Genomic DNA, 144,179 nt, shown 5'->3' on the forward strand with positions numbered 1-144,179 from the left:
GAAACAGGCTCCTCCTCCAAGGAAAAAAAATCTATTCACCTCAAACCTGCATCAGGGGAGCCTTAAGACATGTGTTCAGGTGCCTGATGAAAAATACTGAGGTTTGGTTGAAGCAGAAGGGTCCAACGGGAGAAGTAAAAATGACTGAAGCCATTTCGTCTCACCACAAGTTTTGAACAGTCATAACTTCTACAACATATCTGCGCCAAACATATCGTGCTTGTTGAGTCATAGTCTGAAGGGTCCTGTAGGGGTCATTTGCATCAACCCTACAGCGCCAACTAGTGGCAATAGAAAGTCACTCATTTTTAAAAATATATGTCCAGTTCTTTTCAGGTTGTAGGCTGTATTGGCTGAGCCAAAATTGTGTTGGTTCGTTCCACTGAAATGGATCTACATGACCTCTGCATTGTAATTTACATACGTTGCTAATTACTACCAAAAAAAAAGTTCTACTCACGGTTTCCAGTCATTTTTTAGTAATTAGCGTTTTCGTGTCGGTCTTTTTTTCCCCCGTGGCGCAGTGATATTGATACGGCGGAGTCGTATCGTCAGTGTGTGAAGCCATTTTAGGTCACGTGCACCAATAGGAGACGAGGACTGTTGCTATGCACTTCAAAAACAAACAATATGGCGGCGACCGTGTCAAGCTACGACACGAGCGAAGATGAACCAAAGATAAGAAAACCGCATTCGGAATTTAGTCAAAAGGCATCGAAACGATGCTATATGCATCTCTCAACTGTCCAAGGGCGAAAAAGGGCAGGAATTTAGAAAAAACGTGCAGAGCCCGCGTGGTTGCGTCAGACAATGGCTTTCTCCCCAGGCTCCGTCGAAGGATCTTGCTGAAAATGCGTCGACTGGGATTTTTAACGACATTCACTACAGGTAAGCCACACGCACGCCTTTACTACAAGGTTAATTGTTATTAACTTATGCTCAAAAAATTCTTATTTAAACTAGTGTTGTAACGATACCATTTTTTAGCCCAGATATCAATACCACTTTGTTATAAAATGTATATAGTGTACAGTGTGTCGAAAGTGAATCCAGTATAACTTTTTATTGCATACCAGTTATGGGTGACAATGGTTAAATAAACCTTTTGGCTCAAGAACATCAAGCTGTAGTCAATAAAAGCCCTGATACTGACGTGGCAGTGATTGCTGTAAGTCTGCAGATAGATTTACAGTGTAAATTGCATTTTTTCACAGGAGGAGGCAACAGAACGAGGACTGACGTCTCTAAGGTCTCTGCAGCTCCTGGCACTAGTGTGTGTTCAGCACTCATTGGCATCCATACATTCACAGGTTGTGACTCTGCTTGTGCCTTTCATGGCAAAGGCAAAAAAAAACTTTTCTTTTGCACGTCATAAAAAAGAATACCTGACTGGGTTTGCAAAGCTGGGCAGCAGTTTTAAACTTGACCTACAAACATTTAACACGTTGTGTAAATACGTGTGCCACCTGTTTGGCCAGTCATGTGCCAAAAATGATGCCAAATGCAGATCTTTCTGTATAGCCTCGTCAGTCTTGCCAGAACATTCTATTCCCCCCAAAACTGATGCTCTGTACCAACATTGCAGGACAGCAAACTATCAAGCAGCAATTATGAAACGTTGTCTGACAGTTAAAATGTGTGCCCCTTCACCCATTGGGAATGGGTGGGACATTGAGGATGGGCAGTTGGCAGTGACATGGATGACTAAAAATCCTGCCCCTGATACTGTTTTGCAAGTAGTCAACTGTAGTTGAAAGGCAACCAATTGTGACATGGGAAGATGTTCCTGTATGTCTGCAAAACTTAAACTTAAATTTATATCGGTGCCAAGCATGTGAGAATGTTTCCAAAGAAACAGAAGACACTTGGATGGGATGATGACTTTGAGTAAAGCGATTTTGAGGAGTAATGTTGTCATGTACAGTTTTACTATTCTTTTATTTCTTTTTTTTTTTTTTTTTTCGTTTTTCAATATTTGTATGTGTAATGTGTATTTTTATAGTATGAGACACTTCCATGTTTAAATAAATGTGTACCAACAGTACCATACTTCAATGATTCCAAACTTTTGTGTATATACAGTGTGATTAAAAAAGGCTGTGCCAAAATCAAAATGCCATGTCAAAAACGAAAAACATTAAAAAAAAAAAAAAAAAACTACCTTGGACAGATGTAGGAAGTAACTAAGTTTAATTTCATGTTTTCATAGTACTCAAATATGGCCATCACCAGCAGCATGGACAACATCAAGTTGACATGAGAATTCCTCCCTCCTGCATTGATTGCGTCTGTTATGTAATCTTTCATGTCATCAATATTTGCTGGAAGTGGTGGAACAGACACTTAGTGTATAACATACGTTATGTGCCATAAAGATGGATAACGAACTTTGTCTTTAACATACCAACACGTCCAGCAAGTACTGATGATGCGAAATATCGAACAACAGTTGCAATCAAGACAATAACTGCGACATGCACACGTTTGAGAGGAATTCTCATCGTGGCTTGATTTTGTCCGTGCTGCTGGGTGTGCTCACATTTGAGCACTTGTGAAACATGAAATAAAACTTGGAAGTTATCTTCAACACGTGTCCATCACTTCTTTTGTGATGTCTTTCATTTTTTAAGTATCAAGTTATGATTTTGGCACATTATATTTTTGATCACCCTGTAATTTTTTTGTCTTATTCCATTTTTGCCATGATTCACATTTAGGAGGGTGTGGTAGCAATTGGGTTGATTTTCAGCTATTTATGATCATGGCGTGCATTTTTTATTTTATATATTTCATTGCATAGTAGGTTGTGATATTTTTAATATGACACATAAGCCTTTAGCTTAATTCAATATATATTTCATTGTGCTGGGTGCAAATCATTAATGTTGAAGTGTTTCCTTCAAGAAATTAGCTACATTTCTCATTCTGAATTCACCTATGTGTATACTAAGGCACCAATACTTGTTTCAAATGTTTGGTAGATGTGTTTATGACATTTGATAAAGATTTTGTGTTGACAGAATTAATATAACACCGAAAACAAGCAAAAACAGCAACACTAGATCTGTATTTTTGTGTATTCACATCAAGATACATTTCTGGCTGGTGACTAAGTTAGGAGGGTATTGTCTTTGAAAAAAATCCATTTTCTAAGCACTTTTTCCATGGTCCCAATAAAGCCATATTTCCACAAGCTTGTCCATTCGCAGCACTTCCTGGTCAACTCTAATCTTTTAATGGACGACGGTCTCACAGAAGAAGTTGCAGCTGTCAGTGAAGGGTGTTTCAGTTCTGAAAAACACGCACACACACATAAACCATGTGAGAACTGTTTCATCCATATCATATTTACATAATCTTCCAATCCAAATTATATAGGCTTGTCCATTCTGCCATTTTTTCCTGAATAAAATTATCAAATAGGTTTTTGGAACTACGGTTAAACAGACTAAATACTATGTTATTTGTCAATCTAAACTTTTTGCTCAAAGTTAACAATCTAACATCATAATAATGACCGCTACAGCCCAGAACTCACATTGCAAGTCTTAACTTCAATTGTGATCTGACCAGAAGCCCACAACTCCCATAGTTATTCACAACAAAAGGCGTGTGTGTGGCTTACCTGTAGTCAATGTCGTTAAAAATCCCAGTCGACGCATTTTCAGCAAGATCCTTCGACGGAGCCCGGAGAGAAAGCCATTGTCTGACGCAACCACGCGGGCTCTGCACGTTTTTTCTAAATTCCTGCCCTTTTTCGCCCTTGGACAGTTGAGAGATGCATATAGCATCGTTTCGATGCCTTTTGACTAAATTCCGAATGCGGTTTTCTTATCTTTGGTTCATCTTCGCTCGTGTCGTAGCTTGACACGGTCGCCGCCATATTGTTTGTTTTCGAAGTGCATAGCAACAGTCCTCGTCTCCTATTGGTGCACGTGACCTAAAATGGCTTCACACACTGACGATACGACTCCGCCGTATCAATATCACTGCGCCACGGGGGAAAAAAAGACCGACACGAAAACGCTAATTACTAAAAAATGACTGGAAACCGTGAGTAGAACTTTTTTTTTGGTAGTAATTAGCAACGTCTGTAAATTACAATGCAGAGGTCATGTAGATCCATTTCAGTGGAACGAAATCCATTTTCTAAGCACTTTTTCCATGGTGCCAATACAGCCTATTGGTCATTGTAGTTTCAAGACCTTTTAAAATACTTATTTTACGGCCCATGTCCACATGTCTCTGTCTGTTGCTGTGATGACCCTTTATTCGCTCCTTTTTTGTAGTCCTCTGTCCAATAGGGATTTTTATCTCTTAGGTGTGTGAATGTAAAGAGGCAACTTTCGCGCATGTTAGGTTCTAATGAGATGATTAGAGAGGACGATCTGCCACCACCCTGACCTGCACACTGTCCGAGTTGCATGACGTCCGAGTTGCGCTAGATTGCGAGGGCCCGTTCAGTCCTGCTTGCAGGCCTAGTTTGATCTTATTATTGGAATAAAAAAATCATTCATAATCTGAAGGATCTAACAACATTGTATTTGTGTTCCAAATTTAATATTTTTGTTTTATTTTTATTTTCTTAAACCCTGGCATATTTTACTTTGTATCATAATTTTATGTTAAAATTTTGTAGTTTTTCAAATTTCTTCCTTGTATTTCGGATGTGACGTCATCAATTCTCGCCGTCGCGTCCGATTTCCTCGGAACATTAGTACTGTATAGTGCTTTGAAGACAATCCACTTTTCATCTCTCCTTGGCCCCTGAAAGTAATGTAATGCACTGAAAGGTGGCAGAAATTTTGAGAGGGGTCTGGCTGCAGCCCGCCTCACACTGGGAAATTTTCGGTCACGCCGAGAATCCGTCCAATCTCGCTTCTGCTTCGAGTCGTTTGGGTGCACGTTGAAACGTCGAGTCCGGTTTAGGTTAGCTTTAGCCGCTAACAAAGAGAACATATAACATCGGATGAACACATCGCCGAGCAAGCAAAAATCAAGTCCCAAAATGTCTGGTGAGTTGACTTTTGGCTCGCAAATACTATACACTACAAATGGAATGTTTACAGACACAAAATACATAACTAGTGCCGTTTATTTGTGGGGTTTATTCTGTTATTACTTTTGTTTTTGATCGTGTCTTCCTAATTTTAAGAGACGAGAAGAACGTTGTTGTCATTGTCAGCAAGAACATTGTCAACAAAGAAATTTGACGTGGCACTCCAGTATAAAAATATGTATTAAATTAAAATAAAATTAATAATAGGAAAATATATACTCTCAGGCTATAAGTGAGTAATTATTGCTTTCTTGTACTGAAATACTGTATGTACAACACAGGAATATTGAAAATGGAAAAACGACCTTTCAGTAATGTCCCATAGGTTACTGGACAGAAATCTGTAAAAATACATTTACATTAACTAAGAATCGCAATCTTCAACGTATTCAGTTTGAAATACTGCATAGATGGTATGTAATTCAACTCAATATGTACAAAATTGAGTTTTCCAAACCAATAAAGGTACAAACTGTCACGAGAATACTGTAGTCCGTACTCCAGATACATATTTGCATGCTATTTGGGAGTGTGAACTGTGAACCTGTACAACAGTTCTGGCTGCAGGTAACAAAACAAAAAAAAAAAAATCCTTTTTCAACTCCAGGATTCCATTGTCTTCAAATCTATGTCTGCTTGGCAATCTGAATGCTGTGAATATCTCAAATAATCAATACCATAATAATAATCATAATGTATATGGCAGGAAAACAAAGACAATGTTGAAATAGCAGTTTCTGCTCTTGCACCCCTCTTTAAAATAAATTGCTGTATTTTAAGTCAAAAGAACTGTTGTGTTTGATAGAACAATATGTCAATATGCTGCCATAGCTGTTAGGTTTTGTGTTTGTTCCCTCCTAGTGTGACTTGTCCTGTGATTGCCCATTGATTTCACCCGTTTTGCCTGCTCCGAGTGTATCCTCCAACCTGTCAGACACCTGTTCCTCGTTGTCTCGTTACCCCTGTGTGTGTGTGCGTGTGTATATAAGCGCCCAGTTTCTGTTCAATGCTTGTTGCGTCATTATTGAGTTCTATCCTAGTGTGATCGATATCCGAATACAGTATAGCTAGGATGTACAGTGGGGAGAACAAGTATTTGATACACTGACGATTTTGCTGGTTTTCCCACTTGCAAGCCATGTTGAGGTCTGTAATTTGTATCATAAGTTCTCTTCAACTGTGAGGGGAATCTAATACAAAAATCCTGAAAACCACATTGTATAATTTTTAAATAATAAATTTGTATTTAACTGCATGAAATAAGTATTTGATACATTACCAACTAGGAAATATTTCGGCTCTTAGTTCTTTTTTAAGAACCCGTCCTGTTCTCCACTCATTACCGGAAGTAACTGCACCTGTTTGAACTTGTTACCTGTATAAAAGACACCTGTTCACATGCTCAAACAAACAAACTCCAACCTCTCCACAATGGCCAAGACCATAGAGCTGTGTAAGGACATCAGGGATAAAATAATAGACCTGCACAAGGCTGGGATGGGCCACAGGAAAATAAGCAAGCAGCTTGGTGAGAAGGTAACAACTGTTGGAGCGATTATTAGAAAATGGAAGAAGTTCAAGTTGACGGTCAATCTGCCTCGTTCTGGGGCTCCATGCAAGATCTCACCTCGTGGGGCATCACTGATCATGAGGAAGGTGAGGGATCAGCCCAGAACTACACGGCAGGACCTGGTCAATGACCTGAAGAGAGCTGGAACCACAGTCTCGAAGAAAACCATTGGAAACACATTATGCCGTCATGGATTAAAATCCTACCGCGCACGCAAGGTCGCGCTGCTGAAGGCAGTGCATGTCCAGACAAGTCTGAAGTTTGCCACTGACCATCTGGATGATCCAGAGGAGCAATGGGAGCAGGTCATGTGGTCGGATGAGACCAAAATGGAACTTTTTGGTCTAAACTCGGCTCGTCGTGTTTGGAGGAAAAAGAAGGATGAGTACAACCCCAAGAACACCATCCAAACCGTGAAACATGGAGGAGGAAACTTCATGTTTTGGGGCTGCTTCTCTGCCAAGGGTACAGGACGACTGCACCGTATTGAGGGGAGGATGGATGGGGCTATGTATCGCCAGATCTTGGCTGACAACCTCCTTCCTTCAGTGAGAGCCCTGAAGATGGGTCGTGGCTGGGTCTTCCAGCATGACAACGACCCAAAGCACACAGCCAAGGCAACTAAAGAGTGGCTCCGTAAGAAGCATCTTAAAGTCCTGGAGTGGCCTAGCCAGTCACCAGATCTGAACCCGATAGAAAATCTATGGAGGGAGCTGAAAGTCCGTGTTGCCCGGCAGCAGCCCCGAAACCTGAAGGTTCTGGAGAAGATCTGCATGGAGGAGTGGGCCAAAATCCCTGCTGCAGTGTGTACAAACCTTGTCAAGGACTACAGGAAACGTTTGGTATCTGTAATAGCAAACAAAGATTTCTGTACCAAATATTAAGTTCGATTTTTGTGATGTATCAAATCCTCCTTTCATGCAATTAAATGCAAATTTATTATTTAAAAATCATACACCGTGATTTTCTGTTTTTTTGTATTAGATTCCGTCCCTCACAGTTGAAGAGAACTTATGATACAAATTACAGACCTCAACATGCTTTGCAAGTGGGAAAACTATGGGGTCAGATTAGTCTCATAAGTACACACACACATTTAACAGGAAACACACACGTATTGTGGGATTCGTAAACACATAGCACGAGAAACACACACACATTGTGGGATTCGTAAACACATAGCACGCGAAACACACACACATTGTGGGATTCGTAAACACATAGCACGCGAAACACGAACACATTCATCAAATGTGTGTGTGAATTGTTTTACGCGTATTTGTAACGTGCTTCCAATTTCAAATTCCCACTTACGTGTGTGTTGATCGTTTTGATACCCGTCATGCGCAACTGAGAAGAACACATGCATTTTTTTAACTGGAGCCCGTCTTCAGCCAATCAGACGTCTTCTTCTTAAACAGCCAATCACAAGGGCTGGGCTGTTTCGTTACGTCACTACAGTGCGCCTTCAAGTCCGGCACGAGAAATGGCGTCCAACAGCGGGAGACACGAGGGTTTGAGTGTAAGTGAACCTACCGTTTTGTTTTCTCTGTCTTTTCGTAAGACCCATTATAAAGTAAAAGTGCACGTGTGAATTAATCGTACACCCACGCACGGATCAGTATTTAGCAAGTAAATGGAAATCTCCCTCATCTGTGAAACATCCTACACGGGGCAAATTAGACACACAATGTACTACCGTGCGCGTTGATTTTGTTTTGTTTATATGTAAACATTAAGAAGGCATTAAAATTGCCTTAAAAATACTTTAACGTAATATCAAAGAAATGTCTTGTACATGACCACGAATGTGGTCAACGGATCAGCACTGTATACATCTACAAGAAATGAAACGCAATGAAAACGTCGGCACTTTAACTGATGCGTGCGAAATTGCACTGAGCGTTTTTAGGACGAAGGGAAGTAATACCATCAGTAATAAATTTCCAATAATAAAACGCTTACTAAACCTTTTTTTAAAGAGTTGTAGCGACAATGAGTAATTTAAAAAAAATAAAACGATATACATATATATATATATATTAGTTGTAAAGATGCTCAGCTTTTATCAGATAGCTGGATTCAAAATGAGATCGATGTGTCTGAAGCTGCCATAGGTTAGTACAATATTAGTCAAATTATGTAGAAAATTTATGAGATATTTTGTTACTATATTTTTCCACACAAATATACCTTTTGTTGCACCAGGCATTAAAATGAACAAGAAATAGTGGAAACAGATGGTCTAATATTTTTTTTTCCATGGCTGTATGTGTGTAATATTTTGTTTGATTTTATGTATACATTTTTATCTATCCCCTAGGAATTCATTAAGCATGACATTCTCCAGAGACTCCATGACAGAATTTTCGGCATCTTGGAGAGGCAACCACTCGACATCGAAGGGTTGCAGTATGTTTGTGGTCAAGAGTTTGTTCTCTTAAGTGCTCTTGGTGACTTTGTGGATGTGGGAGAGCATATACTGACAGCGCTAGCAGATATGAATTCTCTGATTCTGCGGGGGAGAGAGAACGAACATACATTTGTCACACTGGAGTTAGAAATGGGTTCTGGTGGGCGTCCCCGATTGGATGTGTCAGTTGATGCCATTGAACATTTAATAGAACTTGGGCTGCAATCAACTTGTATTGCCAAACTCCTTGGTGTGTCAAGAGCAACACTATTTAGGCGAATGGCTGAAAACAATCTATCCATCAGGGAAACTTACAGCAGCTGCAGTGATGATGAACTGGATTCATTGATATCTGCAATCAAAACCTCAATGCCAGATGCCGGGTGCAGAGTTGTTAGAGGTGCTCTACTCGCACAAGGACATCGAGTGCAATGGGACAGAGTGAATGCAGCGATGCACCGGGTGGACAGTCTTGGGATGCTCGCTCGGCTGGCCTCCCTTGGATGTGTTGTGAGGAGAACATACACAGTCCCTTACCTGAAGTATCTGGTTCACATTGATACCAATCACAAGCTCATCAGGTAAGGCTGTATGCCATTTGACTTTAAATAAAGCTCCATTTTGTGGACACTTATATTTTTTTGAAACGTAAATTGTTCTGTATTGTATTGCACCATCCACAATTACAGTATATTTCAAATAACCAAATTGGAGAAACTGTTCTGCTCACATACCCTCAGAAATTGTAGTATAATACAAATGCTTAAATGTTATGTTTTTCTTAATAGACCTCTTCTCATTTTGATTTAGATACAACCTTGTCATCTTTGGTGGAATAGACGGATATTCAAGAATGGTAGGACGGCAAAACGTAATTATAAAAGATACTGAATATAGCTTGTAAGTACAGCAACAAAATGTACATTTTGCTTTTTATCTGGCTGTGACCAACCACGTAACACATCGCCCAGAACGGATTTTTAATTCATTTAAATCTGGTGTGAATCTTTTCATTTACAGAACTGTCAATAATTACAGTTGTGCCTGCCATTTCAAATTTATTTTAAGCATATAGAACAGCAGATTCATCAAAGTACTAAAGTGTTCTGTGTCTGCTTGTATGTGTAGATCATGTACCTGAAGATAGCAGACAATAATCGGTCTGACACTCACTTGGGCTTTTTCACTGAAGCTGTGAACGAGCATGGGTTTCCTCAACGGTACATATTTTTAATTGTATTTTCTTGTATATCCCGTGATAGTTGAAATATTTTGGCTGGGAAAAATTGCTGAAAAAAAATTGTATAATTTAATAGTAGGTGAACGCGAACACAGATTTTTAAGCATTACCACGTGACACGGGTTCAAATGAAGACCTGCGAAAACTCACATCTAATCTTCTGTCCCATCAGTCCGAAGTCAACAAATTTCCTCATGTATTACAGTGTGAACTTTGGATAATTTAAGATATCGTTAAGTCATTAAATTAGAAAAAGTAAGGAATACGAATATTTAGACAAGTCTAGAATATGGGAATCTTAACGTGTTTTAAAACATTACCAGTTTAGCATCCCACTATTTGGACTCAAGTACTTCATTTTATTTTTTTTAAATACTTTTCATACTCAGAGCATTTCAAGTCCAGACTTTTGACTCTTTCCAGACTGTCCTGAGATTTAACATTCTTAGTTCCATTTTTAAAGTAATATTTTCACATTTTTAACTAATTATTTACCACCCATTTTCGATTTTAAACCTTTAGGCCTGATAAACTCATGAATTTGACTTTTTGAAATATGTGCCATTAATTGATTTTTTAAATTTATTTACTCCGGAGATTGTGAGCCTTTAAATGTACCTTATTAACTTTTTGAAGTATGTTCGTATATCATCGGTGAGTGACCCTGTTAGAGCCTCAGATAAGTCTCAAATCAAGTACTGCTGTGACCATTTCTCACACCCATGCTGTATAACAAAGCTGTTATTTTTTTTATATTTTTAGTGTGAGAGGAGATCATGGAGGAGAAAATGTTGGGGTTGCTGAGTTGATGTTCACAGTTCGGGGCACAAACACCAATAGCTTCATCGCAGGAAAAAGTGTACACAATCAACGGTAAGTTAAACATACATAGGCTTTGTAAATTTGAATTAAAATATTTTGAGTCTTTTACCACAGTTAGATATAATTAAACATCGAACACCAGTCACAAGTTTGTTTCTTTCTTCATTTTTAGGTTCTATACTGCCGCTTTCTTTTTTCCCCCTCTACCCGTTTTCTCTTCTCTGCATCCTTCTCTCCTCATCATGGATTAAGAACCTAATTTTTCTGTTCTGTGATTAGTATATAGACATTACCATTTTAACATTGGGAAATAGGATCAAATGGTATGGAAGCATGCATACCTCTTTAATTCGAGAGAAATGCAATTAGAATAAAATCTGTCATTCCTTCTGGATACAGGATCGAATGCTTATGGAGAGACGTCTTCATGTGTGTAACCGGGATGTATTACAACGTCCTCCACTCCCTTGAGGACCTACATCTGCTTGATATAAGTAACATCACGCACCTGTTCTGCTGCCACTACGTTTTTTTGCCACGCATCCTGGCCAGTCTGTATGTCTTCAGTGAAGCATGGGACAACCACCCCATCAGGACAGAGCAAAACTTGACACCAAATCAGTTGTGGCAGGTGGGACAGGCTTTTAGTCCAATCTCAGATCCAGCTCCCCAGGTAAATAATTTTTAAAAAGTAAAAAAAAAAAAAAAAAAAAACATTACGCATGACTGAAGGATTGTATTTGTACACGCACTTCATTTTCAGGAGTCCTTCATCCCAGAGGTTGAATGGGAGGAGAGTGGCTACCTGACAGAGAATCATTCTGGCGTCAATGTTCCTGCTCTGGAATATCTCCTCTTACACCCTGAAATGATGGAGCTACAGGACAACATTGATCCACTGCAACATTCGGATAATTTTGGAGTGGACATATATCTCAGCACTGTCCAATATGTTGAGAATGTACTTGAGGCTAGGCAATAAAATTTTTTTTTAAGCTGACCTACTGATTCGTGCAGTTCAGTCTTTGTACAACCGACAGTAAGTTGGATTAATTACCAGTGAGGGTGTGACTCTGCAAAGGCTGTCCTTTTCACTCATTCTGTTCATATAGATAACTGTTGAGAAAAAATACTGCGTTAACAGTAAACATTTATGCTTTCCTTATTAAAGCCTTTACATACTGTGTCATGGGCCACATAGCCCACATGTATTCTATGTTGTTTCTCTGCCCCTCCCATCCTATTGTTTGCCCCTGAATGAAGGTTGCCATCACAGCAACTTGGGGAGCAGAGCAGCTACCAACCTCAACAAAAGCTACAGTGGGGTAAATCAGTATTTAGTCAACCAGTAATTGTGCAAGTTCTGCCACTTGAAAATATTAGGCCTGTAATTGTCAATATGGGTAAACCTCAACCATGAGAGACAATGTGGAAGAAAAAACAGAAAATCACATTGTTTGATTTTTAAAGAATTTATTTGGTCAATACCAAAAGTTCATCTCAATACTTTGTTATGTACCCTTGGCAATAACGGAGGCCTAACGTTTTCTGTAACTCTTCATAAGCTTTTCACACACTTGCTGGTATTTTGGCCCATTCCTCCATCCAGATCTCCTCTAAAGCAGTGATGTTTTGGGGCTGTTGTTGGGCAACACTGACTTTCAACTCCCTCCACAGATTTTCTATGGGGTTGAGATGTTGAAACTGGCTAGGCCACTCCAGGACCTTGAAATGCTTCTTACGAAGCCACTCCTTTGTTACCCTGGCTGCGTGTTTGGGATCATTGTCATGCTGAAAGACCCAACCACGTCTCATCTTCAATGACCTTGCTGATGGAGATAAATCTCGATTCATGGCCCCATTCATTCTTTCCTTGACACAGATCAGTCGTCCTGGTCCCTTTGCAGAAAAACAGCCCCAAAGCATGAGGTTTCCACCCCATGCTTCACAGTGGGTATGGTGCAATTGAGTATTCTTTCTCCTCCAAACACGAGAACCTGTGTTTCTACCAGAAAGTTCTATTTTGGTTTCATCTGACCATAACAAGTTCTCCCAGTCCTCCTCTTGATCATCCAAATGCTCTCTAGCGAACCGCAGACAGGCCTGGACGTGTACTTTCTTCAGCAGGGCGACATGTTTGGCAGTACAGGATTGGAGTCCCTGGCGGCGCATTGTGTTACTGATAGTAGCCTTTGTTACTGTGGTCCCAGCTCTCTGTAGGTCATTCATTAGGTACCCCCGTGTGGTTCTGAGATTTTTGCTCACCGTTCTTTTTATCATTTTGACGCCACGGGGTGAGGAGGGAGTTGATAGTCTGTGTTGCCCAACGACAGCCCCAAAACATCACTACTGCATAGAGAAATGGGCCAAAATACCAGCAACAGTGTGTGAAAAGCTTGTGAAGAGTTACAGAAAATGTTTGGCCTCTTATTGCCAACAAAGGGTACATAAAAAAGTATTGAGATGAACTTTTGGTATTGACCAAGTACTTATTTTCCACCATGATTTGCAAATAAATTATTTAAAAATCAAACAATGCGATTTTCTGTTTTTTTTCCCCACATTCTGTCTCTCATGGTTGAGGTTTACCCATGTTGACAATTACAGGCCTAATATTTTCAATTGGGAGAACTTGCACAATTAGTGGTTGACTAAATACTTATTTGCCCCACTGTATATCGACTTCCTGTGTGTTCTTTTTAGCCAAGCTAAGTGTATATAAACCTAACTTCAAATCTAACTAATCAGTTACTCACAAATGTACTTAAAAAGTTGTTCAAAAAAATGGTTGAACAAATATTGAACACAGGTTTCACAAAACTGCTTTATGTAAGAACAGTGTAAAAATAAAACTGTACAAACTCTCATAAATTGTGATAACCTTTTGAACAATGTAAAAATAAAACTGTACAAACTCTCATAATACTGTACAACACTGCAAACACGTCAATTTAGTCTACACCAGCCCAAAGCCAGATGTAATTGAACGAAGAGCCGTCATCAAATCATGATGGAACTTCACGTAGGTTTCATAGTGGCTTGGGAGCTTCAGTTGAAAAAAGCACGTTTGAGCCATTGGGTATTTGGAATTTGTAACCTCAACATAGAGCTTCTCTGACACATGCCCCCACCCAACCCAAAACTTGACGAGGTCACGTAGCACCGCTGGCGTTGCTGTGGAAAGAAAAAAAGTTCAACTTAAAATGCATTTTTACCAAAGGTTGTGTGCTTATTGAACATCATCACTGTCCGTTGTAATATGCTATATTTTATCGTTAATGCTTAGCGATCACAGCGCCGAAGAAACTAGGTGCAAAGTGATACAGGAAAAGAAAGACAAGGAGAATTACCTTCCTCAATGAACCTCCTCAAAAATTCCGAGATGAGCGTTTTTCTCTCAAGGGGAACAATGTCATCGTCGTCCTCATCACTGTCATCACTTGGTTGTGGCCACACAATGTGCCGCATAACTCTCTACAGGTGATTGAACACAAATGTTTTTCATGTAAAGATTGAAACAGCTGTATAATGATGTTTAAAAAGTACCCATTTTAGGATTAACACTCAACTATAGCAGACTAATTTAAAAATAGTCTGCAATACAATCTAATATCAAATTCAACAGTCATGAAGGAACTGACCTGTGAGTCAAATTCTTCATTCGCCTCTCTGGGGAAAACGATGACATGGACATCAGGTCTTTCTGAAATTAGTGGCCAGATTCCAGTTTCTTTTAAGCCTTTCCGCAGCTGTTTTATCGGTTGTTTAACACGGCGAAGTACCTTAAAACAGAGTTGAAAGGACAGTGAAGAAAAGTGTACCTTCTAAGTAAATTACAAGTTTACAGTACACATAACTAAAATAACACATTTTGGATAGTTTTACTGTGACGTTAGCATATTGGGTTAATGTGAAGTTTTGAAATACTTACTGCATGAGTAAGCAGTTCCTGGAACAGCCTGTCTGGGTTGGAATTGGGAGATCCCAGGACAGGCAAAGATGGTAAATGGTGTTATACTTATATAGCGCTTTTCCACCTTTCAAGGCGCTCAAAGCGCTTTACACTATCTCACTATTCACCTACTGGTGACGCAGCACCACAGTCACACACGTTATTTCTGGTCCAGTAAGTTCAGCATTCCTGAGCTAAGGCACACATTAACAAATAGGAATATAGTGGTAAGAATAAAATGCAAAGGCATTTAATAATTTCCAAACAAAATGGCGGTGACAATAGAAACAACTACAATCTATAATAAAAACAAGTCAGGAAAAGCTTTGCAATTTACCTTAATGTAAACATCGAAGGACAAAGCCATGAACGAGTAGTACTCACAAAACCAATAGTCTCCCGATGGTCAAGATCTGGACAGTCCTGGAGGGTTAAAGCTGCCGCAGCACTTTCAGTGCTCCCACCAGTCAACAATGTCACCGCAGGCAGACTGAGTCCAGATAAAGTGATACCACTATGAATGAAAGAATGGCCAATCATTCGACCTGCCATCTGAAATAAATTGCTTTCTCGGAGTACAGCAGCTGCCGAGGGAAGTCGGTGTTCTTTTTCCCCATCAAAAATATTTGTAGAAGTTGAAGACCCTTAAAAAAACAAAACAACAACAGTCTTTTAATTTATTGCATTTTCAACTGATCCTTTGTACACAAAATATTAACCTTTTCCCCTCGGGTCACATGTTGCCAAGGCTGTGCTGCAGTATTGAAAAATGGGCTACTATGTTGTATCATGTGCAACAAAAATGAAGCTGAATGATTTTGTGTTCATACCATTTTGAGAATTTGACAAAAGTATTAAAGCAATTGGCTACAATTAACACTGCAAATACATATTTCAAAATGGAGGTAATTTTGGAACGCAATGTGTACACGGCGCAGTACACATACAAACCTAAATTTATGGCGAAGCCAGCCTTCAGTTTGTCCATTGCCATTGACAAAACATGTCGTTTGACACCTTCACCAACTGCTGCATCTCCTTAGAAATGAACATATTACAATCAACCGTGGAATTTACTATAAATAACTAAGAAACATCCCAATAAATAACTGCCCATAAATACAAGAGGTACACTTTTTAAATACCTCTCAGTTTGCAGATTAGTGGAGCAGCCCAGTTAACATCCTGTTGCTTATAGAAGGAGATTAATGTGTTGTCCTGTTCCTCCACATTGAACATGTCGAGTACCACGAAGAGAGGCGGGAGTTCTTTATTCTCCTGCAGTATCGCTTCTCTGAATAACTTGCATGCCTTCTCTGGGTCCACTTCTGTCATCCATGCTGAAAAGGAAATTTGGAAAAAATAAATAATAAGGAAATTGGAGTATGGATCATCAAAGTAATACTTTTGAAGCCCTGCATAATAAAAATAACTGAAAAGTACAAAGATTTATATGGCAACATGTGTTTCAAATCAGTCATTTAAAAGACATTCTGAGGACAAATATTCTTAATTGTGACTAAGTAAGCTTCTGCTTTTAGCAAAACCAGAGCAGTTACTGTTCAAGAACAAATACCTGCTGATGATGTACTCATTTGTGCTGTTGATGGTCCCACAACTTCATGTACAGAATTTTGTTCAGCAGTCAGTCTTATTATAGAGAAACAGAACGAACGTACACGTCACTTAATAACATACACAAGTGCAAAACCTTTACAAATACATGCTTACCAATTTAAACTTAAAAGTACTGTTTAGCCCTAATGATAGATCTTGTACTGCAATATTACACCGGTGCAAATTACCAAGTACCGGCCAACTAGGACAAAAAACAGCGGTTATTATCGGCAACTCAATCCATTAGTGCACTGGTGTCAAACTGACTCCATAAAGGACCAAGACGGTGCAGGTTTTCTTTCCATCCAATGAAGAGGACACCTTTTGACCAATCTGATCTCTTACATGGGTAATCAGTTAAACTTTGTCAGGTGCTGCTTGTTTCAACAGAAAATTCATTGGTTAAACCGTTTGCGGGGTATCGGTTGGAACCAAATCCAGCACCCACTTGGCCCTTTGTGGAACTGGTTTGACACCTATGCATTAGTGCATCAGTAGTGATATAAGAACGTACAATCCAGAAAATAAATACCAAGAATGCTGTGTACATCATGCTTTACAGGCTAAAAACAGGTTCCTCACACAACTCAGACCATGTCTTCACTTCCCATCTTTTGCCTAAATCAAACTCTTACCCATCACCACAGGAACTTGCATGGACATCATTGGGAAAGGACTGCAGACAAATCGGGCAAACCTGTACACAAAAAAAATTATTTATATACAGGTCTAACAATTAATAAACCTCTAAATTCTGGTATTTGATTGTTAAGAATAGCTGATATCAGGCAATAGCTCAGTGCCACCACTGAAACAAGAATGTAGGAAAAGTGGCATTAGAAACAATGGCCTGAAACACCTCCTGAGTGTGGTACTGGTCTGATTAGCAGATAACTAAAGGGCTCGTTTGATTATATTGCTGCAATTTACTGAATACAAGGGTCCACTTACTCTTTTTGTCATCACTGTGAATATTTAATAGATTGTGTTCAATAATGATTTAGCATACAATAAATGTGTGGTTTTAGATGAAGCAAACCGTCCTTGTAGTTGGGACTTGAAGGGTGTAATCAAATGTAATAATCATTTCATGCAGAAAGCAAGGAAATGACAAAGTCCCACATACTTTTTCTTGCCACTGTAATGTGTTTATTCCAAATACTGAATTTAGTTAGATGTGTTTTTAGCATTCTATTTATTTTTGCACCTGCAGCAATTATGGTACTTTGCTTGCTGAAACTTATGATAACTTGCATTATATCCTGAATTAAAATTAAAATTTCAAAGTAGCTGAAAACAACATTGATTACCTCAAATGATTCCTCCATCATTGTGCTTGTGCTAGGCGGGTCATCCTGCTCAATATTTTCCTCCTCATTTGTAGTATCATTCACCTGCAAGAAATTTAGACAAAAATAAAATCTAAATCAAGATGTCTGTTGCTTTAAAGTCAAAAGCAACTTTTGTTTGTTAAAGTACATTTTTATAAGAAAATTAGAAAACGCTTACACATCCTTCAGCATGCAAAGGCAATAGCTGGAGAGGCATTTTGCTGCCACATCTGATACACTGAGACTGCGGCATCTTTGAGAACTCCGCAGAGTCATATGGCAGGGGCTCAGTTGATAAACGCTCCTGTAGCGGGACGACAAATATAATATTTTTCCCATTGTTGCTTGCTGCTTTCAGAAGCCTCGTGGAGTATCCCTCTGACTCTGTTGGGATAACGGAGAGTTTCCGTCGCCACCACCACCTATTATGAAATGAAAAGACTTAATAATGCAATGCCAGTTAAATAACTTGTACATGTCACTATCTACAAACGTTGTTGTGAATGAAACCTCTAAAGTTTGGCAAACACATCATTAGGCACTTGTAGTCTTTTATATTTACTGGAGATTGACCTACCTGTTGTCTTATAGAACATCCAACCTCCCCTCAAGCTCTGCAGCTTTGGAAAGTGCTCTTCAAGTAAGGCAACAATCTTAACACAAAAACAAGATTTCCCATGAAGTAACTCATCACCATTTAAATCATTTACACTACAACATGAAATAAGCTAGTGCTGCGCAATATGTTGTCCATAGTTTGACAACATTTTGTGGTCTGATATTTTGGGGTGTAATATTGTTTATTCACTGATCATGATGTACGTGAGTCATCGAGTGAGCCACTCACTCTCACCCTAGTATAACGGTTAGTCCCCATGAAAAATTATTTACACCAGACAGTTCCATACAGCTGATGCCAGTTAACCCTGAGTCTTTAAGGGAGAATAGAGTGGGGTATAGGTCTAAATATCCAGTCTTTGTGACACCAACAATGATTTTTCAATGTCACCACATACATATTTCATTATACAAGCTGCTCTGTCTGAAACATTTTCCAATACTGCATATAACAGAAAATACCTCATTGTGGTTTAGGTTGTCAGGCATGTTCATGATTTTTTTCCCAAGGCCAGCATGGGCCAGTGTCAGTTCAACTGAACTTGATGGGGTGAACTGGGAAGGCTCAGAGAGCACATACAAATGAAAATCAGTCCTCTTCACAATCTGGGGCGAAGGTATGTGAAATCTTTTCTTTCCTGATCTCTACTGAACATTGCAGGGAATTGCCTAGTGTGGGAGTGAAAAAAAAAGGTCAGGGAAATCAAATGGTCTGATAAGATTAAAAGATTATGCTTTGGATTGATGGTATTTTACATCACTGCAATTATAATTGGCCATTAAATAGCATGAAATACACTCTTGCCTGTAGTGTGCTATCTATTTATATGTAAAACTTTCTTACAAGAATAATCTTAAATCATGCATCACCTTCTCATGGCCTGTCTCACCCTACCGTCTGTAGGCGCGGGGGTGCTTTCTGGGACCCTGACTGGCGCGTTCCCTGGTTGGACTGCTGAGGAAGTTGAGGGAGAGGACAGCTCTCTAGCTAACAGCTGGACAAAGCTTTGTGCAGCTTGCTCTACTTGCAGTGGAAATCCCTGCCAATCAGACATTTAATTTAAGTTACTGTCACAATGTTACATAGGCTAGATTATTACTTAATGCACAAATCAGATTTTCTTCGTGTTTTTCTGACTCGAGTGAGGCATTAACTTGTTGGTCTAAATGGGAAAAGTCACATAGAAGGGGACCATTTCAAATCTGATCTAGGTCACTGTAGTCGGTGGTTAAAATATTATATGGCCCACATTTTTCATGAATCTGGCACAGTCTGAACTTTCAAGTCTCTAAAATAATTCATGCAGCAATTACATCAGCAAAGAGCGAGAGCGGCAGGTAGTATGGCAGCGATGTGGCCTGTCTAATTTTGAAGAACTAGAAATGGATGTAGGTTTATAACATACCCTTTAATTTTGGTTAGATTACACATTCACTGTTAAAAAAAAAATAGAAGTCAAAGACAAAATGTTCATGTTTTTGGAAAAAAATATTATTTACAATTTAGGTTTCTTTTTTAAACCCAAGGCTAAAAAGACCAAGAAACTTTGTAAACAATGCATATTGTTTTGAAAAATAATACCGACCCTTTTATTTGTTGTTAACATTATTAGTATTACGTTTTATTTCTTTTTCCTGAAAATTTGCTGACAGTATGTCAATCGTTCACACCTTGCTTGTATATTTGTATTTGTTGTAAACAAAAAAATAAAAATAAGGCAGCGATGAAGCTGTGCATTAGCGTTAGCGCCTAGCTTGAACTCAGCTTTAACACAGGAGGCGGGCTTGACCACACTCATAAAAATTAAATGGGGAAAAAAAGGATAAGCCTGGAAATTCTCGGTTTTTATTTCTGTGCGCCAAATAAACAATACAGTATTTCAATATTGCTTACATGGCCGAGTAGGGCAAACTGACCGTATGTGTGTGCGTTAAACGGATTATTCATGTTTGTCCTATGTGTCCTCTGTTAGGAAAGGAAAATAAGATCACTCTAGAATAATGTAGAACCAGCATGTTTAGTAATTTGTTGTGATGCTTCTGCAAATGTGGGTCCGTTTGCTCAGCGCGTGTCGGACTACGAGTTAGTGGCACATGCGTAAAGCTTGAACGCCAAACAAAAAACAGTGCATTAAGACCCGTGGTATGAACCTAGCCTTAGTAAAGCATGCAAGACTATTACCTCTGTTACTTTACAATGGGTCTTACTAAAAGACTGAGAAAACAAAACAGTAGGTTCACTTACACTCAAACCCTCGCGTGTCCCGCTGTCAGATGCCATTTCTCGTGCCGGCGGACTTGAAGGCGCACTGCAGTGATGTAACGAAACAGCCCAGCTCTTGTGATTGGCTGTTTAAGAAGAAGACGTCTGATTGGCTGAAGACGGGCTCCAGTTAAAAAAATGCATGTGTTCTTCTCAGTTGCGCATGACGGGTATCAAAACGATCAACACACTCGTAAGTGGGAATTTGAAATTGGAAGCACGTTACAAATGCGCGTAAAACAATTCACACACACATTTGATGAATGTGTTTGTGTTTCGCGTGCTATGTGTTTACGAATCCCACAATGTGTTTGTGTTTCGCGTGCTATGTGTTTACGAATCCCACAGTACGTGTGTGTTTCCTGTTAAATGTGTGCGTGTACTTATGAGACTAATCTGACCCCATAGAAAACCAGCAAAATCGGCAGTGTATCAAATACTTGTTCTCCCCACTGCATATAATTTTTTTTTTAAATCGTCGTCTCGCCCACCCGGGCGGTATGGTCTCTCCTTTCAAGCTCGGGTCCTCTACCAGAGGCCTGGGAGCTTGAGGGTCCTGCGCAGGATCTTAGCTGTCCCTAGGATTGCGCTCTTCTGAATGGAGACGTCGGACATTTGCCACGTTTACATGGAGCCAAATATTCCAATTACAATCTGTTTAGATGTTCAAACCGAATAAATGTGTTCCATATAAACACCTCATTCGGAATAAACAGGCCCAAACCGAATGTAATTTCATTCCGATTCACAGGGGTGGAATATTCCTTTTCCCAAACCGATTAGAAGTAAAATTATATCATGTAAACAGGGAAGCGGAATGGTGTCTGGTTGCGTTCTTTCTGCACATGCTCCGTACTGACGTGGTGACGTCACTTGGTGACGTAAGTAACGTCACTTGCAACATGGCTTCCAGCGCACCTAATTGGAGTGCAGCGGAAAGTTTATATCCATGAATCCCTCCACCAGTCCACACAACTTTTTTAAATGAACGGCGTGTCATTCTGAAGTGTTGTTTCCACTCGAAAAGTTAAAACAGCAGCTGATCTGACGATCGATCTCCATGTTTTGCAACGTGACGCTTTGTTTTGATTAATCTGCGCATGTCGGACGGCAGTTGTCAAACGTCCTTTCGAAATAAAGGCAGACACATGTAAACGCTGGATCGGAATAGATGAAGTGACATGTAAACAGCTGATCTGAAATTTCCATTCGGAATTATTTGAATCGGTATGAATAAAAGTCAGCATGTAAACGTGGCTACTGTTCTTGGTATCTGTTGGAGCCATGCACCCAGCTTGGGGATTACTGTCCCTAGTGTCCCGATCACTACTGGCACCACTCTTGCCTTCACTCCCCACATTTTCTCCAACACTTCCTTCAACCCTTGATATTTCTCCAGCTTTTCATGTTCTTTTTTCCTGATGTTGCTATCGCTCGGGATTGCTACATCTATCACTACTGCTGTCTTCTGATGTTTATCCACCACTACTATGTCAGGCTGGTTGGCCATCACCAGTTTGTCTATCTGGATCTGGAAGTCCCACAGGATCTTGGCATGGTTGTTCTCGACCACCTTCGGAGGTGTCGCCCACCTTGACTCTGGGGTCTTCAGTCCATACTCGGCACAGATGCTCTTGTACACTATGCCTGCTACCTGGTTATGTCGTTCCATGTATGCCTTGCCTGCTAGCATCTTACACCCTGCTGTGATGTGCTGGACTGTCTCGGGGGCCTCTTTGCATAGCCTGCACCTGGGGTCCTGTCTGGTGTGATAGACCCCAGCCTCTATTGCTCTTGTGTTAAGGGCCTGTTCTTGTGCTGCCATGATCAGTGCCTCAGTGTTGTCTTTCAGTCCGGCCTTTTCCAGCCACTGGTATGTTTTTCCCATGTCAGCTACCTCCTCAATTTGTCGGTGGTACACACCATGCAGGGGCTTGTCCATCCATGATAGCTCCTCAGGGTCCTCCTCCTTATTGGGCTTCTGTTGCCTGAGGCATTCACGGAGCAGGTCATCACTCGGGGCCATTTTCATGATGTACTCTTGGAGGGATGTAGTTTCCTCCTGGATCGTGGCTCTGATGCTCACTAGTCCTCGGCCTCCCTCTTTCCGCTTTGTGTAGAGCCTCAGGATGCTGGACTTAGGGTGAAACGCTCCGTGCATTGTAAGGAGCTTCCTTGTCTTGATGTCGGTAGCCTGCATCTCTTCCAGTGGCCAGGATACGATGCCAGCAAGGTATCTGATTACTGGTAGGGAATAGCTGTTAATGGCCTGGATCTTATTCTTGCCATTCAACTGACTCTTGAGGACCTGCCTCACCCTCTGTAGGTATTTGGTTGTGGCAGACCTTCTAGTCGCTTCCTAATGGTTTCCAATTGCCTGTGGGATCCCCAGGTACAGTGAGGAGAACAAGTATTTGATACACTGCCAATGGGAAAACCCATTAGCAGTGTATCAAATACTCCCCACTGTACTTGTAGCTGTCCTGCACATCTGTTATGTGGCCTTCAGGTAGTTCAGCCCCTTCAGTTGAGATCACCTTCCCTCTTCTGGATACCATTCACCCACACTTATCTCGTCCGAATGACATCCCGATGTCATTGCTGTATATTCTCGTGAGGTGGATCAGGAAGTCGATGTCACACTCGTTCTTGGCATACAGCTTGATGTCATCCATGTAGAGGAGGTGACTGATGGTTGTGTGTATATATATATATATGTATTTGTATATATATATATGTATTTGTATATATATATATATATATATATATATATATATATATATTTATTTATCTTAGGGCTGTCCCGATCCAGGTTTTTGCACTTCCGAGCCGATACCGATATTGTTTTGCACTTCCGATTCGATACCGATACTGGCCGATACCGATGCCGGCCTATCTGAGCATGTGTTAAAGTTTAAAGTTATTTAGCCTCCTTACTTAGTTGTCAGACTCATGTTGAAAAAGGTTTTAGTACTCTTGATAACAACTCGCCAGCTGAATTAGGTGAGTTTGAATAACACACAACGGTTGGTAACAAGAAACTGACCTGTTTATTCAGTGACAAACACAAAACATTCTAAATAACAAACAGAAATGGCATAGTCAGTCAGTCAGTAAAACGTGCAAATAATATTGTAAACTGTTCTAAAAAAGCAAAACACACAAACAACCTCAGTGGAAAATCCCACAAACCACCCAAGCTATTAGATGCTTTTAATGTTCCGTGCATTAGTTACAAAAATTGTATAAAAAGCCTCTCAGGTTTAAATAAACAACTATTTCAGTATCAAATTAACATTTTAAAACAGTAAATAAAATACTCCAGTCCCCATTCTGTATCAGCAGCTTTAAACTACATTCAATTCATTTAATTTTGCGAATCAACTGTTAAAGTTGTTAAAATTGCACCGTTATTCCATAATTTCCCTTCTGTCTACTTTCGACATGTGAAAGTTTTAAAACTGTTTTGAAGATAGATTCAAGTCATGATTTTGCCGATTTAGGAGTATTTTAAATAAAAAGTTAATTAGTTAAGTAATAGTTAATAATAGTTAAGTTTCACAACAGCCTACTAGGGAAGTCTCCTGCTTTAAGATGGCAGCTGTTTACTAACGCAACTAGTTTTCAATACTTCAGTGTTGCTAACGCCGTCGAGTCTGTCATATTGCATCTAGTTCTATATACATATGATATCTATTATCTACAGTAAAACGATGTTGACGTAGTTTGTAGCGGCTGTCAGCAGCAGTCAGGTATTCTTGTGTTTTTTATCCAGCGGCATGAGTTGAGCTTAAAGCCGTGAGTTGAGCATTGGCATTACCCGGGTGTATGACAAGCATGATGTTTACTCTCGGGACGCAATGCGGTCCGTTTCTCATTGCGTCCCGAAGACCGCGCTGTGTATTAGTTCCGCTTTACTTGACATATTTCAATATTCGGAATTTGGATGTTTGTGAATCGTTCTCGAATCTTCCATGGCCGAATCGCTCAAGGATGTAATGACGGCTGGGCATGTTGTACCGTGGTTCTAAGTGTTGGATGGTGCGTCTTTACTCACGAGAGATAATGGCTCGCCATCCAGAACGAATTCTTCGGCAATGACTCTTGTTATTCCCTGGGCTTTGGGACTGTCGATTGCCAGTTTGTCAGGCATATCAAAAGTTTCTGCCAGTGTTAGTTGCACAGGACCTTTCTTTTTGTCTTCGGTTTTCTTAACATACTTCTTATATTGTTTGTGGTGGTATTTGACTAAATGCTTGATTAGGTTGGTTGTATTAAAACTTCTTACCACCACGCTTGACTTTATTGTGGCATATGTTGCACTCTGCCTCTTCGTCTTTGTCGTCCTTTAAGGTGAAATGATCCCACACAGCTGACATTTTTAACAATAAAGTCTCTTGGTAAATTGGGAGACGGTAATGTAAATGTAGTGTGTTGAATGTGTGCCGTAAAATGCGGACCAGATTTTAGGGAAGCCAAAGCAAAAACTGGAATGGATTATGTAAATCGGTGCGCTGGAAAACCCGGACCGGACTTCCAAAAAAAAAAAAAAAAAAACTGGAACGTAATTTTTCCGTGTTGGCCGATCCAATACCAATGCGCATTTTTTTTTTGCCCATATCGGCGTCCGATCCAAATATCGGATCGGGACATCTCTAATATGTATATATATATATATATATATATATATATTAAACGTTAGCTTAGCACGCTATATAGGTTCACTAAACATAAACAAAAAGCATCGCATACAAAAAATATAACATTTCGCTTACTAACTTAATATGTACATTCTTTACAACAACCACGGACAAATCTTGTCCAAGGATCATATAAGCACAACATACAATGTAGGCCTCAGCCCGAGACGTCGTGCAGCCATATTGAACTGGCAAGAAAACAATAAACCATGTCGCAAAGCGACCACAAGAGTTCGCTGTTAGACAGCACTAAAAGCCTTGCTGTAAAACTTACCAAAAGGCAGAATACTGTCTGAGCGGGACATGTGCGTTAATTGCGTCAAATATTTTAACGTGATTAATTAAAAAAATTAAATACCGCGCGTTAACGCGATAATTTTGACAGCCCTAATATATATATATTTATACACACACTCACCGGCCACTTTATTAGGTTCACCTGTCCAACTGCTCGTTAACATTTAATTTCTAATCAGCCAATCACATGGCGGCAACTCAGTGCATTTAGGCATTAGGGGTGCAACGGTTCAGTTAGCCCACGGTTCAGTTTGAACCACGGTTTTGGGATCACGGTTTCGGTTCGGTTTTGGTTTGCGTTTTGCTTTTTTTTTTTTTTTTTTTTAACTGCCTTTATTTTGCTTTTTAAAAAATGAAATAAACACTTAAAATGTAAACATTTTCGACTGTTAAAATGCCTCTTAGCTCTTTGGCTAGTGTAGTGAGTCAAGTGACTGACTACTGAAATACACACACAGTAGTAAAAAAGTTACTCGGCAAAGTAACTGGTGATACCTTTCATGTTTTTTTTTTCATAAAAAAAAAAAAAAAAAAAAAAGTAACCTTTGCTATGTTTGGAGGTCATTTACGTAATGTTGTGGATCAACCGTTAAAGTTGATAAAATTGCTCCCGTTTTTGCATTAGTTCCCTTCTGTCTACTACCGACATGTGAAAATTTTAAAACTGTTTCATCCTTTAAAGATAGACTCAAGTCAAGATTTTGCCGATTTAGGAGTATTTTAGATTAAAAGTTGCTTAGGTTCGCTCGTAAGGTTTACTACAGCAGAGCCTTTCTGAGAAGTTTACTGCTCTAAAATGGCGGCTGTTTACTTACGCTACCGAGTCTGTCATTTTGCATGTAGTTCTATATGCATGAGATATCTAGGCGAAGATTGTATGTTGTCAGCTAAGTCAGGTAATATTGGAGCCGCCTAGCATCGGGTTTGCTACAGCGTCTCAACACTCTTCCCTCTCCTAGTCTCTGACTTTTCTCGCATCATTCAACCAACGCATTGTCTCGTTGCAGAAACGGTGACCAAATCCGAACGAATGAAAAAAAAAAAACGTAATGCACGAAAAACGTGCAGATTTTGAACGTAACGTATGGCGTACACATTTAAAAATGAGTGCTCACTTGTACAAATTACGACGAGACCGTACAATTTGATAGGTATGAATTATAGTGGACCGTCACAGTTAGGTAGTAGCACTCTGTAGCACGGGACGTCCAACTTCCAACTATCACTGGTCAGGGCGAAACTATGTGCTATAGCGAAATCATCTTCGATGGCTTTGCGTGCCATTTCATAAATGTCGGGGATTACGTTGCTGGAGAAATATGTCCGCGAGGAAACAATGTAACGCGGGTCAAGCGTTGCAAATAAATTAACGAAGCCCGCGGTGTGTTTTCACTGGTGTCATCTTCGGGGTTGTCCTACCCTGAGAAAGGGATATCTGTGGGTGATGCCGGCTGAGGTGCCGGAGTCATGTTATAAAAGTGTTGCCATTAGCTTCGGGAACAAGCGCTGAGCAATGCTTGCAATTTTTTTTTTCTTCAATATTTTCTCTCCCTCCGCATTGAAAAGCCGGTGATTCCTTAAAATTCGGTCTCTCCACTCCTACGCTCCCATAGCTATTTGTTTTCTTTCTTGTTTCACTTTCACTTCGCTCATAAGCGAGAGGGCGTTACTCGGCTTCTATTACACAGGTGCTTGACAGCGATCCGACATTTACTTGCGGGGCGGGAATTTCTCCACAGCGGTGCTTGATTTCACACACAGGCACAGAGAGCTCGATCAATTCATTCCACAAGCATTCGGAATACATTAATTGCAAAACCGAAAAGGCGCGGTTCATAAAGGCGTATTGAACCGTACAGGGCAAACCGTATGGTTCGGCTTTGAACCGCAAACCGTTGCACCGCTATTAGGCATGTAGACATGGTTTAAGACAATCTCCTGCAGTTCAAACCGAGCATCAGTATGGGGAAGAAAGGTGATTTGAGTGACTTTGAACGTGGCATGGTTGTTGGTGCCAGAAGGGCTGGTCTGAGTATTTCAGAAACTGCTGATCTACTGGGATTTTCACGCACAACCATCTCTAGGGTTTACAGAGAATGGTCAGAAAAAGAAAAAATATCAAGTGAGCGGCAGTTCTGTGAGCGGAAATGCCTTGTTGAGGTCAGAGGAGAATGGCCAGACTGGTTCGAGCTGATAGAAAGGCAACTGTGACTCAAATAACCACACGTTACAATCAAGGTAGGCAGAAGAGCATCTCTGAATGCACAGTACGTCAAACTTTGAGCCAGATGGGCTACAGCAGCAGAAGACCACGCCGGGTGCCACTCCTTTCAGCTAAGAACAGGAAACTGAGGCTACAATTTGCACAAGTACATTGAAATTGGACAATAGAAGATTGGAATAACTTTGCCTGGTCTGATGAGTCTCGATTTCTGCTGCGACATTCGGATGGTAGGGTCAGAATTTGGCGTCAACAACATGAAACCATGGATCCATCCTGCCTTGTATCAACGGTTCAGGCTGGTGGTGTAATGGTGTGGGGAATTTTTTCTTGGCACTCTTTGAGCCCCATGGTACCAATTGAGCATCGTTGGAACGCCACAGCCTACCTGAGTATTGTTGCTGACCATGTCCATCCCTTTATGACCACAATGTACCCAACTTCTGATGGGTACTTTCAGCAGGATAATGCGCCATGTCATAAAGCTGGAATCATCTCAGACTGGTTTCTTGAACATGACAATGAGTTCACTGTACTCAAATGGCCTCCACAGTCACCGGATCTCAAACCAACAGAGCATCTTTGGGATGTGGTGGAACGGGAGATTCGCATCATGGATGTGCAGCCGACAAATCTGCGCCAACTGTGTGATGCCATCGTGTCAATATGGACCAAACTCTCTGAGGAATGCTTCCAGCACCTTGTTGAATCTATGCCACGAAGAATTGAGGCAGTTCTGAAGGCAAAAGGGGGTCCAACCCGTTACTAGCATGGTGTACCTAATATAGTGGCCGGTGAGTGTATATATATATAATATATATATATATATATATACATATATATATATGTATGTGGCCGGTGAGTGTGTGTATATATATACAGTGGGGAGAACAAGTATTTGATACACTGCCAATGGGTTTTTCCCATTGTCAGTGTATCAAATACTTGTTCTCCCCACTGTATATATAAATATATATTTATATATATATGACGCAAAACACTCAGGTGACTTGAAGTTCCGCACTGAGACCCCCAATTTGGCCAAATTTCAAAATTGTCCGATATGCATGTTTGATACATCACTGGAAAGCTTAAAATCTCTATTTTCTTGTGTAAGACATTTTTTGAGCAGGAGGGCATTTTTTGACACCTGAAAAGTATATCAAATCAGGTGAGTTAAAAATATACATTTTTGAGACCTTTGACATTTTCTATAAGTTTCCCACTTAAAAAAAAGGTTTTGAACACCCATCCTGGTACATAATAAATAACAAACACTTCATGTAACATTTTGTAACAGAATTTTTATTGGATTTATTTTTTTAAATATGAATTCCCCCTTCCTTGTCATGTCGTAATCATTGGGTGAAAGGAATACCCATCTAATAAAAGTCTAGAGGCCCTTGTTGGATGATGCCAATGTTGTCCTCCCTGCTGTACATGTACAAGGGCCCCTCCTTCTTCAAATTTCTCACAGAGAAGCAATTAAATGCATGCACTTCAACTACCTGTTGACAAAAAGGGAAGATTTACATTTAGTATACAAAGGAATAGCTCACTCTTAATTTAGGATTAGAAAAAAATGTGTCAAATAAAAAAAAACTGCCTTGAATGCAGAGCTGAGGTGATAGAAGGCATCCTTCATCAATGTTTTTTCTTTCTGATCAACCGTTGCTACCAACTCTGCCAGCTTCTTGGCTCGCTTTTGGGCATAGTCCCTTTTCTGCAATTGAAAATGAAAAGAAAATTTTGACGTACATGTTTGTAAAAGGCATGGACTTTCATGGCTGTCAATTGCCAAGTAGTCTAATATGAAAACAAGATGGAGAAAATAATCTGACTACTAGAATAATCTGAATAAGACGTTATAAAATAGCAGTTTAATTATTTTTCATTCGTTAGAAATGCTACTTTACACACTGTTCATGTAAAAATCAAATAAAGTAAATCAAGCAATATACTGTGTTGTTCAGGGGTCCCCAAACTTTTTCCTGTGAGGGCCACATAACTTTTCCCTTCTCTGATGATGGGCCGGGGTCAGTTTGTAACAGAAAAAGTGTGACGATTGCAGGAGTGCCTAAATGTTAAAAAATATTGTTTTTCAGATAGCCACAATCAAATAACCCTTTCTGGATTCTTCACGGAAAAAAGTAAATAAAATAAAAATAATAATATAAAGTAATATAATATAACACTTTTAATCAAATAGATAATAACCAAATAACCCTCTCTGGGTTCTTCACAGAAAAAAGCCAGGGAAAAAAATAACAATATTGAAAAAAAAAAGTTCAGGGGGCCGGACCAAATGTGGAGGCGGGCCGTAGTTTAGGGACCCATGTAATATGTATCTACACTGTTGATTCATAACACATAAATACCTTGGCTTCTTGCCCTGTGAGCATGCATCGTAGCACTTCCTTGGTGGAAGTGGTGTCTCTGCCAAAAGGCTTGTCCTGGTGAGTTGTTGGCCATTGTTTTCTGCCTCTTTTAATTTGTTCTTCATGGCATAGCGAGCGCTCCCTTAGCTTTGCATTTCTCTCCACACGTTTTCTTTCCCCTTTCGCAAGTTCCTCCTGCGTCAGTTCCCCTGAAATAATCTTCCGTCATGAAGTTGACTTGTCACCGTAAAGTTGCTCAATTGCGGAGGCTAAAAATAGCACCTTCAGGTAGCTCGCTCGTCTGTTGGGTGGTGAGGGAGACTAGGGTCTGTGGTGAAATTATCGCATCACAGGAAAAAGTGAAACGGGCAGAAGGCACTCTAGAAAAATGATTTCATTATTATTTAAAGACTTATAATTAACGGTTTTGTTGTTCTTTTGTTATATTGTTTTGTTTAATTTTTTGAATACTGCTATCATGAAATACGATTTGAATATTTTTCTTGACTCCCTTAGAACGCTGCTGCGCCCTTAGGGAGTTATCAAAATCGCCTTATGTGCGGCACAGGTCTGCTAATATCACTGTAATTTGTATTTCAGGGACGTGAAGCGCCTTTTTTTTTAGTGCGACATTCGTGTACAGCATACATGTCCAAAGTCCGGCCCGGGGGCCAAATGCGGCCCGTGGTCAAATTTCATCCAGCCCCCAACCTCTGTCATAAAATCAATAACGTCTGGCCTGCGCACACTTCATAAATTGGTCAGCAGTACAGCTACCAGCATATGAGGTAGCTTACACACTAAATGCTGCTCCTCATTGACCGACTAAAAGGCAGCAGCACACTAAGCAACATTACCCCGTGTGATCCTTTATCTCCAATTTTTTAAAATAGTGACTGTCAACAAAAAAAGTTGACTGCGACGGCCAACGCTTCAAGGATTGGTGGAAATTGGACTATTTCTTCACTAAAATACACAACAACTCTGTCTGCCTCATTTGCAAAGAGACAGTCGCTGTTTTTAAAGGGTTCAAAATGTGAGGCGATATTACCAAACGAGACACGCTGACATGTACGACTAGATTACAGGGAAGATACGCAGCGAGAAATTGAAGCAACTTGAAGCTAGTTCAATTTCACAGCAGCAGTATTTTGCAACAGCCCGAGAGTCGAAAGAGAACCCCACAAAGGCTAGTTGCGAGATTGTTGAAATTATGAATAAAAAATAAATAAATAAATAAATAAAGCAAATGTGACGCACAGAATGGGTTGCTAAAATTTGCTTAAATATATTGTTCTACGTAAAGGACGTCAGCCAAGGTCGGCCCCACACATTTTTACCACACCAAATCTGGCCCCCTTTGCAAAAAGTTTGGACACCCCTGGTGTACAGTGTTGAACACCGAACTCGTTTAGCTTCAAAGTAAACTTTGTTTCTAAATAAAACATTGCCAGCACAAGGTGTATGTGTGTCTGTGGTGACTCCTGCAGATTACTGAAACACAGTCTGTGTCGACAGAGCTCAATCTTTTGTTGGGTTGTTCAGTGTACCGGTGTTCGGCAATTCCTTGCTACGCGGCGAAACGTCTACTACACAATGCTCAGCGCGCTTGCGCAAACATTTGCACGCATGCACACATCGGTTAAAAGTGGCGAGTACGCACTATTTTTGTTTTTATTGACTTTTTTATTACCTTTTCATTCCCTCAAAAATAGTGTTTGCATGTATTACCCTCTCATACTCTTAACCATTGTGTTTTTTTGTGGGCGCTTTAAAGCAATTGACCACATTAGTCACGTAGCCTATTTAAACCCTCCTTATTTGATATAACTACATTTGAGTCTTTTCTGAAGGCATTTTTGAGGACGTTCTGCCTGTATGCATCTAATCAAAACAAGTTTAGCGTGTATGGTAGTGCTTTGGGTGTCAAATTCGCCTCAAATAGATGTTTTGCCGATTTAGGACATTTTGGCAGAACGCTGGAACATATGTCCTCCACACCCTTCTCACCTTTTTAACCCCTGACCCATTTTCATGCCTGATATATGTATGTGTGAGTGAAAGTATAGTGGAAACGGAAGGCAGCTCTGATTGGCTAGCTCTGATTGGCTGAGAAGCTGAAGCAATTCCTGTTGAGGCGGGTCAACATGGAAGAGGAGAGGCGAGCACTTTGGCAAGCAGTTGGGCTATTACGAAATGTTTTGTCAACCTCTGAAACGGTCACATCTTTGTCATCCTGTCTCGAGCGGCAGAGGACAGGATCAGCTGCACCCAACGTCACTCATAATAACGCGATTGAAAGTGAGATGAGAGAAATTTTCCGACCTAGCAACTCCCAAATCTCTTTAGCAGTCCAAGCGGGAACTCACGTGACACGTGCCCAAACTGCGAGGATCGTCACGGCAGTAATTGTGATATCAGATGCGCCAACATTTTGGCAACTGGAACTCCCAGCAAGGAAAACACTGCGGTGAACTGAGCCGCGTTTTCTGATTTTGTGGTCAAGCCAGCTGCACTTTTTTTCAGTTAGAGAGAAAAAATTATGGCCCTAACGTCATGCGGAAGAATGGAGCATTGGTTAAATCGGTTGTCTGTGTCTTGGACTACATGGGTTTGAACCCCGCCTGGACCTACATTTATTTACTTGTATTTTTCTAAATAAAAAAAATAATGATGGTTGCCTGACTAAATAAGACCCTATTTTAAAATCAAGCACTCACTTTCTATAATTGTGTCAAGTATTTTGATGGATCATTTTTTATTTGTGCTATGATTTACAGCAACAAATGGAAAATGTCTAGCTGTCTTAGTGATAAAAAAAATATGTTCCACAAACAGCAAGGAGAGTTCTATGAATGCACACTGATAATGATTAAAAGGTCACAAGACCAATTAGCTATTCAAGTGAAAATATAGTCAAAAAATAAATGAATGAATTGGAAAACTAAGAGGTGTGCTCCAACCTAAAAGAAGAGTACTTCTACCCTGCACTGATTTTGGGTCAAAAAGTCAAATGGTCTAGGGATATTGAAGTTTGAAGTTACTAAATACATTTTAAAAATCATAAAATTTATATGTATATAAGAGGAGAATGTATGTATGTGAGAGGATAATATATGTGTGTGTAAGAGAGTGAATATATCTGTAAGTGAGAATAGAATATATGTACGTGAGAGGAGAATATATGTACGTGAGAGGAGAATATATGTATGCGAGAGGAGAATGTATGAATGTGAGAGTGAAAATCTATGAGTGTGAGAGTGAATATATATGTATGTGAGAAGAGCATATATGTGTGTAAGAGTGAGTATATATGTATGTGAGAGGAGTATGTATGTGTGTGAGAGGGCCAGAATGAAAAATGTCTTGTACGGCCCCTCATAATAATACAAGATGTTATTGATTCGGCTGTGAGGGTCACTCTGTTCAGGGTAGGTCTGGAGAGCTCAAATCTTATCCAATTTAACTGAATCTTTGATATGTTCATGGTAAATGCCTATATTTTTTCATTTTATTACCTTGTTTGAGGGGATTGTAGATAGAACTTCTTTTCCTTCAGGATCAGTGCCATTGTTTATCAACTCTTCTTCGAATCCATGTCAACTCTTTCTGGAGATTCCTCATCAGATTCGGCATAATTTACTGTTTGTACTCGCCTCCTACAGACTGGATGGTCTTCTGGTATTCCACCCCTCCTTATACCCCTGCTATGTCATTATGATGCCATATTTCCAATATAATTGCGATCAAAATTGATTATTCCAGCGGAGAGAAGATATAAAACTTTGCGGATGCAAGATGGCAGCCACTGACGCGAACTTCGACTGCATTTTTTGTCACCTCTGGAAAACATTTAGTTATTGTGCGACAGTGCTGCCATCTGGTGTTGAATGAAAGAGCTACTATTCATCTATATACTGGCCAAAAATTATGTCTTTAAAATGAGAGTACATCAGACGGTATGGCCCACAGAAATGGGCACGCCAGCGTCCCCGATTGTACAGCGCGGCGTGTACAGGGTTAAATAGGGTCACCGGCCCAAAGTGCTCGGCACGCCCGATGGCCAGTCCACCTCTGTGCCCCACCCCGCATAATCACATTTGCTATCGACTGACCGTCCCTCCTCTTTCTCCACGTTTACCAGGACAACGATAGCACCACTATGTTCACAGGTAGCATAGCTGTATAGTGTAGTGACCACTACATTATAACAGAATTCACCTAGGGAACTTGTGTAGGGCATGTTGTGTTCCTGGGGGGAACTGTTTAGCCGTGCGCATTTCCGGCAAAGAGACAAAACAGTCACGAGAGACACGAGCGGTCGAACACGGCAACACGTCAACTAAACGAGATACCCTGACTTAACAACATCATCCGCTACAGTGGCGACCCCGACTTGCCTCGTTGAAGAGGCATTTTATGAACACTTTAAGCAATGGCGGACGCTGGCTTTCTCGAGCTAGCGATGTTTAACGTGTCTTCTGCGGCTGCATGTTTCGCGTGCACCGCTTTTGGACAACGATGACGTCACTTCGGCTCTGGTTTCGGCGTTTCCCTCCCTCCTCCTATGACTGGTCGGCTTGGTGCATTTGGCCAGTTACCCTCGTTCCCATCCAGGACCGGTCAACTCCAACCACCGCACCTGTCGCCCTCGTCTACAGCCTCGACTGAGTGGCACTGCACGTCGCACGTCTCAACCTCATACTCGACCGCAGCTGAGCAACGCATGCCGCCACTTCGGCGTCCGCTTCTCCGGCCATGGCTGGGCGGTGCTGCACGACGCGCTCCTCGTCCTGGTCGTCCACCAGATTGTCCTGCTCGGACGTCCATCGCCTGGGATCCAAGACGTCCTCCCGATCGTTCTGCTCGGTCGTCCAAGGCATGGCATCCTGGACGTCCTCCCGGTCATTCTGCTCGGTTGTCCACCGCCTGGCATCCTGGTCGTCCTCCTGATTGTCGCATTTGGTCATCTACCGCCTGGCATCCTGGGCGTCCTCCAGTTCGTCGCACTTGGTCGTTCATCACCTGGCATCTCGGTCGTCCACCGCCTGGCATCCTGGGTGTCCTCCAGTTCGTCGCACTTGGTCGTTAATCACTTGGCATCCCTGGCATCCCGGACGTCCTCCCAATCGTCCTGCTCGGACATCCCACACCTGGCATCCTGGACGTCCTCCTGATCATCCATTCGGTCGTCTTTCACCTGCCCCCCGGCCGTGCAACCTGACCATTCCGTTAAATCGGGTTACGCCTGGCGTCTTGTGTGGGTGTATTCTGGGGGGGCCTGTGTAGTGACCACTACATTATAACAGAATTCACCTAGGGAACTTGTGTGGGGAATGTTGTGTTCCTGGGAGGAACTATTTAGCCGTGCGCGTTTCCGGCAAAGAGACAAAACAGAGTCATGAGAGACACGAGCGGGCGAACACGGCAACACGTCTACTCAACGAGCAAGACAGACTTAACAACATCATCCGCTACATTAGTAATGTGTTTTTTTGCTGTTCTTTACTCTTTTTTTTTTCTGCTACCTTTCTTCCTGTCCTAACTATATACACTCACGTTTGCTGTTTTCTCCTAAGAAATAAAACATGATAACTACAATGGGAGTATATCAAACCCCCATGTAATACTTTTGAACTTTTCAGACTTAAAGGATACTCAGATTCCTATCCCCCCACTGTTTATGTTTGTGTCTTACGTATTAAAATTTGATGTCAAGCAATTTGAATAACATTGTGTCATAGTGGGAACAAACTATGAATAAATACAAAATAGTCACGGTTGAATGTTTCCTGATGCAATAAATATTTTGGGGAATGAATATGGCAAATGAAGAAATAAGATTGGGTGCGTGTGTGATTATGGTCTTGGTCTTGCAGATGTCAGTCAAGCGCATAGTCTTGAACGCCAGGAGTCTGCTCGCATGGAAGAAGAGGAACAGTCAGCATACATCAAGGTGAAGGAAGAATTCTTCCACAGTAAAGAGGAGCAGGAGGAGTATTTCATTCGAATTGAGAACCCCCACATTGAGGAGCAGCAGAAACCTCATCCCCTCAAAAAAGAGGACGAGGACCCTTCATATGTTAAAGAGGAGGTGGTGGACGTCCCCGAGTGGACTGGTGAGCCCTTGAAGGGTGAAGATGGAGGTCCGAGTGAGGCCAGCAGAGGGGCGGAGCCTCTGAGTGGCAGCAGCAGTTCTACAGAAGGATCCCAAGCAGACAACCTCATTGCTCAACCATCAGATAGCGGCAACGCCATATCACAATTGCTGCTCTGTGAGTATCAGCCTACTCAAATTGAGGGGAGTGTGGGGTTTGTCTGACACGCTCTATCCAAGAAGAAGCCAGAACTGTCATTTGTTGGTGTTTGTTCCAGGTGCATACCATTCGAGGGGTTTGAGAAGTCTGCAGTTATTATGCAGTTACTTAGCCCTGTCGTACTGAATAAATGCAATTTTAATATTTAATACTCCATTTAGTACAAAACTGTCATTTATCTTGACCATAAAATTTATATAGCAATCGGGGAAAAAAAATACTTAGATACAAAGAATATCCTGTAAAAATATTGGAGTAGAGAGATGAAACAATGATGACATTTCGTGTTACCCATTCAGTCTGCTTTAGTCATCAGCCTCGTGTTTGTTGTCCGTGTCCTTTTCCTCGTTCTGAATCTTCCTCCTCCTCCAAATACAACTCAAACATATATGGCTGTATGTCACATACTGCCTCTGGATCGACAATGTCGCTGGAAAAATCCTCACTTCAACCAAAATCGCTGAAAAATGCTTTCTGCGCCATTGGGTTTAATGCTAAATCCTTTCTCCATTCTCTAACGTCATCACCAAGATGGAGGTGCCAGAGTGCTATAATAACAGGTGGAGCTAAATGGCAGATTTAAAGACTCATTTCTCGTCATCTTCGCTTTGCCAAATTGTTGTATATAGTTGAATCGTCTCAAAATCAGATTTTAATTCCAATAATAATGCTATTTAATTTTTTTTTGTCATGTCATATACACTTTAAGAAGGCGTACTCCTGTGGGAGGAAGCGGAAATGCAGAGGAAACTACAGCAGATTGGATACACCAAAATGGTGCGATTTTGCAAATGGAACGAACTGATTCAAACGGTTTTAACATCATTTTAACCAGAAAAGTCTTTCTCGGTACAACATCACTGAATCGAACAGCAACCTTCCTCTGATTTGCCATTTTGGTGTCGTACCACGGGTGTGAGCAACGCTCCTGCAGCAAATAAATTGCCACGACGTGTCAATGCACGATGACTACCATTCAACTGGTGCATCATTGTCATGGGAATGATAGCCAAGAATGCAGCTCATATGCACGCGCGCACAAACACTCTCGCCCTCTCGGCCAGTGTAATATCATGGCACTCTAGCTGGATAGATGCTCCATCAGATATATCATTTGTTTTCTTGTGTCTTGCAGGTTTCAGAAAATATCTTGGTGGTGAGCGGCACGAGCCAGAAACTCCTGGCGTTAAGGATGTTGAGCTCCACCAAATCAAAGAAGAGGAGCCAGAGCCCTGTCAACAGAAGCAACTTATAATCAAAAAGGAGGAGGAAGAGCTGCCAAACGTTAAAGAGGAGAAAGGTATCACCAGGTCGACTGGTGAGGCCTTGACAAGTGAAGATGGTCCGAGTGAGGCCAGCGGAGGGGTAGAGCCTCAAAGCGGCAGCAGCAGCAGCTCAACAGAAGGATTGCTAGCAGACATTTTCATCGCTCCATCAGATGAAAATGGCGCCATGTTACAATTATCTCACAATGATGATGGTTATAAGAAATCTCACAGTAAAGACAAATGCTCTCAGTGTGGGAAAACCTTTTCTAATAAGTATTCTTGTCGTAGACATATGAGTAGCAACACTGGTGAAAAACCTTTTGTCTGCTCAGTTTGTGGTCAAAGATTCAGTCACAAGAGCACCTTAAAAGTACACACACGAGCCCACACGGGAGAAAAACCTTTTTCCTGCTCAGTTTGTGAGCAAAAATTCATTCGCAAGAGCCAGTTAAAAACACACACAAGAACCCACACTGGTGAAAAACCTTTTGTTTGCTCATTTTGTGGCCAAGGATTCAGTTGCAAGAGCACCTTAAAAAGACACACGAAAACCCACACTGGAGAAAAACCTTTTTCCTGCTCATTTTGTGGCCAAAGATTCAATTGCAGTACCCATTTAAAAAAACACACAAGAACCCACACTGGAAAAAAACCTTTTCCCTGCTCAGTTTGTGGTCAACGATTCGCTCTGAAAGAACGCTTAACCCAGCATTCAAGAACCCACACTGGAGAAAAACCTTTTGTCTGCACAATTTGTGGCCAAAGATTCAGTCTCAAGAGCAACCTAAAAATACACACAAGAACCCACACTGGTGAAAAACCTTTTTCCTGCTCAGTTTGTGGCCAAGGATTCAGTCACGGGAGTGCCTTAAAAAGACACACAAGAACTCACACTGGAGACAAACCTTTTTCTTGCTTTTTTTGTGGCAAAAGATTCACTCAAAAGCAAACCTTAAAAACACACACAAGAACCCACACTGGAGAAAACCCTTTTTCCTGCTCAGTTTGTGGTCAACGATTCGCTCTGGAAGAATGCTTAACACAGCACTCAAGAACCCACGCTGAAGAAAAACCTTTTGTCTGCTCAGTTTGTGGCCAGCGATTCAGTCGCAAGAGCAACTTGAAAACACACACATCCACCCACACAGGAGAAAAACCTTTCGCCTGCTCAGTTTGTGGTCAAAGATTCAGTCGCAAGAGCAACTTAAAAACACACACGAGAACCCACACTGGAGAAAAACCTTTTGCGTGCTCCGTTTGTGGTAAAGGGTTTACTCAGAAGGCTATGATTAAGAAACACTTGTGTGTTGGTGTGAGAAGCAGTGGCCAATGACTGTTTTGCCTGTCAGTCATGCTGCTTCATCCAATTGTGAACGCAGGACGTTTGTATTCTGTAGAGCTTCCTCAAATCCTGTTGAGGATTGCTACATTTAGCGCCTGACATGTGCTTTGACCAATCCTTGTATGATGTGCATCCACACTATTGACGAACGTGTCGGCTCACCTGATTTAACTCTTTCAAGTTAAGTGACATTATTTATATAGACCCTACTCACATGTCACAACCACGCCCCCGTGCCATATTGTCCGTCAACTCGTTGTGTTGACGCATTACCGCTACGTAAATTCCTCCTATTATGGCGTGTTTTTCTGCTCGTTAACATTAATAATCAAAATGGTGAAGGCGTGTGTGGCGGTCGGTTGCAATAACAGAGAAGATAGACGGAGAGACTTGAAGTTCTACCGTATTCCGAGAGACCCGGAGAGGAGAGCGAGATGGACTGCTGCAATTCGACGAGAAAACGGGGCTCCAAACGATTACCACAGATTATGTAGTAGTCATTTTATATCTGGTAAGATGCATTTAATATATATTTAGAGGGTTTTGGGCTGACAACCACAATTAAGATCATTGCTAGGCTAATCGCCGACAACATACCGTTTCAAATTCAAGATGCTTATTTCTTCCACCATCTTTATTTTTTGAATAATATTTAGCTGGTAACAAGTGAAACAAGCTGGCCTCGTCTACGGATCATCGGTTAAACAGGGTTGTCCAAACTTTTTGCAAAGGGGGTCAGATTTGGTGTGGTAAAAATGTGGGGGGCTACCTGGGCTAATTTACGTAGAACAATACATTAAAAGAAATTTTAGCAAGCCCTTCTGTGTGTCACATTTGCTTTATTATTATTATTTTTAATTTATAATTTCAACAATCTCGCCTTTGTGGCGTTCTCTTTCGACCCTCGGGCTCTTGCAAAATACTGCTGCTGTGAAATTAAATTAGCTTCAAGTTGCTTTAATTTCTCGTTGCGTATCTTCCGTGACTGTCTCTTTGCAAATGAGGCAGACACAGTTGTGTATTTTATTGAAGAAATAGTCCAATATGCACCTATCCTTGATGCGTCGCAGTCTTTTTTTTTAATTGATTGTCGCCATTTTAGAAAATTGGAAGTAAAGGGTCACACGGGGTAATGTTGCATAGAGTGCTGCTTTTAAAGTTTTTCAAGGTTTCTTGAGAATAGGCGAAGACAGCGGGTCGAAAAACATCGATTTAGGCATCAAATATGGATCTGGCGAATGGATAAACTGAAGCTTTTCCACATAGCGCCTTTTATGCAACGCATCCAATGAGTTTACAGCGTCAGATAACTCCGGGGCTTCCATGAATAGCTCTATAAATTGCACGACTAATTGAAACCATTGAGAATAGGGCTAAACAATGACGGACAATATGGCGGCCGATACAGCGACACGTCATTTTGTGACGTTGGTGAGTAGGGTCTATAGTACTCTGTCTCATTTATTTTACACTCTCTTACTAGCACTGAATTGTGGAACAAAAAGACTGCTTCCGAATAGCCAGACCTGTCCACTAACTCCAAAGTGTATCTTTACTTTTACACAACAAGTAAAAGTGTTTTGAAAACAATCCACTCTCTGCCATGAGTTGCCACTCCCATCAGTTCGTGGCCACGTTGACACGGCTTAATTTTTGGCATAATGTGATTTGAATAATTTTCTTTTTGAGATTAATTTCTTGATTTTTATATTAGTTGTGTTTAGCCTATCATTGATTGGTTTGATCATTTGATAAGACTCGACTAAAGGACCACATCCAATTTGTTGTACATTATATGCAATGGTAAAGACAATCAGTGTGAGTGTTCAAATAATAGACATAAATATTGCACGAAAAAAGTCAATCTGATGAACGTATGATTTTGTATTTTTTGTAAACTGCGGATCCGTTTTGGTTTTTCTTCTATCCACAATCTTTTGGGACATTGAAAACAGATTTTGTTGTGTACAATTTTCACCACTAGAAGACAGACTTTCCATCCCAAAGGCCAACATTTCAACAATAAATCCAGCTCAAAATCAGTTTATTTCCATATTTAGAAATATTTCATATTTTATCCTGATATTAAGTGATATAGCTATTTTATGAACCATTACTGTTTAAATGTTAACACTTTAGCAGCCAATTTATTCATGTTGGGACAATATACTGAAGGAAAAATGGTTTTTTTCTAACATGCTAATCGATAATCGTAGACAGTCCTGCTTCTATTGTTTTGTTTCTAGAGGAATCTGTGTTTTAAATATCCTGTTAACCGTTTAACCCTCAAGGTTCCTTGTGTTTTTGTAAAAGGACTCCAATAACGACGACGTGTTCAAAATCAACAATTTATTGCCCTGCGTTCCTGACAGAGGAGTCTGCACATACAGCCTGCTGGGTCAAAGAGCTACTCCTATCCTAGGCCAAAAAACAGATCGGCGTTGACTGACCCAGACTGTCTGACTTGCAAGCTATCTTGTAGATGTTTCAACTGAGGATACCATAAATTTTGGCAAGCTATCTGCACTCTCATTTTGGAAATTATTTGATCTGCCTTTGATCTTCGTTTGGAAAGTGTTTTTTTTTGGGGGGGGGGGGGGGGGGGGCTTCGTATCATTTAATGGAGACAAATATTTTGTTAATTTGATCTTATTTTTGGTTTCCTTCATAAATGCAAATTCTCCAAATCAAAACCTAATTGTATGGCTTTTAAGAAGTAAATGGCTCTATATATTAAATCTATAAGTGAAAAAATCCAAAGGCTCTAAAAACATTGTACTGTATTAGTGTTCCAAATTGAATATTTTTGTTTACACTTTTTTACTATATGTGAATTGTTGTGATGGCCAATTAAGCTTTTTAAACTGCTAGGGCTCTTTATGCATCTTTCCTTGGAAGTTCGATGCGCACAGGAAAGGTGATTTTGATGCGCTATTTTGTCATCCTCTTAAATAATCCCCTAAATCATTTTTTGTTAGTTTGTTTACAAAACATGAAACTGAACCAAATTATATTGATTAATAATTTAATTTCAGGGGAAGAACTGAGGAATCCACTTAACTAACGATGTAGCCGATTTCAACAGAGGGTCCAGCAGCATCCTGAGGAAATGTTCAAGGGGAAAAAAATCAAAATGTAACTTAGGCAAATATTTCAAGATGGTGACTATTTACAAATAGTGAGTAACTACAAACAAATATTTATGTGTTTTGTGTGAGTGATGACACCGATGGATTGACAGTGTGCTTGTTAACTATGGCCATTATGTTGGATGGGGAACACTTGAAATATTTTTATTGAAGTACATTTTTATCTGAACACTGATTGGACTGTGACATTGAACACAAAAAGATTGAAATAAAAAAGTCAAATACTTGGGGATTGTTATCTCCGAAGACAAATTGTTAATAGAAAAAATTCATATCAGTGAAGCTGTGGACAAATGTAAATCTGCTTTATCCAGGTGGTTACAAAGGGATGTTTCCATTTTTGGAAGAGTTTTGTTAACAAAAATGGAGAGCCTGTCCAAGAGTCATTTATCCTGCCTTTTCCTTATCAATATCAACTAAAATGATTAAGATGATAAATACTATTAATTTTAAATTTATATGGCGAAATAGATGTCACTATATTAGAAAAAAGCGACATGGTTAAAGGATAGGAAGAAGGAGGTATAAACACCTCAGATTTTGAGGTCATGAATGGAGTCTTAAAATTGAAATGGTTTCTTACAAATCAGAAATCAATTTGGTGCGTAGTTCCTAACATGGTATTTCAAAAGATGGGGAGGAATAGAGTTTTTGAGTGTAAATCATTACCGGTTAAACTTTCCAATTTTCATCAACAAGCACTTTTTTTTATTGGAAACTGCTGCACTGCCCTGATTTTACGCCACATAATACACCAATATGGAATAACAGATACATATTAATAAATAGGAAGTCAGTTTTTAAGGCAGAATGGCATTCAATAGGTATATGTGCTGTTGCTCACTTGTTGGATGAAAATGGGAAATTCGTCAAAACGTTTCTTTTATCCCAGGCAATAGTAGGCTCCATCAAGATTTCTGTAATAAGGGAATCAGGGAAACTTGAGTTCATTTGTATTATTCATCATAAGGAGTCTTTTTGAGCCATGGTTTGTCTGGCCCCTCACCTAGGACCTGTTTACCATGGGTGACCCTACCAGGGGCTTAAAGCCCCAGACAAAATAGCTCCTTGGATCATTGGGACACGCAAACCCCTCCACCACGATAAGGTGCCACCACTCACGGAGGAGCGAACCAAATTAAAAGAAGCTATATTTTGAAACAATCTGAGATTGATAAGATTAAGAATATATTATTTGTCCTTTCTGGTGCAATTAAAAATTTTGAACAAAATTTACCCAACAAAGGTATTTTTAAGACTGAAATTTGGTTTTGACGCAAACAATCGTGCTTTCTGTGATGTGGAAAATTTAAATCAGGTGTTTTTTCACTAGTTCATTTCTTCTGGGGTCAATTAAAGACTTGGCTGCAATCAAAAAATATTGATAGGCCCCTGACAGAAGAAATCCTTTTATTTGGTGTTTATCAAAAACATAAGAACTTAGAATTTTGTTTTTAATGTAATGGTGCTTATGGGGATTGGAGATGATTTCTCCATCTTTTGCAAAGCATTGGATTTGATAGATAGGAGGGGTCTTCGTCTATTTTTAAAATTTTTTTTTAAACAACTTAAATTGATTTAGAAAGTCCCCTCTCAAAAGAAAATTGATAGATTTTTTAATCTGCTTTTGTGTTTGTTATTATTGTTTTGTTGTTGTTGTTGTTGATGATGTTGCTATTGGTCTTTGTCAGTCACGTGCCCAAACTAGCGGAGACGCCTCCTTGCGCCATTTTGAGTGTACCACGGATGTAAACAAACCAGAACAGGAGTAGCTCCGACGCCACATTACTGCCTCCAACTTCATCGCTGGATATAAAAAAAAAACTCCCTCTTTTATGGTATCAGCGCTTACATTTTAAAAACTATAAATCTCTCGAAGCTCACGGACATTTCACAAATGGCTGGGTGCAGGATCTCTTCTCATTTCGACCGCAGGACTGCGAAAACACAGCCGTCACTCTAGTTGCTCCTCTCAGAAACATGATACAGCTCTTACTTGAACATTGTTGGACTTGAATTGTACCTTGAATATCATCTTAAACATCACATGACTAAAACAGGTTAAGGAACTGTCATAATGACATGCAAATTCATGTATATTGCACAATATATTGTTTCAGTGTTGACATTGAAAAGATGTGCACTTCTCTCAATGCAGGACTTTTCATGTGAAGTGGGACAAATTTACTTGAACACATTATTCTACAACTAGTGTTATTTTACTTCGTATGCACATATTTTATATTTCCTTGTATTATTTTCTGTTTACCATTGTGCTGCTGCTGCTGCTGTTTTGAGAATTTTAGTAAAACATCTAAAAAAAAAAAAAACTAAAAAAAAAAAAAATTGTCATGCTTGTTTTGTTAGCAAACATCTTATTTCCTATACAGTGTTTATCGCCACAACATTGTTTGAATGTAATTAATAAAGAAAAGGATTTTTCATTATCAAAACCAACACCAGTTCTTTATGTACTTAAGAGAGGCAAAGACTCGAGAATACTTCAAAACTGTCATTGACATACTTTATTAAACAGGTTTAGGTCATCTAAAAACGTATGAAACTTTGCTTGCACAGACATATTATTATTATTATCCAACATTGTGGCTTCTTCACCTTCTCATGGAAGAATGATGTTTATGGGTTTGGTTCCTGTTAAGATCCTATACTTCTGACAAACATTTCCGATGAACTTTTCACCATGGATTCTCAAATGTGCTATTTTCCGAGTTTCCTCTACATCTCTAGCTGCTGGGAGTTTGACCTCCGCACACAACATGCCCATACATTCCTGTATGTCAGAACCTCTGTCAGCCAAGACAATGTCCCCAGGTAACAAATTATCCAAAAAAAAAAAAAAAAAACACTGTTCAGGGTTATAAGTTCGTCACTTGTACGACCTCCCCAGCCTTTTAATAAGAAACAAATGGCTACCTTGGGTGTAATACCTATTAAGTACGTCATAGTGTGGTGGTGCTTGTAGCTGGAAAACATTTGAGCATGTGCTTTCAGATTAAATGGTTTCTCTGTGAAAATTTCAAAACAGTCAATAATCACAGCCTGTGTCAAATTCTGACTAGTGTTGTGCGTCTCATCCTCTGTGATTAGCTGATCACCTTCTTCTCCAGCTTCATGTGTCCCCTCTTCTGTCTGTAGCTGACCACTTTCTTCTCCAGCATCGGGTGTCCCCTCCTCATTCTGTTGGTGACTGTTTATTTCACCAGGCTCAGATGGTCCCTCCATGGTCTGCAGCTCTTCAATGTTTGCATCCTGCTGGACCCTCATCTCTGGTGCTTGCAGTGTATCTTTCCGTAGCTGCTCACGCCTACTTCGTCTTGCAGAGCGTGCAGTGTTTGTCGGTGTAACAGATGTGTGTCCCAGATGTAGGGATGGTGCCCATTCTAGGTCAGTCTCCATCATTTCGTAAGCTGGTTCACCTGCAATCACGTTAGGTTTTATTTAGAAAGTTAGGTAAGATTGGATGATTCCATGGCATTTTACAATCATAACCACTTAATAAGACATGCTACCATCCCATCCAACCATTCCATCAGATGTCAAGAGGAAATCTCACACATTGATAAATATTTCTGTGCGTTTTTGCTGTTTACCTTTATCTTTCAAATCATTCACTCTGTAATGTTTTCATAAACCATGACTGAATAAATTAAACATTGATTTATCACGAACAGATTAACACATTTCCTCTGCCCTCCCTCTTTGCCTGCAATTTACAAGTAAGGCTGGCTAGCTAGCTAAGGTTAGCCAATGAGAAAATAGCGACTTCAGAAGACAAAAAACTGCATATTCAGTATCAATACTTAAAAAAAGCTCTGACTTGCCTTTATGAAAATGCCGAGAGCAAACACGCAGGAAGTCACCCTTCCGTCTCACTGCTGCGACCCAGGCCAGGTCATCCGACGCCTCTTCGTTAGTTCCTCAACCTGCCGTCCATAACCTCTTTTCCAAGTGGGGAAACGAAAAAATCTTACGTCGTGGTCAACTTTGCTGCCATTTTTGTCGTGTGATTTAGTATGGCAGCCTTTCACACAACACGAGTGTCCCATTTTATCAAAGACAATGATGAAAGCAAAGACAATTCTCACTGCTCAGTTGTTTACAGTAAGTGAGCGGTGCACCCAAAATGGCGATTCAACCCACAATGCACTGCAGCTTTTGCAAGTCACCTGACAAAGACCGAGTGTCTGGTTCGTTATGAAGTTATGGTAAATCTATCATATTGTATTTGATTTTGATGCTTTGGATACTTTGTTTTGTTTTTATAAGGTTTAAAAAAAAAAAAAAAAAAAAAGCTGGCATAACCATATCGGTCTGTCAGTCACGTGCCCAAACTAGCGGACACGCCCCCATGCGCCATTTTGAGTGTATCACGGACGTAAACAAACCAGAACAGGAGTAGCTCCGACGCCACATTACTGCCTCCAACTTCATCGCTGTATATAAAAAAGTCCCTCGTTTACGGTATCAGCGCTTACATTTTAAAAACTATAAATCTCTCGAAGCTCACGGACATTTAACGAATGGCTCGGTGCAGGATCTTCGCATTTCGACCGCAGGACTGCGACAACACAGTCGTCACTCGTTGCTACTCTCAGAAACATGATACAGCTCTTACTTGAACATCCTTGAACTTGAATTGTACCTTGAATATCATCTTAAACATCACCTGACTAAAACAGGTGAAGGAACTGTCATAATGACATGCAAATTCATGTATATTGCACAATATATTGTTTCAGTGTTGACATTGCCATGCAAAGATGTGCAATTCTCTCAATGCAGGACTTATCATGTGAAGTGGGACAAATTTACTTGAACACCTTATTCTACAACTAGTGTTATTTTACTTCATATGCACGTTTTATATTTCCTTGTATTGCTATTTTCTGTGTACCATTGTGCTGCTGCTGTGTTTTGATTGAGAATTTTAGTAAAAATTATAAATCCAAAAAAAGTAAACCTGTCAAACATCTCGTTTTGTTTGCAAACATTGTATTTCCTATTCAGTGTTTATCTCCACAAAATTGTTTGAATGTAATTAGTAAAAAAAAAAAAAAAAAGTACTTTTCATTATCAAAACCAACACTAGTGTTTTACGTACCTAAGAGAGGCAAGGAGTCAAGACTTCAAAATTGTCACTGACATACTTTATTAAACAGTTTTAAGTCATCTACAAACGTATAAAAAAAAAAAAAACTGCTTGTACAAACACTACGAAAAGAAAATTGTACTATACTACTGTTGGGCAATGGCTTATCCGGGCACAGCAGAAAGTGACCTTATCCAACATTGTGGCTTCTTCACCTTCACATGGAAGAATCATGTTTATGGGTATGGTTCCTGTTAAGATCTTATACTTCTGACAAACATTTCCGATGACCCTTTCAACATGGATTCTCGAATGTGCTGACAGCGGCCTTTTGTAAATGCTGGGAGTTTGACATCTGAACACTACATGCCCACACATTCTTGTATGTCAAAACCTCTGTCAGCCAAGACAATGTCCTCAGGTAACAAATTATCAAAAAATAAATCACTGTTCAGGGTTATATGTTTGTCACTTGTACGCCCTCCCCAGCCTTTTGATCAGAAACAAATGGCTCCCTTGGGTGTAATACATATTAAATACTTCATAGTGTGGTGGTGCTTGCAGCTGAAAAACATTTGGGCACGTGCTTTCAGATTTTATGGGTTTTCTGTGAAAATTTCAAAACGGTCAATAATCACAGTCTGTGTCACATCCTGATTGGTGTTGTGCGTCTCATCCTCTGTGATTAGCTGATCACCTTCTTCTCCAGCTTCATGTGTCCCCTCTTCAGTCTGTAGCAGACCACTTTCTTCTCCAGCGTCAGGTGTCCCTTCCTCATTCTGTTGATGACTGTTTATTTCACCAGGCTCAGATGGTCCCTCCTTGGTCTGCAGCTCTTCAATGTTTGCATCCTGCTGGACCCCCATCTCTGGTGCTTGCAGTGTCTCTTTCCGTAACTGCTCACGTTCGTCTTGCAGAGCGTGCAGTGTTTGTCGGAGTAACAGATGTGTGTCCCAGATGTAGGGATGGTGCCCAGTCTGGGTCAGTCTCCATCATTTCATAAGCTGGTTCACCTGCAATCACAGGTTTTATTTAGAAAGCTCGGTAAGATTGGATATTTCCATGGCATTTCACTTTTGTAAACACTTAATCAGACATGCTGCCATCCCATCAGATCTCTCAGATCACAAAAGGAAATCTCACGCATTGATAAATATTTCTGTGCATTTTTGCTGTTTACCTTTATCTTTTAAATCATTCACTCTATAATGTTTTTATAAACGATGACTGAATAAATTAAACACTGATTTATCAAGTACAGATTAACCCATTTCAACTGCCCTCCCTCTTTGCCTGTAGTTTACAAGAGAGGCTAGCTAGCTAGCTAAGGTTAGCCAATGAGCGAGTTTATAAAGCAAAAAAAAAGCATATTCAGTATCAATTCTTTGAAAAAAACTCACTTGCCTTTATGAAAATGCCGAGAGCAAACCGCAAGGGAGATAATGTGTAGAAAGTCGTTTCACCGCTGCGACCCAGGCCATCCGACGCCGCTTCGTTAGTTCCTCAACCTGCTGTCTATAACCTCTTTTCCAAGAGGGAAAACGAAAAAATCTTATGTCGTGGTCAACTTTGCTGCCATTTTTGACCGATTGTCGTTGTATCGGTCTTTGATAAAGACCGATTGTTAAATTTAAAAAATCGCTTTCGGATATGACGAAAGAAGATGAAGAAAAGGATATGACGCCATCAATACTCGCCGTCGCGTTCGATTGCTTTGGAACCCATTTTTCATCTCTCCTTAGCACCATATAGTAATGTAATCAACTGAAAGGTGGCAGAAATTTTCGGACACAACCTGGTCAATCCTGCAATCCCTCTTCTTCGAGTCGTTTGGGTGCACGTTGAAACTTCGAGACCTGCTTGGATTAGCTTTAGCTGCTAACAAAGAGAACAAACAACGCGCTTGGGATCAACACATCGCCGAGCAAGCAAAAAATGTCAGGTGAGTTGACTTTCGACTCGTTTGTCTCGCAAAAAATATACATTACAATTTGAATCTTTACAGATACAAAATGTATGACTAGTGCTGTTTATGCTCATATTTCTGTTTTTTTTTTTTTCCCCATTCTTTACTGTTTGTTTTTACTGATTTGTATGCGATGTAAAGCACTTATTATTTTCAATGTAACTATTCTACATAGTTACCAATCGAAAATGGAGACACGACCTTTCATTAAAGCAGAGATGTGAAGTAATTTCATAACATGCCAAATAGGGTCCCAATTAAAGTAATAAGGGTGTAACGGTACGTGTATTTGTATTAGGCTCGAGCGTTTACGTCACAGAATGGGGGATCACGTGAGATTTGACAACAACGCAGCCATATTGGAAGCAGGTCTGGCTTGCGGGACATTAAACTTGAACTTGCCAGTTTGATAAAGAGACAATGGGCTATTATTCATTTTATTATGTGTTTATATTTTACAAATGTGATATAGTATTCATTTATATTGTATATTTTATGTTGTATAACTTTAGTTCCTATGTGAATAATAGTTCCTACTTGTTTTGTTGTGGTAGGAGGGTTTTGTATTGAACACGGGGCCGTGTTGGTTATTATTGTAGCAGAGAAGACAACAGTAAATCAACAAAGACAAGTCAACTGTGCCCCGATCTACCACTCAAGAGATCTGATGGGCTCAAAAAGTGGGTGACGATTGCATATTAGTTTGAAAATCAACCGGATCCACCGTATTTTTACCCGAGTGACTTCCGGTCTGCCCGATCCTAGCTACCGGTAGTAGTATTGACGCAGGAGGGTCGCGTCAAATAATAAACTCTACCGTTCTTTTCTCGTGCGTCGTGTTGAGCCGCTTTTGGGATGCTTCTAACACGCGGCCGCACTGCGACTAGTGTGCATTGGCTGATTGACTTTAATGCCCGCATTTCACTGCGTTCTCGCGGCGGCCACGTTGTTGCGCCGTTGACGTTTCTTGGTTATACTGTCGTACAGCGTTGGTCCTCATTAGAGTAGAGAACACGGAGTAAATATAATCTACACAAAGAAACTGTAACCCGATCGACTCACAGCCTCGAAAAGTAAGGGTTACATTATGTCAGAAACTTGTTGGGTACGCCTCCGTTCCGAACCGAGCACCACGTACCGAAACGGTTCAATACAAATACATGTACCGTTACACCCTTACTAAATGGCGCACCGCAAGCAACACGTCACTTCTGCTCATTAATATTCATGACGTTAGCTACTGTTGCTAAGGGGGAACACTCTACCGTTTGTTCCCAATAGGAAATGAATGGAAATCGTGTACGAAGGAGATGTTTACAGCGCTAAACCTACCAATTCTGTCCGAAAATGATGTCCCTGGTGCCAAATTCATTGGTAAAGAACATAAAAATGTTCGGTTAAAAAGATGACTTGAGTGTCGAGGATTAAAAAAGACGGGGGAAAAAAAACGAGCCGACCTTAGCATGCCTTAGCTTTTTTATCGACACCTTTTTCTTGCGCGACTGACAATGACATTCTCCTGTTTCAACAAGCTATCCTTTAGCACCAGCCCTGTCTTTCTTATATCCTTTGGTTGTCCTATGTCTCTGACTGTTCTTAGGGGTAATTTACATTGTTAGTTTTGTGTAGCGATCGCAAATGCTAGTCAGTAACAGCCAACGAACACTTTTAATTTTTTCATTAATAACAAATCCTAATTCTATCATGTATTTACACTTCCCCCTTACTAAAGTTGTTTTTTTTTTTTACAACAGACTTTCAACAGAATGTTTTCATGCCACTGCTCATAGAGACTCATATACTGTATGTCTAAGGGAAGTGCCTGTTTTGGTTTTAGGCCACTAGCGGCTTTGGTTTTGAAAATATTTGATTTTTAACTTTTTAAAATAGGACCCCTACGGATCGGCCCCGAGCCCCATGTCCCATCAACTGATTTGGGTCTCTCTCTTGCAGATGTCAGTCAAGTGCATCTTCCTGTACTCCACATGTCTGGTTGCATTAAGGAAGAAGAGGAGGAGGAAGAGTCGCCATGCATCAAGGTGGAGGAAGAATTCGTCCACATTAAAGAGGAGCAGGAGGAGTATTTCATTAAAGTTGAGAAACCCCGGATTGAGGAGCAGCAGCAATCTCATCCCATCAAAAAGGAGGAGGAGGACCCTTCATATGTTGAAGAAGAGGTTGTGGACATCCCCGAGTGGACTGGTGAGCCCCCGGTCTTTTCTGAGCGCCGACAACTTCCCGACAACTGTCGCTTTTTTAAATTCATGTCCTGCAAATCATGCCGAGAGGTATTGTTTAGCAGTGTGCTGGTTGCACACTGCTAAAATGATGTTGACAAAGCGTGGCGTGTGGTATGCTGGTGTCCTCACAGGTGATTTGTCGATCAATAAATCCGTTGCTGTTCAATAAATTCTTTGCCGATTGGTTGTAGAACAAAAATAGAACAAAATTACCATGTTAACCTAATTTCTAAGCAGCATACTAGTTGATGACAGAATGGCGTCACTGACACAGCAACAACCGGAGGGGGAGGGGTGAGCGCTGCCGCGCCAAGCCACTTCTGGCTGCATTTTTGAGACATGAAAAATAGCGAGTACCGTAATACGGTATGATGGAAAATTTTAGTGGTTTTAAAACCGTGATGTTTTCATACCATGGTAAACCTTGAAACCTGCGACTTCTGGACAGTTTCGAACAAATTCTGGTCCACCATCCGGCGTCTGAGGAGAGGAAAGCAGTGCACCATTAACACCGTTCATAGTGGAGATAGGATACTGCTGACCTCAACTCAGGATGCCGTGGCTCGGTGGGGAGAAAACTTCGAAGACCTCCTCAATTCCATGGACACACCTTCCTTTGAAGAAGCAGAGTCTGGGGACTCCGGGGTGGGCTCTCCTATCTACCTTTTTAAGAAGGGAGACCAGAGGGTGTGTTCCAGTTATGGAGGGATCAAATTGCTCAGCCTCCCCGGTACAGTCTATTCAGGGGTGCTGGAGAGGAGTGTTATGAACGGCAAGCCGTTGATGTGGATCCCAAACACAGACCCGGAGACCAGGAGCAGTGAATGTTTGTATTTAATAACTACAACAAAGGGAGCACACCAAAAAATGTGAGTATAACAAAGTACAACTAAGGGAGCATGCCAAAAAACACAAGTATAACAATGTACAACTAAGAGCGCACGCTAGAAGACGCGAAGATAACAGAGTAAATGGTAAATAGAGAGTACTTATATAGCGCATTTATCTACATTGTTACAATGCCCAAAGCGCTTTACAGTAGCCCACAATTACCCTTTCACGCACACATTCACGCACCAATGGTGCTGCTATCATGCAAGGCGCTGCCAACCCATTGGGGTCAGATTAGGGTTCAGTGCCTCGCCCAAGGGCAATTCCACAGTGGGCAGTCGTAGCCGACAATTTGAGCTACCAACTGCACCACGGCCACCCCTACGAAAATCTAAATCCAAAGTCCAAAAGTCCTCCTTGTTCCAGCCAATAACCTGTAATGTCAATCTGGTAATTCTATTAAAAGATGTATGTAAAATTTTTAGAATAGAATAGAATTAAGGGCGTAACGGTACATGTAATAGTATTAAACCGTTTCGGTACGTGGTAGTCGGTTCGGAACGGACGCGTACCGAACGAGTTTCTGATGTAATATAACCCTTACTTTTCGAGGCTGTGAGTCGACCGGTTTACAGTTTCTTTGTGTAGATTATATTTACTCCGTCTTCTCGACTATTATGAGGACCAACACAGTAGGACAGTCCAGAAACGTCAACGGCGCGACAACGTGGCCGCCGCGAGAACGCGGCGTTAAAGTCAATCAGCCAATGCACACCAGTCGCAGTGCGGCCGCGTGTTAGATGCGTCCTAGAAGCGGCTAAACGCGACGCAAGCGAAAAGAACGGCAGAGTTTAATATTTGACGTGAGACACGGCCTTCCTGCGTCAATACTACTAGCTAGGATCGGGCCGGAAGTTACTCGTGTAATAATACTGTGGATCCGGTCGATTTTCAAACTAATATGCAATCGTAACCTACTTTTTGAGTCCATCAGATCTCTTGAGTGGTAGATCGGGGCACAGTTGACTTGTCTTTGTTGTTTTACTGCTGTCTTCTCTGCTATAATAATAACCAACACGGCCCAATGTTCAATACAAAACCCTCCTACCACAACAAAACAAGTAGGAACTAATATTCACATAGGAACCAAAGTTATACAACATAAAATATACAATATAAATGAATACTACATCACATTTGTAAAATATAAACACATAATAAAATAAATATTAGACCACTTAAATAAAATAAATTGAAATGAGCTAAAACACAATAATAAGAATTAGGGTTGTTCCGATCATGTTTTTTTGCTCCCGATCCGATCCCGATCGTTTTAGTTTGAGTATCTGCCGATCCCGATATTTCCCGATCCGATTGCTTTTTTTGGCTCCGATTCAATTCCAATCATTCCCGATAATTTTTCCCGATCATATACATTTTGGCCATGCATTAAGAAATAAATGAATAAAACTTGGACGAATATATACATTCAACATACAGTACATAAGTACTGTATTTGTTTATTATGACAATAAATCCTCAAGATGGCATTTACATTATTATCATTCTTTCTGTGAGAGGGATCCACGGATAGAAAGACTTGGGACTTTGTGTATTGTGACTAAATACTGCCATCTAGTGTATTTGTTGAGCTTTCAGTAAATTATACTGCAGCATGCCCCAAGGCATGATGGGAAAGTGGAAACATGATGGGAAGTAAAACCATGACTGTGAGTCGTGCTAACAATAGATATGTTATCTCTGCTTAAGGGAATAATTTATGGTGTAAAGACAAAGAACATTTGCCACTATGCTTCCCCATAATTCTTCCCATGACAGTTCTAATCATTGAGAGAAGGTATGTATGGTTATAGTCAATTGATGGTTGGTGTTAAAGATCACCAAAATTCACTCTACTCATTGAGCGCTACTTATAATCTCTCTGTATAACAGCAGAACAACAGATTGAGTGCAGGAATGAGTGAAAGGGGCGAGCAGTATAAATATTAACAGCATTGAAGAGCATATGACACCAGAAAAAAGTCTTAAATGGCATTATTATGTGAATTAGAATCATATTTTGAGACGATTCGACTATATACAACAATTTAGCAAAGCGCAGATGATGAGAAATTAGACTTTTAATCTGCTGGTTAGCCACGCCTACAATTATAGGGCTTTAGCGTCCCCAACAGGTGGATGACGTCAGCGGTAGACTAGGCTCATCGGTTTTACTATTCAGCCCATTGAGGGGGAATTGTTCAGAACGAGGAAAACGCGACGAAGAGAGCTGCAAAATGTCATTGTTTCAGTCTCTCTACTCCCAATATTTTTACAGGATATTCTTTTTATCCAAGTATTTTTCCCCAATAGCTATATAAATGGCTTGAGAAGGACCAGTCAGCACGTCGAGGGGGAACTATTCACAATGAGGAAAACGCGACGAAGAGAGCGGCAAAATGTCATTGTTTCTGTCTCTTTACTTCAATATTTTTACAGGATATTCTTTTTACCCAACTACTTTCCCCATTTGCTAAATAAATGGCATGGTCATGACAAATAACAATCTTGTGCTAAATGCAATATAAAATAATAAAAATCCATTTATTCAAGACGACATGGCAAAATTACTCCATAATGGTCAAAACAGTCGACTTCACCTTTACTGTCACACCTCCCGAACGATATTTTATGACACCTAAATCGGACATATGTAATTTCCCTTCCCCGGCTTCGGAGAATGTAAGCAGACCAGAAGGAGTGACAGCTAGCCGACATGCTAACCGGAACCGAGGGATGTTTCAAAGTCTTCGAAGTGGAAAATCACACATAACTAGCCTGGATTATTTGACATGACGACCCGGTTGTCGAGTTTCTTTGCGGATCGGCAAACCGCCCGGCGGAGAGCAATTTACAGTTCGTTCCCTGGAGGAGGGTGGCTGGAGTTGTTGTGTAGCTAACGTGCTAACAGCTAACTGCTAATGAGCATGAGGATAGCTTTTTACATGCCTATCAATGATCAAACGTAAGTAGTCCTTTATTTAAAGGAATTTTATAGTGTTTACTTTGTAATCACTGTATTCGTATTTGACATAATACAAAACAAGATGTTTACTCACTTCCTTGTAAGTCCAATGGTCCCACAGTAAATATCCACGGTGAATGGGAACCTTTTGAAACTCCAAAAAGGCGCATACGCCTCTCCCGCATACAGAATGATTTTTCTGCAGCCGTTTGGCTGGCGTGATGCAAAAAATAAAAGTATTAATCCGCAAAATCAGCTGAATCTTTCGTCCTCTTACACAACAGTACACTGTATAGTGAAGAGAACGTCCTCTGCCGTACACGTCACAGCGCCCTCCTCCTCAATGCAAGACCGAAGCCGGAAGTCACTCATTTTCATGGCGCGGGATTCAAAAAACTAAATAAATATAGCGATCGCTTCCACACACATCCAAGCGGTCCATATCATTCAGGGGCATAAAATACCGCGTGTATTATGAAATAAACATGCTTTTTCGTGTCACAGGCACTTTAAATATTGTAATGTGACATATTTATCTATTAATTAATTACAGCCGTTATCGGGATATTTATTGATTACCCCTACGTTAAGTAGTGATGGGTGATACCAGTGATTTTGGATTCAATCTGATCCCAAGTAATACCAAGGCCAAATATTGTGATCCCGATCCGATATCTATACCGGAAGTTCATATTTTATATATATATATATATATATATATATATATATATATATATATATATATGTGTGTGTGTGTGTGTATGTGTATATACAACCCTGCAGAGTTCTAGGCCATTCTGATGATATCTAATTTACAACAACAGTAAGCACTCAAAAACTAATAAAAGTCTCTTCGTGTCAAACATGCATTGCAATGGAAAAACTGCTGCTTTTAATAACTAGCAAAGCAGTTTCCCTACAAACTCAATAACCAATCCATCAACAACAAAATCTGATTAGTCAGTCTCACTCTTTAAACATGACCCTTAAATTTATATGCACAGACAATTTCCCTGCTACACGTTGTATTTGATCAAATTTTAATCTACCTAAGTTAAATATTTTGAATCTAATTAAAGAAAGAATTAATAGTAGCATGTTACCACTCTCTAATGATGGATCATTAAAAACAAATCCAATAAACAATAATCACTTTCAATTAAAAAAAAAAAAAAAAAAAGGAATAATAGCTAATGTTAGAAATACTGTAAGGGGAGATGTGTGTATTTATAATGTTAAGTACTAACTCATATATTTTTTTATACCCAACTTGCTTGCTTGTAGTTCACTTGACTATCCAATGGAATGTGATGTGGGCTGATTTGTCCTCATTGTATCAAAAACTAATTAAATGGAGACTCACATTTAGGTTACAGTAATACTTCACTGTTTAATATGTCACTATGGTCATTTTACTTTTTTTATATAATGCGGTATGAACTTTGCTTTTCACAAACAAGATGTAGCTATAACTTTCCATTACAAAGCATATTCAATAGTGCTGCAAAGTTCTTTTTATGTGAGATGACAAAAACGCCATATTTATCGTTTCATATTGCACATCAGCCACTAATGCTTATATCGTCTCTGATTATCTATTAGCACCTGCGTTACCTGGATAAGTCCTGCCTTTCGCAATCGCCCCTTCTAAAGTACTTTGCTTTGCTTCGGCGGCGTGCTCTTGTCATTTCTCGTGTCCTCCTCGGCTTGAGCGGCATGTTTTTCATTTAATTCGCGGTGTGCTTCGGGATGCATGTTTCTTAAGTGTTTCGTGAGGCTTTTGGTATAACCAGAGTATCTGACAGTTTCGGCACAAACTGTGCACTTAGCCTCGTTGCTATTCATTGAAATGAAATATGTCCAAACCAGACTTCTTTTACGTTCCGTCATCAATGCCACAGCCATATGCTACCAGCCTACCAGCTTCCAAATGTTTGTTGTGGCTGTGTTGGTGCCTCGTGAGAGGGGCGGAGGAAAAGCATGCTGATCGATACACAGGATAGGGACGTAAATGGGGACGGGAGCAGACGCCGGTACACTGCTTATGTGCGTGCATTGCTTACGTGCGTGTAGAACGCGAAAGGGAAAAGTAGTACATAAAGTGTGCACAAAAATATAGCCCAAAAATAGACAAAGAAAATAATAATACTGTATATTAATTCCAAATATCGATACTTTTGCTTGGGGATCGATACCCAAAACAACGCGCTGGATCGAAATATCGATATTTTGGTATCGATCCACCCATCATTAACGTTAAGCCTAAACTAAAGACTCCAGAACAACAAGTGGGACACAATAGAGAGCAGTATGCTGTGACGTCGTTACTCTCGCGAGACTCCGTAGACGCATGACGCAATCAACTGGCTAGGCTAGCAAGTAACTTTGCTCAAGAAGACTTCAACTAATTTTTCCCAAAAATTATACACGATCGTGATTTACCTTTGTTTTGAAACAATTCTGATACTGCTTATGATCAATCACAGTATCAATGCAAATGAATAGTAGCGAGGTTTATACTCAATCACCAGGCTACAATGGGTTAACTGGTCTGCTATATCCACTCAGACAAGTATTCTTTGAGTAGACACTGCTTATAATCAAATACAGTATCACAATGGGTAGTAGACACTGCTTATAATCAATTACAGTATCACAATTGTTAAGCCTATCACAGTTAATAATCAATTACTGTAATAATATGGCCTATATAGGATCGTGGAGAATCGGCAACTTACATGGACAACAAACAATAACACTTCACTGCGTTAAACAAGCGGCACATTTTATTTAACCCACAGTATAAAGTGTACAAGCAAGCAAGCAACAAATGTATTTCAGCTCATAGATTACATGCAATAACATAAATCTCATTACCGTGTGCTGGAAGGACGGAGAGCCGGGCGTCCTCAGTAATAGTGAGCGAAGAAATACCAAGGCTGGGCGACCGCGCGTAATCCCACAGCGGACTCTAATTGTACTTGTCGCCATCGCTTCTTTATAGCAAGTACTGCGCCTCGTAACTTCCCCTCCCGTTCGAGTTTCACACGGCTTCTGAGAATGTTTGGATCTCCCTTAGACGTTTCGCACGGCCTACGGCCTTCGAGAATCCTTACTCCCTTTTTGATTTTGCGGTCAGGCTGTACCTTGCAGCTTGATAAGGTTGAATAACACATTCCCTTCACACGGTTTGACGAGAAAACATGTTATGTTCACTATTTTGCGGAGTCAGCTTGATAGGTTGAAAGCAACACATTCCAATATTCCCCTTCATTCCACTCCTGGTGTTTTCAACCACATCAAGCCGAGTCCTGATTAATTAATTAGGAACACATTCCTTTTGCACGGTTTGACGAGAAAACATGTTATGTTCACTATTTTGCGGAGTCAGCTTGATAGGTTGAAAACAACACATTCCGATTTATGTTACCTTGCAGCTTGATGTTAGTTGATGAGGTTAAAAACAACATTCCTTTATATAAGGCTTTGGGGCCTTGTCTTACATTCCACTCCTGGTGTTTTAAACCAAATCAACTCTAATTTATTAATAATGTCTCCAATTTTGCTGAATCCATTGAAACCAGGGATCCCCCCGCAAATTAGCATAATGATGGTCGGCTACTATTTCATACACCGCGGCTATAAGCATATTTACACGGTCAGGGTGTCGCTCTATACGGCGATAAAAGAATCCACCCCTCATATCTTGGTAGTCCAAGATATGCCCCCCTTCTTCAGTAGTTATAGTTACTACGCATGCATCTACCCCGTCTAAGTCTATTGTTTCTACCAGTACCCTCATAATTCTAACTGATGCCGGGCAACCTGGTCCTCTAGACGTTTGACGTAGCAACAAATTCCAATATTACATAGCGTAGTCAAAGCAATAGCTATTAAGACCAAAATCATTGGTGGAAGCAGCGTTACTCTAGCAGTTTGTGATAATCCTGTAAATATGTCCCACCAATGATGAGCAGATTGTTGCTGAATAATTTTAGCAGCATGCAAAATTTCTCCTTTAGCCATTAATGTTGATACCATCAGCTGGGAAACATTGGACGCATGTGAGTTAATCAATTTCTTTATCTCAGTGGATTGTTCCAATGCGCATTTGAAACGCTCCAAAGAGATTTGCCATGGTGTATGTAACACTTCCCATTGCACAGCCGTAAACCGGCTAGCAACTGTGTAATTTGTCAACCAATACGTCCCGTTTCCCCACTGAAAGAAACGAACATTACGTAGGCATCCTACAACTGGAACCGTTGGCAACATGGAGTGATTTTGGGCAGTGGCCACACAAAGGGTATGTGGTCCAACCTGCCACAAAATGTCCCTACTAGGTTCCCTTGACCAATCGCATAAGGCGAAGTCTACTTTAGTTAAGCAAGGATTAACAAATTCGTGATGCAATTTACAAGCTAGTCCTTTATCGGTGTTTTCGCAAAGATCGGTGTTAAAGGTTTGGTTCGTTCCCGAATTAAACCATTCACCTTCTACATGCAAAAACCAATAGCCTAGTTCAGTTATTACGGGTAATACCTGGAATTTACATACGGTAATGTTTGAGGTTACTGTGTATTGTGTCCAATATCCCCTACATTCGGTCGTATTACAAATCGTATATTCCGAATGTAACTGTAACCATAACTCAGAGGATATATTCCAAACACTTCGCCACTCCCGGTAATTCCCTGTAGTCAACATTCGTACAAAACGCTCTTTTTGCGCCTGTGCATGTAAGTATTGTATGCTACATGTGGTCCAGTTTAGCTGTTTAGTTACGTTGGTTAACACTTCACTAGTGGCATTCCACATGTTTAATTCCCGTTTGAATACATTTATCCACAGTTTAGCATTTTCTTTTTGTCCCACCATTGAATTAGGAAGCCACATTCCTACTTTTAGTAAGGCATCATGAGTTCCCTGTCCGGTCCCAGCTAGTTTATATCGCGTTATTTCATTATCGACGGTGTTAGATACCCCCAATAATGTTCCGGTTCCCCCTAACAATGTGTCATACCATTCTCTCTTCCTTCGAACACACGTGGGAAAAACAGGGAATACAACCTTCCAGTGCATTTTCGTAGTTATCACTGATTGTGTCAAAGGTGTAACTTCATGTTAAGTACCTGTAAATTACACACAGTCATATTCAATGCATTAGAAATATTGGTTAATACTTCTTGTGTTGCATCCCACATCCCTTTATCCCATGACAATTGTGCTAAGAATAAAGACGCCGCTTCTTCATGAGGCGCGATAGATGTGGGCATCCAAAGCCCTACGGTCGAGAGACCGTGCGCAATGTCACTTCCGGTGTTAGACAACATAGTTCTGGTGACTTCTCCATCAATCGTGTTAGAGATGCTTAACACGGTTCCGGTTCCACCCAGAAGGGTGTCGTACCATGCACGCTGTTTCCGTGCGGCACATGTGGGGAAAGGGGGAAACAAGACGATCCAGTGAATCTCACAAAGGGGGCAAACAAGGGGGCAAAGGGACCAGAAGGGGGATCCAAAGGAACAGGAGCAATTCATCCGATCCCTCGAACTTCCGTGCTGTTCGAGATCCATAGGTCAGACGTGACCTCGGTCATGTGACACGTTTTGTTGTCGAGATGCCACAGACCGACCGACAGGTGTTTCAGACGTGACCGTGATGAGGCATCCTGCAGCCACCATGGGAGCCCTGCGAACCCTTCCTGTATTGTTGACTCCTGGGGTGCAGGGGGGGGGGTCCAGAGGAGCAGGGACGACCTTCCTTGGACACCGGACTCCCCGAGCGTCCTCCACCATGCAGAGCCGTAGCGATCTCCCAGTAGATGTCCCAATAAGCCGCCTCCACATCACATTATCAATTGTCAGGCTGGAAGAAGCAGAAGAGATTTCAAACGCTTCGGACCAGACACATTTTTGTATCAATTTTTCCCGTCAGATTTCACAATAAACGGTTCTGAAGTCAAATTGTATATTACAATCCCCAATTCGCCTTGATAATCAGCATCAATAACCCCCAGCAAGTAAAGTTACCCCTTTAAGTGACAATCCAGATCTAGGTAAACCCGGAGTAGCTCGAACAGGTACTCGGCGGTTTCTGCAATTTTATAAGTTGTCCTGTATGTCTTCCACTCACATTCCCTGGCTAAATGTACCCTTTGATTGCACAAAAAGCACCTTCTTTCTAACATCGCAAAGTCAAAATCGTTATAATTATTTCCACTTGGCGAAGCGCGAATATTCACTTCTCTCTCCAAATTGTTCACTTCCGTCTTTTGTAATTTACTGTAATTACATACATTATAAATTTTGCCGTTTTGATATCATCAAGTTTCAAGTCAATCCCCCTCTGACGTGCCCACTGCAGAGTCCCCTGAATTTCCCAATGTCCTGCTTTGACATGGGCCCATCTAGCTAACCCGGGACTTGACTCCCTTTCAATTGCCATTACTTTTACCATTTGATCAACAGTTTGATTGTGTAATGCCTCAGCATCTGTCCGATTCGTGTGCGCGTCTACATGCAAGATAGTAACGGGTACTTCGTGCGTTTTTTCCCATATCTGCTCCCACAACTCTTTTCCCCACACTTCCTTGTTATGAATTTTCCACTTGGTCGCATGCCACGTTGGCATCCAGGTGAGTAACCCCTGTACTACCGACCAAGAATCGGAGTACACGTGCACGCCCATGGGCCCACTCTGCATGATGACCATATGTGCTGCCTTTAACTCCGCCCATTGACTACTTTTCCCTTCTCCCACTTCCTCTAACAATTGCCCAGCTTGGGGATTAAAGGCCCCGGCTTTCCACTTTCGCTTTCCCTCTGAATACTGACAAGAGCCGTCAGTGAACCATGCGTTCATTTTGCCTTCTCTGCTCAATTCGTCCCATTTTTGCCCTAGTTTAACAGGTGATTCTGTTAGTGGTTTTACTTCGAAGGACAATTCATCTTCCTCAGTCACTTCCGCAATCTGTTCGTGCAACATAGACACTCCCTTCAAACCTGGTTTTACCCGCTCCGATAAATACCATTTCCATTTAATGATCTTCCTGCGCAGTTCCTATGCGATGAGTTGTGGGATTACTCATTACAAAATTGGCCACTATTCCACGTGACGACAAAATCTAGAATTGTCTATTAGCCACTGACATCACAGCCGAACAAAGACAGCCAAATTCCATCAGCATGCGATCCAAAAGCCGTAAGCCTAGACAATATTTCGTATCTTCAAAATTCCTTAAAAAAAAAAAAATTCAAATTCAAATTATCAATAAAGCAACTCATGACAGTCAAATTCAAGTTGTCAATAAAGCAACTCATGACAGTGTTCAAGTTACCAATAAAGCAACTCATGACAGTAAGTGTACATTATTAACCCTTAAGTTGCCAATACCACACCTCAACTGTTACAGCCGCATCAAGGTGAATAATCACTTTATCACTGTTCGCATTAACATAATTTGTCAACACTATCAATAATCCTTGTTGTTTTGAACTTCTGGGCGGGAACTGGAATACCGTCATCTGTTGATCAGGCAGATGCTGGCATGCAGCTGTCCCCACCCTCAGTCATATTCGATTAATCAGTTAATCAAATGTCTAAACACAGTTTAATCCATGAACTCGTTGACAATTAAATTAATTATCCTTAACATTCTATAAGTTTCACTTGAGCTCAATAATCTATTCTTATCTCTAATGAAATTCCATTTCAAAATCATTTTTGTTTTACCTGTTTTCCCAATTTGTTTCTCAATTTTATCCTAAATAATATAAGGAAAAGGCTGGAATATTCCCAGCTGCAATTACAACCTCCCCTTATAATCAATTTGGGCAAAAACCCAGCGAATGCCGTCGAGGACCCCATGTTGCAAATAGGGGCCACCGAAGGGCCGCACTCCTCATGTTGAAAAACGTTCCCTTCTTCCCATTTTGCGCAGTAAACGGTCAGCTATTCACACACGATCCCACGCAAAAAATCATAATCAGTCACGCGACAATAACTACAATTATACACACACAATAAACGTTCAACTATTACACATGAGCCTCGCAAAAAAGAATCATGACGCAACGCAGCCTCACATACAACAACAACCATCCCCAATGACTTATCATACAGGACAGCACAATTTCAAATACAAATCAAAATCACCATACATTCTACCAGTGGCTCACAACAGACCAAACATAAAAAACATACAATTTGAGGTCAATGACGAACTAACTGTCAACACAGATCCACAGAAATTCCTATTTATCTGACGTCATGTGTAGTACAATCCCCTAACGAATCCACGTATCGGGACGATCATCGCATCCGCGCAAACACGACGCAATTCCATTCCACGGTTCTTTTTCCCAACGAGGAGTTACGATCTTTCCATGCTTCTGCACAAATCCACATCATTTTTCGTACACCCCCTAAAGGCGCTCTTTTTCGGACCACAACCTGAGTCAGTAAATCTTTGACTGACGTCGGGCTGGCCCCTGTTGTCATGTTAACCCACGGACCAGGGCGTCCCCCATTCCGCGTTAACAATTTCCCAATTTCTCTATACTCATGACTGTCCCACCCCGGCATCCCCGAGACGCAGTCAGCAAAACCCCCTTCGGGTTCATCCAAAGTTTTACTTTTACTCAAACAACAAGCCATGTCCAAGTCGCAGTTCTCCGTAAATCCTGTCCGTGACGCCAAAATTGTTTTGAAACAATTCTGATACTGCTTATGATCAATCACAGTATCAATGCAAATGAATAGTAGCGAGGTTTATACTCAATCACCAGGCTACAATGGGTTAACTGGTCTGCTATATCCACTCAGACAAGTATTCTTTGAGTAGACACTGCTTATAATCAAATACAGTATCACAATGGGTAGTAGACACTGCTTATAATCAATTACAGTATCACAATTGTTAAGCCTATCACAGTTAATAATCAATTACTGTAATAATATGGCCTATATAGGATCGTGGAGAATCGGCAACTTACATGGACAACAAACAATAACACTTCACTGCGTTAAACAAGCGGCACATTTTATTTAACCCACAGTATAAAGTGTACAAGCAAGCAAGCAACAAATGTATTTCAGCTCATAGATTACATGCAATAACATAAATCTCATTACCGTGTGCTGGAAGGACGGAGAGCCGGGCGTCCTCAGTAATAGTGAGCGAAGAAATACCAAGGCTGGGCGACCGCGCGTAATCCCACAGCGGACTCTAATTGTACTTGTCGCCATCGCTTCTTTATAGCAAGTACTGCGCCTCGTAACTTCCCCTCCCGTTCGAGTTTCACACGGCTTCTGAGAATGTTTGGATCTCCCTTAGACGTTTCGCACGGCCTACGGCCTTCGAGAATCCTTACTCCCTTTTTGATTTTGCGGTCAGGCTGTACCTTGCAGCTTGATAAGGTTGAATAACACATTCCCTTCACACGGTTTGACGAGAAAACATGTTATGTTCACTATTTTGCGGAGTCAGCTTGATAGGTTGAAAGCAACACATTCCAATATTCCCCTTCAACCTTTTTTCTCCGACTCCGCCACACATCAAGGAAACGCCATGGCAACATCCAGTCAACGCAGTGATCTCCCGGCGAAGCGCAAAAAGGCAGATTCTATTGATTCGGCTACATCGACCGAAGATCTGTTGTTAGCAAGCCCACCCGAATACACAAAGTCACTTAGCGAGGGAATTGGATCAATCGATAAGAAAATATCGATAGCATTAGAAATCCTTCAAGCCGAGATTAAAGAGTTAAAAGAAAGCCTCGTGTTTACTCAGCAGGAGGTAGTATATCTCAAGTCGCAAAACGATATCCTTAAAGGCGCCTTCGAGTCGACGACAGGTCTATTAGAATCCCTGAAAAAAGAGAATAAGATAATGAAAGAATCTATTTTGGACCTTCAATCAAGGAGCATGAGGGACAATTTAATTTTCTCTGGCATCGAAGAAAAAACAGTAGAGAAACCAGAAGCCCTCGTTAAGTCATTTATGGCAACATCTCTCAAGCTGCCCAAGGAAATGGTGGATTCGATCAAGTTTGCGAGGGTACACCGTCTTGGGAAGCCAAGAGGAAGCGGTCCGCGTCCAATAATCGCCAAGTTCGAGTTCTACCAGCAGAAAGTACTGGTGAAATCCAAAGGAAGAGAATTACAAGGAACAAGATTCGGCATGAATGATCATTTCCCGCGCGAGATCAACGAAAGACGGAAAATCCTCTATCCAATTCTGAAGCGGTCCAGAGCAGAGGGCAAACGTGCAATTATCACGTTTGACAAACTTTTCATTGATGGTCAACTATACCGAGACAAAGTGCTCACCCCATGGCTATTCTGACCGATAAGTAATGCCTAAATATTTCTATTATGCATACAATGCTGAATGTAGCTGTCTTGATTTAAGCAAGACATATGTATAGATGAGGGAGGCTTAATACTTAGTCTGCTATTCCTAAACACTTCCGGTATGCATATAATGCTGAATTAAATTGTTTTGGGTTGATTAAGGCACATATGTAGAATAGGGCTGCATGATAACTATTTTGTCTGTACCTTCGAAACACTTCCAGTTCGTATATAATGCCGAATTAAGTTGTTTTTTGTTTGAGCAAGGCACATGTGTAGATTAGGATTGCATGATAATCACTTTGTCTGTACTTCCTAAACACTTCCAATATGTACACAATGCCGTATTAAGTAGATTTGATTTCAACAATGCACACGTACAGATCAGGAATGCATGATAATCACTTAGTCTAGAAGAGTCACGCATGTCTCACACTACACATTCCTATACTGGCGCTCATATCTTTTCTTCTTTTTCTGGGTTACTTGTCTCACCTTTTCCACACCGCTGTTTTCAAACACACACTAAGTACACGCTTTAAAATTGTAATGTTTTGTGTTGATGCTACTCACGTATTTAATCCTTCTAACAACGTCTTAATGTTGTGTGAATTATGCCAAGAGGTTTACAAAAAATTGCACTCAGTTTTATTAGAATTTGATTTATTACATACTCGTATGGCTTCTAATGAATGTGAATGGTTGTTGACATTCAGGACCGAATATTATAACACACATCCTGAGATCATTACTTTCCTTAAGATACTTATAAATATCCGCATATGACGTATATAAATTTTGTTTCATTTAATGTGAATGGCTTCCGATCGCAGGCAAAGAGAACTAAAATTATGGAATACATCACCAAATTAAAGGCAGACCTCTTCTTTATGCAAGAGTCACATCTAGCCAAATCCGAAGAGAAATATTTTAAACACTCAAATTTTAACTTGATGTATTCAGCCAGCTATAACAGCAGACAAAGAGGAGTATCAATATTAATAAATAAAAGAATCTCGTTCACATTAAATAGTGCAATTGCAGACCCGGAAGGTAGATTCATAATAGTACAAGCCACCATAAGTAATAAACTGTTCACATTAGTGAACATATATGCCCCAAACAACGAGGACACACAGTTCTTCCACAATATCTTTGGTAAACTGAGTGACATGTCAGAGAACTCAACAATTATTATAGGAGGGGACTTTAACACAACTCTTGATCCAAGTATAGATAGTTCCAATTTTAAACTCACTAAACAGTCACAAACCGCAAGAACCATTAGGAAATATATGGACGATTTCGGCTTAAGTGACGTCTGGAGAGCAAAACATTTAACAAAAAGGGAATATACCTTTCAATCCCTAGCCCATGGTTCATGTTCAAGAATAGATTTTTTTCTAGCGAATAATTCCGCTATTAATAATATTTCGCCAAGAATACATCCAATAATCATCAGTGATCATGCACCAATTTCTTTAGCCCTTAAAATTGACTCCCGCACGACACCCCACGCAACCTGGCGCTGTAATGATTCCTTATTAGATGACCCAGCATTTGATACATTCGTTAAGAAAGAATGGAAAGACTTTATGGAACTTAACGATTCCCCAAACATCTCACCATCATTGCTTTGGGAAACAGGAAAATGCGTAATTCGAGGCAAGATTATCTCATATTCATCATATAAAAAAAAACAAGAACAGAAGTTGGAAAACGAATTAGAAATAAAAATCAAACAACTGACGGAGGAATTCGCCAATAATCCCACAGACAATACCACAAAAGAACTTTTCAGCGCCAAAGAACGGCTCAATAGTATTCTGTCTAAAAAAACTCAGTTTCTGTTACAACAACTACGATATACCAACTTTGAGCATAATAACAAATCCGGGAAATATTTAGCAAACCAACTCGAACGTAACAAAGAAAAAACATTAATTACAACAATACAAGATTCAGCCGGCGTAATAACACAATCACCAGAAAAAATTAACGAAACTTTCTATAGCTACTACAAAAACTTATACTCGGTGACAATTGATCATAATGAAGACATTGACCTATTCGTTAACAATCTTGACATCCCCCAAATAACTTTGGAAAGCCAACAATTGCTAGATACCCCACTTACCCTCGCTGAATTATGGAATGCCGTAAAGGACATGCCAACAGGTCGCGCACCGGGGCCCGACGGGTTCTCGACATCATATTTTAAACACTTTTGGAATATGCTGGCACCACTTTTCTATAGAATGGTCCAAGAAATCAGTGCAAAGGGTCAAATTAGAGACAATATGAACACTGCAGTAATCAAACTACTGCCAAAAGAAGGGAAAGACCTAACCCAACCAGCAAACTATAGACCAATATCCTTAATGAATACAGATATTAAAATTATTGCAAAGGCTTTAGCTACTAGATTAGAACAAACTCTTCCCACTATAATTCATAAAGACCAGACCGGCTTTATTAAAGGACGTAACTCTACAAACAATATAAGACGCGTGTTAAATCTTATTAATATTGCACAGAATTATAAACAGAAAGCAATTATCCTCTCTTTGGACGCAGAAAAAGCATTTGACAAAGTCAACTGGATTTTTCTCTTCAAAGTTTTGGAAAAATTTGGCTTCGGTGAGCCATTTATCCGCTGGATAAAAATATTCTACAACGCCCCAAAAGTCACTGTAAACACAAACGGGGTCATCTCACAAAGTTTCTGTCTTCAAAGGGGAACTCGACAAGGCTGTCCACTCTCACCCCTATTATTTGCTCTATTTATTGAACCATTAGCAATTGCAATAAGACAAAACGCTAATATCAAAGGGATCTGCTCGCACACATCGGAACACAAAATTAACTTACACGCAGACGATATACTTCTATATCTAGAAAAACCAGAATCCTCCCTACATGAGACTTTTGAACTAATAAAGACATTTTCACAAATATCAGATTATGCTATAAATTGGTCAAAATCAATTATAATGCCCTTATCAACAAACTCATGGAATCCTGCAAATCAAAATCACAATATTCCAATAGGGAATATAAAGTATCTTGGAATCAACATTTCACCAAAACTTACAGAATTAATTAAACTAAACCATACACCCCTCCTAGCAAAAATATGTGAAGATTTGACACACTGGAATAATCTACCCATCTCACTTTTGGGCCGGATAGCAACAGTCAAAATGAAAGTATTACCACAAATAAACTATTTGTTCTCAATGATCCCCTTTAAACCCACTCAAAAATGGTTTCAAGACCTAGACTCAGCCGTCACAAAATTCTACTTTAAAAACAAGAAAAACCGAATTAGCCTTGCCAAATTGCAAAGAAATAAACCAGAGGGGGGTCTAGAGGCCCCTAATTTCCAACACTATTATATAGCAAATCAAATACAATATCTTATTAGGTGGTTATATCTTAACACTGAACAACAGTCATGGCTAGACTTAGAGCAAACAGACTGCAACCAAATACAATTGGCAAACCTCCCCTTTATTAGCTCTAGTATTAAGCACCATAGCTGCTTCAAAAACCCAATGATAGCATGTACCTTGAAAGCCTGGTGGAGAGGTATGGAAATTACGCAATCACAACAAGCCCCGTGTAAATTCTCACCAATCTGGCACAACCCAGACTTTGTAGTTAATAAAATTCCTATTTATTTCAGCACATGGGATGATACGGGAATAAACCAGTTACAGCATTTGTTTAAAGATAATACATTCATGTCATATGAAAAAATAGTACAAGATTTCCAGATCAAAGGGGTCAATTTCCTTCAATACAATAAAATCAGGGCAGCCATCAGAAGCAAATTTCCATCACTAACGGGTACGTTAGACCCACCACCTTTCGTAAATAAAATAATAAATATACATCCTCAACAAAAAAAAATACTTTCAAAAGTATATAAAGCCCTCTCATGTAACAACTCTACTTGCCTACCAATCGAAAAATGGAATAACGAACTTTCGGTAACATTAGATAATAACTATTGGTCCAACATCTGTAAAAATACATTTATAATGACAAAGAATAAGAACCTTCAGCTTATACAGTTCAAAATACTGCACAGATGGCATATTACTCAATCTAAAATGCACAAAATGGGGTTCTCCCAATCCGATAAATGTACAAACTGCAACGAAGATACTTCAGATACATACTTTCATGCTCTTTGTAAACCAATACAAGATTTCTGGGCACAGGTAACGAAGAAACTCTCTTTCCTATTGAACTGCAGGATTCCATTGTCTCCAACTCTTTGTCTGCTTGGCGATCTGAATACAGTGAATATCTCTATCCATCAAACCCGTCCACTACTAGCAAGTCTAACGATAGCCAAAAAAACAATATTGTTGAATTGGAAAAACAAACAAAACATTAGCATTAACCAATGGCTAAATCTAATCATTGAATATATAACATTAGAGAAAATATCTGCCAAACAGACAAATAAAATGGACAAATACGAACAACAGTGGGAAACGGTCGCAAGAATGATGAACATAGACTAAGGATTCTCTCTCACCTGCGAAGGAATGCCACAAAAATAATAAAATTGTATACATAAATGGATGTATGCGGGGTGTCCAGGGAAGTTGTATGCATCCTTCTGCAGCTGGAAACTGGACATGTTTAAATCCGAACTGTTTTATACACTCCCAACAGCATGTAATAAATAATTTTTCTTCCTTCACAGTTTAGTCGGTCAATGGGCTTATTTTACAAGGATACTCATGGACAATTTGGTTTCCAGCTACTGGGGATCATATGCAACTTTCTTTGGAACACCCTATATATTACTTATCAGACTTGGAACAATTAAGGAACTATGCGTAAATAATACACTTCACTGGTCCTTGGCATACATCTAATGGTGTTTGATAAACCTCTTCTTCTATCAGCTTTACAGGTGGAGTTTGTTGGCGTCCTGCCCTGGGCCGTCCCGCCGCCGGTCTTGGCCCCCGGGATTTTCGGCCGGGGCTTGTCCGGTTGCGTCTGGCTGTGCGGGGGGTCCCGTCGGGCGCGCGCTGGTGTCGTGGGCGGGTGGGGGTGCCGTGCGGGTGCCGGTCCGAGGCCGCGGCCCTTCCCCGGCCGGCCGGGGTGGGGTTGGGGTTGGGGTGGGGGCCGGGGGGTGTATGCGGCAGCCATGGTTCCCTCCCAGGTCCGCCCGGCCGGAGCCGCGTCTCCCTGTACCGGGTGCCGGGGAGGTGCCCTCTGGTGCCATACCGCGCGCCCCTCTTGGCCCGGGGGTGGGTTGTGGGGGGTGCGCTTCTCTCCCCTTGGTCTGTTTCCGGCCCTGTCCGCCTCCCTGGGCCGCGGCGGCCGCGGCTGCCCCCCGGCCGGCGGGGTTGTTAGCGGGGCCTCTTGGGGCCCGCGGGGCCTAGGGTGAGGCTTGTTGTCCCTTGCCGGTGGGGTGGACGCCCCCTGGTCGCCGGCGCTTGGTGTGGCGCCTGCTCGGGGTGCGGGGTGGGTGCTCGGTGGGTGGGAGGGGGGTGGGCGGTCGCGGAGGCGCCGTGGGTGTTCTGGGGCGGGGATTGATCGGGGCCCTGACGCTTCTTCCGCCCTGGGGCCGGTGGTTCTGGTGGACGGGGCCACGCCCGCGGGAGCCTGCCTCTTAACTCACGCACTTCTCACTTCGGCACTGTAAATATTTTTCACCCTGGCACTTACATGCTCATACATTTCTCCGGGGAGAGTTGGGACGGGGCTTTACAGTCCCAGCCCGACTCCCCCCTGTTTTTAATGCACCACACACCAAGGTTGTGGGATGGTTGGGACCTGCTGGGGGGGGGGGGGGGGGCTCACGGCTGCCTCCTCACCACAGGCCCCGCCATCCCTGCACCTTTTTTAAATGCACCACACACATCATACTCCACAGGAGAGCTCTGGCAAAGGGCGGTGGGACGGGCGGCTGGACAGAAACTCCATGCTGCGGTCCCACTGCCCCAAGCCAAGCTCTCCTATTTTAATGCATACATTGCACTACCCTCCCCTCACACCCCCATCACGGTGCTGGGTGATGGCTGCCAGTCGGGAACCTGGCAGCCACAGTAATAGGGTGGTAGGTGGGTCCCACACTTTTTCTATATGGCGTGGCTCCCGGGGTGTGGCCTCCCCTCTGCCTCGGCTGCCGGCCGCGGGAGTGGGTTGGGGGGTCGGGTCTCCGATCTTGCGTCGCCCCATGGCAGTCCCTGGGCGTTCTCCTGCCTCCGCCTTCCCCTCTCTTCTCTGGCTGGGCGTCCGCCCTGCGCTCCGTCGCGGGTCGCTGGCTGGGCGCCGGTGTATCAGCTGGGTGTCGCCTGCACCGGCGGGGGACCCTGCCTTGCCTGGGGCTTGGTGGGCCGCTGGGGGTCCCGTGGCGTGCCGTGCCGGTTGGGGGGCTGTGGCTGTGGCTCGTGGTCCGGGTGGGCGGGCGGGGGTGGGTGTAGGCGTGGGGTTGGTGATGCGTCCCCTCCTGCCATCCCTGAAGGCCGGTTGATGGGCGCGCGGGTGGCCCGGGGAACCACCCTGGGTCCCGGGGGGGGGTGACGGTGGCTCCTTTGCTGGGCGGTTGGAGGAGGGATGGGCTGCGCGTGGATCCCCCCGCCCCCCCGCCCGCCCTCCCTCCCCGGGCTGGCTGGGTGTGGGCCGTGGCCCTGGGTTGGTGCCCGCGCGGTCTCTCCGCCCGTCTGCGTGGCTGTCGCGCGCCCGGTGGGGCTTGCGTGCTGCTGGATGTGGTAGGGCGTGCTCGGGTTGGGGGTTCCGGTGCCGGGATTGGCGATGCGGCGGCGTAGGGTTGGTCGCCAACGGGCTTTCACTCATAAGAGATTCACACGATTACTGGGTTCTAGATCACAGAACTGATTTGTGTACACTCTACCCCTTTCAATCACTTAGTTTATAGTCTTATAGACACCCCCACCCCCATTCTCCTCTTTCACTGGCCAATAGGCCCCCACATGGTGTAAACCGGAAATACATCTCGCTGACGATAGCACCAGCATATTAGTAACTAGTTTAGATGTTCAATGTATTTCTTGTTGTTGTTTGTGTATGTGTTTCTTTTCTTTCTTCTCTTGTATTTCTTTTCTTCTGTCCCCCCATAATCCCTTCCTGTTCGCTGCTTTGTCATAATAAAAAGGTATTTTGAATCATCACAATGGGAGTATGTCAGACTCTCAATGTGAAACATTAAAACTGTTCAGAATCCGGGCACTTAGACTTCCATTCTCTGTGTCAAACAGCTGAACAGGACAGGTTTATAAAAAAAAAAAAAAAAAAAAAAAAAAAAAAAAAAAATAAACTAAAGACTCTGGATGAGTGTAACATATTATGTCTAACGTTAAATACAATTAGAAAACGATTTGATTAAAATATATATATATATATTAAAAAAAAGGCATAGCCGATATTTTTTTGCCGATTCCGATACTTTGAAAATGACGTGATCGGACCCGATCGATCGGGACATCTCCAATAAGAATAATACACACATCCTGCTTACATAATTAAATGTATTAATTTCTGTGTGGCGCTTTAACTTGAGAAAATCCACCAATAAAGCTTTTGAAAACCGTTCATAAGAAAAAAAAATGTTTCACTGAGGCATTTCATTTGTGAAATACATGTTAAAATCTTTGTCATTGGGATTGCTTTTCTCTTTATTACAGGACTTCTTTTTCTTCTTTCTTTCAGAAAGAAGGCTGACTAATACGCGGGGTCTGAAAGGCAAATTGTTGTTGGATTATCTTTAAATACCCGCTACTTTTTAAGCAGAATTCTAGCTTTGTATAGGCTAATGTTCCTATTGTTGAAAGCACAAAAGTGTGTAATAAACAACTAGCACATTTATATTTTGCATTTTGTTTTTTCACTGTACCGAAAATGAACCGAACCGTGACCTCAAAACCGAGGTACGTACCGAACCGAGATTTTTGTGTACCGTTACACCCCTAAATAGAATAGAATAGAATAGAATAGAATAGAATAGAATAGAATAGAAAAGCACTTTATTGTCATTTTACAGTTGTACAATGAAATTGTGGAGCATCTCCCTTTACAGTGCAGGACAAGTAAAAAAAAATAAAATAAAAAAGTATACACAAGAGCAAATATTGTGCAAAAATAGAATTTATTGCTCTTTTTTCAACATCAAATGTGAACAAGTAGTAAATTCCAACATCTAAACAGTAACAGATTGTCTGACATTGTGTAATGGTAAACTTTTTTGCAACAATTACTTACAGAGTAAATACCCAAGTTGCTCAAAAATGCCTTTAAATGTAAGCCATTCCCAACGTATATAACATTACTACACTACAAAAACAAACCTCCTTAAAACTAGTTACCCTTGTTTTCAGTGTAAATCTATTGGAAATAAGTGAAATTATCTGCGGGCATTCAAGTAAATTTCACTCAGATTTCTTGAAATAAGAAAAATAGCTGGCTGAAAATAAGCTTAACAGCCTTATTTTAATCAATAAATTATTATATTTAACCCTAAAAAACGTGTCAGAAATGTTTTTATTCAAGAGTAGATATGGTTCAAAACATTATTAAAAGGCAAATTTTTTTTTATTTGGATGAAAAATGACACATTTTTAGATGTATGGGCTTAATAGTAACATTTACTTCAACTAAGTGGAATAATTTGACGCATCCTCGCATTCGTTCCACAAAATTTTGTGATGCAGCTTTAAATGGCTGACCAGGTTTGTGGTGTTGAATGAAGACACTTTTTTCCACCTTGTGGAACTTTTGCAATGCATGTTTTGCAGATGGCGAGGGTGTCATTTGTTTCAAACTGAGAAAAATATCAACCCACAGTGGTGACAGAGCCGCCATGATATCCAACTGCTTCAACCATGTCGTGTAATGCGTCACTCATGCGACAGGGGCTTCAAAGGGAGGAGGGGTTGAGGTGGCACTGCAGAATTGGACAAAACTGCTTCAATTGCGCACATTTGGAGGCTAAATCAAGTATATAATTATCGGATTGAATTATCGGTTTAATTTTTTTTAACCTGGATTGCTTGGGTGGCGTCATAATTGCCATTATCTGCCGATAATTATCGGTAACCGATATTATTGTGCATCTTTAGTCTGCAGTGATCCGGAATCTGCATTAGTCCATAGTGTGAGCCAAAAGGCGAAGCTCTTGATTTACCAGTCGATCTAGGTTCCTACCTTCACCTAACACCAAGATCGTGGATACAAGCGGCCGAAATGAGTTTCGTCCGCAGGGTGCTAGGGTGAGAAGCTCGGTCATCCGGGAGGGACTCTGTGTCGAGCCGCTACTCCTCCGCGTAGAGAGGAGCCACTTGAGGTGGCTCGGGCATCTGGTTCGGATGCCTCTTAGACGCGAGAGGGGTTCCGGGTATGTCCCACCGGCGGGAGACACCCAGCCAATTGACGCAACATTGTCATGGGAATGACAGCATACACCCACTCTTTCAGCCAGTCTAACCTCACGTCCTGCTAGCTGGTCCATAAAATATATCATTAGTTTTCTTGTGACTTGCAGGTTTCAGAAAATATATTGGTGGAGAGCGGCAGGAGCCAGAATCTCCTGGCGTTAGAGAGGATGTTGGGCACCCCCAAATCAAAGAGGAGGAGCCAGAGCTGCCGTACTTTAAAGAAGAGGGAGGTATCGCCAGGTCAACTGGTGAGCCCTTGAAGAGTGAAGATGGTCTGAGTCAGGCCAGTGGAGGAGCGGTGCCTCCAAGCGGCAGCAGCAGCAGCAGCAGCTCAACAGAAGGATTGCCTGCAGACATTTTCATCGCTCCAACAGATATGAATGGCGCCACGTCACACTCAGCTCACAATGATGATGGTCATAAGAAATCTCACAGGGAAGACAAATGCTCTCAGTGTGGGAAAACCTTTGCTATGAAGTATTCTTTTCATAGGCATATGAGGAGCCACACTGGTGAAAAACCTTTTTTCTGCTCAGTTTGTGGCCAAGGATTCAGTTCCAAGCCCACTTTAAAAATACACACACGAACCCACACTGGAGAAAAACCTTTTTCCTGCTCAGTTTGTGGCCAAAGATTCAAATGCAAGAGCAACTTCACAACACACACGCGAATCCACACTGGGGAAAAACCTTTTGTCTGTTCAGTTTGTGGTCTAAGATTCATTAGCAAGACCCACTTAAAAACACACACAAGAACCCACACTGGAGAAAAACCTTTTGTCTGCTCATTTTGCGGCAAAGAATTCAGTCACATGTGCACTTTAAAAAGACACACAATAACCCACACTGGAAAAAAACCGTTTTCCTGCTCAGTTTGTGGTAAAAGATTCTCTCAGTCGCATGGTTTCAAAATACACACAAGAACCCACACTGGTGAAAAACCTTTTGTCTGCTCAGCTTGTGGTCAAGGATTTGCTCGGAAGGATCGGATTATGCGACACGTGTGTGTTGGTGTCAGAATCAGTGGCCAATGACTGCTTGCCTGTCATTAAATCATTTTGTTTCATGTGCACGCAGGATAATTGTATTCTTTAAAGCTTCCTCAAATCCTTTTGAGGATTGGCACATTTGGTGCTTCACATGTGCTTTGTCCAATCCTTGTATGCTGTGCATCCATACTATTGCCAAAACTATTCCACCTGATATAATTCAATAAAGAGGCATTAATTATTGAGTATTCTCTTACTAATACTGAATTGTTGAACTAAAAGACTGCATCCGAATGGTCAGACTTGGCCAGTAACTCCAAAACGTATCCTTACTTTTTAATGTTCTGGTTTTTCTTTTATCCAAAATTTTTGAGACGTTGAAAGCAGAAATTTTGTTATGTACAATTTTCACCACTAGATGGAAGACTTTCCATTCAAAACTATTAGGCCAACATTCCACCAATAAAAAGGCCAACATTCCACCAATAAATGCAGTTCCAATCCGTTTATATGTATTTGAATGTTTAGAAGTTCTTTTCATATTTTACCCTGCTATTATGTGATAGTTTTGCTTTTTTATTCACTTTAGCAGTCCATTTACTCATAATGGGACAATATTCTGAAGGATTTTTTTTCCTAACATGCTTAAAATCGTATCGTTTTAGTACATAATAAAATAATATTAAAACCATAGTGTAACCAACAATAAAATACATCTAAAATAGGAGTGCATGAGAATGTTTTTTGTGGGCCCTTGATGAGGGAAATGAATGACTAAGGGATTAAAACAGAATACATGTACTTATCTTTGGTGATTAATACCTTCTTTTTGTTCCTGAATTGTGTGTCGTCGTCTCCTGTTCATTAAGGGATTAAAAGAACCTGTAAAAAGAGAAAATGGACTTGTTTTTTCTGGAAATGTGACTCTTCCCATTAATTTGGGCAAGCATTTGATCTTCGTTTGAAAAGTTAATCGGTTTTTTGGTAAATTCACAGCAGGGTTTTTTGTGTTGTCCTACAGTACCCCCTTTTGGTCTCTTTGCGACATAGTTTAGTGTAGTCTTGCCAATGGCGTACCGCACGCATGCTATTTTTAGACCGTGACGTCGCATCGTAAAGCGGAAGTAAAGCCAAAGTGGGACATTATAGACCCGCCCTCGTATAGAAACAACATAATTTGTGCCACTTTTCTCTGGTAATCTTTCAAAAACGAACACACCGATCATGCATTGCTTTTTTGGTACTTGTAGAAACGACTCTAGACATTGCGACACATGAAGGATGTTTTCTTCATACATTTCCGGAAACCAAAAACTTGGGAGGAAAAAATGTGAAGACCGAATCAACTTGCGCGGACTTTAACACCAGCTCGGTGAATCCATTCACATTTCATATGCAGTAAACAGTTTGTTGGGTTGTCATGGTCTTTCAGAGGTCGAAGAGGTAAGCCATTTTTATATTTTTAACTTATTTTTTTAGCGTAACGTTGTGCCGTACTGCTTCTGTCTGACAATGAATGACCTGAAAACAATTACAATGGTATCTGACTGCCACTGTTACCGTTTCTCTTATATATATACAGGGGTCGCGTTAACCGAATATTTTCCGTCATTGACCGGTTTTTTAAAACGGTGACGGAAAAAACTGAAGTCCATCTGTCATTTTGACAGGTTGCAATTCACACCCCAGACCACAGGGTAGCAAGTGAGCATATTAATTAGCTATTGTCTCTCTTGATGCATGACGTCGTTGGCCTTACTCGGAAAAATGTCAAGGCAACTGAGTGTCCGAAGGAGCGCATGCTGCGTGATTTCCTTCCGCTGAAGCGGGTGCTTGCGGGTTCAGGAAACCCCTCGTTCAGAGAGTCTTGTCGACTTTTGATCAGGTCACTTGGAGAAATGTTCCCTGATTTCAAAACTTTGGCTGAAGTGGCACTTGTAATCCCAGTCTCCAGTGTGGCCGCAGAGCGCGGATTCAGCCTCCAGAACAACATCAAAACGGCCATGAGAAGTCGTCTGTCCGAGGCAAAAGTCCAAAACCTCATGACAATAGCCTCTGCAGCAATCCCACTTGAGACATTTGATTATGCACAAGCGGGCACGCAATTCAAGTCCATGTGCACCAGGAGGAAGACTGCGTTCAGGCCACAGCAGGTGAACTGTTAATTTCATTGTTCCATATGTAGCCTACCTACTGGGGCCACAGTCAGCTGTTTTTGTCACTACGGAGAAAAAGTTACATAATCATCTGCTTGATGTGTGATGGCACGGTGTGGATTCTCTGTTAAGCTTGTTCGGACAGAATATTAATTAAAAATGAATGAAAACGAAATACTATTGAATATGTCATTATTATCATTTTAAAAATTTAAGTGACAGGTAAAAATAGATTATGACCGGATTTTTTTGACCCTGTCAGTCAAAATGACAGACAACGAAAAAGTCTAGCGCAACCTCTGTGTATATATATATATATATATATATATATATATATATATATATATATATATATATATATATATATATATATATATATATATATATATATATATATATAAAAAACAACTTTAGTAAGGGGGAATTGTAAATAAATTATAGAATTAAGATTTGTTATCAATGAAAAAATTTAAAGTGTTCGTTGGCTGTCACTGCGTAGCATTTGCGATCGCTACACAAAGCTAACTAAATTACCACCAAGAACGGTAAGAGACGTAGGACAACCAGAGGATATACTGTATAAGAAAGACAGGGCTGATGGTAAAGGATAGCCTGCTGAAACAGGAGAATGTCATTGTCAGTCGCGTCGATAAGAAAGCTAAGCCTATGCTTAGGTTGGCTCGATTTTTCATCTTTTTCAGCCTTCGACACTCAAGCAATCTCTTTAATTTAACATTTTTATGTTCTTCCACTTCTTTGCCAGTGAATTTGGCACCAGGCACATCATTTTCGGAGAGAATTGGTAGGTTTAGCGCTGTAAACATCTCCTTCGTACACGATTTCCATTCATTTCCTATTAGGGACAACCGGTGGCTTGTCCCTACTTAGCAACAGTAGGTAATGTCATGAATATTAATGAACGGAAGTGATGTATTGCTTGCGGTACGCCATTCAATATGACTGCACAACATCTGAGGCTGACGCCTTCGTTGTAATGTGCTTTGACGTTCCTTGGACAAGATTTGTCCTTTCAGACGGTCTTAAGAGTGCAGTGATTTGATGACATTCTTTTAATAAATCAGACCAAAAAGGACGAAGTCTTATTATTAAATCGTCATTCACTAGCTGTCTAGTTTGGAAATTAGCAGGGGTGAAAGTGGCTAGAATTTCTTGCCGGAATTCCCCAACCTGAAGGTCGCCACGGAGCCAGAAATGTTATAAAATTGCAAGAAAAATGTTATAAAATTGAAAAAAAATATTTCTTTCATGGGTTGGGGGGATTCAACCTCTTAAACTACTGAAATGCAAAGAAAACTGTTTTAGCACAGTTATTTATATAAGACATAAAAAAAAATGATTTTCATTCAAAATTGTATTTTTTCAATGATTTGCAAAATAATTTTTTTTTTTTAAAAAACAGCAATAACCCCAACCTCCATCTCCTAATTTTTATTTTTCCTAATTTCCTCACATACTTAATGCCAAATCTCAATTTTAACTACTTAAGAACATTGGATGTATATTAAAATTGAAGTTAATGTAAATATTTACTTTTTTTTTTTAATAATAAAGATATAAGCAACATACATTCAGAAAAGTAAGTACAAATGGCTTATATTATGCAGAGTGTAATGGAATATATTTTGAAGATCGCGAAAACATTTTTTATTTTACATCATAAGGTAATGAATAAGTAGCCTAACATAAATGAACAAATGTTAGTCCAAAGTGCACATTGACAGCTAAGATGTTCTGAACCTCCCCATCAGATCAAATAAAACTAAATATGATAAATAAGCCTCCTCAACTCTTTAGTTGCTCTTAAAGATTCCAAGAAGTCCATTTTATGTTGCATTGCCCTTTTTTGTCGCATCAATTCAACAACCTTTTTTTTTTTTTTTTTTTTTTTGCTGTTCCAGAAAACATACACATTGGAACCAATCAGAGCTAACTATCTCTGCTGATCACATGTCAGCATGTCAGCCAATGGCGTACTGCATGCAGCACGTCACTTCCGCTCATTAATATTCATGACATTAAGAGGGGACACGAACCCAATAGGAAATGAATGGAAATCGTGTACGAAGGAGATGTTTAAGGAGTTAAACCTACCAATTCTCTCCAAAAATGATGTGCCTGGTGCCAAATTCACTGGCAAAGATGTGGAAGAACATAAAAATGTTCAATTAAAGTGATGACTTGAGTGTCGAAAGCTGAAAAAGATGAAAAAACGAGCCAACCTAAGCATAGCCTAAGCTTTTTTATCGACACGACTGACAATGACATTCTCCTGTTTCAACAAGCTATCCTTTACCACCAGCCCTGTCTTTCTTATATATTATGTCCTCTGGTTGTCCTCCGTCGCTGACCGTTCTTGGGTGTAATTTAGTTCGTTTTGTGTAGCGATCGCAAATGCTACTCAGTGACAGCCAACGAGCACTTTTAATTTTTTCATTGATAACAAATCTTAAATCTATAATTTTTATTTTACACTCCCCCCTACTAAAGTTTTATTTGTTTTTGTTTTTTTTTAACAGAAAAGGTAACTGGCAGTCAAATACCATTTTAATTCTTTTCAGGTCATTCATTGTCAGACAGAAGCAGCACGGCACAACGTCACGCTAAAAAATAAGCTAAAAATATCAAACTGAAGCAAGGCCGGCCCAGCCTATACGCAGCCAATACAGCTGCTTAGGGCCACCACTAGGGGGCCCCCAATCTGGTAACCACGTTTTATACGTTGCTAAAAAAGCATCGTGAATAATGTGGCGCGCGTTGCCGTTTATCGATGCAAAAATCCATTTTCTTGTCATTACAATCTGGCAACCTGGGAAGTGACGTTAAACCTGCTTTGCATGATTGGTGCTCAAACTTGCTTGGAAAATAGATGCACTAGGGTGGTCCACTACCATAGGGTGAAAATTAAAAGTATGAATTTCTTTGCTCCCTGGGTTGATTCTGTTTCCATTTAGGTAGAAAACAATGTGTGTAAAGTTTGAAGTCAATCAATTAATATTTAGGGGTGGCTCAAGGTCCCTATCTAGCAGGTACCTGGATCCCCCCCAGCGTTCGTCAGAAAACTGGGTATTAGCTGCTCGTAGACGTGTTATCATGCTTGCCAAGCACTCATTGTTGTCCAGATGCTAGAAGAGACTTTGAAGATGTGGGAAATATCTTACGGTGTTGTGATACAACACCCAGAAGGAACTGTAGTTGGTCTTCCTTTGTTGTATGTCGAGCATCAAAATCCTCAATGAGTTTGACCCCTCGCTCTGCCACATCATTGATAACTGGAAGATTTTTTACTTTTGTTAGACCTGCTTTGAATGAAGCATTATGTTTCCAGTCTTCAGGGTTTTCATTCAGGAAGTCGCTGTTGATTTCCAGGTATTTCAGCAACCGGATGGACTTGTGAGTTGCAAAGGATTCAAGTGGTGGAATCACGGCACCTTTCAATTCAACACGTTTTGGGGGATCCTCATCAGCAGACTGATTGCTTTCATCTGATTCTTCAGGGATCATGGCTGTCACTATACACTGCTTTGTCTCGGTTGAAACAGTTTCATCAAACAAAGACAATGCCACAAGTTCCTCTGATACATACCACAGATGATTCTGCAATTTGTCCCTGGCTGCTCTTCCAACACGGTCATTATGATAAGAGTGCAGTTTCCTCAGTGTCTCCAAGTCTGTTCGAGGAGCAACTGCTGCATTGGGGGCAGAAAACCATGCTTCCACATATATGAGGATTGAGAAAATACTCACATCACAAACACATGACTCTTCAGCCTTAGTGAGATGTCTAATTTGACCACGGAACATCCAAATCTTGAGACAATATAACACTTTTGCCATCCATCTGGCATGATGAAAAGCTCCAGGTTTCTTGAAATTGAAATCAGGAACGTTTCCTCCAAGGCAAACAACCACTAACTCTAAGAATTCCTTGTAATCATCTCTGTGATTACCCTGTGCCAACTTGGATTCTGCAAACTCTAGGATACGTTCCCTGTCAGGTTGCAGCACCTCTAAGTCCTCCCCAGTTTGATACTTGGACTTGTCAAGGGATTCCCAGTTCTTTTGGAACCGACGGAATAGTTGGACATCAGGACCTGAGGAAGCTCCTGAGCATGTAGAGAATACTGCACCAAGAACTATTTCATAAATATGATGGCGGCATGCTAAATTAAGGACTGCATGTCCAAGTTTCTGTTCTAGAAGAATGCACGCTCCAGCCCGACGTCCTGTGTTTGATGCAGTTGTATCAAAGCAAAAGCCAGCAACTTTTTCTTCCAAAGACCATTCCTGTAACAGTTCATAAACTGCTGTAGCTTGGTTCTCGCCAGTTCCTGAAGTCAATTTTGGAACACCAAGAAGCTGAGTTTCTCCAGTAGAGACATCTGTAATCAAAACTGGAAGACGGTCAATGAGCTTTGTTGAACAAAGGAGAGATGGCAATAATTTGCCATCCCAATGCACAATGCAAGTTTTCCCTTCAGCTTTGAATGCATTGTGTAGATCCATCCATTGTTGGCGACGGTGTTTTTCTCTGTATCGTTTAGCACTCGAACGGCTGATATTAATCTCACTGGGAGCATGTCCCAAACTTTTGGCAGTTTCAGCCACTACAAACAGAGAATTCCTATCTGTCATACCTGTCCTATCCAGAGCTGCTGTGAGCTCTGGGGTCCAAACATTCTTTGGTCGACACTGCTTCGTCTGCGGAGCTTCTTTCTTCTGTCTTTGTTCTATATCTAAATCCAAAGTTGATGAAGAGTCCTCTTCATCTAGATCAGTTGTATGTGCTGATGAGGATTCTTCCAATACAACTTGACTTGTAGACGCCTCAGTTTCATCAATGTGTTTTTGTCTGCGCCTCTTCAGCTCATTTTCTCGCTGTTGTGACCTTGCTTCAGTTGCAGCAAGTTTGGTGTCCAATGCACCCATTGAGCCGCGGCGGCCAGGTTCTCGTTGTGCAATTAAGAAGTCTTTGTCTTCTTGAATGCTAATTAATGACATTGCATTAGCATGTGCCACATCAAATAGGTCCTTCATTGCAATTTTGAATTCTTTCTCATTTGCCTCTTGTTTTCCTCCTCTCCCTTTGTTTTTCTTCAAAAGTTTCCACTGATAGAATAATTTCTTTATTTTTTCTATAATTTTGTCTTTTCTTTGAACAGGAATCCTGGCTTTTTTCCAATAACCTTCTATTTCACTTGTAACTGTAGCTGCACTTTCACTAACACTTTTGTTTTTTGTTATGTGATGATGCAAGAATACACTTAACACTTGTTCTTTACTAGGGAGTTTAGCACCCAGAATCGTATTAGATGTTTCTTCTAGCAAGTAAAAACCGCGTGTTTTAGGCATCTCGAAAGTTTAAAGGATGAAAGATACGAGCATAACAATAGTTTAGGCTTAAACTACAACACTTAGATGCTTGCCCAAGCAATGATGATGCAATATGCACTCTGAGGGAAAATCTCAAACTTGTAGACTGTTGAGCCACCTCTAAATATCATTTGATTAGCTTCTAATTTTGCACACATTGTTTTTTTCCAAAATGGAAACAGAATCCACCCAGGGAGCAAAAAAATTAAAAAATGAGTTTTTATGGACCACCCTAAGATGCACGAATATGTCGAAGAGAATTTATCCTTTGGAACAGAGAAACGAAAGAAGAAGAAAACTGGAGAAGAAAAGAAACAACAGTATCAAGGTAATAGAGCATGTTGTTGAAGTTGTTGTTGTGCAAGACACTCTGACTTGAACGTTGTTGTCTGCTGAGCTTGTCAATATGTCGTACTGGTAATTGCCGTTAGCCGCAGGGCAAAGGCCCGGAGCGAAACAAGTAAAGCCGAGTAAGTTGTCACCTGTCGGCAACGGCAAATGTACGGGTTCCGCTGATTGTAGTAAAACGAAATATTGGCATGATATGGATTAGGACTGGAGAGCGTAGATATAGGCTACGTCTACACTATGATGAATAATGGCCTTAAACGTGAACTTACTTGGACTATACCACATGTCGGCTACACTAGTATGCCTATTACCCGGATTAGTTGTTATGGACTGCTGTCACCGTACAACATTCGGATACTCAGCAAGAGACATCATGCCGTCGCTGTTTTTAGTGTGGCATGACAGCATCGTAAACAATGGAGGCAGACGATCACGACGTGGCATTCCTGCTCTTTTCTTTTCCACACATTTTTCTTGAACCTTCAAACTACGTCTCAATAATATGCTTCAATTCAATGCCCATTTGGGGTCCTCCCATCGCGGATGAGGTGGAGATGAGCGTTCTTTACAGAGCTCGTCTCCCGAGTTGTCTCCGATCAGCCAGCTGCGGGGCTAGCCCCTCCCAACTCAATGCCGACCAAAAATGAGTACTGTATATAAAAATGCGTAGAGGAAAATTAAAAGTAACCTGTACGAAAAGTAACCTGCGTGGTACCCCCAGTCAAAGAGGCGCGCGATCTGCCAGCCGGGAACCTGGCAGCCACAGTAATCGGGTGGTAGGTAGGTCCCATACTTTTTCCCTGTGGCGTGGCTCCTGGGGCGTGGCCTCCCCTCTGCCTGGGCTGCCAGCCGCGGGAGTGGGGGGTCGGAGCTCTGATCTTGTGTCGCCCCGTGGCGGTTCCTCAGCGTTCTCCTGCCTCCGCCTTCCCCTCTGTTCTCTCACTGGATATCCGCCCTGTGCTCCGTCGCGGGTCGCTGGCTGGGCGCCGGTGTATTGGCTGGGTGTTGCCTGCACTGACGGGGGACCCTGCCCTGCTCTGGGCTTGGTGGGCCGCTGGGGGTCCTGTGGCGTGCCGTGCCAGTTGGGGGGTGCGGCTGTGGCTTGTGGTCCGGGGGGGGGGGGGGGGGTAGGCATGGGGTTGGTGGTGCGGCCCCTCTTGCCATCCCTGAAGGCCGGTTGATGGGTGCGCGGGTGGCCCGGGGGACCACCCTGGATCCCGGGGGGTGGGGGGACGATGGCTCCTTTGCTGGGATGCAGGAGGAGGGATGGGCTGCGCTCGTCATTTCATTTATATCGGACATTATTATCAAGTAGTTTGCCATGTATCAGCCTACGGTGAATCTACTTAATTAGTTGCGCACTCCCCACAGTACACGTTTTTGTTGACGAATATTTCCCTGGGCTGAATTTTGTTCCACGTAATCATATTTTGTACTTTGGATGATTCAAAGGAGCTATTGAGAGGTATTGGAGGTGGAGTGCCGTCCTCTTCACAAGATGATGATTTCCCCAAATGTACAATTCAAGGTAATGCTTGGCAATGTCGTGTACATAGTTATGAGATCAAGAATCAAGAAAGATGCACATAAGGTTACAATTTTAATACATTTTACAAAAATATGGGCCCCTTGGCATTATTTTGCTTAGGGCCCCCAAATGGCCTGGGCCGGCCCTGCTTAGGAGAAATAAATGTAGCAAATTTTGATGACATGAAATCCTAAACTAGTCACTGAAGAAACTGAAGGAGCATGCCAACCCAACAAAATGTTTACTGCATATGCCATCATGTTTTCGGAAACAAAGCACCGTGTACTGGAACAACATCCCGGCCCTGAATCTTATACCGGAACTGCGTTCCTGACCGTTGTGGCCCACTTTCACCCCTGGGAAAAAGTAGACGCTTCGAAGTGTGGAGAGCATACTTTTTTTTTTTTTTTTTGCTTTGTATTATTTGACAGAGATTAAGGAAAAATATTATTCATTCTGCTCTCACTGCTCGAAGTGTACAGATGCACATTCTGAGCTCCTGAAGGGCACGCTCCTATCTTGACTGATAAGCGCTCAGGGCCGGGACCAGCCTGAAAAATACGTCTCAAGTATGGGTCGGAAAGCCCTGAAACCTGAGGATCTGGATGAAGTCAAATCCTCCATCCAGAAAATAGAGGCCTCTCTAGCCTCTTTGACCAACCTGGAGGCGTCTCTGACCAACGTGATTCAAAGCCAGAATCGGGAAGTCATGAAAGAATTACAGCTGATGCGCGCTGAAAACGAGAAGCTCAAACAAGTGGTTGAGGAGAAGGAGGCACGCATCAAAAGGTTGGATATTCTGGCTGATGATCTTGACCAAGCAAGACGCGCAAATGATCTCATCATCTCTGGATTACAACTGACGCCCAGATCATATGCCGAGGCCGCTGGCCCACCTGTGGCTCAACAGGCAATTGACAAGCTACTAGAATTTGGAATAAAAGTTGACCCGCAGGACATCCGTCACTGCTCTGCTCCCAGTTGGGGGGAGAGGACCGGCGACGGTGGTTGTGAAGTTGGCGGACCACGAGAGCAAGGTTGCCCTGCTTGACCAGCGCCACCGCCTGAAAGGAACGAAGATTTTTCTGAATGACAACTTGACTTGCTGAAATACCCAAATAGCGAAAAAAGCACGTCAGCTCAAAAAAGAGGGGAAAATTCTCAGCACCTGGGTCTCTGATTGCAAAATCCTTGTCAAGTCGTAAGACATGAAGATAAGAGTCGTGAGAAGCCTGGAATAGCTGACCTCATTCGAAAATTAATGATGACACCTATCAGATTGAGGACGTCGAGGACCTCTTTATCTTCGGCTCTCTGATGGCGCTCGCCTTCCTGTTGCTTCTTGGTGCCCTCTGGGTTCACCTATTCCCGATGAGAATGAAGAGTCAACTCAACAAGGCAATGGAGGTTACTCGTAGCAACGGCGACAAATTGTCACAGGTGACGAAGGAACAAGCAGCGTTAAGTGATGCCACCGCTCAAATGGTCACAAAAATCATCACGGAGCTTCGGGATCACGAAAGGCTCGCTCGAGGAAACCGGGCAAGGGAGGATGATGACTAATCTTCTGAAGCGGATACAGCAGACGTGAGCCTCCATGACACCCCCGGCCTTCCCTCCCTACACCTACTTGGACATCAACTGATACAATGAACCCACTCAAATTGACAGTATGTGAATTTCCATGGCAATCAATGACTTTTGAACGATATGAGAAAAACAAAAAACAAAACAAAAAAAACAAAAAAAGATGATAACTGGACTGTAACACAATATGCTGTCTGTGCGTCCCTGGCTGTTGGGGGATGGGTATCGATAAGCATTTGCTTTTCCCGTCTTTCCTTTGTCTGTCAGCGTCTTTTCTTTCGGGCAAAATTCCACACTCTGAAACTGTCAATGATTTTGATGATGATGACAATGACAATAAATTCATTCATTAGCTGGGATAGGCTCCAGCACCTCCGCGACCCTCGTGAGGAAAAAGCGGCATGGATAATGAATGAATGAATGAATGAATTTTAATATTTTGATCTTATTTTTGTAGTGGCCAGAAATGGCACGACAACAACATAAATCTAAGTTATTTTGAAATATAAAAGAACAGGGAAGTACATATGCAGAAAATCTTAACTAGTGACTATAATTAAAAACAAATCATTTTAATAATCAGTGGCCAATTTAACACAACACTAAAAACACTGCACTGCTAAAAGCCACCCCGGTTAAAAACACACAGCAAACGCTAGCCCCACAAACCCTGCATAGTGCACGCTTCCGTTGGCTTAATAAATAAATAAATGAAATCTGTCATTGTCAACCCCAGTGATGTCATAGCCCCCCTAAAATATTCTTAAACCCCCCGATATAATTTGGCGATGTTTTATTAAAAAATAAATGCATAAATAAATAAATAAAAATTCTGACATATTCACTATGAAGTTGCCAGAATATTAGTATATATCAATAATCATATAACCTGTCATTATTAACTTAAATATGATCATAAATCTGTCATTTTCCCTGAATTCATAGAGTAAAGTAGAGAGCCCCTTCAGTGCGTCATTATCCAATCCATTCCACTTGTTCATATAGAGAACGCCCACTAAAGTTCAAATATAAATCCTTAGGGTGACATTTATAGAATTGACCAAAATAAAGAGAGAAGGAACTCAACTTCTTTGTGAAATTTACTAGGAGAAAGGGAGGGAACTACCTCTCCCGTGACACATTTTAGGTCAGCTTCTTGTTTTCTTGCTTACCAAGATGCTGACCTAAAATGAACCCCCCTTAAATGAGGTTCTGTTGCAGTCAGCAAGAAATGTCTTTCGCTGTGCGATGGAGGACCTACTATGAGTAACTATAGCGAGTCTGATGGATGTGTCACCTTCCTAGGCAGAAATAGACAAGGGGTGCATTTTTGGTCAGAGCGAGAAAAGATGCTGACCTAAAACGAACCCTTCTTAAAAGAGGTTCTGTTGCACCCAGCAAGAAATGTTTTTCACTGTGCAGAGATGGACCGAGTGTGAGTAACTGGGGTGAGTTTCGTGTACATATGACATTCCTAGTCAGAAATAGACTGGGGGTGCATTTTAGGTCAGCATCTTGTTTTCTCACTGACCTAAAATGGACCCCACTTCCCACCTTAAAAGAGTTTCTGTTGCAACCAGCAAGAAATGCTTTTGACTGTGCAATAGTACACCTGCTATGAGTAACCATAGATATTTTCAAGGCCAACTAATATTTGGCTCAAAATATCCTATCTAACTAAAAATTTTAAAACACAGTGATTATGACGGGAACTAGGGGTGTAACGGTACACAAAAATCTCGGTTCGGTACGTACCTCGGTTTTGAGGTCACGGTTCGGTACATTTTTGGTACAGTAAGAAAACAAAATGCAAAATATAAATGTGCTAGTTGTTTATTACACACTTTTGTGCTTTCAACAATGGGAACATTAGCCTATACAAAGCTAGAATTCTGCTCAAAAATAGAAAATACAATATTCTGAAATGTAGATATTTTGAAAAACAAAATAAAAATAAATAACATTGGCTAAGACTTTTTCTTTTTAAAAATATCTGAAGTGCAAACTTGAACAGTTGCAACACTGATCAGTGTCAAGTTTCTTATATTAACTTTATGACCACAGCCTCGAAAAGTAAGGGTTAGGTAAGGGCTGTCAAACGATTACAAATTTTAATTGAGTTAATCACAGCGTAAAAATTAATTAATCGTAATTAATCGCAATTCAAACCATCTCTAAAATATGCCATATTTTTCTGTAAATTATTTTTGGAATGGAAAGATAAGACAAGACAGATATATACATTCAACATACTGTACATAAGTAATGTATTTGTTGATTATAACAATAAATCCACAAGATGGCATTAACATTAACATTCTTTCTGTTGAAGACATTTTCTTTTTCTCTGGGAAAACCAACACACAACAGAGCCTTAGAACAGTAACAAAAACAGTATTATTTATAATGTGTGTGTGTAGTGTGTGTAGTGTACACATAAATGTGGCCCTCTTCCCTACTCATCCTCTAGCCAGTCGCTGAAGTAAACCAAATTCTTTACATTTTCTGAGAGTTGTTCCATCTATATTCTTTTTTTTAAATTTGAATTCCCCACCTAGAGGACCAACCTGCTTTTCTTTTCTTCCATGTTTACATTTAACCGTTACCCATGCTGCTCACTGCACTTCTGAGTGGTGCTACGGCCCTGGCCGTTTAATTGTTATCTTTTTTGAGACTGTCAGTTAGCTGATCGTTGCGTCTGCCAGCTGGCTACCTCCCCTCCCAATGTGACGTACTCTGATTGACGCCGGACGGGCAGATAACGTCGCCGCCGCTGATGGGCCACCCGGGGAAGGGTGTCAACTTCAGAAACTAGCCGCTGTCTGTCATGTATCCATTGTGCAGCCCTTTGTTTACATTTGCGGCAATAACGACACTAGCTTTACGGCAGCTAAGCTGATACAAGGTAGTACTATTAGGCCGTTCTTTGAGCTCGCATCCCAGTGTGTGTGTTGTATTGTGCCTGAGTCTTGTTAACCAAATAAAGGCAGCGTTAACAAAAGTCATCTGACCGCTCGTCATTTTACAGTCAACACTCTGAGAGTTCGCAACTTCGCATTTGACAGCACACGTTCCGTGTACCTCCTCGCCAGCTGATGCTCGCCATTCATTCACATGTGCATTTGATTGCTATTGTGTTACACTCCCGCTTTTTCTGTGAGGTGTTTTGTGTTCATTCGTTATTGGATCATTCTTGCTCACCACTGTAAATAAGAGCACCGCAGCAGTAGCGGTAAACTGCCGTTTTCGTTCAACCCGTTTTGTTTAGTGGAGAAGCCAGGGTAGTGGCTGTCTTTTTTTTTTTTTTCTTCTTCTCCTTTTTACGATCAGGGTTTACTTAGCGGGTGGGGTTTAAGTGTAGTTTCATTTTGTTTGTTGTTTTGGCCTGGGCTTACGCTGAAGCCAGCTCCTTCCGCATTTAGTATATTTTGTTCATTGCGAGTTCGACTTATGTGAGTAAATTTGTGTCCACTTGCAACTTGTGTGTGTGGCTCATTTTATGTTACGCCCTTAGCGAGCCATCCGTGGGGCGTAATTAATGGTGGGATTATGGGATGCATGAGCGGGCATTCCGTGCTTGCGTTAAATGCATCAAATATTTTAACGTGATTAATTCAAAAAAATAATTACCGCCCGTTAACGCACTAAATTTGACAGCACTTTACATACGTCAGAAACTCGTACGCCTCCGTTCCGAACTGAGCACCCCAAACCGAAATGGTTCAATACAAATACATGTACCGTTACACCCTTAATGGTAACACGTCATAATCTGCTAAATAATAGTTTTGAACAAATGTATATATTTTTATGATTATAGTTTCAAACAAATTTATATATTTAAATGAATTGTCATTTTTATGACGCTTTATTTAGCCTATTGTCAGTCTCATAATGAGCACACACCTCTAACATAAAACACGCAATGTGGGATTTATAAACACATATGACACGAAACACGCATTGTACGATTCGTAAACACGTTTGAAATAACACACCCTCTTCACCAATCGATGGACACGGAAACGACTTTGTTTTACTGTGAATATGTATTGAAAAATTTTTCACCCAAATGAACGGTAATTTCTCAACAGACGTTTTTTGCGGACTTTGCTTTCATCATCACACCACACTTCACATATGACTGCATCTTACTCCGCTTGAACTAATAAATTTCAAAACTGGGATATTGTCGTAGGACTATGGTCGTGAAAACCTGTAGCCTAATAGTTACATTTCTCTTCAAAGATGGTTATATGACCCAGTCCACGATCTGTTAGCGAAATACTAGTATATGGGTCATCATCAATATAAAGTGCCGTTTGGTGTCCTCATCAGAAACACCCAGTTATCATGAAAATGTATACAAATAATTAAAATCTTATGTCTTATTATGGGAGAACAAAGATTTTCACACATATCTGGACAACAATATGTCTCTTAAAATCTGTTTCCTTTATTTTATGTGTACGTTTTCCATTTGATGTACTCCATTTTGGCATGTCCCACACACTGCACTGCTAACTTCAGTGTGTGTAATAAATGGTTAAATGATAAAAAATGAAACATTTTACATATTAACTTATTGCCACAGCAAGTTATTTGATAGAATTGGTCATTTTGACCATGCATATCCTTACTTTCATGAAAATATTTAACATTTTCCCCAAAAAATACAATGTCCCTGAAAAAATTGTCCTCCCTGTCATTTAGGGAAAACTGCCTCTTTAGAAAACCTGCTGATTTTTTCAGTGATGTCACAAGACCAATTTTGTCTTCCTTTATCGGTGACTAAAACAGAGGCTAGTTGCTGAGTATGTATTTACACTTATGTTTCGCAATTTTTGTCATATTAGGTGTGTAGTCAGATGTTGTCAAGCTTAACCTGTCCACTCTGTCATTATAAAATATCAATTATTATGAAAACATTTGATATATTTGAAAGCTGTATGTAAATACGTCCACAGTCTGCTTACTAATTTAACCATTTTGCGCACTGAAGGTCCACCATGTGGTTAATAAAAACCAATATTAGACAAAAATCTCCACCCTGTCATTGTCCTCCCTGTCAGCAAAGCTTCCATGACAGGGTGGACAGGGTTCTTAAAAGTTTAAGCCACATACTGATAATGTCAATATGCTAATATGATAAGAGTTATTACATACATTTTATAATGGGTCATGCTAGACATGGTAAAAATGGATCAGAGCAGCACTACAGAAAGCCTAGTTTGATTGGGCAAGGCAGATTTACTCCCCATTAAATTGGTTAAGTTACACTTTTTGTGTTGAAATTTTCAAGGTACGAGATCAAAAGGAGCTAAGACAGTAAGGAGATCATCAGGAAAGTCGTTGTGCTGACACTGAAAGAAGAAGAGAATATCTGGAAAAAGAAAGGGCTTCCAAATGACCCTCCGAAAGACATGATCCCTTGTCAGTCTGGGCCCACCTCGATCCAGTTTTGAAGGTAGTGAGAGAACGACACCTACACGTCACAATAACTTTATCAGTTATGGGCCTGCTATGCGGTATCGACAAAGGACATATATCTTCCCTCTCAGCAAAGCCCTACTAGTATGGATTCAACGAAATGACATCGAATTACTTTGCGGCAAGTCATGGCAAAGGGGCACCAGATGCTGTGGGTGGGGTCCTCAAGAGCTCAGCAGATACAGATATCCCTGATGCTCAGACCTAGTATGACAAGCTGAAAAGCCTTGACACATCTGTCGAGTTGTTCTTCATCTCAGAAAAGGATATTGTATCCAAAAGTGAAGTACCTGCAATAGCTGCCATAAAGGACACCATGAGAATCCACCAAGCATTTAAGAGGTCACTCCTGCTGATTCATCTAACGAGTCCCCATCATGTGGAAAGACATCAGAAAATACTTGGAGACCAAATATGATTGCGGTAAAACACATCGGAAACTGGTGTGTCGTTAATAATGACAATGAAGCATATTCAGATGTCATCAGAGAGGTCTAAGGGCACAGTGTGAAAGTTCAGTGTATGCACCGCCATGGCATAAACAAGTTCTATTGGCCAAGTACCTGGGATGACATTTGTTGGTACCATGACTGGCAGGTACTTTGCCGAATACCAGAACCACAGGGTGTGAACAAGCGCTCTGTACAGATTGAACCATCTTGAGCCATGCCTCTGCAGAAATAAAATTTGTTTATAGATGTGACTCATTGGTGTTCAGTTATGTTCATTTGTTTCTCTTCAGGTCAATCATTATTCAGCAATTTACCATCTCATTGTACAGTTCAATGTTTGGCTGATTCAGCAGAATCATCCATGGAGTTAAGTTGTAGAATGCCACAATTATGGCTCATTTTGGTGTTTTGGTAGGTTCTGGTAGTTCCATCTAAAGGGGATAGGACCTCTGGTATATATATTTACATTTAAATTATTTGATTCATTCAAAGATCTTTCACAATTTGTCCACTCTGTCATGCTAGGTCAACCCTGTCAGTTTACTGTCCACTCTGTTATTTTTTATATTCTAGGTAAATAATGCATTTTTTTTCACAAGTTAGCAAACTTTTTGTGCGATTTCTGCATGAACAAGTAAGGGCCTTATAGTATCAGCTGAAAATTTGACCACATATCTTTGTTGACAGATTTTATTAAGAAAAGAATGTAGAATTTTTGCTGATTTTCAGGAAAATCAAATAATTTCCCCTAATTTAATTATTATCCAAATACTTTTCCAATTAAACAAAACGCAGGCTGTAGATAAGGACAAAAAACCTTCCTGAAAATATACATTTTATAATCACTATGCAATTAGAATATATTTATTCTGCTTTGAATTTGTCCATGACAGAGTTGACATAATTTGCTGTTTACGTGTACTTTGTCTGCTTGTAGTTATTATTAAAAAAGTGTGGGAGCTTGACCGACGTGCATTCCTAACAGTACAACAGGTAATTGATACTATAAATGTGAAGTTGAATGGAAAATCTCAGCTTTTTTTGGGGCAAGTTGGAAGTTCTCAAAGGCACCGTATATTGATAATGACCCATATTGTTGTTTTTTTAACGGATTTTACATTCATAAATCCATTATCTAAAATATGAGTGCATAAGAAAGAATGTTTGTGTGGGCCCTTGATGAGAGAAATGAACGACTAAGTGATAAAACCGAACATATGTACTCATCTTTGGTGATGATTGCTTTCTTTTTGTTCCTGAATTTTGTGCCGTCATCTCCTGTTCATTGTGAGAATAAAAGAACCTGTAAAAAGAGAAAATTGAATTTTTTGTCCTTCAACCTGTTCTAGAAATGTGATTCTTCCAATAAAAATTTGGCAAGCCATCTGCACTCTCATTTTGGAAAATATTTGGTCTGCCTTTGATCTTGATTTGGAAAGTTTTTGGGGGGGGCTCCGTATCATCTGATAGAGACTATAAGTAGGAATCTTAGTTATTAATTTCATCTTATTTTTTGGCAAAAATATATATTCATGAACGCAAATGCTCCAAATCAAAACCTTCTTTTATTGCTTTTATGAAAAAAATGGCTCTGCATATTAAAGCCAGATGTCAAAAAATCCAAAAGCTCTAACAACTTTATATTTTTGTTTAAAATTTAATATTTGTTTTATTTATTTTTTTCTTAAACCCTGGCATATTTTACTTTGTATGATCATTTTATGTTAAAATGTTGTAGTCTTTAAACTGTCTTCCTTGTATTCGGATGTGACGTCATCAATACTCGCCGTCGCGTCCGACTCCTTGGAACAGTAGTACTGTATTGTGCTTTGAAGACAATCCAGTTGTTAACTCTCCTTGGCCCCATGAAGTAATGTAATCCACTGTAAAGTGGCAGAATTTTTCGGTCACGCCAAAAATCCGTCCAATCTCGCTTCGAGTCGTTTGGGTACACGTTTAAACTTCGAGGCCTGCTTAGGTTAGCTTTAGCCGCTAACAAAGAGAACATACAACGCGCTTGGGATCAACACATCGCCGAGCAACCAAACATCAAGTCCCAAAATGTCAGGTGATTAAGTTGACTTTTGACTCAATTGTCTCGCAAATACTATACAGTACAATTTGAATGTTTACAGATACCAGGACATAGGTCACTTGAGGAAGAAGTCGAGTACTGACTTTATTGTCATTTCACTCTCGTAGTCGGCGTGATGTCACGATGACGTCATCTTGCATAGCAACGTGTCGCCATTTTGAGATGGGGGCACGCACAGGTAAACATCGGTAGACAAACGTCTGAAATTCATGTATTTCAGCTGTGTTTTGCGTCTTTTTTTCAGAAAAACGTCTTAAACATGACATTATTATCACGAGTCACTGCCGACAAACGGGAGGAGACGATACAACTTAAAATTAGCGTGTATTGTTCTGCAAATCTGCCCATACAAAGTCGGAGCTGATAGCTGGATAAACAATCCAAAGGAATTGCCAGCAGTGGAGTTCAGAAACATCTACACCTACCTCATAACGTCACCCAGTAAGTTGACCTTTATCAATTACGTGGAATATGTGCTGTGTGGAACTAAGAAAACTGGTAATATATATGGAGTGATTATTTCTGCCGTAACCCGTAATTCGCCTCTAAGCGTTATTTAGCCGTGAACACGTCACGGCAAAATAACCAATTCCCACCAGGCCAATAATATACCGATTGACCGATCAGAGCAGTTCACGGCAAAAGAAAAATAACGCTATGCGAGTTGTTGGTTCCGGTAATAATAACCACTGCCTAGTCTATTGAATCCTAGCAGCTAGTTGGGACAAAAAAAAACGATTAAAGTTTACTCACCAGTAATAAAATGTCGGCCGCAAATGTAAATATGCCTGGTCCACGGAACCGTCTTCTTTTACTGTTCCTCGATTGATTGCTTTAAGCCAATTGCTCGTCCTTTTCCTCTCACGAGGAAGAATGAAGAACTTGAAATGCGACTCTGAACTCTTCCTTGTGTTACAACCCGCAATTCTGCAACTTTTAGTCATTCCGATGGAAAAAAAGACCGCAAATATGACAAAAGTTCAACGCGTTTGTACTACAATGCACGACAGAGCATGCTTGTGACTCGTGTTTTGACCCCATTTCAATATGGCGACGCTTTGCTGTGGCTGGTGATGCCATTAATGCCCAGATTTCCGACTGCGAGAATAGGACATGCACAGTATAGCTGTTCCTCATCACAACACAAGTAGTATTCACAAACACTGTATAGTACCAACAATGTATGGATTACTGCACATACATGACCATAATAATTTTATATATAGACAAGTTTCCTAAGCGAAATATGGGCAGCGCCATCTTGGACAATTTCTGCTCCAAACTTCCAGTTTAGAAAGAACAACATGAATTGTGGTTGATGTAAGCAGTGTTTTGCCTAAGTTAAAACTGCAAAATGAAAGTAGAGGAACTCACGGAATTTCCATAAATGGATTCGGCACGACGTCGATGAGATTGTATGACTGTTCTTATCACTTTGTTGGTCATTCGTTGACAAAATTATAACAACCAGTCAGCCTGTGTTGACATGAGGTATAGATTGATACACCGGCTACTTGAGTGACCAAAATTATTCATTTCTTGTTTTATTTAAAACGATTGGTGCGTTTGCAAAATAGGTCAATAAATCACAATTTATAGAATTATTGGGAAAATAGCATACAAGAATGTGATATCAGACAGCAGAGCTCCGGAGCCTCGCCAAACTTTCAGCCGACATTACGGCCTCCGGACGGGCTTTCTCCCGCTGTCCTCGGTAATTCCAGCTCCAATAGCGTATCTTTAAAGTTGCTGCAGTTAAAAGCTCGTAGTCGGATCTCTGGATCGGGCTGATGGTCTGCCGTGACGCAATCCACCGCCTCTAGCCCCAGCCTCTAGGCTGCCCTCCGGGTGGCAACAGGCTGGCAGCAGATACAGTAGTTGTAGTAAATGATATTAAAGATCGTTATAATTACAATCATTGTAATAACAATATCAAAGGCAAGAATACGTTTCATGCGCAAGATTTTAGCTTTAGTATTTATTTGAGCATCGCACACATGAAAATGCATGGATAGGGCGAAGATACCGTCCATAACACAGTGGCAACATGGCTACAAAAACACCCGGTCTTTGTGGTGGCACGAGCTTGGTTCCACATCTGCCTTCATGAACATGTTGTCCTCTCCCGTCGTGATATTCCACATTGTCTTTTTAAGGGATTTTGATGAGTAATCTTACTCCAGCTCCACTGTTGTTTTGGATGGAGAAATTGTAAAGGAAGTCAAGCAAAAGTACCTCGGAAACTTGTTTCTACTTTGAAACAAGACTTTGACAATGTTAAATATGGTTGCTAAGCCAACGAGGCACGCAACGTATATAGTCGATTGCCATGCGATCATTGTAAATCATTTCTGTCGTAGACGCTCAGTTGTCCGGGAGGCGGTGTGAGTTGGACAGATATACTTCACTGGACTAACAAAAATTGGACCAACGAATGGGCTGCGTGCCACGGCCGAGATACTTTTTTTTTTCCCTTTAAGGTTGATCTTTCTTTGAGTATTTTTAATTAAAAAACAATTCAAACATGCCTTGTTGCACATCTTTTTATTCCTAAATCAGCAAAGGATTATGTCATGAACCTTTTTCCGGAAATTTTACATTTTTGAAAGTCTCACAACCAGCTAAAGTTGTAGAATTCCAAATGCTAAATGTGGAAACCCACACCATTGTTTGATTACTGATAAGCTATAAATCTCAGTCAGGTTTTGACAACTGATCATAAAAAATTAACATCTTAGCTTTAATGTGACATATTGCACTTTGAGGTTGAGCAAATGAGCACAGTTTGACAACAGTTTATAAGCAATACACATTGTTGTCAGCAATACACATTATTGTCATGAAACTTGAAAAATATAATATTCTGTTCATTTCGATAAAATGAAACTTCATCTTTTACATCTGGGAAGGGTCTGTTCCTGCCTCTGGCTCTACCTCTCGCCCTTTCAGTCCTTGGAGCTCTGGCAGGGGGTCGATCTGAAGTGAAAAAAAATATTATACATTGTATTGTTGACAAATAGCGATTTTCACACTGTATTTTTAAATTCACACATGAGTATCATATAAAAGTAAAATATAATACAGTGATCCCTCGCCAGTTCGTGCTTCAAACTTCGCACCCTTAGTCCATTGCGGATTTTTTCCCCCAATGAATAAATAAATAAATGCAGTATTTTATACAGCTGTCCCAATCTGATCACGTGGTCTCTCACTCTCGGTCCGGTTGCTTTTCATGGTCAGACAGTGCACTGGAGTTGCTTATTAAAGTTAACAAATATTTACAGACATTAATGTTTGCTCTTGCCACAGACACTTCCTTCAAAGCACCACATACGTCAATCATTGTTGTTAAACAGTTGCTGTGGAAACTCATTGTGTGTAAGTGAACAGCTTGAGTGAATTTGAGTGGACTCACTCAATGAAGCATTTCATAAACACAAACATTTTTCTACTTTATTCTTGTTTCAGGTGGGACAGTAGCATGTTGTAAACAAAATTATTACATTCGAAGTGCTTAGAAACCATTTATTAAAATATACAGTTGTGGTCAAAAGTTTATATACACTTGTGAAGAACATAATGTCATGGCTCTCTTGAGTTTCCAGTTATTTCTACAACTCTGATTTTTCTCTGATAGAGTGATTGGGACAGATACTTCTTTGTCACAAAAAACATTCATGAAGTTTGGTTCTTTTATGACTTTATTATGGGTGAACAGAAAAAAGTGATCAAATCTGCTGGGTCAAAAATATACATACAGCAGCGCTATAATTTGGTAACATGTCCCTTGGCCATTTTCACTTCAATTAGGTGCTTTTGGTAGCCATCCACAAGCTTCTGGCAAGCTTCTGGTTGAATCTTTGACCACTCCTCTTGACAGAATTGGTGCAGTTCCGTTAAATTTGATGGCTTTCTGACATGGACTTGTTTCTTCAGCATTGTCCACAATTCTCAATGGGGTTTAAGTCAGGACTTTGGGAAGGCCATTCGAAAACCTTAATTCTAGCCTGATTTAGCCATTCCATTACCACGTTTGATGTGTGTTTGGGGTCATTGTCCTGTTGGAACACCCAACTGCGCCCAAGACCCAATCTTCGGGCTGATGACGTTAGGTTATCATGAAGAATTTGAAGGTAATCCTCCTTCATTATCCCATTTACTCTCTGTAAAGCACCAGTTCCACTGGCAGCAAAACAGCCCCACAGCATAATACTACCACCACCGTGCTTGACGGTAGGCATTGTGTACTTGGGGTTAAAGGTCTCACCTTTTCTCCTCCAAACATATTGCTGGGCATTGTGGCCAAACAGCTCGATTTTTGTTTCGTCTGACCACAGAACTTTCCTCCAGAAGGTCTTATCTTTGTCCATGTGATCAGCAGCAAACTTCAGTCGAGCCTTAAGGTGCCGCTTTTGGAGCAAGGGCTTCCTTCTTGCACGGCAGCCTCTCAGTCCATGGAGATGCAAAACACGCTTGACTGTGGACACTGACACCTGTGTTCCAGCAGCTTCTAATTCTTGGCAGATCTGGTTTTTGGTGATTCTCGGTTGAATCTTCACCCTCCTGACCAATTTTCTCTCAGCAGCAGGTGATAGCTTGCGTTTTCTTCCTAATCGTGGCAGTGACAAAACAGTGCCATGCACTTTATACTTACAAACAATTGTTTGCACTGTTGCTCTTGGGACCTGCAGCTGCTTTGAAATGGCTCCAAGTGACTTTCCTGACTTGTTCAAGTCAATGATTCGCTTTTTCAGATCCATGTATGTATATTTTTGACTTAGCAGATTTGATCACTTTTTCTGTTAACCCATAATAAAGTCATAAAAGAACCAAAATTCATGAATGTTTTTTGTGACAAAGAAGTATCTGTTCCAGTCACTCTATCGGAGAAAAATCAGAGTTGTAGAAATAACTGGGAACTCAAGAGAGCCATGACATTATGTTCTTCACAAGTGTATGTAAACTTTTGACCACAACTGTGTATATATATATATATATATATATATATATATATATATATATATATATATATAATATATATATATACTTACTGTATATATATAAGCACACAAAAGTTTCTTTAAATTATACTTTGGGGGGGAAAGGTGGAAAAACATGTCTTATATGTATCTCTTTCCAATGCTGAATCTGAATAAACACATTGAGCACAAAAATATATATGTACTGTATATATTATTGCTACTTAACGCGGCGTGTTCTGATCGCCATTAACCGTGAAAAACGCGGTTTCACTGTAATGTAATCTCATAATCTAGCAATGAGTTTGTAGGTTTCTAATGGACTTAAGCAGTTTACAAACAGGAAAAAAACACATTTTTTGGCATTGTTTACACCAGGGCAATAGTACAAGATGTTAGTCATTCAGCAGTGAGGGTCACTCTGTTCATGGTAGGTCTGGAGGGCTAAAATCTTAAAGTGATCCTCTACCTTAAATACATGTAGGCTCTAATAAACCACAATTGTTTTCTTGTACTAAAATATTTTGTTAGAAACACATACAAGGTTGAATCAAAGGCAATATTTTATCATATTTAGTACATATTTTGACCGATAGTTGACGCCATGTTTTGCGGGCTCGCAGTGATGATGTAAATGGGATGTTTCCAAATGTGTAGCGTGTACAATAATTGTGTATTGCTGCCCAAACTCGCTTAGTAAAATGCCACGATGTGCCGCTTTTGGATGCAATTTCCAGTCAAATGGTAACAAGTGGAGTGACGTGAGTGGTCAAGGTGGAATTATTATTTTTTGTGAATAAATGTGCATAAGTGGAAGCTTCTCCCCTTTATGGTCCCTGTATGCTCGTAGCCTACCTACCATGCGTTACAACTGGCGCCCGAACGTTTTTCCTGGATCATTAGTCAAGTAAGGGATCCGTCTAATTTCTGGATCCGACGGTCCCACCGCAGCTGCAATATTGATTTCGGATCTGTCTAGTTTCTGGATTCATCGGTCCCACAGCGGCTTTTGGGATCGGTCTGTTTTGTGGATTCGACGGCCTGATCGTGGTTGCAACATTGCCATGAGATTGGTCTAATTCCTGGATCTTCGAGTGAGTGAAAAAAACGCGGATTTGGATTGCTATTGCTATCTTTTTTGTTGACTATTCTTCGTGGGAGTTTCCCCCAAATCATACCAAATAATTAAAGCCCTATAGCACGCTACAGTGACGACAGTGACTCTGACATGGACCTTACTTTTATGTTGGAGTTCGTCTGGGAACGCGTGTGCGTACCGCTGAGCTTCCGAGTGACAAGTGGTCAAGGTGAAAATATTATTTTTTGTGTGAATAAATGTGCATAAGTGGAAGCTTCTCGCCTTTTTGGTACTTTTATGCACGTATCCTACCTACCAGGCGTTACAATGTACAAGACATGGATTACACTCGATTCCAGGATTTGTTCTCGTCAAACTGTTGGCTTGAACTGTATGTAAACCATACGACAGCTCTGGACACTAACAATCTACATAATTATACTGGGATAAGTTTGAAAACGCAATATCTTACCTTGAAGATCTGCCAACAAAAACCGGAGTTCTCAACAGCATACACTCTCTGCTCCGTTACCATTGAGACGCACTTGTACATCACCAGTTTTGCCCAATTCTTCTCTTATAAGGTACTGTATTTCCTGTTGTCATTTTGCCTTTGCTGCTCGTCTTGTGAACGACCGACAGTGCTGTCCTGCTCTTCACTTTTCCGATCTGGTTCAAATTGGAAGGGCAGAACCGACGACATGTTGGGGTAGCTAAGAGTGACACGCTGGAAGTTCGGCCCGGTGACGTCACGCACTGCGACGTAACAAGAATGGCGACCTATCACTTAAAATAATTTTACTAATTTTATTAAATTGAAAACATTAAAAGGGGTTTTAATGTCAAATTATTATAACTCATACTAATATTTATCTTTTAAGAAGTACTTGTCTTAAAGATCGAGGATCACTTTAATGTTTAACTAAGTCTTTGATATGTTCATGATAAATGGCTATATTTTCATTTTATTACCTTTGAAGAGATTCATGCCATTGTTTATCAACTCCTCTTCAAATCCATGTCTCCTCTTTCTGGAGACTCATCAGATTCGGCATAATTTACTGCTTAGAATCGCCTGCTACGACTGGATGGTCTTCTCCTGGTGTTACACCCCCCCTTCTACCCCTGCTTTGCCATACTTCCAATATAATTGTGATCAACATTGTTTATTCCAGCAGAGAGAGGATATTAAACTTTGGGGCTGCAAAATGGCGGCCACTGACGCGGACTTCGACTGGATTTTTGAGTCACCTCTGGAAAACTCATTTAGTTACGTGCCATCTGGTGTTGAATGAAAGAGCTACTATTCGTTTATGTTCTGGCCAAACTCCCAATTTATCCTGTCCCCCTTAAATCCTCTCATGTTCGCTGTTTTCTCCTAGGAGTATATCTAACCCCTTGTGATGTCAATTTGAATTACATTGTGTCATAGTGGGTGACAACAAGCTACGAATAAATTTTAGATCGTCACGGCTCGTGTGTGATTATGGTCTTGGTCTTGCAGATGTCAGTCAAGTGCATCGTCATGAACGCCAGGAGTCTGCTCGCATGGAAGAAGAGGAACAGTCAGCATACATTAAGGTGGAGGAAGAATTCTTCGGCATCAAAGAGGAGCAGGAGGAGTATTTCGTTAGAGTTGAGAGCCCCCACATTGAGGAGCAGCAGCACCCTTATCCCCTCAAAAAGGAGAAGGAGGACCCTTCATATGTTAAAGAGGAGGTGGTGGACGCCCCATGGTGGACTGGTGAGCCCTTGAAGGGTGAAGATGGAGGTCCGGGTGAGGCCAGAAGAGTGGCGGAGCCCCCAAGCGGCAGCAGCAGCAGTTCAACAGAAGGATCCCAAGCAGACAACCTCATTGCTCAACCATCAGATAGCTGCAACGCCATATCACACTTATTGTTCTGTGAGTATCAAGTTACTTACATTGAGGGGAGTACGGGGCTTTGACACGCTGTATCCAAGAAGAAGCCGGAACTGTCTTTTGGGGTCGTTCGTTCAAGGTGCAATACATGTACAGTATGTATGTCTAAGCCTGTCGCGATATGCAATAAGTAAATTTAGCAGCTGCAGTTCATTGCTATGTGCGTGCGTGCATACATTTTTGCTTGCTTGTGCTGCGTGCACTCGACACACGTGCGTGTTGATCACATATGAGACTAAAATTCTTTTCACAGATGTTTATTGGTCATCGACATGCCGTAGAATTTAAGTTCAGACATGCAAAATAAGGAAACACATCTAAAACATTGTAAAACGTTAGCATTGAGGCTAATGAAAATAAGACTATGTCATTGACTTCTCTATTAGTTGACGGGACACAGGCTCGGGGCCGATCCATAGGAGGCCTATTTTAATAACTTAAAATTCAAATATTTTCAAAACCAAAGCTGCTAGGGACCTAAAACAGGCACCTCCCTTAGGCATATATGAGTCTCCATGAGCAGCAGAATAAAAAATAGTCATTCCCTAATAAAAAACCAGATTAATTATTTTTTTATATAACAAACCATGAAAGGGCTATAAAATTCTCAGATTTTACGCTAGATGCACAAAAATCACCAAATGCAGGGATAATCACCTATATTCTCAGGATGGATTGCAATATTTAACATATCATATAGGTTTTTTGCCTGTAATAGCAATTTAATATTTTTATTTATTTAGTTAGCTTTAAAAAAAAAAAAAAAAAAAAAAAAAACTAATTTTGACACAAGTTTTCAACATCTAACAAGTCACTTAATTTTCACATCAGAAACTTTATATTTGAGGAAAGCATGCAGAATCATCTTAATTTTATTCGACAAAAGCAAACTTTTCATTTTTCTATATACAATGACAACTTATTGAACTTCCTGAATTGTCACAATTGCCTCAGCACGTTTTGTCAGCTATCCGGCCCTTGTCTTTCAACACTCACATAGTCTCTTGGCCTGTGAGCCCCGGTGAGCTTCCTGGACTTGTCCAAGTCCCTGTCCCTCGCCGTCTCCTTCATGGCCTCCTCGAGTCTGCTCCTTTTCCTGCCTGTCGGCCACTCCAAGGCCTTGTTCTCCCTTGCCATCCTTGGAGAAGTTCGTACGAAAACGGTTGAAGAAGGACCTGCTAATGTGCAGCAAAATGGTGTCGGCCGTTTTTATCTCTTACTCCAATATTATTACAGAATATTCTTTGTTAAAGTATTGATTCCCCAACTGCTATATAAATTCTCATGAAAAAAACAGTCTAGTGCTAAATAAACTTTGAAATATTAAAAATGCATTTATTCAGTATGACAGGGCTAAATGACTACATAATGGTCAAATCTGGCGACTTCTTGCACCTCCTGAACGGTATTTTATGCAACCGGAGTTTCAGTGTCTCTTCATTTCCCTGCTGCGGCCTCAAAAAGAGCGAAAACAAAAGAGGAGGCGTGAGAATTAGGCTACATGCTAACCCAAACAGAGAGGCTATACCAAGTCTCTTCCTCGCCAATGTGAGATCACTGGCCAACAAAATGGATGAGATTTGGCTGAGGATCATCTCGATGATAGCTGTGTAGCCATTATCGCGTAAAAGATACATCTTGATTTACATTTTCAATTTTGTCAACACAGAAACTTTGTGAGATGTCTGAAAACAATCGACATCCCACACATAGACCATGTATAAAAATAATTTCCTTAATTTCGTTGTACATGTTGTAATGCCAATAAATGTTTATTCAATTCTAAATAATGCATTTTTTTAAAGGGCTTAAACCGATGATTATACCTAGAGCTAAAGCTAGCTCACGTATACATATATGGAAACATAGTGTACACAAGTGTAAAAACTCATGAACATAACAGAAACTAAAAGCTTGCAAATGTGAAAAATCACACAAAACTGCCCGACTCATGTCACACACGGCGGAGGGAGTGATCGCTTTCACCGATAGGCCAGCCTCCGGCAATGGGCAAGTTTCAGTGAACTAGGGCTTGTCATCCCCCATCAAGCTGTCACGCCGGACCCAGGGCAATGTCAGCGAGCATCTGCCGCGAGTGCTCATCGCCGAGGACGCAGCAGGGAAACGAACACGGAAAATGGTGCATACTCGGCGGAAAAAAACGCCTAAGTCGGGCAGCTTGTCACACGCCACGGTCGCCGGCCAAACAAGGCAATCACTCCCGCCTTCACCGGCCGACGAGCGGTAGCTTTTCACACACCATGGCTGCCGGCTGTAATCTAGTAGCTGCAATCTTGACAGGAAAACAAGACAGAAGGACACAAACACACACACCCCGACAGACAGACAGACACACACACACACACACAAGCATATACTTTCATATTTTAAGTAATAATACACATGCTTATGGCGTTACACAATTTGTGTCCAAAGTTGGGTGGCCAAAAGTAGCAGAATCGCCGATAGCCATGGGTGTTGTTTTTATAGTTAAGAGTGTGTGCTCTTGTGGGAAATGCAGCGGAAACGACAGCAGCTTAGATACATCAAGATGGGGCGGTTTTGAAAATTAAACATCCCGATTTCAACGTTTCAACTTGAAAAGTCTGTTTCGGTTGAACATTGATTAAATGAACAGCCGTATTTTCAGTGCCCACCTTCTTCTGACTTGCCATTTTGATGTCGTGCCATGGGTGTGAGCAATGCTCCTGCTGCAAATAAATTACCACTGCTTGCGCATGAAGGATAAGGGCGTGTCAATGCACATTGACTACCAGCCAATCGGCGCATCATTGTCATGAGACAGACAGCCAGCCCAGAATCTCATACACGCGTGCACATACAATCTCTCTCTCGCTCTCTCGGCTAGTCCAACCTTAGGGCCTGCTAGCACGCTCGACGGTCCATTAATAAAATACATCCTTTGTCGTCTTGTGTCTTGCAGGTTTCAGAAAATATCTTGGTGCTGAGTGGCAGGAGCCAGAATCGCCTGGTGTTAAAGAGGATGTTGAGCTCCCCCAAATCAAAGAGGAGGAGGAGCCAGAGCCCTCTCAACAGAAGGAACTTCCAATCAAAAAGGAGGAGGAAGAGCTGCCATGCGTTAAAGAGGAGGAAGGTATCACCAGGTTGACTGAACCCTTGACGAGTGAAGATTGTCCGAGTGAGGCTGGCAGAGGGGCGGAGCCTCCAAGCGGCAGCAGCAGCTCAACAGAAGGATTGCAAGCAGACATTTTCATTGCTCCATCAGATAGACATGGCGCCACGTTACACTCCTCTTACAATGATGGTGGTCATAATAATTCTCACAGTGAAGACAAATGCTCTCACTGTGGGAAAACCTTTGCTAATAAGTATACTTGTCGTATACATATGAGGAGCCACACTGGTGAAAAACCTTTTGTCTGCTCAGTTTGTGGTCAAAGATTCAGCCACAAAAGCACCTTAAAAGTTCACGCAAGGACCCACACGGGAGAAAAACCTTTTTCCTGCTCAGTTTGTGGGCAAAGATTCATTCGCAAGAGCCAGTTAAAAACACACACAAGAACCCAAACTAGCGAAAAACCTTTTGTCTGCTCATATTGTGGACAAAAATTCATTTGCAAAAGCCAGTTAAAAACACATACTAGAACACACACTAGTGAAAAACCATTTGTCTGCTCATTTTGTGGCGAAGGATTCAGTCGCAACAGCTCCTTAAAAAGACACACAAGAATCCACACTGGAGAAAAACCTTTTTCCTGCTCAGATAGTGGCCAAAGATTCAATTGCAATACCAACTTTAAAAAATACACAAGAACCCACACTGGAGAAAAACGTTTTTCCTGCTCAGTTTGTGGTCAGCGATTTGCTCGTAATGAACGCTTAACACAACACTCAAGAACCCACACTGGAGAAAAACCTTTTGTCTGCTCAGTTTGTGGCCGAAGATTCAATTGCAATACCGACTTAAAAAAACACACAAGAACCCACACTGGAGAAAAACCTTTTTCCTGCTCAATTTGTGGTCAACGGTTTGCTCGTAATGAACGCTTAACACAACACTCAAGAACACACACTGGAGAAAAACCTTTTGTCTGCTCAATTTGTGGCCGAAGATTCAGTCTCAAGAGCAACCTAAAAATACATACAAGAACCCACACTGGCGAAAAACCTTTTTCCTGCTCAGTTTGTGGCCGAGGATTCAGTCACGGGAGCGCCTTGAAAAGACACACAAGAACCCACCCTGGAGACAAACCTTTTCTTGCGAATTTTGTGGAAAGCTTCACTCAAAAGCAAAGCTTAAAAACGCAACAACCCACACTGGAGAAAAACCTTTTGCCTTTTCAGTTTGTGGTCAAAAATTCAGTCGCAAGTGCAACTTAAAAACACACACAGCGACCCCCACTGGAGAAAAACCTTTTGCGTGCTCCGTTTGTGGTAAAGAGTTAACTCAGAAGGCTATGATTAAGAAACACTTGTTTGTTGATGTGAGAAGCAGTGGCCAATGACTGTTTTGCCTGCCATCCATGCTTCTTCATCTGATTGTGCACGCAGTACATTTGTATTCTGTGGAGCTTCCTCAAATACTGTTGAGGATTGGCACATATGGTCCCTAACATGTGCTTTGTCCAATCCTTGTATAATGTGCATCCACACTATTGCTAGAAGTATTGGCTCAGCGGATTTAACTCTGTTATATGGCATTATTTATTTATTAGTCTGTCTCATTTATTTTATACTCGCTGACTAACACTGAATTGATGAACAAAAAGACTGCTTCCGAATGACCAGACTTGTCCAGTAGTTTCAAAATGTTTTCTTACGTTTACAAAACTAAAAGTCCTCTGAAAGCATTCCCCTTTTGGCTGCGTGTTGCGACTCCCATCATTTAGCGGTCATGTGGACACGGCTTCGTTTTCTGCATAATGTGATTTGAATAATTTTCTTTTTGACATGATTTTTTCTTGATTTTTATTAGTTGTGTTTAGCCTATCATTCATTGGCATCATTTTATAAGACTTGATGGGAGGACCACTTCCATTTTGTTGTACATTATATGCAATGACAAAGTCAGGATTGTTTCCTTTTTGTTCCTGATTTGTGCTGTTGTTCATTAAGAGAATAAAAGAACCTGTAAAAAGAAAAAATCAACATTGTTTCCCTTCTGGAAATGTGACTTCCCTTAAATTTTGGCACACTATCGGCACTCTCATTTTGGGAAATATATTATTCGCCTTTGATCTTCGTTTGCAAAGTGTTTTTTTTTTCTTGGCTATGAATCATTTAATAAAGACTACAAGGAAGAATTTCTTAATTTGATCTTATTTTTGGCTAAATTGTTCATTCATAAATGCAAATTGTCCAAATCAAAACGTAATTTTATTTAAGAAAGAAATTGCTCTATATATGAAATCTATCAGGCTCTAAAAACATTGTACTGTATGTAGTACTGTAATGTTTTTTTATTATTATTATTAAACCCCTCGAATGTTTTACTTTGAATCACTTTTATTTTTTGTAGTTGTCTGGTCTTTGCCTTTTTGGCAAAGCCAAAATGCCTTTCCAATGGCATTTCATCAGGTTTTTTCATTCTATTGATGCCAATGTACTTAGATTCCATTGACACCTATGTAAGTTGATACCTATGGAGGACCAGGAGTGCAAAAATTCAATAAATAAATACACAAATAAATAATTAAAAGTGTCATTAAAATGCTTTTATTTCAATATTTATTTCAATTTTTATTTATTTATTTCAATTTATATTTATTTCAATTTTTATTTATTTATTTTAATTTTTTATTATTTCAATTTATATTTATTTCGATTCATATTTACTTCAATTTATATTTATTTCGATTTTTTTTTCGATTTTTATTTATTTCAGTATTTATTCCTTTATTTCAACTTTTATTTATTTATTTAAATTTATATTTATTTATTTCATTTTATATTTATTTCAAAATGTATTTCAATTTTTATTTATTTATTTCAATTTTTATTCATTTATTTCAATTTTTATTTATTTATTTCAACATTTATTTATTTCACTTTTTATTTATTTCATTCTTGCACTCTTGTTCCCCGTGTGGCCGCATGAAATAATTTTATCTGTCATTGGCTCATCAAACTCGGTGGGCGGGCGTGAACTAGGAGGAGTTTGAGTTGATCGAGTAATAAGCGATAGACCCTACCCACCGACGTCACAAAATCACGTGCTCGCTGTATGGTTCCGCCCCCTTGTCCGTCATTTTGTGTCTGTATTATCAATGGTCTCAATTGATCGAGCAATTTATAATGCATTTCATGGAAGACCCGGTGCTTTCGGATGCCGTAAACTCACTTGATGCGTTGCATAAAAGGCGTTATGTGGAAAAGCTTCAGTTTATCCATTCGCCAGATCCATATTTTATGCCTAAATCGATGTTTTTCGACCCGCTGTCTCCGCCGTATTTGCCTGACATCTGCTAGCTACCCTGATATGTACAACTATCTTGTCCACACAAAATCAGCCTATTCTCACGAAAGTTTGAAAAACTTAAAGAGCTTGGAGGCTTATAAATACTTCGTTGCTGGTTGGGTGAAACAGGTCCTCGTACACGAAAATTCGGCAGGAATCTATCTTGTGCTTGGAAAGGTGAGTTACGAAATTTTCAATTCAAAATCTTTTGTTATTGCTAACATCCACTGTCAAGTCTAATGTATTTCATGTCGTTTGTCAATGGAGTTAGGGCTTTTAATGTTTATATGGTTTAGCGATACCACTCTCACTACATACGTACGTGTATGTTGTCGGCGATTAGCCTAGCAATGATCTTAATTGTGGTTGTCAGCCCAAAACCCTCTAAATATATATTAAATGCATCTTACCAGATATAAAATGACTACTACATAATCTGTGGTAATCGTTTGGAGCCCAGTTTTCTCGTCGAATTGCAGCAGCCCATCTCGCTCTCTTCTCTCCGGGTCTCTCGGAATCCGGTAGAACTTCAAGTCTCTCCGTCTTCTCCGTCTATCTTCTCTGTTATTGCAACCGACCGCCACACACGCCTTCACCATTTTGATTATTGAAAGGATACACACATATATATTTACCTATTATTATACTCTTGTATGCATATTTACTCATATAATTAATAACTAGAATATATTATTTCTCTTATATCCTAAAACACAGTGTTCTTTGTTCTACCACATACCATCTGGACTTAATTATCTCTGTGTGCTGGTCACAGAATTCAACAGCCCCCAACAGGCAGCTTCACATTACCTATTTCCAAATAAGGTTAAGTTTGTATTCAGACTTGGCCATAAGGCAGGACTAGGCTGCCTATTGGCTCTGACCACATCTGTTAACACAAATATATACGGGACAAGAAGGGGGGTGAGACACTTTCATGGAGCCCGTATCCGTGAAATGTCCTGGCCGGTCAGTATTTCCTCAATAAATGTATTTGAACATTTTCTGTAACTATAGAATTGTGTGCCGTTCACTTCCTGTTTTTTCCACGAGAATAAAAGAACCTGAGAAAAGAGAAATCGTCTTTGACAGTTTTTACACGACTATTTTTCTTCAATTGGCGTTGTCGGCAGGATTCTCGCGGGAGTTGGCGGCACAGAATTCTGGAATTCGGCTCACTCGGGGACAGACGGTGTGGTACCAAAATAAGGTAGGAGTGTTACAAGATTGCACTGTTGCCTTATTGCGCTGCTGCCCCGGAGGGGGTTGAATTTTTATTGAGGAAATTAATAATGTGTATGTTATTTATCTATTTATATATCGCGATTACAAAATGCATATAAGAACACCCTATGTGAGGTAGTTCCGGGCGTCTTTGACGACCCGTTTCGTGTTGTAATTAAGAACTCCCTATGTGAGGAGTTCCGGCAGGACCGATTTGCGTAAATCACGAGTAAAGTGCATTTCCAGCGTATGCATGAACGCTGAGATCCTGGGATGGGGGGCATGAGCAACTCAAATTTGTTCCGCGGATGTTTGTTATTTGTCGTTGGTTTGTGTCAGTGTGTGTGGGGTGCCCCAACTTTTCTCTTCTTTGTCCTCTTTCTTTTCTTTCCTCTAATTGTGAGTGAAGTGAGCGCTCCTTATTCTGCTCTCGTGAGTGGAGAGGGAGCGCGGACGAACAAAGTAATTGTTTTTGAAATACTTAAATATCGAGTATAGGATAATAAATGAAGCGCCTTTGTTCATATTCTGGCAGGCACCCGTGTGTGCCACGTGGCGCCTTTGATTAAGAAAAGGGGGATGGTGTTCAAAATTTAGGAGAGCGGGCCGCTGTGAGCCCCCCTTGTTGTGTTCTGGCCAAACACAACAAGGGTGACTGAGAATATATTTAAGCCCTCTCTTTTTACTAGAACTAATATCAAATTGATAGTAATGGGGAACAACTGATTATTGAAATAGAATTTATGAATGAAATGAAAAGCGAGTGAGGTGAAATAAATAATAAACTAGTGAGCTTAATTGAGATCGATAGTATGATCTTTAGAGCTCAAAATGTTTTGTTAAACAACCTTAAAAGTAATGAGATTTGTTTAATTTGGCGGAAAATGACATGTCGAGACAATGATTATATTGTTTGATAAAATATGTTTACCTTAAGTTTTAAGACCAGCTAATGAGCTGCTAGACGACATTTTTTCTCTAATGTGTTTATTTAGTTCTAAACTAATGATTTATTCATTCACGAGCTCATAGATTAAAATAGGTTTAAATATCTGATTAAAATATGGAGCAAGGATTGTTGTGATTTGTGAAAATATTGTGCTAAGAAGGTAGTATTCTGATTTAAAAATAATACATCGGTGGGAGATAATTTCACATTTGATTGATCAACAAATGTCGAAATTAAACTCCATCCGAGAACTCTAAACCAATAGCTTAATAATAATAAACTTCTCTGGAAGGCTGTTGAAGCGAGACTAAATCGGCAAAATCTTAACTGTAATCTATCAATTATGAAGAAACAGTTGGCACAGCTGTTATATTTATGCTAGAAAAAAAAAATAATATATATATATATATTGTAACAGGAGAACTGCAGAAGCAGTGAAAAAGGGAGGGGGGGCAGCGGAGCCCCAGCCCAGACGATGACCACGATAGCTGACACAGACTTGTTTTCACCCCCTCCCCTAATTGAAAGCAGATGGCAAAGGCCAGTCGGCTGCTGTCCTGTGACCAAATCCAAAAAAGATCCCAGACAAAGACTAGAAGTTGGAACTTAAATAGATACACCCTAACACCTGGAAATTAACGCATGATTCCAAATCAATAAGGTGAGTTAATTGACTTAAAATTGTTATTAAATGATTTTGACTTTTTGCAGAAACACTGCCAGAATTGGCTATCGACGGAGAGGTTTGGATCCAGGCACGAAGATAATTTATGGCCTGCGGTGCTGTAGTGAGACTGATATGTACTTGTTTATTTTTCACCAATTGGTTGACATTCTGTCTTATCCTAGGTTTAAATTTGTTGTTCTTGAACATTTGGTCTCCTGTCACTCCATTGTTTGCTGTTTTCCGAGACAGGTTCCCATCTTCCACACCAACCACTAAAGCTCCCCGACTTCTAACCTATGATGCCTACCAGATCTCACCTCGACTAATGCATGAGTATTTAGATTGATGACTAAGACACGAAGCTCAAGAATTGGGACCCATGGTGGGACAATGCCGTTTGGCAACTGATTGGACATGAGTTCAAATACCCCTTGACATGTATTCTTTAGGTACTGAATGTTTTTGTATACAGGTCACTGTGATCCGAGGGACCTGCTGACATTGGACTGCATCACGGTGAATCCAATCACATTTGAGGTAGCTTTGAATGGTTTTATTAATGTGCCCCTGCACTCCTGTAACCAGGACGCAACCAAGGGCACCACAAATACGCTCAAGAAACTCCAGTGTTGATGATTTCATTCAAAGGTGGAAGTGACAAAGTACTAATTAGTTTTAATGTAGATGGGACACTGAGAATTGGAAGCAGCCGAAGTAAATCTTAAAATTGACAAAGAGCAACTATTGATTCATGAAAGAATGAGAGGGGACCTGTCTTGAGTCATGTTCGAAATATTAGACGATATGCAATCTAATTTTGATTTTTAAGGACTTGAAAATGCCAAATTTTGCTAAAATGTAATCTTTTGGGTCACATGCTGATATAATCTGGCTATTTTTTATTTCAGCTGTGACCAAAAAGAGGGATGAACGTTTTTATTAATTTCGGAATCTGGGATGTGAAGAGAAGTCCAATTTATGTAAATTTTGTTGTAATGAAATTATAGTGGGAAATAAGTGGCCATTTTCGTCGAGAGATGCCACAGCCAAATTTAATTGACAAATTACTAAAGAGGGAGCAGACAATTTTGAGAGAGGAAATACTTTATTTGGCATTACGCTAAACGACGTTATTCTGGGAAAATTGTTAATTTTGTAATCATGTAAGAATTTTGTTTGTACAGTTGGGAAAATTGCGTTTTCGTATGGCTTATGATGATTTCATATTTACGTTGGAGGGAACAAATTTCCCAGAATAATACCAATTTTTATTTTTCATTTTATTTTTGATTTTTTGATTTTTGATTTTTCATTTTATTTTTCATTTTTGATTTTTATTTTTCATTTTTAAGTTCGAATGGTTTTGATAAATTGAGGCTCAAGTACTTTTGTTTGGCTGATAGCACGTACTATTGATTTTTCGGTTTCCGATTTTTATTCTTTGGAATTTTTAGCTTTTCATTTTTCTTAACTTTGAAGATAAGTTTCAAATGATCTTTTTCACTTTTGAAATTTTGTGTGATGAATTTTTGATTCAGATTTCCTTTTAATGTTTTCTTTTTCTTTCGCGACTTCGGTAATCTTACATTTTTATTTTGTTGTGGTTATTTTTTTTAATTTATAGAAGCCATTTTTGATTTGATATACCTTGCTTTGCGCGTTTAAATTTAACATCAGGCAAGGACTTGGTTAGGTCTACTCAACCACTTTATCCATAGGTGGGGTAGAGTGCCAAAGTTAGCTTGAGCCATGGTGACCTTAGCAGGCCTCCCTTGAAAGACTCCCGGTGGACTCCAACTGGACCGGAGCAGGCTGGCTGAACCGTATTCCTTCTATCAGACTGGCAAAGACCCCATTACGCCAGGCTATTTATCCATCCAGCGACATACTGAAGTCCTACTAAGAGTTGGTTGAATCTTTCTGATGATATCGCGGAACAGAGGTTGTTTCACAGCCGGCAGAATATACTGGACCTTTGCTTCGTCTGACCATGGGGGAAGGGCATCCAGCTGTTGGCTCTGGAATTTGTTGCCGTTTTCCCTTAGGAAAACTGACTCTCTTCGCCATTTCAATACTGACTTCAGACTAGCCTTGTCGGATTTGCTATCTTTTCTCCGTCTTTGAATTTGTCACCAGTTTTTCTTATGTTTTCTTCTTTTAATATTACATTTGGTAGGATGTTTTCATTTGATTACATGATGATCCGGAGTGCCAGAAAGGCGTCTTCAAATGGATTAGATTTATTAATGTTGGTAATGTTTGCCTCTATGGGGTTTGCTCATTTTGTTTTTGTAGGGTATAATAATGATGATGTATTTACAAGGACATTTTTTCTTTTGAAATGATGTTTTGTTTTTTAGTTTCCAAAGAGGGATCTTTCAATTTTGTTTGGATTTTTGATTTATCTCGTATGTTGTTATAAATTCATGATGATCGTTTGGATTTTTTCATTACAATGCTTTTTTGTTTTTACGTAACCTAGTAGTGTTATAGTTTTATGTTATATATAGCCATGCTTTGATTTGTAAGCATGGCTAAAAGAGGGACATCATCATCATCATCATTATTATATACTGTACCTATGGGGGGTTGTGTTGATTTTTAAACTCTAAAAAAACATGATTATATTTTTATGTTTTGTTAATTATCTACTGACATATGGATAGTTTTTTTTGAAGGTTTGATGGATCTGTGCTATCTGTTCAACTGAAAACATACAGATAAAATGACACTACATATTCAGATGAGTTAAAATTTTTGCAAGCATATTGTTCAAGCACATTATTCTCCCATATTTTAAATGGAAGGGATTTAGTTTCTGTGTTAGTAATATGGTAGGAAGAAACAGATGAGTTATTGCTCTCCCAGGTGATAATGATTTGTCATGTTATATGTTCCAGGAGTTTGGAGATAGATGCTTTTGGGATTCTCCAGGTGGTAAGATATGATATGATAACTTGAGAGGATAAGTGATATAATCTGGCTATTTTCATGTCGTTTTTGAGTCCTGTCAACACCGTTGGCAGGACGCACGGCCTTCGCAGGACGCACGGCCTTCGCCGGATGCACGGCCTCCATTACCATCGTGAGCTTGGTGACTCACTGATCTGGTGGGGCTGCAGGGTGACCCAGATGTCAGGAATGGGGCCCATGCTCTCCGAGGATTAGATGATCGGAGGGCTGATTCAGTCCCCACTTGGACCCTGAGTGGGTGCACCCGTTGGCTTTAACTGGTGCGAGTTTCATCCCAGCCGAGGGTATTGTCCTTTCTGTGCGTGAAGGTTTTCAGGTTCCTTTGACATGAATGAATTTTAATTGTGACAGTTATCTTCCTGCCTGTAGAATTCCAACGAGCATTTTATTTAAATGAGGTCATTGAGTGATTGTTCTGATTAATATTTAACTTGTATCACATTTAAACGACCATTTTTATAGTATTAATACATTTTTTTTCTTATGAGCAACTATGACGTTACAACCTACAAGAGCGACCAGCATTGGTTTTTTTTTTAGATAGGCGGACTCATTTTATGTTTAATTGTTTATGATTTGATGTTTTTCTATTGCATTCTGTGTTTTTTAGTTGAACAGATTACAGCACAAAAGAGGGCGGTGTCAGTGTTTACAATAGTATAAGATATTGATGATTGCGTCTTGTTTTCTGAACTGCTTTCTCGACCACTGGACATTGCGTTAAGGATTGCGATTATTGTTTTCTTCAACACACATTGACAAAAAGGATTAGTTTCAACCTGAGCCATGGACTATCAACATGGAACTGACCCTTTTCATGGACCGAACCCTTTTCCCGTGGAGTAAGTTATGAGCTCAATCCCTTATAACACCAAGGCCATGAGATTGCAGCGATGCTGACTTTAACTTTGCACACCTGTTTGGGACAGACTCTGGGAATTCGTGTGTGCTCACCCTTGGGAAATGGGAATGTGTTTTGCTTTCTGGACTCAGATATTATGGTTTATTTTTTAATTGTTTATATTATACGTTTTTCGTTTCTTTGTTTTACCGTTTTTGTCTCGTCACCTCTCACGTGGTTTGTGATGTATTTTTTCTTTGAGTTTACTTGGGTTTTGTTGTTGTTGTTTTTCTTTTGCTGATTTGTTGTTTTGTTTTTTAGTTGGGTGGATTCAATTTTTAATTTGAATCCAAAGAGGGATTGAAAGGATACACACATATATATTTACCTATTATTATACTCTTGTATGCATATTTACTCATATAGTTAATAACTAGAATATATTATTTCTCTTATATCCTAAAACACAGTGTTCTTTGTTCTACCACATACCATCTGGACTTAATTATCTCTGTGTGCTGGTCACAGAATTCAACAGCCCCCAACAGGCAGCTTCACATTACCTATTTCCAAATAAGGTTAAGTTTGTATTCAGACTTGGCCATAAGGCAGGACTAGGCTGCCTATTGGCTCTGACCACATCTGTTAACACAAATATATACGGGACAAGAAGGGGGGTGAGACACTTTCATGGAGCCCGTATCCGTGAAATGTCCTGGCCGGTCAGTATTTCCTCAATAAATGTATTTGAACATTTTCTGTAACTATAGAATTGTGTGCCGTTCACTTCCTGTTTTTTCCACGAGAATAAAAGAACCTGAGAAAAGAGAAATCGTCTTTGACAGTTTTTACACGACTATTTTTCTTCATTATTAATGTTAACGAGCAGAAAAACACGTCGTAAATAGGAGGAATGTACGTAGCCGTAACAGGTAAACATGATGTGGTGACGGACAATAGGACGGCACCAGTCAGGAGGAAGGAGTTGTGACGTCACGTGGGTAGGGTCTATTGCTACGTCCTATTTCTTCCCAACATGGCGGCATTATCTGAGCTTTTGCATGAGCTCTCTTGGGACATGTTAGACTTCTCAGAACAAATTGAAGCAGGACATTTGGACCCTGAGTACGTGTCCTACAAAACAGAGCAATTAATTAACGTTATTGGCATCATCTCGGCTCTGTCAGATCAAGATGTTGATCGATCGAGTTTTCGATAGTTTAGAACTGCGGTCAAGCCAGCCTCCACTCATAAAAACGAAGTCAAACCAGCCGCCCCTCATTTGGATTATTGTTTGCATTATGTGCATTACGGTAATGCAATGCGCTGGCTTCGGAATGAAATTACGTGGCTTCACAGCGCAACTCCCTTTGTTAAATATATGGGGGGAAAAACGGAGACCTATTCGATAACGGGTCCACTTTAGAGAGACACTGGAGCACCCTTAGACCCAAACTAAATCATTATCATGTAAAAATGATGTCGGAGTTCAGAGTAAAACTACTTAGAAAACTGCTAGTTATTTCTGTCATTTAGCCTTATTTCAAAACTTGATTAAAAATAAATAAATAAATAAAATCTGGTAAATATCCAAGGACCGTTCCACCTTTGAGTTATACTAGAGTTTCCCGTATGCAGACATCAACCCGTTTAAAGGCGCTGGCCCGTGCGATGTAGAAGCCACAGACTGGACTCCACCATGGGCTGCTGGTGGAGTTCTCCTCAGTGTCCTCGATTAAATTTGCTGCTTCTCTGAGCAGCTCTGGGCACATTTTGGACATATGTATGTTTTGCTTGGACAACACGCGAAATGCGTCAAAGCCTACTACCGCTACACTGACCACGCTACGAATCTTCGTCGTTTTTGTGATTTTGAGGGAGCAATTATTTTTTAGATTATACGGATCTACACTGCCACCTTATGTATTGGGTGTACATAAAAATTAGCCAATGCCTCATGTAGAATGTTGCTTGTTTCTGTGTGAGTCAAGGATCACACTTGAGCTGAATAAAACACTTGTTTATTAACAAAACAATAGACTCGGGAAGACCGATTGCCTCGCATGCACACTTCCGTGTTCGTCTCATCAATACTGGCGCTACTCCCGTGATTGGCAACTTACATATGACATCAAGGGTACGGCGGCTCATGAGTGTCAAACAACATTTAAACAAATGTTCTACACCTCAGGCGTCAATCTATTATCTGAGATCGACTCGTTAAGACTTGCTTTGCTGAGCAACCAATCAGACGTTAGAAACTTTGACGAGCAAACGTGACAGATAAAATTATTTCATGGTTGCACCTCCAGAGGAACAAGAGTGCAAGAATGAAATAAATAAAAAGTGAAATAAATAAAAGTTGAAATAAATAAATAAATGATGAAATAAATAAATAAAAATTGAAATAAATAAATAAAAACTGAAATAAATAAATAAAAATTGAAATAAATAAATAAAAGTTGAAATAAATGAATAAAAATTGAAATAAATAAATAAAAATCGAAATACATTTTGAAATAAATAAATGTAAATCGAAATAAATAAATATAAATCGAAATAAATAAATATAAATCGAAATAAATAAATATAAATTGAAATAAATAAATAAAAATTTAAATAAATATTGAAATAAATAAATAAATATTAATATAAAAGCATTTTAATGACACTTTTAATTATTTATTTAATTGTCTATTTATTTATTGAATTTTTGCATCATTGAGTCATCACCTTATCGTGGTGGAGGGGTTTGCGTGTCTCAATGATCCTAGGAGCTATGTTGTCTGGGGCTTTAAGCCCCTGGTAGGGTCACCCATGGCAAACAGGTCCTAGGTGAGAGGCCAGACAAAGTATGGCTCAAAAAGACCCCTTATGATGAGCAACATTAATGAACCCCAGTTTCCCTTGCCCGGACGCGGGTTACCGGGGCCCCCCTCTGGAGCCAGGCCTGGAGGTGGGGCTCGAAGGCAAGCGTCTGGTGGCCGGGCCTGTCCCCATGGGGCCCGGCCGGGCTCAGCCCGAAAAGGCAACGTGGGTTCCCCTTCCCATGGGCTCACCACCTGTGGGAGGGGCCAAAGGGGTCGGGTGCGTAGGGAGTTGGGCGGCAGCCAAAAGCGGGGGCCTTGGCGGTCCGACCCCCAGCTGCTGAAGCTAACTCTTGGGACATGGAATGTCACCTCTCTGGCAGGGAAGGAGCCTGAGCTGGTGTGTGAGGCAGAGAAGTTCCGACTAGATATAGTCGGACTCTCCTCCACACACAGCTTGGGTTCTGGTACCAATCCTCTCGAGAGGGGTTGGACTCTCTTCCACTCTGGAGTTGCCCATGGTGAGAGGCGCCGGGCAGGTGTGGGCATACTTATTGCCCCCCGGCTTGGCGCCTGTACGTTGGGGTTTACCCCGGTGGACGAGAGGGTAGCCTCCCTCCGCCTTCGGGTGGGGGAACGGGTTTTAACTGTTGTTTGCGCTTATGCACCGAACAGCAGTTCAGAATACCCACCCTTTTTGGAGTCCTTGGAGGGTGTGCTAGAGAGCGCCCCCTCTGGGGGCTCCCTCGTTCTACTGGGGGACTTCAACGCTCACGTGGGCAATGACAGTGAGACCTGGAGGGGCGTGATTGGGAGGAACGGCCCCCCCGATCAGAACCCGAGTGGTGTTCTGTTATTGGACTTCTGTGCTCGTCACGGTTTGTCTTTAACGAACACCATGTTCAAACATAGGGGTGTCCATATGTGCACTTGGCACCAGGACACCCTAGGCCGCAGTTCGATGATCGACTTCGTAATCGTGTCATCGGACTTGCGGCCGCATGTTTTGGACACTCGGGTGAAGAGAGGGGCGGAGCTGTCAACTGATCACCACCTGGTGGTGTGTTGGCTCCGATGGCGGGGGAAGATGCTGGCCAGACCTGGCAGGCCCAAACGTATTGTGAGGGTCTGCTGGGAACGTCTGGCAGAATCCCCTGTCAGAAAGAGCTTTAACACCCACCTCCGGCAGAACTTGTCCCGGGGGAGGTGGGGGACATTGAGTCCGAGTGGGCCATGTTCCGCACCTCCATTGTTGAGGCGGCCGATCGGAGCTGTGGCCGTAAGGTGGTTGGTGCCTGTCGTGGCGGCAATCCCCGAACCCGCTGGTGGACACCAGCCGTAAGGGATGCCGTCAAGCTGAAGAAGGAGGCCTATCGGGCCTTTTTGGCCTGTGGGACTCCGGAGGCAGCTGACGGGTACCGGCTGGCCAAGCGGACTGCGGCTTCGGCGGTCGCCGAGGCAAAAACCCGGACATGGGAGGAGTTCGGCGAGGCCATGGAAAACGACTTCCGGACGGCTTCGAGGAAATTCTGGTCCACCATCCGGCGCCTGAGGAGGGGAAAGCAGTGCACCATTAACACTGTGTATAGTGAAGATGGTGTACTGCTGACCTCGACTCGGGACGTCGTGAGCCGGTGGGGAGAATACTTCGAGGCCCTCCTCAATTCCACCGACACGCCTCCCTTTGAGGAAGCAGAGTCTGGGGACTCCGTGGTGGGCTCTTCGATCTCTGGGGTTGAAGTCACTGAGGCGGTTGGAAAGCTCCTCGGTGGCAAGGCTCCGGGGGTAGATGAGATCCGCCCGGAGTTCCTGAAGGCTCTGGATGTTGTAGGGGTGTCGTGGCTGACACGTCTCTACAACATCGCGTGGACATCGGGGACAGTGCCTCTGGATTGGCAGACCGGGGTGGTGGTCCCCCTTTTTAAGAAGGGGGACCGGAGGGTGTGTTCCAATTATAGAGGGATCACACTCCTCAGCCTCCCTGGTAAAGTCTATTCAGGGGTGCTGGAGAGGAGAGTCCCCGGAGAAGTCAAATCTCGGATTCAGGAGGAGCAGTGTGGTTTTCGTCCTGGCCGTGGAACAGTGGACCAGCTCTACACCCTCGGCAGGGTCCTCGAGGGTGCATGGGAGTTCGCCCGATCAGTCTACATGTGTTTTGTGGATCTGGAGAAGGCGTTCGACCGTGTGCCTCGGGGAGTCCTGTGGGGGGTGCTCCGGGAGTACGGGGTACCGAGCCCCTTGGTAAGGGCTGTTCGGTCCCTGTACGACCGGTGTCAGAGTTTGGTCCACATTGCCGGCAGTAAGTCGAATTCGTTCCCAGTGAGGGTTGGACTCCGCCAAGGCTGCCCTCTGTCACCGATTTTGTTCATAATTTTTATGGACAGAATTTCTAGGCGCAGCCGAAGCGTTGAGGGGGTCCGGTTTGGTGACCTCAGCATTGAATCTCTGCTTTTTGCAGATGATTTAGTGCTGTTAGCTTCATCAAGCCGTGACCTCCAACTCTCACTGGAGCGGTTCGCAGCTGAGTGTGAAGCGGTTGGGATGAAGATCAGAACCTCCAAATCCGAGACCATGGTCCTCAGTCGGAAAAGGGTGGAGTGCCCTCTCCGGGTCGGGGATGAGATCCTGCCCCAAGTGGAGGAGTTCAAGTATCTTGGGGTCTTGTTCACGAGTGACGGTAGGAGGGAGCGGGAGATCGACAGGCGAATCGGGGCGGCGTCTGCAGTAATGCGGACTCTGCACCGGTCCGTAGTGGTGAAGAAGGAGCTGAGCCGAAAGGCAAAGCTCTCGATTTACCAGTCGATCTGCGTTCCTACCCTCACCTATGGTCACGAGCTTTGGGTCGTGACCGAAAGAACAAGATCCCGGATACAAGCAGCTGAAATGAGTTTCCTCCGCAGGGTGTCCGGGCTCTCCCTTAAAAATAGGGTGAGAAGCTCGGTCATCCGGGAGGGACTCGGCGTCGAGCCGCTACTCCTCCGCGTAGAGAGGAGCCAGCTGAGGTGGCTCGGGCATCTGGTTCGGATGCCTCCCGGACGCCTCCCTGGAGAGGTGTTCCGGGCATGTCCCACCGGCGGGAGGCCCCGGGGACGACCCAGGACACGCTGGAGAGACTATGTCTCTCGGCTGGCCTGGGAACGCCTTGGGATCCCGCCGGAGGAGCTGGTTGAAGTGGCTGGGGAGAGGAAAGTCTGGGCTTCCCTGTTAAAGCTGCTGCCCCCGCGACCCAACCCCGGAACAAGATAATGGATGGATGGATGGATGGAATTTTTGCACTTCTGGTCCTCCATAGATACCATTGATGTCCATGGACGTCCAAATTTTTTCAAATTCATTTTACATGGCAAAAAAATCAATGTCCCCAAATCAACAGGAAATAACCAGATATCAATAGGACGTGTACCCCAAATGTCCCTGATTGCATTGATGCTTATTGGTGGGTGATGCCAATGGGGTCCATTGACGTCCAAACTTCCCATTCATTTCCAATGGGATTTCATCATGTTTTTTCATTCTATTGATGCCAATGTACTTGGCTTCCATTGACGCCTATGTAACTCAATGCCATTGACAGCCATGGACGTCCAAAAATTTTCCCATTCATTTTAACTAGGGAAAAAAACAAAATTTCCCCAAATCAACAGAAAATGACCAGATATCAATGGGACGTGTTCCCCAACCTTCCCCGCTTCCATTGACACTTATAAAGGGTGCTGCCATTGACGGCCATGGATGTCCAAATTTCCCATTCATTTCTAATGCCATTTACTTTGTTTATTGCTATTGACTGGCATTATTGTCCATTCTATTGATGCCAATGTACTTAGAGGCTATTGACAGCCATGGACGTCCACATTTTTTCCCATTCATTTTCAATGGCAAAAAAAACAATGTCCCCAAATCCACAGGAAATGACCAGATATCAAAAGGACGTGTCCCCCAAACTTCCCCGATACCATTGACGCTTATGGAGGTGCTGCCATTGACGGCCATGAACGTCCAAATTTCCCATTCATTTCTAATGGCATTTAATCATGTTTTTTCATTTTATTGATGCCAATGTACTTGGATTCCATTGACGACTATGTAAGTTGATACCATTGACGTCCAATGACGTCCAAATTTTTTTCCCATTCATTTTCAATGGGGAATTTCTTTTTTTCCCCAAATCAACAGAAAATGACCAGATATCAATTGGACGTGTCCCCCAAACTTCCCCATTTCCATTTACGCTTATGAAGGGTGCCGCCATTGACGGCCATGGACGTCCAGATTTTTTTCCCATTCATTTACAATGGCAAAAAAAAACAGTGTCCCCAAATCAAAAGGAAATGACCAGATATCAATAGGACGTGTACCCCAAATGTCCCCAATTGCATTGACACTTATGGAGGGTGCTGCCATTGACGGACATGTACGTCCAATTTTCCCAATCAATTTTAATGGCGTTCTTTGTTTAATGCCATTGCCGGGCATTATTGTCCATTCTATTGATAGACCTGAGTAGGGCTAAGATCTGTATCTCCACAGAGGAAAGACCCAGGTGTAATTTCTCCCGAAATTGCAGTTTCTAGTTATCAATCATTTCATTCTCCGCGTTTTTTCGGTGCGCCGCACAGCCCAAACCATTTAACCATTGATTTGATTGATTGATTGATTGATTGATTTAACCAATCGTAACCGTTCAAGTATCGACACGACCGGAATTTTTTCGCGACGCAGGGAATTTTTCAAACGGCCCCGAATAATTTTACGTTCACCCGTAAATAGTGATTTTCCGATTTAAAATTTTTTTTTCAAAGCACTACTTGTCCTACAATTTTTGACCAAATCACATAATTTGGACATCAAAAATTCCGGGACAGTGAGGCGCATAAAGATTGTTTACAGAATTTGGAAAAAATTTACGGTTCCCCGGAAATTTGCCAAAACTTTCCCATTCATTACCTTGGTCTTTCTGAAGGAAAGAACAAGGTTATGTTATTCTACAACTTTATTACCTTGGTCTTTCCGAAGGAAAGAACAAGGTATTGTTATGCTGCAGCTTTATTCTTATTTAATCAATGTCTTCTCCGCGTTTTTTCGGCGCGCCGCGCAGCCCAAACTATAGCACCGATCGGCACCGTTCAAGTATCGACACGACCGGAATTTTCGCGCGACGCTGGGACTTTTTCGAAACACCCCGAAATTTTTTTCGTTTTTCCGTAAACGGCGATTTTCCGATTTTTTAAAGTTTTTTCAAAACGCTACTTGTCCTACAATTTTTGACCAAATCACATAATTTGGACATCAAAAATTCCGCGACGGTGGGGGGCATAAAGATTGTATACAGAATTTGGAAAAAATTTACGGTTCCCCGGATATTTGCCAAAAACTATCCCATTCATTTCTAATGGGAAAATTTCCCATTCATTTCAATGGGATTTCCAATGACATTTACATTGCATTGATGCCATTGACGGCCATGCATGTCGAATCTATTGATGCCAATGTACTTGGATTCCATTGACTATATGGGTTTCGATGCCATTGACGGCCATGGACGTCCAAAAATTTTCCCATTCATTTTCAATGGGGAAAAAAAAAAAAATCCTCAAATCAACAGAAAATGACCAGATATCAATAGGACGTGTCCCCCAAACGTCACCAACTCCATTGACGCTTAAGGGGGGTGCTACCATTGACGTCTATGGACGTCCAAATTTTTTCCCATTCATTTTCAATGGGAATTTTTTTTTTTCTCCAAATCAACAGATAATGACTAGATATCAATAGGACGTGTTCCCCAAACTTCCCCAATTCCATTTACGCTTATGGAGGGTGATGCCATTGACGGCCATGGACGTCCAAATTTCCCATTCCTTTCTAATGGCATTTAATTATGTTTTTTCATTTTATTGATGCCAATGTACTTGGATTCCATTGACGCCTATGTAAGTTGATACCATTGACGTCCTTGGACGTCCAAAATTTTTCCCATTCATTTTCAATGGGAATTTTTTTTTTCTTCCCCAAATCAACAACAAATGACCAGATATCAAAAGGACGTGTTCCCCAAACTTCCCCAATTCCATTGACGCTTATAGGGGGTGCTGCCATTGACGTCCATGGACGTCCAAAATTTTTCCCATTCAATTTCAATGGGAATTTTTTCCCCCCCCAAATCAACAGAAAATGACTCGATATTAATAGGACGTGTCCCCCAAACTTCCCCGATTACATTGATGCTTATGAAGGATGCCGCCATTGACGTCCATGGACGTCCAATTCTCCCAATCATTTCTAATGGCTTTTACTTTGTTTAGTGCCATTGACTGGCATTATGGTCAGTTCTATTGATAGACCTGAGTGGGGCTAAGATCTGTATCTCCACAGAGGAAAGACCAAGGTGTAATTTCTCCCGAAATTGCAGTTTCTAGTTACCTTGGTCTTTCCAAGGGAAAGAACAAGGTTATGTTGTTGTACAACTTTATTGTACTTCTTTATTTATTTATTTATTACCTGGGTCTTTCCTTTGGAAAGGCCAAGGTAATGATATTGTGCGACTTTATTGTACTTTTTCTTTATTATTATTATTCAATAATTGTTGACGTTTTTTTCGGCGCGCCGCGCAGCCCGAACCATAGCTCCGATCGGTACCGTTCAAGTATCGGCACGACTGGAATTTTCGCGAGACGATGGGAATTTTTCAAACGGCCCCGAAAAATTTTCCGTTCGCCCGTAAACGGCAATTTTCCGGAAAAAAAAAAAAGTTTCAAAATGTATCTAGTCCTACAATTTTTGACCAAATCACATAATTTGGGCATCAAAAATTCCGGGACGTTGAGGGGCATAAAAGTTGTATACAGAATTTGGAAAAAATTTACGGTTCCCCGGAAATTTGCCAAAAACTTTCCTATTCATTTTGAATGGAAAAAAAACGCACGCTGCACAGCCCGAACCGTTTGACCGATCGGCACCGTTCAAATATCGGCCCGACCGGAATTTTTGCGCGACGATGAGAATTTTTCAAACGGACCCGAAAAATTTTCCCTTCGCCCGTAAACGGCAATTTTCCGGAAAAAAGAAAAAAAGTTTCAAAATGTATCTAGTCCTACAATTTTTGACCAAATCACACAATTTCGGCATCAAAAATTCCGGGACGGTGAGGGGCATAAAAGTTGTATACAGAATTTGGAAAAAATTTACGGTTCCCCGGAAATTTGCCAAAAACTCTCCCATTCATTTCTAATGGGAGAATTTCCCATTCACTTCCAATGGGATTTCCAATTGAATTTACATTGCATCGATGCCATTGACGGCCATGCATGTCGAATCTGTTGATGCCAATGTACTTGGATTCAATTGACTATATGGATTTCGATGCCATTGACGGCCATGGACGTCCAAAAATTTTCCCATTCATTTTCAATGGGGAAAAAACAAAATTTCCTCAAATCAACAGAAAATGACCAGATATCAATAGGACGTGTCCCCCAAACGTCCCCAACTCCATTGACGCTTATAGGGGGTGCTGCCATTGACGTCCAAGGACGTCCAAAATTTTTCCCATTCATTTTCAATGGGGAAAAAACTAAATTTCCCCAAATAAACAGAAAATGACCAGATATCAATGGGATGTGTCTCCCAAACGTCCCGGACTCCATTGACGCTTATAGGGGGTGCTTCCATTGATGTCGATGGACGTCCAAATTTTTCCCATTCATTTTCAATGGGAATTTTTTTTTTTTTCCCCAAATCAACAAAAAATGACCAGATATCAATAGGACGTGTCCCCCAAACTTCCCCAGTTACATTGACGCTTATGAAGGGTGATGCCATTGACGTCCAAATTTCCCATTCATTTCTTATGGCTTTTAATCACGTTTTTTCATTCTATTGATGCCAATGTACTTGGATACTATTGACGCCTATGGAAGTTGATACCATTGACGTCCATGGACGTCCAAACTTTTTCCCATTCATTTTCAATGGGAATTTTTTTTTTTCCCCAAATCAACAGAAAATGACTAGATATCATTAGGACGTGTCCCCCAAATGTCCCCGATTGCATTGCCGCTTATGGATTTTGATGCCATTGACGTTCATGGACGTCCAAACTTCCCATTCATTTCCAATGTCATTTCTTCATGTTTGTTCATTCTATTGATGCCAATGTACTTGGATTCCATTGACGCTTATGTAAGTTGATACCATTGACGTCCATGGACGTCCAAAATTTTTCCCATTCATTTTCAATGGGAATTCCCCCCCCCCCCCCCCCCCCAAATCAACAGAAAATGACTAGATATCGTTAGGACGTGTCCCCCAAATGTCCCCGATTGCATTGCCGCTTATGGAGGGTGATGCCATTGACGTCCATGGACGTCCAAACTTCCCATTCATTTCCAATGTCATTTCTTCATGTTTGTTCATTCTATTGATGCCCATGTACTTGGATTCCATTGACGCTTATGTAAGTTGATACCATTGACGTCCATGGACGTCCAAAATTTTTCCTATTCATTTTCAATGGGAATTTTTTTTTTTCTCCAAATCAACAGATAATGACTAGATATCAATAGGACGTGTCCCCCAAACTTCCCCAATTCCATTGACGCTTATGTAAGTTGATACCATTGACGGCCATGGACGTCCAAATTTCCCATTCATTTCTAATGGCATTTAATAATGTTTTTTCATTCTATTGATGCCAATGTACTCTGATTCAATTGACGCCTATGTAAGTTGATACCATTGACGTCCATGGACGTCCAAAATTCTTCCCATTCATTTTCAATGGGAATTCCCCCCCCCCCCCCCCCCAAATCAACAAAAAATGACCAGATATCAATAGGACGTGTCCCCTAAACTTCCCCAATTCCATTGACGCTCATGAAGGGTGCTGCCATTGACGGCCATGGACGTCCAATTCTCCCAATCATCTCTAATGGCGTTTACTTTGTTAAATGTCAATGACTGACATTATTGTCCAGTCTATTGCTACACCTGAGTGGGGCTAAGATCTGTATCTCCACTGAGGAAAGACCCAGGTGTAATTTCTCCCGAAATTGCAGTTTCTAGTTATTTATTACCTTGGTCTTTCTGAAAGAAAGAACAAGGTATTGTTATTGTGCAACTTTATTGTTCTTATTATTATTACCTTGGTCTTTCTGAAGGAAAGAACAAGGTTATGTTGTTGTGCAACTTTATTACCTTGGTCTTTCCAAGGGAAAGAACAAGGTTATGTTGTTGTACAACTTTATTGTACTTTTTTTTATTATTATTACCTTGGTCTTTCCAAAGGAAAGAACAAGGTAATGTTATTGTACAACTTTATTGTTCTTATTATTACCTTGGTCTTTCTGAAAGAAAGAACAAGGTATTGTTATTGTGCAACTTTATTGTTCTTATTATTACCTTGGTCTTTCCAAGGGAAAGAACAAGGTTATGTTGTTGTACAACTTTATCGTACTTATTTTTATTATTTTTAATTTTATTATTATTACCTTGGTCTTTCCTATGGAAAGAACAAGGTATTGTTATTCTGCAACTTTATTCGCCTTATTACCTTGGTCTTTCCAAGGGAAAGAACAAGGTATTGTTATTGTGCAACTTTATTATTATAATAATTATTATTATTACCTTGGTCTTTCCAAGGGAAAGAACAAGGTTATGTTGTTGTACAACTTTATTGTACTTTTTATTATTACCTTGGTCTTTCCAAGGGAAAGAACAAGGTTATGTTGTTGTACAACTTTATTGTACTTCTTTATTTTTTATTTATTATTATTATTATTCAATAATTGTTGACGTTTTTTTCGGCGCGCCGCACAGCCCAAACCGTAGCACCGATCGGCACAGTTCAAGTATCGGCACGACCGGAATTTTCGCGCGACGATGGGAATTTTTCAAACCGCCACGAAAAATTTTCCGTTCGCCCGTAAACGGCAATTTTCCGAAAAATAAAAAAAGTTTCAAAATGTATCTAGTCCTACAATTTTTGACCAAATCACATAATTTGGCCATCAAAAATTCCGGGACGGTGAGGGGCATAAAAGTTGTATACAGAATTTGGCAAAAATTTACGGTTCCCCGGAAATTTGCCAAAAACTTTCCTATTCATTTTGAATGGAAAAAAAACGCGCGCTTCACAGCCCGAACCGTTAGACCGATCGGCACCGTTCAAGTATCGGCACGACCGGAATTTTCGCGTGACACAGGAAACTTTACAAATGGCCCCGAAAATTTTTCCGTTCGTCCGTAAACGGCAATTTTCCGTGAAAAAAAAAAAAGTTTCAAAATGTATCTAGTCCTACAATTTTTGACCAAATCACATAATTTGGGCATCAAAAATTCCGGGACGGTGAGGGGCATAAAAGTTGTATACAGAATTTGGAAAAAAATTACGCTTCCTCGGAAATTTGCCAAAAACGATCCCATTCATTTCGAATGGGAAAAGTCCCATTCACTTCCAATGGGATTTCCAATGGAATTTACATTGCATTGATGCCATTGACGGCCATGCATGTCGAATCTACTGATGCCAATGTACTTGGATACTATTGATTATATGGATGTCGATGCCATTGACTGCCATGGACGTCCAAAATTTTTCCCATTCATTTTCAATGGGGAAAAAACAAAATTACCCCAAATCAACAGAAAATGACCAGATATCAATAGGACGTGTCCCCCAAACTTCCCCAATTCCATTGACGCTTATGAAGGGTGCCGCCATTGACTTACATGGACGTCCAAAATTTTTCCCATTCATTTGACGTTCATGGACGTCCAAACTTCCCATTAAATCCCAATGGCATTTCTTCATGTTTGTTCATTCTATTGATGCCAATGTACTTGGATTCCATTGACGCTTATGTAAGTTGATACCATTGACGTCCATGGACGTCCAAAAATTTTCCCATTCATTTTCAATGGGAATTTTTTTTTTCCCCCCAAATCAACAGAAAATGACTAGATATCAATAGGACGTGTCCCCCAAATGTCCCCGATTGCATTGCCTCTTATGGAGGGTGATGCCATTGACGTCCACGGACGTCCAAACTTCCCATTCATTTCCAATGGCATTTCTTCATGTTTGTTCATTCTATTGATGCCAATGTACTTGGATTCCATTGACGCTTATGTAAATTGATACCATTGACGTCCATGGACGTCCAAAATTTTTCCCATTCATTTTCAATGGTAATTTATTTTTTTTCCCCAAATCAACAGAAAATGACTAGATATCAATAGGACGTGTCGCCCAAATGTCCCCGATTGCATTGCCTCTTATGGAGGGTGATGCCATTGACGGCCATGGACGTCCAAATTTCCCATTAATTTCTAATGGCTTTTAATCATGTTTTTTCATTCTATTGATGCCAATGTACTTGGATTCCATTGACGCCTATGTAAGTTGATACCATTGACGTCCATGGACGTCCAAAATTTTTCCCATTCATTTTCAATGGGAAATTTTTTTTTTCCCCAGATCAACAGAAAATGACTAGATATCATTAGGACGTGTCCCCCAAATGTCCCCGATTGCATTGCCGCTTATGGAGGGTGATGCCATTGATGTCCATGGACGTCCAAACTTCCCATTCATTTCCAATGGCATTTCTTCATGTTTGTTCATTCTATTGATTTCAATGTACTTGGATTCCATTGACGCTTATGTAAGTTGATACCATTGACGTCCATGGACGTCCAAAATTTTTCCCATTCATTTTCAATGGGAATTTTTTTTTTTTCCCCAAATCAACAGAAAATGACTAGATATCATTAGGACGTTTCCCCCAAATGTCCCCGATTGCATTGCCGCTTATGGAGGGTGATGCCATTGACGTCCATGGACGTACAAACTTCCCATTCATTTCCAATGGCATTTCTTCATGTTTGTTCATTCTATTGATGCCAATGTACTTGGATTCCATTGACGCTTATGTAAGTTGACACCATTGACGTCCATGGACGTCCAAAATTTTTCCCATTCATTTTCAATGGGAATTTTTTTTTTTTTTCCAAATCAAGAAAAAATGACTCGATATCATTAGGACGTGTCCCCCAAATGTCCCCGATTGCTTTGCCGCTTATGGAGGGTGATGCCATTGACGTCCATGGACGTCCAAAATTTTACCCATTCATTTTCAATGGGAAATTTTTTTTTTTCACCAAATCAACAGAAAATGACTAGATATCAATAGGACCTGACCCCCAAATGTCCCCGATTGCATTGCTGCTTATGGAGGGTGATGCCATTGATGTCCAGGGACGTCCAAACTTCCCATTCATTTCCAATGGCATTTCCTCATGTTTGTTCATTCTTTTGATGCCAATGTAATTGGATTCCATTGACGCTTATGTAAGTTGATACCATTGACGTCCATGGACGTCCAAAATTTTTCCCATTCATTTTCAATGGGAAATTTTTTTTTTTCCCCAAATAAACAGAAAATGACTAGATATCATTAGGACGTGTCCCCCAAATGTCCCCGATTGCATTGCCGCTTATGGGGGGGTGATGCCATTGACGTCCATGGACGTCCAAACTTCCCATTCATTTCCAAAGGCATTTCTTCATGTTTGTTCATTCTATTGATGCCAATGTACTTGGATTCCATTGACGCTTATGTAAGTTGATACCATTGACGTCCATGGACGTCCAAAATTTTTCCCATTCATTTTCAATGGGATTTTTTTTTTTTTTTCCCAAATCAACAGAAAATGACTAGTTATCATTAGGGCGTGTCCCCCAAATGTCCCCGATTGCATTGCCGCTTATGGAGGGTGATGCCATTGACGTCCAGGGACGTCCAAACTTCCCATTCATATCCAATGGCATTTCTTCATGTTTGTTCATTCTTTTGATGCCAATGTACTTGGATTCCATTGACGGTTATGTAAGTTGATACCATTGACGTCCATGGACGTCCAAAATTTTTCCCATTCATTTTCAATGGGAATTTTTTTTTTTTCCCCAAATCAACATAAAATGACTAGATATCATTAGGGCGTGTCCCCCAAATGTCCCCGATTGCATTGCTGCTTATGGAGGGTGATGCCATTGACGTCCACGGACGTCCAAACTTCCCATTAATTTCCAATGGCATTTCTTCATGTTTTTTCATTCTATTGATGCCAATGTACTTGGATTCCATTGACGCTTATGTAAGTTGATACCATTGACGTCCATGGACGTCCAAAATTTTTCCCATTCATTTTCAATGGGAATTTTTTTTTTTTTCCCAAATCAACAGAAAATGACTAGATATCATTAGGACGTGTCCCCCAAACTTCCCCGATTCCATTAACAATTATGAAAGGTGCCGCCATTGACGTCCATGGACGTCCAATTCTCCCATTCATTTCTAACGGCTTTTACTTTGTTTTTTGCCAATGACTGGCATTATGATCCATTCTATTGATAGACCTGAGTGGGGCTAAGATCTGTATCTCCACAGAGGAAAGACCAAGGTGTGTAATTTCTCCCGAAATTGCAGTTTCTAGTTCTTCTTATTATTATAGTCGTTTTTTTCGGCGCGCCGCGCAGCCCAAACCATAGCACCGATCGGCACCGTTGAAGTATCGGCACGACCGGATTTTTCGCGTGACGATGGGAATTTTTCAAACCGCCACGAAAAATTTTCCGTTCGCCCGTAAACGGCAATTTTCCGAAAAAATAAAAAAGTTTCAAAATGTATCTAGTCCTACAATTTTTGACCAAATCACATAATTTGGATATCAAAAATTCCGGGACGGTGAGGGGCATAAAAGTTATATACAGAATTTGGCAAAAATTTACGGTTCCCCGGAAATTTGCCAAAAACTTTCCTATTCATTTTGAATGAAAAAAAAACGCACGCTGCACAGCCCGAACCGTTTGACCGATCAGCACCGTTCAAATATCGGCACGACCGGAATTTTCGCGCGACGATGGGAATTTTTCAAACGGACCCGAAAAATTTTCCCTTCGCCCGTAAACGGCAATTTTCCGGAAAAAAAAAAAAAGTTTCAAAATGTATCTAGTCCTACAATTTTTGACCAAATCACACAATTTGGGCATCAAAAATTCCGGGACGGTGAGGGGCTAAAAAGTTGTATACAGAATTTGGAAAAAAATTACGCTTCCTCGGAAATTTGCCAAAAACTATCCCATTCATTTCGAATGGGAAAAGTCCCATTCACTTCCAATGGGATTTCCAATGGAATTTACATTGCATTGATGCCATTGACGGCCATGCATGTCGAATCTACTGATGCCAATGTACTTGGATTCAATTGACTATATGGATGTCGATGCCATTGACTGCCATGGACGTCCAAAATTTTTCCCATTCATTTTCAATGGGGAAAAAACAAAATTACCAAAAATTTAACAGAAAATGACCAGATATCAATAGGACGTGTCCCCCAAACTTCCCCAATTCCATTGACGCTTATGAAGGGTGCAGCCATTGACTTACATGGACGTCCAAAATTTTTCCCATTCATTTTCAATGGGGAAAAAACTAAATTTCTCCAAATCAACAGAAAATGACCAGATATCAATAGGACGTATATCCCAAACGTCCCCAATTCCATTGACGCTTATGGGGGGTGCTGCCATTGACGTCCATGGACGTCCAAAATTTTCCCATTCATTTTCAATGGGAAATTTTTTTTTTTCCCCCAAATCAACAGAAAATGACTAGATATCAATAGGACCTGTCCCCCAAATGTCCCCGATTGCATTGCTGCTTATGGAGGGTGATGCCATTGACGTCCAGGGACGTCTAAACTTCCCATTCATTTCCAAGGGCATTTCTTCATGTTTGTTCATTCTATTGATGCCAATGTACTTGGATTCCATTGACGCTTATGTAAGTTGATACCATTGACGTCCATGGACGTCCAAAATTTTTCCCATTCATTTTCAATGGGAATTTTTTTTTTTTCCCCAAATCAACAGAAAATGACTAGATATCATTAGGACGTGTCCCCCAAATGTCCCCGATTGCATTGCCGCTTATGGGGGGTGATGCCATTGACGTCCATGGACGTCCAAACTTCCCATTCATTTCCAATGGCATTTCTTCATGTTTGTTCATTCTATTGATGCCAATGTACTTGGATTCCATTGACGCTTATGTAAGTTGATACCATTGACGTCCATGGACGTCCAAAATTTTTCCCATTCATTTTCAATGGGAATTTTTTTTTTTCCCCAAATCAACAGAAAATGACTAGATATCATTAGGACGTGTCCCCCAAATGTCCCCGATTGTATTGCCGCTTATGGGGGGTGATGCCATTGACGTCCATGGACGTCCAAACTTCCCATTCATTTCCAAAGGCATTTCTTCATGTTTGTTCATTCTATTGATGCCAATGTACTTGGATTCCATTGACGCTTATGTAAGTTGATACCATTGACGTCCATGGACGTCCAAAATTTTTCCCATTCATTTTCAATGGGAATTTTTTTTTTTTCCCCAAATCAACAGAAAATGACTAGATATCATTAGGACGTGTCCCCAAAATGTCCCCGATTGCATTGCCGCTTATGGGGGGTGATGCCATTGACGTCCATGGACGTCCAAACTTCCCAATCATTTCCAAAGGCATTTCTTCATGTTTGTTCATTCTATTGATGCCAATGTACTTGGATTCCATTGACGCTTATGTAAATTGATACCATTGACGTCCATGGACGTCCAAAATTTTTCCCATTCATTTTCAATGGGATTTTTTTTTTTTTTCCCAAATCAACAGAAAATGACTAGATATCATTAGGACGTGTCCCCCAAATGTCCCCGATTGCATTGCCGCTTATGGAGGGTGATGCCATTGACGTTCATGGACGTCCAAACTTCCCATTCATTTCCAATGGCATTTCTTCATGTTTGTTCATTCTATTGATGCCAATGTACTTGGATTCCATTGACGCTTATGTAAGTTGATACCATTGACGTCCATGGACGTCCAAAATTTTTCCCATTCATTTTCAATGGGAATTTTTTTGTTTTCCCCCAAATCAACAGAAAATGACTAGATATCATTAGGACGTGTCCCCCAAATGTCCCCGATTGCATTGCCGCTTATGGGGGGTGATGCCATTGACGTCCATGGACGTCCAAACTTCCCAATCATTTCCAAAGGCATTTCTTCATGTTTGTTCATTCTATTGATGCCAATGTACTTGGATTCCATTGACGCTTATGTAAGTTGATACCATTGACGTCCATGGACGTCCAAAATTTTTCCCATTCATTTTCAATGGGAATTTTTTTTTTTTTCCCAAATCAACAGAAAATGACTAGATATCATTAGGACGTGTCCCCCAAACTTCCCCGATTCCATTGACAATTATGAAAGGTGCCGCCATTGACGTCCATGGACGTTCAATTCTCCCATTCATTTCTAACGGCTTTTACTTTGTTTTTTGCCAATGACTGGCATTATGATCCATTCTATTGATAGACCTGAGTGGGGCTAAGATCTGTATCTCCACAGAGGAAAGACCAAGGTGTGTAATTTCTCCCGAAATTGCAGTTTCTAGTTATTATTATTATTATTCAATAATTCTCCGCGTTTTTTTGAGCCAACGCACAGCCCAAACCGTAGCACCGATCGGCACCGTTGAAGTATCGGCACGACCGGATTTTTCGCGTGACGATGGGAATTTTTCAAACCGCCACGAAAAATTTTCCGTTCGCCCGTAAACGGCAATTTTCCGAAAAATAAAAAAAGTTTCAAAATGTATCTAGTCCTACAATTTTTGACCAAATCACATAATTTGGGCATCAAAAATTCCGGGACGTTGAGGGGCATAAAAGTTGTATACAGAATTTGGCAAAAATTTACGGTTCCCCGGAAATTTGCCAAAAACTTTCCTATTCATTTTGAATGGAAAAAAAACGCGCGCTTCACAGCCCGAACCGTTAGACCGATCGGCACCGTTCAAGTATCGGCACGACCGGAATTTTCGCGTGACACAGGAAACTTTACAAATGGCCCCGAAAATTTTTCCGTTCGTCCGTAAACGGCAATTTTCCATGAAAAAAAAAAAAGTTTCAAAATGTATCTAGTCCTACAATTTTTGACCAAATCACATAATTTGGGCATCAAAAATTCCGGGACGGTGAGGGGCATAAAAGTTGTATACAGAATTTGGAAAAAAATTACGCTTCCTCGGAAATTTGCCAAAAACTATCCCATTCATTTCGAATGGGAAAAGTCCCATTCACTTCCAATGGGATTTCCATAGAATTTACATTGCATTGATGCCATTGACGGCCATGCATGTCGAATCTACTGATGCCAATGTACTTGGATTCAATTGACTATATGGATGTCGATGCCATTGACTGCCACGGACGTCCAAAATTTTTCCCATTCATTTTCAATGGGGAAAAAACAAAATTTCCCCAAATAAACAGAAAATGGCCAGATATCAATAGGACGTGTCCCCCAAACTTCCCCAATTCCATTGACGCTTATGGGGGGTGCTGCCATTGACTTCCATGGACGTCCAAAATTTTCCCCATTCATTTTCAATGGGGAAAAAACTAAATTTCTCCAAATCGACAGAAAATGACCAGATATCAATAGGACGTATACCCCAAACGTCCCCAACTCCATTGACGCTTATGGGGGGTGCTGCCATTGACATCCATGGACGTCCAAAATTTTTCCCATTCATTTTCAATGGGGAAAAAACTAAATTTCTCCAAATCGACAGAAAATGACCAGATATCAATAGGACGTATACCCCAAACGTCCCCAACTCCATTGACGCTTATGGGGGGTGCTGCCATTGACATCCATGGACGTCCAAAAATTTTCCCATTCATTTTCAATGGGAAATTTTTTTTTTTCCCCCAAATCAACAGAAAATGACTAGATATCAATAGGACGTGTCCCCCAAATGTCCCCGATTGCATTGCTGCTTATGGAGGGTGATGCCATTGACGTCCAGGGACGTCCAAACTTCCCATACATTTCCAATGGCATTTCTTCATGTTTGTTCATTCTATTGATGCCAATGTACTTGGATTCCATTGACGCTTATGTAAGTTGACACCATTGACGTCCATGGACGTCCAAAATTTTTCCCATTCATTTTCAATGGGAAATTTTTTTTCTTCTCCCAAATCAAAAGAAAATGACTAAATATCAATAGGACGTGTCCCCCAAATGTCCCCGATTGTATTGCTGCTTATGGAGGGTGATGCCATTGACGTCCATGGACGTCCAAACTTCCCATTAATTTCTAATGGCATTTCTTCATGTTTGTTCATTCTATTGATGCCAATGTACTTGGTATCCATTGACGCTTATGTAAGTTGATACCATTGACGTCCATGGACGTCCAAAATTTTTCCCATTCATTTTCAATGGGAATTTTTTTTTTTTCCCCAAATCAACAGAAAATGACTAGATATCAATAGGACGTGTCCCCCAAATGTCCCCGATTGTATTGCTGCTTATGGAGGGTGATGCCATTGACGTCCATGGACGTCCAAACTTCCCATTAATTTCTAATGGCATTTCTTCATGTTTGTTCATTCTATTGATGCCAATGTACTTGGTATCCATTGACGCTTATGTAAGTTGATACCATTGACGTCCATGGACGTCCAAAATTTTTCCCATTCATTTTCAATGGGAATTTTTTTTTTTTCCCCAAATCAACAAAAAATGACCAGATATCAATAGGACGTGTACCCCAAATGTCCCCGATTGTATTGCTGCTTATGGAGGGTGATGCCATTGACGTCCATGGACGTCCAAACTTCCCATTAATTTCTAATGGCATTTCTTCATGTTTGTTCATTCTATTGATGCCAATGTACTTGGTATCCATTGACGCTTATGTAAGTTGATACCATTGACGTCCATGGACGTCCAAAATTTTTCCCATTCATTTTCAATGGGAATTTTTTTTTTTTGCCCAAATCAACAAAAAATGACCATATATCAATAGGACGTGTACCCCAAATGTCCCCGATTGTATTGCTGCTTATGGAGGGTGATGCCATTGAGGTCTATGGACGTCCAAACTTCCCATTAATTTCTAATGGCATTTCTTCATGTTTGTTCATTCTATTGATGCCAATGTACTTGGTATCCATTGACGCTTATGTAAGTTGATACAATTGACGTCCATGGACGTCCAAAATTTTTCCCATTCATTTTCAATGGGAATTTTTTTTTTTTCCCCAAATCAACAAAAAATGACCAGATATCAATAGGACGTGTCCCCCAAATGTCCCCGATTGTATTGCTGCTTATGGAGGGTGATGCCATTGACGTCCATGGACGTCCAAACTTCCCATTAATTTCTAATGGCATTTCTTCATGTTTGTTCATTCTATTGATGCCAATGTACTTGGTATCCATTGACGCTTATGTAAGTTGATACCATTGACGTCCATGGACGTCCAAAATTTTTCCCATTCATTTTCAATGGGAATTTTTTTTTTTTTCCCAAATCAACAAAAAATGACCAGATATCAATAGGACATGTACCCCAAATGTCCCCAATTACAATGATGCTTATGGAGGGTGCTGCCATTGACGGCCATGGACGTCCAACTCTCCCAATCTTTTCTAATGGCATTTCTTCATGTTTGTTCATTCTATTGATGCCAATGTACTTGGTATCCATTGACGCTTATGTAAGTTGATACCATTGACGTCCATGGACGTCCAAAATTTTTCCCATTCATTTTCAATGGGAATTTTTTTTTTTTGCCCAAATCAACAAAAAATGACCATATATCAATAGGACGTGTACCCCAAATGTCCCCGATTGTATTGCTGCTTATGGAGGGTGATGCCATTGACGTCTATGGACGTCCAAACTTCCCATTAATTTCTAATGGCATTTCTTCATGTTTGTTCATTCTATTGATGCCAATGTACTTGGTATCCATTGACGCTTATGTAAGTTGATACAATTGACGTCCATGGACGTCCAAAATTTTTCCCATTCATTTTCAATGGGAATTTTTTTTTTTTCCCCAAATCAACAAAAAATGACCAGATATCAATAGGACGTGTCCCCCAAATGTCCCCGATTGTATTGCTGCTTATGGAGGGTGATGCCATTGACGTCCATGGACGTCCAAACTTCCCATTAATTTCTAATGGCATTTCTTCATGTTTGTTCATTCTATTGATGCCAATGTACTTGGATTCCATTGACGCTTATGTAAGTTGATACCATTGACGTCCATGGACGTCCAAAATTTTTCCCATTCATTTTCAATGGGAATTTTTTTTTTTCCCCAAATCAACAGAAAATGACTAGATATCATTAGGACGTGTCCCCCAAATGTCCCCGATTGTATTGCCGCTTATGGGGGGTGATGCCATTGACGTCCATGGACGTCCAAACTTCCCATTCATTTCCAAAGGCATTTCTTCATGTTTGTTCATTCTATTGATGCCAATGTACTTGGATTCCATTGACGCTTATGTAAGTTGATACCATTGACGTCCATGGACGTCCAAAATTTTTCCCATTCATTTTCAATGGGAATTTTTTTTTTTTCCCCAAATCAACAGAAAATGACTAGATATCATTAGGACGTGTCCCCAAAATGTCCCCGATTGCATTGCCGCTTATGGGGGGTGATGCCATTGACGTCCATGGACGTCCAAACTTCCCAATCATTTCCAAAGGCATTTCTTCATGTTTGTTCATTCTATTGATGCCAATGTACTTGGATTCCATTGACGCTTATGTAAATTGATACCATTGACGTCCATGGACGTCCAAAATTTTTCCCATTCATTTTCAATGGGATTTTTTTTTTTTTTCCCAAATCAACAGAAAATGACTAGATATCATTAGGACGTGTCCCCCAAATGTCCCCGATTGCATTGCCGCTTATGGAGGGTGATGCCATTGACGTTCATGGACGTCCAAACTTCCCATTCATTTCCAATGGCATTTCTTCATGTTTGTTCATTCTATTGATGCCAATGTACTTGGATTCCATTGACGCTTATGTAAGTTGATACCATTGACGTCCATGGACGTCCAAAATTTTTCCCATTCATTTTCAATGGGAATTTTTTTGTTTTCCCCCAAATCAACAGAAAATGACTAGATATCATTAGGACGTGTCCCCCAAATGTCCCCGATTGCATTGCCGCTTATGGGGGGTGATGCCATTGACGTCCATGGACGTCCAAACTTCCCAATCATTTCCAAAGGCATTTCTTCATGTTTGTTCATTCTATTGATGCCAATGTACTTGGATTCCATTGACGCTTATGTAAGTTGATACCATTGACGTCCATGGACGTCCAAAATTTTTCCCATTCATTTTCAATGGGAATTTTTTTTTTTTTCCCAAATCAACAGAAAATGACTAGATATCATTAGGACGTGTCCCCCAAACTTCCCCGATTCCATTGACAATTATGAAAGGTGCCGCCATTGACGTCCATGGACGTTCAATTCTCCCATTCATTTCTAACGGCTTTTACTTTGTTTTTTGCCAATGACTGGCATTATGATCCATTCTATTGATAGACCTGAGTGGGGCTAAGATCTGTATCTCCACAGAGGAAAGACCAAGGTGTGTAATTTCTCCCGAAATTGCAGTTTCTAGTTATTATTATTATTATTCAATAATTCTCCGCGTTTTTTTGAGCCAACGCACAGCCCAAACCGTAGCACCGATCGGCACCGTTGAAGTATCGGCACGACCGGATTTTTCGCGTGACGATGGGAATTTTTCAAACCGCCACGAAAAATTTTCCGTTCGCCCGTAAACGGCAATTTTCCGAAAAATAAAAAAAGTTTCAAAATGTATCTAGTCCTACAATTTTTGACCAAATCACATAATTTGGGCATCAAAAATTCCGGGACGTTGAGGGGCATAAAAGTTGTATACAGAATTTGGCAAAAATTTACGGTTCCCCGGAAATTTGCCAAAAACTTTCCTATTCATTTTGAATGGAAAAAAAACGCGCGCTTCACAGCCCGAACCGTTAGACCGATCGGCACCGTTCAAGTATCGGCACGACCGGAATTTTCGCGTGACACAGGAAACTTTACAAATGGCCCCGAAAATTTTTCCGTTCGTCCGTAAACGGCAATTTTCCATGAAAAAAAAAAAAGTTTCAAAATGTATCTAGTCCTACAATTTTTGACCAAATCACATAATTTGGGCATCAAAAATTCCGGGACGGTGAGGGGCATAAAAGTTGTATACAGAATTTGGAAAAAAATTACGCTTCCTCGGAAATTTGCCAAAAACTATCCCATTCATTTCGAATGGGAAAAGTCCCATTCACTTCCAATGGGATTTCCATAGAATTTACATTGCATTGATGCCATTGACGGCCATGCATGTCGAATCTACTGATGCCAATGTACTTGGATTCAATTGACTATATGGATGTCGATGCCATTGACTGCCACGGACGTCCAAAATTTTTCCCATTCATTTTCAATGGGGAAAAAACAAAATTTCCCCAAATAAACAGAAAATGGCCAGATATCAATAGGACGTGTCCCCCAAACTTCCCCAATTCCATTGACGCTTATGGGGGGTGCTGCCATTGACTTCCATGGACGTCCAAAATTTTCCCCATTCATTTTCAATGGGGAAAAAACTAAATTTCTCCAAATCGACAGAAAATGACCAGATATCAATAGGACGTATACCCCAAACGTCCCCAACTCCATTGACGCTTATGGGGGGTGCTGCCATTGACATCCATGGACGTCCAAAATTTTTCCCATTCATTTTCAATGGGGAAAAAACTAAATTTCTCCAAATCGACAGAAAATGACCAGATATCAATAGGACGTATACCCCAAACGTCCCCAACTCCATTGACGCTTATGGGGGGTGCTGCCATTGACATCCATGGACGTCCAAAAATTTTCCCATTCATTTTCAATGGGAAATTTTTTTTTTTCCCCCAAATCAACAGAAAATGACTAGATATCAATAGGACGTGTCCCCCAAATGTCCCCGATTGCATTGCTGCTTATGGAGGGTGATGCCATTGACGTCCAGGGACGTCCAAACTTCCCATACATTTCCAATGGCATTTCTTCATGTTTGTTCATTCTATTGATGCCAATGTACTTGGATTCCATTGACGCTTATGTAAGTTGACACCAATGACGTCCATGGACGTCCAAAATTTTTCCCATTCATTTTCAATGGGAAATTTTTTTTCTTCTCCCAAATCAAAAGAAAATGACTAAATATCAATAGGACGTGTCCCCCAAATGTCCCCGATTGTATTGCTGCTTATGGAGGGTGATGCCATTGACGTCCATGGACGTCCAAACTTCCCATTAATTTCTAATGGCATTTCTTCATGTTTGTTCATTCTATTGATGCCAATGTACTTGGTATCCATTGACGCTTATGTAAGTTGATACCATTGACGTCCATGGACGTCCAAAATTTTTCCCATTCATTTTCAATGGGAATTTTTTTTTTTTCCCCAAATCAACAGAAAATGACTAGATATCAATAGGACGTGTCCCCCAAATGTCCCCGATTGTATTGCTGCTTATGGAGGGTGATGCCATTGACGTCCATGGACGTCCAAACTTCCCATTAATTTCTAATGGCATTTCTTCATGTTTGTTCATTCTATTGATGCCAATGTACTTGGTATCCATTGACGCTTATGTAAGTTGATACCATTGACGTCCATGGACGTCCAAAATTTTTCCCATTCATTTTCAATGGGAATTTTTTTTTTTTCCCCAAATCAACAAAAAATGACCAGATATCAATAGGACGTGTACCCCAAATGTCCCCGATTGTATTGCTGCTTATGGAGGGTGATGCCATTGACGTCCATGGACGTCCAAACTTCCCATTAATTTCTAATGGCATTTCTTCATGTTTGTTCATTCTATTGATGCCAATGTACTTGGTATCCATTGACGCTTATGTAAGTTGATACCATTGACGTCCATGGACGTCCAAAATTTTTCCCATTCATTTTCAATGGGAATTTTTTTTTTTTGCCCAAATCAACAAAAAATGACCATATATCAATAGGACGTGTACCCCAAATGTCCCCGATTGTATTGCTGCTTATGGAGGGTGATGCCATTTAGGTCTATGGACGTCCAAACTTCCCATTAATTTCTAATGGCATTTCTTCATGTTTGTTCATTCTATTGATGCCAATGTACTTGGTATCCATTGACGCTTATGTAAGTTGATACAATTGACGTCCATGGACGTCCAAAATTTTTCCCATTCATTTTCAATGGGAATTTTTTTTTTTTCCCCAAATCAACAAAAAATGACCAGATATCAATAGGACGTGTCCCCCAAATGTCCCCGATTGTATTGCTGCTTATGGAGGGTGATGCCATTGACGTCCATGGACGTCCAAACTTCCCATTAATTTCTAATGGCATTTCTTCATGTTTGTTCATTCTATTGATGCCAATGTACTTGGTATCCATTGACGCTTATGTAAGTTGATACCATTGACGTCCATGGACGTCCAAAATTTTTCCCATTCATTTTCAATGGGAATTTTTTTTTTTTTCCCAAATCAACAAAAAATGACCAGATATCAATAGGACATGTACCCCAAATGTCCCCAATTACAATGATGCTTATGGAGGGTGCTGCCATTGACGGCCATGGACGTCCAACTCTCCCAATCTTTTCTAATGGCATTTCTTCATGTTTGTTCATTCTATTGATGCCAATGTACTTGGTATCCATTGACGCTTATGTAAGTTGATACCATTGACGTCCATGGACGTCCAAAATTTTT

General features: G+C 40.8%; 2 protein-coding genes across 10 annotated transcripts; both read left to right on the forward strand.

Annotated features, from left to right (window-relative positions):
• The first annotated feature begins 4,680 nt into the window (after positions 1-4,680).
• On the forward strand, positions 4,681-41,984 carry LOC130905832 (gastrula zinc finger protein XlCGF57.1-like). 5 transcript variants are annotated; one of them, XM_057819553.1, is made up of 9 exons: positions 4,681-5,015; positions 8,051-8,151; positions 8,953-9,041; positions 9,348-9,623; positions 9,853-9,898; positions 10,171-10,262; positions 11,045-11,155; positions 11,504-11,777; positions 11,868-12,441. In XM_057819553.1, the coding sequence occupies exons 1-9, from the start codon at positions 4,970-4,972 to the stop codon at positions 12,084-12,086; spliced, it is 1,254 nt and encodes a 417-aa protein (XP_057675536.1). In that variant the 5' UTR covers positions 4,681-4,969; the 3' UTR covers positions 12,087-12,441. The 5 variants fall into 5 exon arrangements, 4 of the variants coding, with proteins under 4 accessions (XP_057675536.1, XP_057675535.1, XP_057675537.1 ...); XR_009061155.1 differs by lacking the exon at positions 11,868-12,441 and adding an exon at positions 11,277-11,427 and having other exon boundaries at positions 8,953-9,623; positions 11,504-11,589; XM_057819552.1 differs by having other exon boundaries at positions 8,953-9,623.
• Positions 41,985-49,334: 7,350 nt separating this feature from the next.
• LOC130905831 (gastrula zinc finger protein XlCGF57.1-like) lies at positions 49,335-109,192 on the forward strand. 5 transcript variants are annotated; one of them, XM_057819548.1, is made up of 5 exons: positions 95,249-95,518; positions 95,586-95,723; positions 95,790-95,986; positions 103,107-103,505; positions 106,468-109,192. In XM_057819548.1, exons 4-5 carry the CDS (start codon positions 103,151-103,153, stop codon positions 107,883-107,885), a joined length of 1,773 nt encoding a protein of 590 aa, XP_057675531.1. In that variant the 5' UTR covers positions 95,249-95,518; positions 95,586-95,723; positions 95,790-95,986; positions 103,107-103,150; the 3' UTR covers positions 107,886-109,192. The 5 variants fall into 5 exon arrangements, with proteins under 5 accessions (XP_057675529.1, XP_057675531.1, XP_057675533.1 ...); XM_057819550.1 differs by having other exon boundaries at positions 95,653-95,723; XM_057819549.1 differs by having other exon boundaries at positions 95,249-95,513.
• The last annotated feature ends 34,987 nt before the right edge of the window (positions 109,193-144,179 follow it).

This window comes from Corythoichthys intestinalis, chromosome 17 (genome assembly GCF_030265065.1).
Source record: "Corythoichthys intestinalis isolate RoL2023-P3 chromosome 17, ASM3026506v1, whole genome shotgun sequence".
NCBI lineage: Eukaryota > Metazoa > Chordata > Actinopteri > Syngnathiformes > Syngnathidae > Corythoichthys > Corythoichthys intestinalis.

What these genes read in the sequence shown, in the direction of transcription:
- LOC130905832 (XM_057819551.1), top strand. Translation starts at nt 4,970, where the DNA reads ATGAACACATCGCCGAGCAAGCAAAAATCAAGTCCCAAAATGTCTG. An exon ending in ATCAAGTCCCAAAATGTCTG is followed by an intron (nt 5,016 to 36,360) that starts GTGAGTTGACTT and finishes TTGGTCTTGCAG; the next exon opens with ATGTCAGTCAAGCGCATAGT. An exon ending in CATATCACAATTGCTGCTCT is followed by an intron (nt 36,757 to 37,933) that starts GTGAGTATCAGC and finishes TGTGTCTTGCAG; the next exon opens with GTTTCAGAAAATATCTTGGT.
- LOC130905831 (XM_057819546.1), top strand. An exon ending in GGACATCCCCGAGTGGACTG is followed by an intron (nt 51,836 to 103,106) that starts GTGAGCCCCCGG and finishes TTGGTCTTGCAG; the next exon opens with ATGTCAGTCAAGTGCATCGT. An exon ending in CATATCACACTTATTGTTCT is followed by an intron (nt 103,506 to 106,467) that starts GTGAGTATCAAG and finishes TGTGTCTTGCAG; the next exon opens with GTTTCAGAAAATATCTTGGT.